At 46.0% G+C, this 144179-nt stretch overlaps 6 protein-coding genes across 10 annotated transcripts; 5 read left to right on the top strand and 1 right to left on the bottom strand.

Annotated features, from left to right (window-relative positions):
- Window positions 1–38067: 38067 nt before the first annotated feature.
- On the top strand, window positions 38068–64417 carry LOC136487252 (disease resistance protein Pik-2-like). The gene is made up of 5 exons (XM_066484379.1): window positions 38068–38269; window positions 54440–55687; window positions 55782–55913; window positions 57195–57902; window positions 62042–64417. Exons 2-5 carry the CDS (start codon window positions 54629–54631, stop codon window positions 64163–64165), a joined length of 4023 nt encoding a protein of 1340 aa, XP_066340476.1. The 5' UTR covers window positions 38068–38269; window positions 54440–54628; the 3' UTR covers window positions 64166–64417.
- On the top strand, window positions 38221–45733 carry LOC136487253 (putative disease resistance protein RGA4). Of its 4 annotated transcripts, none has more exons than XR_010767195.1 (3): window positions 38221–39618; window positions 39723–40868; window positions 45154–45733. XR_010767195.1 is itself a non-coding variant. In XM_066484382.1 (2 exons), the coding sequence occupies exon 2, from the start codon at window positions 39839–39841 to the stop codon at window positions 40631–40633; it is 795 nt and encodes a 264-aa protein (XP_066340479.1). In that variant the 5' UTR covers window positions 38221–39618; window positions 39771–39838; the 3' UTR covers window positions 40634–41413. The 4 variants fall into 4 exon arrangements, 2 of the variants coding, with proteins under 2 accessions (XP_066340479.1, XP_066340477.1); XR_010767196.1 differs by lacking the exon at window positions 45154–45733 and adding an exon at window positions 42986–43005; XM_066484382.1 differs by lacking the exon at window positions 45154–45733 and having other exon boundaries at window positions 39771–41413.
- Window positions 64418–84807: 20390 nt separating the features above from the next.
- LOC136489656 (secreted RxLR effector protein 161-like) lies at window positions 84808–85146 on the bottom strand. The gene has a single exon (XM_066486235.1). It carries the CDS (start codon window positions 85144–85146, stop codon window positions 84808–84810), a length of 339 nt encoding a protein of 112 aa, XP_066342332.1.
- Window positions 85147–103597: 18451 nt separating this feature from the next.
- Window positions 103598–110813, top strand: LOC136487249 (disease resistance protein RGA2-like). Of its 2 annotated transcripts, none has more exons than XM_066484376.1 (4): window positions 103598–103837; window positions 103983–105079; window positions 108042–110216; window positions 110408–110813. In XM_066484376.1, exons 2-3 carry the CDS (start codon window positions 104003–104005, stop codon window positions 110175–110177), a joined length of 3213 nt encoding a protein of 1070 aa, XP_066340473.1. In that variant the 5' UTR covers window positions 103598–103837; window positions 103983–104002; the 3' UTR covers window positions 110178–110216; window positions 110408–110813. The 2 variants fall into 2 exon arrangements, with proteins under 2 accessions (XP_066340473.1, XP_066340472.1); XM_066484375.1 differs by having other exon boundaries at window positions 103599–103837; window positions 103986–105079.
- A 7715-nt stretch (window positions 110814–118528) lies between these two features.
- On the top strand, window positions 118529–118834 carry LOC136489655 (uncharacterized). Its single transcript, XM_066486232.1, has one exon. It carries the CDS (start codon window positions 118529–118531, stop codon window positions 118832–118834), a length of 306 nt encoding a protein of 101 aa, XP_066342329.1.
- Window positions 118835–135212: 16378 nt separating this feature from the next.
- Window positions 135213–136926, top strand: LOC136489654 (disease resistance protein L6-like). The gene is made up of 3 exons (XM_066486231.1): window positions 135213–135883; window positions 135949–136020; window positions 136162–136926. The coding sequence occupies exons 1-2, from the start codon at window positions 135213–135215 to the stop codon at window positions 135962–135964; spliced, it is 687 nt and encodes a 228-aa protein (XP_066342328.1). The 3' UTR covers window positions 135965–136020; window positions 136162–136926.
- The last annotated feature ends 7253 nt before the right edge of the window (window positions 136927–144179 follow it).

The raw sequence follows: 144179 nt of genomic DNA, 5'->3' as shown, positions 1-144179 counted from the left end.
TATTAGCTATCCAATCCTTGTTGAACGTGTAATCTTATTTATTGTATCGGCACTTTATGAGACATTGACATCCTTGCATAATTCTAGCCGATAGTACTGTTATCGGCACTTATACTTTTATGCATCTATCCAGATACTAGGGTAATATTTCTTTAAATATTTTCCATTTAACGCTCTGGGAAACACAACCCCTTCGAGGGTTTCTAAAATATATGCATTACCAGGAACAGACTGATTTATCCGATATGGACCTTCCCAATTAGGAGACCACTTTCCAAACTTTGAACTTTTAGTCCCAATCGGTAAAATCAATTTCCAGACCAGATCTCCATCGGTAAACTCTTTTACTTTCACCTTCTTGTCATACCATCTAGCTACTCTTTTCTTATTTTCTTCGATACTAACTAAAGCCCTTAACCGATGACCCGCCACATCTTCCAACTCATCCTTCATAAGAGTATTATAATCATCGGCTGTCAGCTGATTTTGAGAACGTATTCGTCTAGAGCCAACCTTAATTTCCCAAGGCAATACTGCATCGTGTCCATATACTAACTGATAAGGCGTTACTTTGGTTGCACCATGACATGACATCCGATATGACCACAAGGCTTCATTTAATACTGTATGCCACCTCCTAGGATTTTCTTCAATTTTGCGCTTAATGAGTTTGATGATCCCTTTGTTAGAAGCCTCAGCTTGACCATTAGCTTGAGCATAATATGGAGAAGAATTTAAAATTTTAATTCCCATACCTACAGCAAACTCATCAAATTCTCCTGATGTAAACATAGTGCCCTGATCGGTAGTGATAGTCTGAGGAATACCAAATCGGTAAACAATATGCTCTTTCACAAAATCAATCATATTGACCGATGTCACCTTTTTTAAAGGAATTACCTCAACCCACTTTGTGAAATAATCGGTAGCAACCAGAATAAATTTATGTCCTTTACTCGATGGCGGATAAATCTGACCAATGAGATCAATAGCCCATCCCCGGAACGGCCATGGTTTGATTATAGGATTCATAGCCGATGCAGGCGCTCTTTGAATATTACCAAACTTTTGACACCCCTGGCATCCCTTAAAATATTTAAAACAATCTTCAAGAATAGTTGGCCAATAGTACCCATTCCTTCTAATCATCCATTTCATCTTGAAAGCCGATTGATGTGCCCCACATACTCCTTCATGAATTTCACCCATCAAGCTTTTCGATTCATCATTGCTAACACATCTAAGTAAAACTCCATCTATAGTTCGATAATATAATTCATCATCGAGGAGCACATATTTGGTAGCTTGGAACCTTATACGTCTCTCAACCTTTCTATATGGATCCTTTAAATAATCGACAATCTCTTTCCTCCAGTCATCGGTATCAACTGCCGATGTTAGCACTTCCTGAATAGGCTGATACCCTGAAGCATGCTGAGCTAGTCGATTAGCTTCCTCATTATGCAATCGAGAGATATGTTCAAGACGAAAATCTCTAAATCCTTTCAACAATCGCAAACATCTTTCATAATACGAAATCAAAGCTTCACTTCGGCATTCATAAATTCCAGCCAATTGATTTATAACTAGCATAGAATCACCAAAGATTTCAACAACATCGGCACGTATCTCCTTTAGCAATTCTAACCCTTTTATCAAGGCTTGGTATTCAGCTTGATTGTTTGTCGCTGTAGCAACAATCGGCAATGAAAACTCATACTTTCTTCCTTGAGGTGAAATTAACACAATGCCGATACCTGCTCCTTCACCACATGTGGACCCATCGAAGAAAAGTGTCCAGGGAGCAATCCCCAGAGAGTCCACTGTATTACAATGCTGAGTGACAAAATCAGCCATCACTTGCCCTTTAACTGCCTTAGTTGATTTGTAGCGTAGTTCAAATTCTGATAATGCTAAAATCCATTTGCCGATTCTACCACTTAATATCGGCATCGACAGCATATACTTGACCACATCGTCTTTGCATATGACCGTACATTCGGCAGATAACAAATAATGCCTTAATTTGACACAAGAAAAGTATAAACACAGACACAATTTTTCGATGGCCGAATACCTCGTCTCAGCATCCACTAATCTTCTGCTCAAATAATAAATAACACGTTCTTTCCCTTCAAATTCTTGAATAAGAGCTGAACCGATAACTGTATCATCAGCTGACAAATATAACCTGAAAGGCTTCCCATGTTGAGGTGGAACTAGCACTGGAGGATTTGATAAATATTTCTTAATTTCATCAAGGGCTAATTGCTGTTCAACTCCCCATACAAATTCCTGATCAGCTTTCAATTTAAGTAGTGGGCTGAAAGCCTTGATCTTACCCGACAGATTAGATATGAATCTTCTAATGAAATTAATCTTACCGATCAAAGATTGCAATTCAGTCTTATTGGCAGGAGCAATCACCTTGTTAATTGCATCAATAGACTTCCTACTGATTTCAATGCCCCGCTGATGCACCATAAAACCCAAGAATTGTCCTGCCGATACACCGAATGCACATTTATTAGGATTCATCTTCAATCCATGCTTCCTTGTGCACTCCAGTATCTTTCGCAGATCGGCTAAATGTGCTGTGATATCTCCAGACTTAATCACTACATCATCAATGTAGATCTCCACTAATGTGCCGATGTACTCATGAAAAATAAAGTTCATAGCCCTTTGATAAGTAGCACCGGCATTTTTCAAACCAAACGTCATGACTATCCACTCGAACAACCCCACATGACCTGGACATCTGAAAGCAGTCTTGGGAATATCTTCCTCAGCCATGAATATTTGATTGTAACCTACATTACCATCCATGAAGCTGATAATTTGATGTCCAGCCACAGCATCAATCAACAAATCAGCAATCGGCATTGGATAGCCATCCATCGGTGTGGCTTTGTTGAGATTCCTGAAATCAATACAGACACAAAGTTTTCCATTTTTCTTATAAACAGGAACCACATTAGAGATCCACTCTGCGTATCGACATTGCCGAATAAACTTTGCTTCAATTAATTTAGTTATTTCGGCCTTAATGTCAGGAAGTACATTAGGGTTGCATCGGCGCGCTGGCTGCTGATGTGGCCGAAATCCAGATTTGATAGGTAACCGATGTTCAACTATCGATCGGTCTAATCCAGGCATCTCAGTATAATCCCAAGCAAAACAATCTTTATACTCTTTTAACAAATCTGTTATTCGCTGCTTACACTTGGAATCTAACTTAGCACTAATAAAAGTAGGTCTTGACCTATCACCATCACCGATATCTACTTCTACTAAATCATCTGCCGATGTGAACCCTTGACCTAATTTTCCATCATCGGCAAACCTATCCATTAAAACTCCTCTTCATAACCGACTGCTTGGATCGGTGGAATTTCATAATCAGCAACTCTAAGGAACTCTTTTTCCCAAGCTTCTCCTGATATGCATTTAGTTCGCTCATAAGTATTTGATTCTGCCGATGCGATGATATAAGAAGAATCACCAGGGACGACCTCAATCTTATCCCCAATCCACTGTACGAGGCATTGATGCATTGTAGAAGGAACACAACAATTAGCATGAATCCAATCCCTCCCTAGAAGCAGATTATATGCACCCTTGCCGTTGATAACAAAGAACGTCGTTGGCAAGGTTTTGCTGCCGATGGTCAATTCAACGCACACTGCCCCTTTAGCCGGTGACACATTGCCTTCAAAATCTTTCAACATCATATCAATTTTGGTCAAGTCTTGATCTCCCTTACCAAGTTTCCGATACATCACGTAAGGCATAATATTAATCGCAGCCCCTCCATCAATAAGTACCTTAGACACAGGCTGCCCATCAACTCTGCCCTTCACAAATAAAGCCTTAAGATGCTGTCTCTCGTCATCGGTAGGTTTCTCAAAAACAGCCATCATTGGATCTAGTGTTAACTGAGCTACTTGATCAGAGAGAACAACTTCTTCCTCATTATCAGATAGTGCCAAAAACTCCATCGGCAACATGAATACCATATTAACATCTGCCGATGGACCCTTATTTTTGTGTTTTACCTGCCACTGCTGATGACCAGGCCTTTCATTGGAGGAATTTTCCTCTTGGTATAAATCCTCCTGACGCTCACGTTGCATCCTCCTTCTCTGCGTCTTTGTCAGACCCTCTGGGCACCATCGAGGAAACTTGGTTTTCCAAACCGGCTGATAACAAGTCCTAGTTGGTTCTACACGATGTATATTAGGGTCCCTGTAGAATATTTCCTCATCGGGAACTCTTGCGTTTGCCATCTCCTCAAGCTCCTCTTGATTCCTTGGAAAATATCCAGCGCGTTTACCAAGCCTCTCATGTACACTAAGTCTGCCCCCCAGCCGATCATGCACTGATGCTCTGCCTCTGATCGGCTCATTGATAGACAAACCCTGATTACCAAGTTGAAACCTCCTTTCTGAGCGATTGACTCCGTAATAACCATTACACTCAGGGCAATTTTCAACAGTTGGCAATTTAATACCTTCTTCCCAGCAATGGATGAAAAACGGACATCTCCAATGATCTTTATGTCGATTCCATTCTTCCTGACGTCTCATTTCTTGCTGTTGTCGATATCGGTCATTACGTTGACGCCAACCCTCCTGCTGCCTTCGATGAGTAATCACAATGCCAGGTCGAGGAGGATTTTTGGAACTACTGCTTTCTCCTAGCAAACCCTTACTCTTTGCATCATCGGTAGTTATCCGATGTTGGGGGTCCACTGACGCGTTTTTCTCAGCAGCCTCTGACGTCAATACCTTGGTCTTTCCTTTGGCATCCAACATATTTGCTGGAAAAGGGTGTTGATCAATTTTCATCGGCTTCTGGGCCTTGGAAGTACCAAACTTAATTCTCCCAGATTCAATAGCCGATTGTAACTGTTGCCTGAATACCTTGCACTCATTTGTACTGTGTGAAGTTGCATTGTGCCATTTGCAGTACAAAATCTTCTTCAACTCTTCTGCCGATGGGATCACATGATTAGGTGACAGCTTAATTTGGCCCTCTTGAAGCAGAAGATCAAATATTTTATCGGCCTTGGTGATATCAAAGGTAAACTTTTCTGGCTCTTTTTGACCAAAGGGACATGATATCGGCTTTTTATTCTTAACCCACTCAGCTAAGCCGATAACTGGTTCTTCATCAGAGTCAGAATCTCCTACTTCTTCAACAAATGATACCTTTTTACTCCAGTTCTTTTTAGGTTCAAAAACCCTAGTATCTTGATCAGAGATCCTTTGCACAAGATGACTGAGGCTTTCAAACTCCTGAGAAGCATATCTGTCTTTAAGATGTGGTAATAACCCTTGGAAAGCCAGATCGGCAAGCTGCCGATCATCCAGCACCAGGCTGTAGCACTTATTTTTTACATCTCGTAGCCTTTGTACAAAGCTCTCTACCGATTCATCATTACGCTGTCTCAATTTTACTAAATCGGTAAGCTTCTTTTCATGGATTCCAGCAAAGAAATACTTATAGAATTGTTTTTCTAGATCAACCCAAGTAATAATAGAATTTGGTGGTAATGAAATGAACCATGTAAATGCTGATCCAGACAAAGATGATGAAAATAATCGAACTCTTAATTCATCTCTGTTAGCTGCCTCTCCACATTGAATAATGAAGCGATTGACATGTTCCATTGTTGATGTATCATCTTGCCCAGAGAATTTAGTGAAATCTGGTACCTTGTACCGATTTGGGAGAGGAATTAAATCGTATGCAGGAGGGTATGGAGTCCGATAAGAATAAGTATTGACCTTGGGCTTTATCCCAAACTGGTCCTTCACAATTTCTGCTATCTTATCGGCCCAAAAAGCATCAGCCTCCTGCTGACGAACTGGTTGAATTTCTACAGGAGGTGCCTGCTGACATCCCTCCACATATCTTTGTAGCCCACGATCTCCAGCAATCAGCATATTTGCCGTTACTTGTGGCCCATTAGCCTGTTGGAAAGGATTCATCGGCTGGGCTGCCGATGCTTGATTCTGGAAACCAGCTTGCATATGACCTTGTTGAATCCCTGCAACCTGCTGATTTCGCTGAACTGTATGTTGAACAGGTAACTGTCCTGACCAATCATTATTAGAACTCATCGGTACAAAACTTACCGATGGCTGGTAATTTGCTGATATTGTTGGATAATTATAACTGGTTTGAGGCATGAACTGAACCCCAGTTTGACTCATAGCAGGGGCTTTCTGCTGCATCGGCAGTAAGCTCGCCGATAGACTTGAATTGAATGTTTGAACCATAGGCATCTGGAAACCTCCTGGAGTTGGTTGCACAGAAGTAGTTGCGGCATATTGAGGCACTTGAGCCATCGGCGAAACGGCCGATGGTATAGGCGCTCTTCCTACTGCATCAAACACTTGAGGTAATCTAGGATTGAAAGCAGATGACTCTGGAGGCATGCCATATCCCCACCAATTAGTAGGAATCTGGCTATTCTGAGACACAGGGCCTGACATAGCTGATGCCGATAGATCTGTATTAAGCTGAACTCGTCCTCCTGGTAGTACCTGATCTGATTGTATCGGTGTAGATTGAATATTAGGTGAGCCTGCCAATACTGGAGGGGAAGTAACTTCTGTACCCACAACGGCCGAAGGAGCCGATGGAGTTTTGACAGATGCCGGCTCTGGTTGATGATAGGCAGGCCCAACGTAATGTGGTGCCGCTTGTCCTTCTTTGAGAGTTCGAACCACAGCATTATGAACAGTATTGGACAGCACATTGGAATGATTAATCAAAGCATGATTTACTGTAGAATTAACCATCTCTTGAAGTTTACCAGGATTGGAGTCAAAGGTAACCTACCGAGGCAACGGCAAATCTTGCTTCTGGATGACTTGTCCACTTTTGTTCAAGCTAAACGATCTCAGACAAAGCTGCTTGTATTCTTCTACGGCCTTTTCCATAGCCTGCCTCTGTTCTTCCTTGAGATCTTCTTCTGATACTGCGATAATGTTCCCTGAATCGATCTCGGGATTGAACATATTGATTGATTGGTCCCACCGGGCGTGCCAAAAGATGTGTTGATGCAAAAGTGGATCTGCAAACACAAAGGGCTAATACCCGAATCGATATCCAAAGCGTGCCAGTCGATTTGACCTGCTAATCGACAAGGATGAAGATACGAACACTTTGGTCCTGACAACAGCGATGCGCCCGGAAGTCACGGCCAAGAGGTGCTCACGCGGAACTCGAGAATCACCGAAGATCGCACTGAAACGATGCAGCTCGCCGAATCAATGAGAACTCGTAAAAAAGGAAAAATATGCAAATTGACGAAGTCGCCGAAAAGTAAGTAGATGCAAATAGGAGTAAAAATTGGTTTTGATATTGATTGATATATCTATTACATTGCCCCTTACTCCATATTTATACCCTGATCTAAAGAGACACAACCAAACACAACTAGGACACCAATCCCATATCTAAGGAAACACGTGACTCTTACATAAATCATACCCTAACAAATATAGAAAAGGAAATCAACTCCTATCTATTTCCCTGTCCGCCTCAATTACGATGGAAATCTCACCGTCCTCCTTCCCATCGGCATACTCCCTATTTCATCGGCAGTAGTCTTCAAGTCTTCCTTCATCGGCATACTCCCTGTTTCATCGGCAGTAGTCTTCAAGCCTTCCTTCATCGGCATACTCCATGTTTCATCGGCAGTAGTCCTCAAGCCTCCCTTCATCGGCATCGACAATAACACCTCCAACCTCATCGGCAACGCCCGAGTCCAAATCAACCTTTCCATCGACCATCACCAGCTATCGGCAACCATCTTTACAAACTGGCTTTCATCGGCTATCAAAGTATTCAATAACTTTCCCCTTGCCGATTAGTCCACTCCGATTATTTTGACACGTGCAAAAAACGGTGCCAACACCTGTTCGAATTATTTTAGCAAATACAACTTGTTAGTATGCATAAGTGAACGTTACAAGTATGTATACAAACATATAAGCTAATGAGGATTGTCGATATGTATACGTCTTGAGAATCGATATGAAGTCTTTGTATGTCGCCGGGTCCTTATCTATTGAATCCAAGACCCATGACATGCTCCTTTGCTGAGTTAACTGGCTAACTGCTGCTGCCAAACAAGAGAGAAGAGAGGAGAATATAGAAGAGAGGTGAGTAGAAGGGAGAAGAGAGAAGAGAGGTCTGCATATCATTTAACTCAGCAAAGGAGCAGCTGCTACTGCCAAACAAGAGAGAAGAGAGGAGAAGAGAGGTGAGAGAAGTGATAATAGAGGTCTGCACATTATTTAAATCAGAATAGGATATATAATTCTTCAATCAAAATAAAGAGGCCATTGCCACAACCCTGTTACATTGCACATGTGTTCAGCAATAAGAGAGAAGTGGTGCTCCTCTGTTTTTTCTCACCAGGAATAACACCAAGAGAAGAGCAGTTAGCCAGTTACCGACTTACCTCTTGTAAATTGGATATTGACTTTACCTATGCTACATCTGTAATTCTGTATATATATGTAGTAATGTAGAGAACAATGCATATACTTGTTCAGTCATGTGTATTAGTGTATATATGGTCATGCATGCTACTGTAACATGTAAGCAATTAAGAGGGAGACTGCAGTGCAATGTGTTGGGTGGGAGGCACATGGGAGGATGAGACGACGGGGGGTGGGTCCCAGTGCTGTGGTGTGCTGCCTGCAGCCAGCCAGCAGCAGCAGCAGTTGTGGACAACTGACTCAGCCTAGCTAGCTCACTGATCCGAGAAAATATATATGCATAATATATTGCCACCGCAAAAGATTAATTTGAGCATGCAAATATCCAAATTGGTACTGTACTGTTGTTCTCTGATTGGTGTTTCATTTCATTTAGATTAATTGATCAAAGAAATCAGTCAACAAATATCACTTACGCCGTGTTTATAAGGCTAAAAAACAGTCTTTCTATGACTTTCTTCCTCTTTATTCATGCAAAAAAGAAATCAGTCAACAAATATCACCAAATATTTGTTGTTGTAATGACAGTCAAGCTTCTCCTTTCTGGAAAGGTGTGGTTTGGGCTTTGCAAGCAGCCCATATCGGCATCATGTGAAATGTAGGCAATGGCAAGAAGATTAGATTTTGGGATGGCTGGGTAATTCTAGCCTGGCTATACAATTTTGACCCTTATATGTCATTAATGAATAGCAGGGGAAAACAGTTGATCAGGTTTGGGATGGAGAAACTCTGAAACTCTCTTTTAGGAGGTCTGTTTCTGAAAGGCTAACGGATATGTGGTTTGAACTATTAGGAATTATAGCGGAAGTCAACTTAGTTGAGGAAGAAGATCAAATTATTTGGAGTTTTAGCTCTAATGGCCAATTCTCGGTCCAATCTCTGTATGCTGTTATTAATCATAGAGGCATTAGACCTGTGTATGTTCAAGTTGTTTGGAAACTAAAAATTCCTCCGAGAGTCCAGATATTTTTATGGCTTCTCTCAAAAAATAAGGTGTTGACAAGAGATAATTTTGCTAAGAGGAGAAAATTGGATGATTTGACTTGTCTTCTCTGTTCTGAAACAGAGACAGTCCATCATTTATTTTTTGAATGTTGTGTTGCCAAGTATATGTGTGGTCAGCTCTAGCTGACATTCTGTGTTTGGTTGGACAATGGAATTATGAACATGTTGCCTCTCTTTGCATAGCAAATAAAAAATGTCTTGACGCTTTGAACTATTTAAAAAAGTCATATTGGCCTATTTAGGATCTTTAGGAACTATACTATGGTCTTCCAAAACTGAAATGCTTGTGGGAATTGTATATTGAGCACCGCAGCGCGGCACTAGGAGGATCATAGGTGATCACCAGCTACCAGCTAACTGATGGGGGGAAAAACTATATACTAGTACGACTAATAATCTCATGGCAAGCAGGATCTATTGTACATGGACAGGTAGGAGAATTATTCTGCTGTCCTCAACAAGCTCAAAGCCGGAGGCTCGTGCATCAAGCTCTGCTGTAATGTTTTGACGCTTTATGATCAATATAAAGCCGGGGAGGCGTCAGTGTTGTGGTTACCAGGAGACCCACGGTGGCGTCGGCAGATTGGGGAAGCGGAGACGGAGGCGGAGGGGGTTGGCTCGGTGTCGGCCGCGGCGGCCTGACCCGTTGGAGGGGACCCAGCCGTTGGAGGGGGCGCGCGGGTGCGCCGCCGGCCGCCGGTGGAGGTGCGCGGAGGCCGCCCGCCGGTCGAGGTGCGCGGAGGCCGCCCGCCGGTGGAAACCCTAGGGAGGCGCGTGGGTGCGGGGAGGAGCAGGCGCGCGCGGAAACCCTAGGGCGGGGAGGAGCAGGCGGGAGGGGGCGCGGGTGCGGGGAGGAGCAGGCGCGCCGGTGCGGGGAGGGGGCGAGGGTTCGGGAGGCGGCGTCGGCCCTTTCTTTTATAGTCGGGATGATTTGTAGGGGCGGTTCCTGATCTAGCCGCCCCTACAAATTCATTTGTAGGGGCGGTTCCTGATCCAGCCGCCCCAACAAATCATCAACTGAAAAATTGAAAAAATGGAAAAATATTGTCCACGCTGTCAACTCCAATAACTACATTTTGTTCAAACTTTCTCAAATGAAAAAATGGACTATATAAGGATTGTAGATCTTGATGAGATGATCGAACTTGGTATTCAAAACTTTTCAATTTGAGACAACCTAGGGTTCCGAAAACTAGTTTGTAGGCGTAGAAATTTAAAAATCACAAATTTGAACCGTCCAAACTTTCTCAAATGGAAAGTTGACCAAAACAACAATTATATATATATTGATTAGTTTAACAAACTTGGTATTCAAAACTTTTTAATTTGAAGTCATTTAGAGTTCATAATACTAGAGTCAAAGTGTTGTTTTTTCATTTGACCAAATTTGACTTGGTCAAATTTGCTCAAATGAGACACTAAATGACCTCAGATGAAAAATCTTTGAATACCAAGTTTGATAATCTCAGCAAGATATACAATTGTTACATATCTTATTTTCCCATTTGAGAAAGTTTTATCAAACACTAGTCACAAATTCTTGAATCTCATATAGACTTTCTGAAACTATGTCACACACTCGTGAAATTTGAACTACATTTTGTTCAAACTTTCTCAAATGAAAAAATGAACTATATAAAGATTGTAGATCTTGATGATATGAACAAACTGGGTATTCAAAACTTTTCAATTTGAGACAACGTAGGGTTCCGAAAACTAGTTTGTAGGCGTAGAAATTTAAAAATCACAAATTTGAACCGTCCAAACTTTCTCAAATAGAAAGTTGACCAAAACAACAATTGTATATATTGATTAGTTTAACAAACTTGGTATTCAAAACTTTTCAATTTGAAGTCATTTAGAGTTCATAATACTAGAGTCAAAGTGTTGTTTTTTCATTTGACCAAATTTGACTTGGTCAAACTTGCTCAAATGAGACACTAAATGACCTCAGATGAAAAATCTCCAAATACCAAGTTTGATCATCTTGATTAGTTTAACAAACTTGGTATTCATCACTTTTGTCAGATGAAGAAATGATCAAAATAAAAGTTATAGATCTTAATGAGTTATACAACTTTGGTATTCATCACTTTTTCAGCTGAAATCATTTAGGAAAGTCTTAAACACGTACATAAATATATAGTCTCACACGCATGCATAAATGAAGTCTTACAAACACACACTTACACAAACATTACACGTTCAACAACTAGCTAGCCCGCTGTAACGACTTTCCCCTTGACACATTTTCGTTCCCATGGCATTATGTCTTTGGGGAGGTTCTTTTCCACAACACTGATCTTTTTAGGGAAGTCTGTGAATAGCGGCATCTCATCATAGTTATTGTAAGCTTCAACATCGTCCATGCCATCAACTCCAATAATGTGTTGTTTTCCGGAGGCAACCACGTGCTTTGTCTTCTTCTTTGGGGGGAGGTTACTTTGTGGGTCAGACATATAGAAAACTTGTGCGACACGTGAAGCGAGCACCCAAGGGTCATCTTGGTAGCCTAGATTCTCGAGGTCCAAGACTCTCAATCCGATCTCGTTCAGTTGGTGTTGTTTGATCCAACGGCATCGAAACAGGGCCACAGTTATATCCCTTTCATAGTCAAGTTCCCATATCTCTTCAATGATGCCAAAGTATTGGATCTTTCGCCCTAATCCATCGATAGCCTCTATTCGAACACCGCTGTTTTGGTTCACATATTTACTATCCTTTGCGTGGGTATAGTACGTATACCCATTGATGTCATAAGCGTTCCAAGATGTCACTTGTCTCGATGGGCCCTCCGCTAACCTACTGATGGTAATAGAGTCTATGGTTTCTCCAGGCGGTATGTTTTGGTCCTTCAACCATGTAGTTAGTCGTTGCTTGTGTTGTTTCATGACCCAATCATCCGAACGGCTATTTCTCTCCACCATAATAATAGCCAAGTGTTTATCAATGTACGGTTGCATCAGTTGTGTACTCTGCAAGACACTGTAATGCGCCCGACTCACCTCTTTGTAATCATGGTCGATGAACACTTTTCTACCACTGGTGCCCTTCCTAGCTAGCCTACCCTTGTGACGAGAATCGGTTTTACCAATCCCTTTCTGTACTTTTAGGTACTCTTGACAGCACTCGACGACTTCTTCAGTACTGTAACCCTCTATCATGGAGCCCTCTGGGTATGCTCGATTATGCACATATCGACTTAGAACCGACATGAACCACTCATAGGACCACATTTCATGCAAGTAGCAAGGGCCCAACGCCTGTATCTGATGAACCATGTGAATCATGAGATGTGGCATTATATAAAAAAAATAGGAGGTAAACACATCTCTAGTTGATTTTGTGTCTCCACCACAAATTCATGTAGGTCACTCAGCTCTTGCTTGCCAATCGTCTTCTGTGAGATTTTCGAAAAGAAGTAACACATGCGGGTGATGGCCATTTTCAAGAACTCTAGCTTTATAGCCCTGATTGCAATAGGTAGAAACACTGTCAGCATCACATAGCAATCGTGAGCCTTGTAGTGTGTTATTGACAAGTCCTTCATCGACACTAGCTTCTTCACATTTGCTGAAAATCCAGTCGGGACTTTGATCCCCCTCAGGAAAGTGCATATAGCTCTCTTCTCGTCTGGTGTTAGGTTGAAGCACGCCGCGAGCAGAGTGTATTTTCCATTAGCCTCAGGTACCGGGTGAAGTTGTGGCATCACGTTTAGCTGCACCATGTCTTTCCGTGCTTTCAGACCATCCTTTGACTTACCTATGTCCATCAAGGTAGCAATGAGACTCTCAAAGACATTCTTCTGCACGTGCATAGCATCAATGGCATGGGGGACCTCCAAGTCTGGCCAATAAGGCAGATACTGAAAGAAGATCGATTGTTTCTTGAAAGGTACTCCTTTGACAGGAGGTGTGGTTCTATCTCTATTCATCCCATCCGGATTCTTCTTTCTATAGACGACGCGTATGTTTTTCACCATTATGTACATGTGTTCTCTGTTATGACTTCTCTCCGGAGGGGGTTCAATCTTCGGGGCGTTGTCATAAAATCTAAAAAATAATTTGCTGCGGTACTTGTGACTTGTCTTTAAGAAACATCGATTCCTTAGGTAAACTATCTTCTTGGATGCATCCAGGTACACCCATGTAGTACCATCCAAGCAAACCAAGCATCCCATCTTCCCTTTGATCTGTCCAGACAAAGCAAATAGCGCGGGGTAATCATTGGTAGTAACAAATATTATTGCTCTACATATGAAGTCCTCCTTTCGGAACGCATCGTACATCTGCTCCCCATGCCTCCATAGCCTCTCCATTTCTTGCATAAAAGGCTCGAGGAACACGTCTATATCAATGCCTGGTTGTTTAGGGCCAGAAATAAGAATAGTGAGGAGAAGGTATTTTCTCTTCTGACACAACCATGTTGGGATGTTGTACATGGTCAAGATCACTGGCCATGTGCTGTGGTTGCTCATCCTCTCATTGAAGGGATTCATTCCATCGGTGCTCAAGCCAAACCGTACATTCCTTGGGTCATCGCTGAATTCTTTGTGCTTCTCATCAAACATTTGCCACTGACTACAATCAGCCAGGTGTGCAATCTTATCATCATCCACCTTACGCTCATCATCCCACCATGTCATGAGTGCGGCTTCTTTAGGGTTTAGGAAGATACGTCTCAAGCGGTCAGTCACTGGCAGGTACCACGTTACCAAGGCAGGAATTCTTCTCTGCTTTGCATCGTTGCCTAATGGAGTGTCCTCTGGGGGCTGAGATTCTTGTACCACCTTTTTTGTACCCTTCATATTCCTCTTTTTCCCCATGGGGGCTTCGTCCCCACCATAAAGGTCATTGTTCTTGTACCGGCTGGCCCCACACCGGGGGCATTTATCCAGTGACTTGAATGTTTCGCCATGAAAAAGTATATAGTGGTTGGGGCATGCATGGATTTTTTTCAACCCCCATTGTCACTGGACTTATGACCTTCTTTGCTTGGTATATGTTGGCGGGAACTGAGTTTGGTTGTGGCAGCACCCATGATAGGAGATGCAATAGATCATTGAAACTACAGTCTGACCAGCCGTACTTAGCCTTCAGGATGAGCAGCTCAAGCACAAAACGTAGCAATGTCCAATGTGTCGGACAACCCTTTTTAACACCATACACAGTCTACTTCGATGCTTTTGTCACCCTTTCCAAATTTTCTAGACCTTTCGGGCTATTTAGTAAAATCTCTGGTCCAAGGGCTCAAATCATGTCCTCAAAATCATCTTCATCCCCGACACGTGCTCCACCATCATTATTGGCACCACCTTCGTCGTTACCATCCCAACCACCAGCATCACCACCTTGTTTATTGCCAAACTCGAAATCCATCCGTGCATCAAACTCTGCTGAATATTGGGACAGGGATTCTATGGTTTCGTCGTCGTATTCCTCCTCATCCTCGTCGTTAACAATAACCGTTTCACCATGATGAATCCAAACTGTGTAGTCCTCAACAAATCCTCGCATAATCAAATGTGATCTGATGATAGTCACATCTGTCCATGCCATACGGTTCTTGCAATCTTTACAGGGGCAAATAATTGTATCCTTATTCTTTTTCAATGTCGTTGCATGCTTCTTTGTGGCTTCAATAAATTTATCCACCTCTTCACGGAAACCTGCCTTGAACCTTAACTAACCATACATCCAAGAGTTCCTGTACTCCATCTTTTACAACAACAACAAAACAAACATTAAAGGACTACTTATTCAGATATATATAAAAATGAATCAAACTAATAATTACTTGAGAATAATTGTATATACTTTAGATATATATGAATATAAATCTAATGTAATTACATGAAGCATACAAACACACCATGGTAGAGGAAAATTAATTAATGGCCCATTTATCCATAAATAATTAAAATACATATTTATTGATTACAATAAACAATTTCAAAGACAACAATTAGCAACAATTATACTTTACCCAATATCTTTCATACAACCCCTAGTCCAATTTCATCAAACATAATTTTACAAAAATAAAATTAATAAAAAAACCAAACCCTAGATCTAGATCTACATGCACATGAAACATCTATAAAACTAACTAATTGTTCACTAAAATCAAGAAACATGGACCAAATAAGTGTATGATCTTGTTCCCCTCCCTAATTTACCCTAGTACATTTAAAACTTGGGTCTAATTTGCTTCATAAGTAGCTCAAACACCATAGAAGAGAGAGAAAAACAAAACTCTAATTACTCACTAACCAACCATTAAAACTTAAAAAAAAGTGTGTAATAGCATTTTCTTACCTTCTATAACCTCTCCACCAAAGGATTTGAGACTAAAACGTTCCCCCCTTAGTAGAGCAATTTTTGGGAGGTGCCCAAGGCCTCCCCACCTTTCTTTCATGGGTTGGAGTGAGTGACCCGAGGAGGAAGAAGGTGCTGCAGCTGTTTTATAGGGGGGGCATTTGTAGGGGCGACTGGTGATTGAGCCGCCCCTACAAATCGTAGCTATAAATATGGGGCCATTTGTAGGGGCGACTCAATCACCAGCCGCCCCTACAAATAGCATTTGTAGGGGTGGCTGGTGATTGAGCCGCCCTTGTAAATGATACCCTATTTGTAGGGGCGGCTCGTAACACCAGCCGCCCCTGTTGTTCCATTTGTAGGGGCGGCTGGTGTCTAGGCACCCGAGCACGCCACTATAGGGGCGGCTCCATCACCAGCCGCCCCTACAAAAAAATCGAATCGTTGCTAAAAAATCGTTTTTATGTAGCGGATATCAGATGAACACACTGCCAAGATGGATATTTAGATCTATCACGAGCATGATTTTTCACCCTAGGGAGAATTTCTTGAGAAAACCCCACTTCCATAGATGGATATTCAGATCTGCATAGTTTCTAGAGTTTGTGGGGTTTGATTCTTTGGGGATATCATCTAATACACCTAAGAATCATCTCAACAGAGTTTGGGAAATTTTGGAGGCGATCCAACTTCAGATTTTTGGGAAGAATTTCAGGGACCTGAGCTGATCGAGAAAACCATCCAGGCCACCTGATCAACCGGCTAGACTGGTTCTTCGCTGTCCAGCTGGCCTCCCAGATGGCCAGGCTGCTCTTAGGGTCAGCCAGGCGGCCATCATATATGTATGCTTAATAATACTTCGATTCATGTGTACCGAGCAAAGAGGATGTTGATCAGATCAGAAAATAAGCAGAGCAGATCAAGAGCAGATGCAATGCCAAGGCACCCTATCATTTGGGCTCTATGTGGCTTTGGATTCATGTCGACACAGGAAAAAAGAAGTCTCATGCGCAACGTATACCTCTTGGCATCATTGGTAGTGATAAGCAAGCCCAATCAGTTTTGCCACGCACTCTGTCTGTAACTAGTACTACTACTAATCCATCATCAAATCTGCCAGTCGTGGGTGATACATATGCAAAAGCCCCTATCAGCGAGAGCCGCTATTAAATTCTTCCTGTGGCAAGGGCATCATCGCTAGGCTGGATGCACTCCTAGTAGGTTGGCGTGTTATGTCAGGGTGCTCTCTTTTCTTTTTTGTTTTTGGAAATGCACATAGTTCAGTGACTAGCTGTTGATAGAATATCATTGGCAGTCCTCCGAGGGATATCCCACGAAGGTAGATTGATCAGCAGAGGAGCGTGAGATCAAGAACAAGAAGGCAACAGAGACACATGAGTTAGACAGGTTCAGGCCGTCAGTATGACATAATACCCTACTCCTGTGGTCTGTTGGTTTGTATTAGCTATCGTATGATATTTCATGCATTTGGAGGGAGTCCCTGCCCGCCTTATATAGTCCAGGGAGTAGGGTTACAAGTTGGTTAGATCTGAGAGATAACCGGAAAGTAATAACTGATTATAGGAATCTTGAGATCATACATATCTTAACAGATCTCGTAGTATCTTCAGGATATCTTCCAGATGACTTGCGGAAGGCGCCGACCAGAGTCGTGCCCCTGAAGGCGCAACCCATGTGGTCTGCCGTGGGTATCTGGGGTCATACCCACCAGAGCTAGTCCCCGAGCGCCTTGTACCCATAGTGCAACACCATCTTGAGCTTGTTTGAGTAGGTGCGAATGAAGCCGAGCAGTCAAACTCATGGTCCGACCACCATGATGAGTTGCCAAGCAGTTGTGAGCAGTTGCTGAGCAGCATGTACTGTCACCAAGTAGCACAAACCTTAGCCGAGCATCATAACTCAAGCATGGCTTGCCATAAGGGTGTAAGGAGCTCAAGTCCAGAATCGAAAATTTCTTCGCAGTGGAACAAGTGTGCCCACATAGAGTCCGACCACGAGAAAAGGAGAGAGTCTTCTTCAACTTCAGAGGCACGGAGTCTTCCAGAAAGAAGCAAGCACATTCACCGCGAGGTGAAGTGTGCCCACTTTGTCCCCGAGCCTGATAGTAGATGATGTAGTCATGTGGTGCCAGGGTCCAAAGCAAAAGAATATTAGAAGACCAGCCGAACAGGCAGCCAGTCCCCGGGCGTAGCCCCAAAATGAGATAAAGCACATTCACCGCAAGGTGAAGTGTGCCCACTTAGTCCCCAAGCCTAACAGTAGGTGACGTAGTCACATGGTGCTAGGGTTAGAAACAGAGAAATAATTAAAGACTAGCCGAGCAGGCAGCCAGTCCCCGAGCTGCAAGTGAAGATATTAGAGAAATCAAACTATGGAGAAAAAACCAGAGTAATGACTGTACAGTAACTGTCATTGAACCTCAATAAATGGCGGAGAAGTCGGCGATTATTCGGTGAGTGACAACCAATGGCAGTGATAAATGAGCGACATGGGCTGCGGTTGCGCAAAAGCCAAAGTTACGGCCCACCTCGCTGTTTCGAAGGATGCGGAGAGGCGCAAATCGTGGGAACAGTTTCCCAAAAACCCTCAACTGCGAAGAGGTGGGGAAAGTACTTTATAACCGCGCCACCACATCCCATGTTTCCATATTTGCCACTTTGCCATTTTGTCTTCCTCCTCAGCCCTCCCGTTTCTAGATTCACATCCACACTTGCTGCCGCCGCCAAACCCTAATCGGATTTGAGAGATGGCGCTTGGCGTGACAAAGAGTGGGTGCCATCATGAACGGGAGAGGCAGAGCTAAACAGATTGGTGGAATCTAGCATTCTCCCTGACTGTGCTACCACTGGATGGCGGCCGGCCCTCGAGGAGTCCTTCCCAACGCCTCATACTGACGAAGCAGTGGTATTCAAGGATTATTTCTGGCACGGGTTGGGATTTCCTGTTCATCCATTCCTGAAGGATTTATTGGAGCTCTAGGTGGTTAGTCTGTGCAGCCTCCATGCCAATACCATTTTGCACATCTCAATCTTCATCCATTTCTGTGAGGCATATCTTGGAATCCTACCCCACTTCAACCTCTTCCGTCACCTATTCTGGCTGAAGAAGAGAGGCGGCGCTGGTTCCAAGGTGGCCGGCGGGGTGTACCTTCAGCTACGCGATGGGATGGTGAGTGAGTACCATACTGTGCCACTGAACACGTCGCTGAAGGGGTGGAACGCCAGGTGGTTCTACATGAAACAAAGCCACCCAGCAGTCCACTGCGATGCCGACCACATCCCGGAGAGCTAGAGGAGTTGGCCGGAGACGCCGAGCAGCGATGATATGGAGCAAGTGAGGGAACTCCTCGGCTTAATAAAGGGTGTGAGGACCAATGCCAGATTGGTAGCGGCGAGTTTTATAGTGCGCCACATTCAGCCCTATAAGGAGAGGGCGCACCCAGGCTTCAAGTTCAAAGGGGAGACCGATGATACCCGGGAGACGCCAAAGATACTATCGAGGAACGTTGTTGAAGAGCGGGCTACAAAGCTATTCGCTCCGCTTGCCTCATTCAGCTTGTCAGGGTATACAAGGCCCTTTAACTGCAAGAATATGCCTCCTCAGGTAAATATCACATTTGTGTGTATCCGAGAATCTTCTTCTTTTGTCATTGCCGAGCAGTAGACTGATTTACTCATGCGAAGATCCATTCGCAGGATAGGGCGGTGTACTTCTTGGGTGTGCCGAGAGGTGATTGGCTACCAGTGGTGGATGCACGACCACCGACTCAACCTGAAGAAAGTTCCGTCGGCGTTTCTTCGGAGTCCGGAGGTATGGATGTTGGTCGGACGGAGAGTCCTCCCCCGATGTCGATGAAAGCCAGGGGGAAGAGGGCAGCGGCAGACGAGCTGGTCAGAAGAAGAGGAAGATGGTGGCTGCTGCTCCCTGCAAACCAGGCGGCATCTCGCTTGGCGATGATCAGACCACTCGAACGCGAAGGACCACGGTGTTCGATTGGTCTGATGACGACGAAGTTCCGATGGCTCCTCCACCGAGCATGAAGGAGCCCCCGCATAGTACACGCATGGGGGATCAATTAGGGGGAGGTGAAGAAGTCCCTGAACCGCAGATGAGGGAAGTCCCCAGGCAGTGGGTGAGGGAAGTTCCTGCACAACAGACGACGGGAGTCCCTACGGGGCACGCGATGGAAGTCCCCGAGCAACAGGCGGAGGCGAACCCAGAGCAGCAGGCGAAGAGGGCCCCAGAGCAGCAGGCAGAATAGAGGTCGACCATGGAGGAGCAGAGACCTCCCCTGCAGAGCACAGGAGTCGACCCCACGGCTACGCCTTGGGGCTCGGGCAGGCACCGCCGGTTCAAGAAATTGAACCGGCAGACCAAACCATAAGTATCCTTGTCTTGGAGTTACTTTGTTGTAGTTTCTTAACATTTGTGGTGATTGATGAACTAATTTGATGCAGTGCAAGGCGAACGATGGATCTAGCCCCGCCCATCTAGACTGAGCAGCAGCCGAAGGCTGGCCCCGAGGCGGGGGAGATGCCGGTGGACCCCATCCTAGAGTCCCTGGGTGCTCGGTAGCACGCGGGGGAGCCAATCGCTTCCGTTGGTGAACTTGGCGGTGGCGAACAGTTGTCGTCGATGGCGAACGAGTCAGCGACAGCCCCCTCGGCAACGGCGGGCACCACTGGGTCCTCGGGAGTAGAAGCTATAGTTACCAGCATCGTGCCAGAATCTGGAGGAGAAAATCTTGCGGTGCCGAAGGAGCAGACGGCACTCCCCGAGGCATCGAAGGGCATGGTCAGACCCGCTATCCGGCCACTGAGCCCCCAGGTGGTGCCTCCGGCTGCAGCAGAAGAGGACGAGGTGGAGAAGATCGAGCGTGATGAACCTCGACCCCAAGCTGTCCAAATCCTCCGAAAGCGCGGCGATGATATAGTACTTGTCGAAAAGGAGGACACCACTAGGGAGTTCAGGAGACTGGAGACCACCCTTACCGGGGTGATGAAGTAGATCAAGGTTAGTACTGCGTCTGAAATGATCCTCATTGACGTTGGGAATTGGATATCGACATTGTCATTGTGCACTTGCAGGAGATAACTCGAACTGTCGAGCAGCACCGCCAGCTGATAAAGAGGATGGAGCCCCTCGCCGAGGAGAACGAAAAACTCAAAGAGGCGATGAACCTCTCGGAGAGAAACATCCAAAGGGCCCGACGCGAACGAGACCTTGCAGAGTCCAACACGCGGGACCTGGAATACCAGAAGGGGGTCCTGTTCGAACAGCTGGCGGCTGCATCCAAGCAGCTGCAGAGCTAGTCCGAGCAGTAGGCCATTGTCTCCGGACAACTGAAGGGTGCCTCCGAGCAGTTGCTAAAGAAATCCAAACAGCTCAAAAGTGTATGCAAGCAGAAAGCAGGTATGGTATATCGGTGAATGTACTTTTGTATTGCTGAACAGACATATTTTTTGTGATAACTATGGCGCTTGCAGAGCAAGACGCAGAGCTCAGCCAACTACGTTAGGCCATCGAACAACTTCGCCAGGAGAAGGCAAAGGAGTCAGAGCGAGCAGACAAACTGGCCGAGGAGCTGAAAGGTGAATACCACCTGATCAGAATTACTCTTGAAGTAGTTTCCTTATATGATGGAACATTGTAACGCTTGCAGGCTACCATCATAAAGCCAAGGCAGAGTTTCATGTGCTGGTGCAGGAGGCTAGGACCCAAAGGGATAACTTCGACCCTGTAGTCACCGCAATTAAACCGGTGCTTGACTGCGTCGACCTAGAACCTGCTACTCAGCCCGATGGCAGGCGGCAACATTCGGACACCATCATCTAGAGGTGCAAGGCAGCGTGGGAGAACTTCAATAGCTTCAACCATGACGCCATTGTGTCTGTCGCTACTCATGTCCTCATGGTGGTTTGGTCCCATTACCCAACCATCGACCTTCAGTCAATAGGTGGCAGGTTCGCCGAAGGGCTGAGCGATGCGAAGACCCAGCAGCTAGAGGATGAGGTGGAGGATGCAACGCAGAAGCTGGCCGGTGATATAGACCTATTCGGTGAGACAGACGGTGATGGTGGAGCTCGGTAATCTTCTCAGAGATTATCATCTGTAATATCTTGACATTGTAGTTAGAACGTGCGAAAGCGCAAAAAACAATTATGTATCTAATAAATGTTACAAGGTGCATGTATTTGCAGTTTGCTTGTATTTCGGTGAAAAAATCTTCGTAGTTTTAACCATAACGCAATTATACGTAGTACAAGTAGCGTCCAAGCAGTTGGTTCGCTACTGACCCCCATGGCCTCAGCTAGCCCATAGTCCATAACGTCGAGCGCGGAGCCCGTGCACATGTAGGAGGAACTAGCGTGACCAAGAAACCGTAGCCAACCACCCATAACGTAGAGCGTGGAGCCCGTGGCACGTGTAGGGAGGGATCGGAGACTGGGTCTTCTCCATAGAGAATAGCGTGGAACATGTGCTGCTCGGTGGTTATCAAAATAACTTGGAGATACAAGTAGTATAAGTGGCGTTCGAGCAATTAGTTCTGTGCTGAGCTCTCGGCCTTGGCTAGCCCATAGTCCATAACGTCGAGCGCCGAGCCCGTGGACGTGTAGGAGGAACAGGCGTGACAAAGGATCCGTAGCTGACCACCCATAACGCAGAGCGTGGAGCTCGTGGCACATATAGGGAGAGATCAGAGACTAGGTCTTCTCCAAAGAGAACAGAAAAGAAAGTATGCTGCTCGCTGATCGGCGAAATATCTTGGAGATTTGGAGCAAAGTGTTCCGCGGTTTGGAGAAAACGTGTGGCAAAATACGTTGGCGATTTGGAGGAGACGTGTTCGACGATTTGGAGAAACTCGTTTGGCAAAATCATTGGAGATTTGGAGGAATGTGGTCAGCGATGTGGAGAAATTTATTCGGCGAAATCGTGGTCGGTGATTTGGAGAAATTTATTCGACGAAATCGTGGTCGGTGATTTGGAGAAATTTATTCGGTGAAATCATGGTCGGCGATTTGGAGAAACTTATTCGGCGAAATGTGTTGGCGATTTCGTATTGGAGCTCGTTATGGAGTATCGTAGTGCTTGACGACCGTATGTGGAGATTAAAATGTAACGGAGAAAAAATGGAGACAAATTATAGAGCCCAAAACTTTATTCATCACAAAGTGGAGAGTACATATCTGGGGTGTTTCAAGGATAGAAACGCATAAGGTGTTCGATGTGACATGAGTTGGGGACATCGATTCCATCTAAGTCAGACAGGCGATAGGACCCTAGTCGGGTAACCTCATTGACGATGTAAGGCCCTTCCCATGGGGAGGAGAGCTTGTGCATCCCTTCGGTTTTTTGTTTTCTATGGAGAACGAGGTCGCCGACAGTAAATGAATGACCTTTGATGTTGCGGTTGTAGTATCTCTACAAGCCTTCTAGATATTTGGCTGTGCGAACATAGGTGATTAGGTGTTCTTTAGGCGTTCTTCCTCGGCCCTATCGACGTCCTCTATCTGAACAGCTGCGGCAATATCCGCTGGTAGTATGACCTCTAAGCCGTAGACCAAGAAATATGGAGACACACTAGTGCTGCGACTAGCTTGAGTGCGCAGTCCCTAGACCATAGCTGGTAGCTCCTTGAGCCATCTGCTTGAATGCTTTTCTTCTTTCTGATATAGCCTCTTTTTGAGGGCATCAAGTATCATGCCGCTCGCCCGTTTGACCTGGCCATTGGCTCTAGGATGGGCAACAGAGATGTATTTGACGGAGATGCACCGGTCTTCGCAGAAGTCCCAAAAGTGATGGCCAGTAAACGTAGTTCCAAGGTCGGTGATGATGATGTTCAGGAGACCGAATCTGTGGATGATATCTTCGAAGAGCTCGACTACTTTCTTTGCGGTAGCCGAGACGAGCGGTTTGTACTCGATCTACTTGGAGAACTTGTCGATGGCAACATACACGTACCGGAAACCTCCTAGCACTGGCTTGAAAGGCCCGATCATGTCCAGTCCCTAGCATGCGAAAGGCCAGGAAGCTGGGATGGTCTGTAGTTCATGTGTCGGTACATGTATTTGCTTGGCAAAAAAGTGGCATCCTTCAAAGCGTCGGACGAGGTCTTCTGCATCGAAGATGGCCGTGGGCCAGTAAAAACCGGCGCGAAAGGCTTTGCCGACCAGGTTTCTTGAGGACGCGTGATTGCCACAGGAACTAGAGTGAATTTCGAGAAGTAGCTTCACTCCTTCATCTTGGGTGATGCATTTCTGAAGTATCCCTTCCTTGGCACTTTTCCTCATCAAGTTACCGTCTATCAGCACGTAATGCTTGCTTTGGCAAATTAGGCATTCGGTTTCGGTCTTGTCGGTGGGTACTTCGATGCTAGTGAGGTACTTGATGAACTGCTCCCTCCAATCGGCGACCGGCGAAGGTATCACAAGTACCAACTGCTCGGCAGGGGGAATCTCTTCAACTTCCTTCTCTTCTTGAATGGATGGCGCCAATATATCTTGAACGAAGACCCTAGGTGGAACCGCAGCGCGAGAAGAACCTATCTTTGAGAGCTGATTGGCTGGCTGATTTTGATCTCATACCACGTGGTGGTACTCGATACCATAGACCTTCCCTTCAGCGCAGTATGCGTCCATGTTCTCACTGGAATAGGACCTGTCTTTGTTGAGCTGGTTGATAACCAGCGCGGAGTCCCCATACACCATGAGATGTTTTACGCTGAGCTCGACTGCTATACGGAGACCGTGGAGACATGCTTCATATTCCGCAGCGTTGTTGGAGGCCAGAAAGTGTATTCAGAGAACATAGCGGAGCTTATCCTTAGTCGGCACAATGAATAGAATGCCCGCACCAGCACCGTTGATGTTAAGGGTGCCATCAAAGTACATCACCTAGTGCTCAGGGCAAGTGGCGGCGATGGGTTCTTGGATCTCGGTCCACTCAGCGATGAAATCAGCAAGCACCTATGACTTAATGGTAGGTGCTTCTGAATTCGATGGAGTAAGTGCCGAGCTCAACAGCTAACTTAATGATGCGGCCGTTGGCCTCTTTTGTTGCGGAGAATGTCCCCCAGGGGGAACTCAGTGACCATGGCGACCTTGTAGTATTTGAAGTAGTGTCGGAGCTTGCGCGACGTAATCAAAATGGCGTATAACAGCTTTTGTACCTGAGGATAACGAGTTTTGGGCTCATTAAGTACCTCGCTGATGAAGTAGACTAGACGTTGCACCTTGTAGGTGTGCCTAGCTTCCTCGTGTTCGACGACGATAGCTGTGCTAACGATGCAAGAAGTAGCGGTGATGTAGATCAGCAGAGTTTCATCTGGTCGTGGCGCCATCATGATCGGAGGCTTTGTTAGGAACAATTTAAGCTACTCAAAAGCTATGTATGCCTCCTCCAACCAGGAAAAGTGCTCGGAGGCCTTGAGGAGCTTGAAGAAAGGTAGCCCTTTTTCACTGAGGCACGATATGAAGCGGCTTAAAGCAGCCATGTAGCCTGTAAGCTTCTATATATCCTTGACGTATGTCGGCCATTTTATGTTGGTGATGGCAGAGAGCTTGTTAGGGTTATGTTCGATGCCTCAAGCACTGACGATATAGCCCAGTAGTATACCGGATGGAACTCCAAAGATGCACTTTGAAGGGTTCAGCTTCCATCGGTACTTGTTCAGGTTGGCGAAAGTTTCCTCAAGGTCGGCAATAAGGTTGTCGGCGGTCCTGGTCTTGATGGCCACATCATCGATGTAGGCTTCGATGTTGCGGCCGATCTGTTGGTCGAGGCACATCTGGATGGCTTTTTGATAGGTCACCCCGGCGTTCTTGAGTCCGAAGGACATAGTTGTGTAGTAGTATGCACCGAAAGGCGTGATGAACGACATCTTGATCTGGTCTTCTTCCTTGAGGGAAATCTGGTGATAGCCGGAGTAACAGTCAAGGAAGGAGAGCAGTTCGTAGCCAGCGGTGGAGTCTACAACCTCGTCTATCTGAGGCAGGCCGAAGGGGTCTTTAGGGTAGTGTTTGTTAAGATCAGTATAATCAACACGCATTCTCCATTCTTTATTCTTTTTTCGAATGAGAACAGGGTTTGCTAACCAATCTAGATGATACACTTTTTTTATGAATCCGGTAGCTGAGAGCCATTTTATTTCTACCCTAATAGCCTCCTTCTTGTCTGGCGTGAATCGGCTGAGTTTCTACTTGATCGGTTTGGCGGTCGCCGAGACATTCAAGGAGTGCTCGATCTTCTCCCATGGTACCCCTGGCATGTCTGTAGGTTTCCAAGCAAACACGTTGGCGTTGGCACATAGGAAGGAGATGAGCATGCTTTCCTATTTGGGGTCAAGGTGATCCCCAATCTTCACGGTCCTAGAGGGGTCGTCGAGGCTGAGGCCGACCTCCTTAACTTCCTTGGACTTGGTGGAGGCTCCAGCTCTGGGATCTCCATGTTTTGGCAGGCACCACGCTAGCCATCTGGATGGAGAGGTCGGCAGCTTTAGAGAGGGCGAGACTCTCTATCTCGCATGCATAGGCGATGGAGAGGTTGGCCTGCAGGGCCAAGACTCCTATAGGCGAAGGCATCTTCAGTACTAGATAGGCATAGTGTGGTATGGCCATGAACTTGGCCAGAGCTGGCTGACCAAGTATGGCATGGTAGGCGGTGTCTAAGTCGGCGACGTAGAAGTTGATATGCTCGACGCGGTAGTTGATTGCCGTGCCGAACTGTACTAGTAGGGTGATCTCTCCAAGTGGTTTGGATGCCCTGCCAGGTACCACGCCATAGAAGGAGGAGTCCGATGGTGTGAGGTCTGTTATCTCGAGGCCCAACTCCTTTAGGGCTCTAGCGAAGAGTAGATTCAAAGCACTCCCACCGTCGACGAGCACTTTTCTCTAAAGCACCTTCTGGACGGTTGCGTCGAGGATGAGGGGGAAATGCCCTATGTAGGGTATGTCCGCCCACTGGTTGGCCCTATTGAAGGCGATGGGGACCTCGGACCATGGACGATAGCTGGGGTTGGCAGTGGTTTCTTCTGAAGTGACGGCGAGCACTCATCGAGCGGCGAGCTTCTGTTCTCTTCTACTCTTGGTGGAGGCGAGGCCTTCAAAGATGGTGGCAACCACCTTGTCATGGTCCTAGAAGGCATTGTTATTGCCCCCAGGTGGTCGGCGAGCTCCATTCCCGCCGTTGGCGTCGTCGTCCAGCTTTTTGTCCTAGAATTCCTTGGCCAAGCTGAGGCAGTCTTTCATCTTATGTTTGGTGTTCTTGTGGAGGGGGCATGGGCCATCAAGGATCTTCTTGTACTGCATGTCATAGTTGCGCTTGGCGCGAGATTCATTGATGGCAGCGACGATGTAGTCTGGCCAGTGACGGCGATTTTGACCGGGCTTGGATCCTTCTAGCCAATCACGGCCGCTGTCCTAGTGGAAACTGCGGTCGTCGTAGTAGCGGTCGTTGTGGCGTCGGTCTTCGGGGCAGTCGTCGTAACGGCGAGGCGGGCGATGAGTGCCCGTATCTTCGTTGAAGCGTACCTCAGCTTCCTCAGCGTTAGCGTACTAGTTGGCGGTCGTGATCATCTCGGCGATGCCTGTGGGTGGCTTGCGATTGAACTTGGAACGAAGCTCGCGGTGATGAAGTCCTCGGACGAAGGCGGTGATGACATCGGCTTCCGTGATGTTAGGAATAGAATTCCTCATCTCGAAAAAACGTCTGATGTAGCTATAGAGGAGCTCGGACGGCTTTTGGGTGATATGGTTGAGATCATGCTTGGTGCCCGATCATGTACACGTAGCCATATAATTATCGGTGGAGACTTTCTTCAGCTCTTCCCAAGATCCGATGGAGTCCGAGGCAAGGCTTGTGAACCAGCTCATGGCGGCTGGTGTGAGCATGACGGGAAGATAGTTCTCCATGACGCTGGTGTCTCCTCCGGCGGCGCGGACAATAGTGGTGTAAGCCTACAACCACTGTGTTGGGTTCATCCTTCCTTCATATGGTTCAACCCCAGTGATTTTAAAACTACGGGGCCACTAGAGCATTCGGAGCGCCCTTGTGAATGTTGGGGTCCTTTAGGGTTGTTGGTGAAATCGTCTACGGCATTATCGGTAGCCAGTGGCTCAAGAGCTGAATCTGGGTTACCGTACTCCTGCTCGTATTCCTCGCGGCGGCGTACCTCTTCTTCATGTGGACCGAAGCGGCGTTCATTGATACGTCGTCGTGCATCTTGGAAATTGTTGAGGCGCACTCGAACATCCTGTTTGACCTCCTGGTCATGTTGGCGATGGTGTTTGGCACGGTGGCCCCCGGCTCCCCCTTGAGAGGCAATGATTGGTCGGTGAAACGGCTTTGACTGGGGCGGCGATTGGATCTCGGCACAGCTGATCGACGAATCGTGCTCGTGGAGCACGAAGGTCTCTGATCCTCGTGGATCTCATGAACTTGATAGTGTGCCACATTAAGCATAGCAGCGACCTTGGCAAGCTCGGGCGTCTATGGGAGGCAGGCAAGCTCGTTGGCGGCCACAGCCAGATTGGCGCTTGGAGTCTTGAAGACATCGTGGCCATCAACGCGGAGAAACTCTTCATCGAGGTTGCGATGGAGCGGCCTTCCTTGCGAGTTGAACTGGTTGTTGCGAGCAGCCTCGGCCATCGCAAGGGCGTGCTCATTTGCACGGCGCTGAACGCGGTTGACGTTCCGGTTCTCACGAGTGGCGCGTTCCTCATCGGTTTCATCGTTCTGAGGGGGCTATCGATGCTGACGTTGAAGATCGCGCCACCCCGGAAAGGCGGGAGAGGGGGTTGCTCGGTGAAGGTTTCGGCGAGGGTCTCCATAGAGCCCTGGGACTCGGAGTCCAGATTTTCCTCCAGGATGGTTTGGAGGGATGCTCCGGGGCGTCGGCTAGCGTGCAACATGTTGACCGTCGGCGGGAACTGGTCGGCGAGAGGATGGATATCCCCCACCTGGTCGATGAATTTACCCCTCAAGGCTTCTTGGTATGTAGCGGCGGCGTTGGTGAGCTCGAAGGGTAGGGCCGTAACCCCTGGAGTTTGCCGAGCAGCCTCCGATAGATCCTGATCGGAGGGTGGTCGGCGCTGAACGAAAGTGTCCAGAGCCGACTCGGCCATGGAGAGGCAATCGGCGAGCTTCCGACCGACCCGATCGATGGATTCGATCAGATTGTCATTATTGATGTGCCTCCTCTGGTAGCGAGGAAGCGAGTGGTGAATCGTTGATGAAGACGACCTCGGAAGTGGTTCCAAGATCGGATCTGTAGTTGCAGGTGCAGGGGTGGTCGGCGCGGAACCGATCTGCACCGGCTCGAGGAGCTCTCCGACTCCGTCAGCGTTGATGACCCACGAGATGGATCCGACCGTGAGGATCTAGCCGAGCTACGGAAGGGACGAAGAGCCTGCGAAAAAAGACATCTTGTTCGACAAGGAAACAGCACACACACCCCTACCTGGCACGCCAACTGTCGACAGAATATCGTTAGTAGTCCTTCGAGGGGTATCCCACGAAGGTAGATTGATCGACAGAGGAGCGTGAGATCAAGAACAAGAAGGCAAGAGAGACACACGAGTTTGACAGGTTCAGGCCGTCAGTATGACGTAATACCCTACTCCTGTGGTCTGTTGGTTTGTATTAGCTATCGTATGATATTGCGTGCGTTTGGAGGGGTCCCTGCCCGCCTTATATAGTCCGTGGAGCAGGGTTACAAGTCAGTTAGATCTGAGAGATAACCGGAAAGTAATAACAGATTACAGGAATCTTGGGATCATACATATCTTAACAGATCTCGTAGTATCTTCAGGATATCTTCCAGATTACTTGCGGAAGGCGCCGACTAGAGTTGTGCCCTGCAAGGCTTCGTCTTGTGGGCTGGGCCGCCCCTGAAGGCGCAGCCCATATGGTCTGCAGTGGGTATCCGGGGTGATACCCCCACACTAGCCGTGGTCTCTTCTTCTTGGCCCATGACTAGCTTTAGGGCAAAAGGCAGCGCAAATCATTTGGTCTCTACCCATGTACTCCAGCTTGCTTGTCTTTGTCTATGTTAATTATTGGGTGAGTGTTGGCTCGCACAATCAAGAAGATGTATCGGTAACAATATTCTAACATGTCCATTTGGCAGAGCGAAGCATCTTAGTTAATTAGGTGCGCATTTTGGTGTAGACTTGCGAGGTCAACATCCTGACGAGTAATTTTTTATTTTTATTGTATAAAAATAAAAATTCCGTGCACGTTAGGTGTAGACTTGCGAGGCCATGATCGGCGAGTAATTTTTTTATTCTTATTTTAAACAAAGGCAGCATTCAAGATGCTCGGAACGTTAAAAAGGACAGCCCCCATTTCGGGTTACATTACATGGTCAATTCTGAAAGAAAAAGAAAGCAGACAACGATATAGAAAAAATAAAAGGAGTGGGCTTGGGCAGCCAAAAAATTTAGTCTGCTCGTGCTCCTAGATAGGGCTGACACTACCCTTTTCGTGGGATTCAAAAAAAAATTTACCCATTTCGGGGGCCAACAAGTATTAGGCCCCGTTTAGATCCAAAAAAATTTAGATTTTGGCTCACTGTAGTATTTCGTTTGTATTTGGTAATTAGTGTCTAATTATGGACTAATTAGATTCAAAAGTTTCGTCTCGCGATTTCTCGACCAACTGTGTAATTAGTTTTTTTTCGTCTACATTTAGTACTCCATACATGTGCCGCAAGATTCGATGTAACAGGTACTATGCAAAAATTTTTGGCAACTGAACGGGGCCTTAGTAGCTCTGGGCATTATTGGACGGAGGGGTGGTTTCACGCGACGTGACTAGCTAAGGCCCAGATTAGATGACGAAAATTTTGGCAAAATGGCACTGTAGTATTTTCGTTGTTATTTGGCAATTAGTGTCCAATCATACTCTAATTAGGCTTAAAAGATTCGTCTCGTGGATTTCGTCTAAACTATGTAATTAGTTTTATTTTTTATTTATATTTAATGCTTCATGCATGCGTCCAAAGATTCGATGTGACGGAGAGTCTTGAAAAATTTTACAAAATAAAGTGCAACTAACATGCCCTAATTTGGCATCTGCTGCCTGGGTTGAAGGTCGTCAATTATTTTGGTTGTGCGATAGTCGTAGCCTCTAACATTGGCAGCCGAGGACGCACTACCCATTCTAAATCTGGTTTTGGTAGTATAATTTACAAATTACAAGTGTTTTTAGAAGCAACGGCAGCAGTTGAGCCGACTGTGTATGTATGTAGGTACACTGCCTTGTGAGAGTACTACGACAACTGTGTAACATCATAATCTTCATCTAGGCCTTGTTTACATTGCTTCAAAGTTTCAAGTTTTTTCACTCTCTCTTCGTCACATCAAATCTAGAGACACATACATACAGCAGTAAATATAGATAAAAAAATAACTAATTACACAGTTTGATTGTAAATTATGAGATAAATTTTTTGAGCCTAGTTAATCTATAATTGGACAATAATTATCAAAAACAAACAAAAGTACTAGAGTGCTAAATTTTTCTAACTCTTGAGATCTAAACAAGGCCCTGACGTCCGCTTAGACGTACGAAAAGTTACACAGTCAGTACGTATGAAAAGTTGAGTCGTCGATTCGACGACTGACGTCAACTGTGTACCAAGGGCATGTTTAGTTCCCCTCCAAAACGTTAAATTTTTTAAGATTTTTCGTCACATTGAATCTTTGGACGCATGTATGAAGCATTAAATATAAATAAAAAATAAAATTAATTACACAGTTTAGACGAAATCCACGAGACGAATCTTTTAAGCCTAATTAAACTATGATTGAACACTAATTATCAAATAACAATAAAATGCTACCGTGTCGTTTTGCCAAAAATTTCGGCAACTAAACTGGGCCCAAACATTGTTTCGTGCCACTAGATGTGTTATGATGATGTGACTCGTGTTTCCAAGCACTAGTAGCTAATATTTTTTTTTTCTAAGCACACAACCATACTCGCTACTAGCTCGAGATCTACAACCATGTGGAAAGACTGTCTGTAGGACAGCTGGTCTGCATGCACAAAAAGCACTGGCAGCTTATACAGTGTAGTACATCGACGTACGTCGTTCTAATCTCATTATTTGTTGTTTGTTTCTAGTTATATATATACAAGTCTGACGTGCTGGCAACGGTGTACATACCATGGTTTGTATAATTTGTTGCACAGAGCTTGTACCAAAAATGGGCTTTGCCGTAACGTAAATTCGCTCCGAGGCCAAGCCAAGATACGGGTGGTGTGGCATTAACAAATGTTTTGCAACTCCAGACTCGAAGTGAGAAGGATGAGACGGAAATACTAGATCTATCGAGTGAGAGATGAACATGCTGAGATAAATAGTGGGGGACGACAGGACCGAGTGATGAAAGAGGAGTAAGTGCCTAATGAACCGACAGTGAAGGAGAGAGTGGGAGATTGAATAAAAAAATTCAGCATGAAGGAGAGAGTGGGAGATTGAATAAAAAAATTCATGCTGCAAGTAAAGTTTATTTTTATTCCATATGCTCATATGTTCGCTTCTCTTATAATCCGTCCTTTTCAGCTTGTTTTTTTAGCCAGAACAGTATTTTTTCTCTCACAACAAATCAGTCGGAATAGTGTTTCGACCTATTTTTTCAGCGAAACGAACAGGGCCTAGCAAAAGCAGCAGATGACTGTCCACACGAGACACGACACGCTAAGCGCTGGATGAAGACAAATACTACTTGCGCGTGCATGCAAGTGACCCCAGCAGGCCAGCTTTATTATTTTGCGGTTGTTCCGGCCGGGGCTCGGCCTGTGCGATTACTGAAAAGTTTTTTCTTTTGTGAATAGATTAGTCAAAAGTTAAGTGGGCATGCATGTGATTCCAATTCTTTAACGGCGATGAACGAGAAATATACTAATAAAGACTTGTGTCAGTCAAGTTGCTACTCCTCTACTCCATTTCCTATACAAGGAGAGTCGCTTCCTGCTGAGATCATCGCCTCACGCATTCTGCCGCACTCTCTTTCGGTCCGCATTCTGCGGGAGGGGCAGAGGTAGGCTCTGTCCTATTCGGCTATTCCTATAATCCTATGATCCCTAATCATCTACGTACTGATTAATAATTGCAGTTACCCTATTTTATGAAACTACAGTTAATAATTGTTTCTCTAAATTTTAACATAACCATGTCATCAAGAAAGTATGCTTCTGACAATGATTAAAAAATGTTAGAAGAAATGTTTAAGGTAATTTAATATGTATACAAATTACTTCATATAAATATTGATTTTGCATACAATTAACTGCTTATTAGTAATATTTCGTATATGTGTGTATAACTAGCAGTGAGTAGTACTAGTAGTAGTATTATCATATTTATATAAAAAGGCTTAAAATTTTATTTCGTTCTAGGTAAAAAAAATACTCAGGACCGGCCCTGACGAAGACATGTACAGACGATGATTTATTACTGATTGCATTGTCTACTGGAGTAATGAGGCCGATGAACAAGACTGACAAACAAAAAGTCATGCATGGACTGATATACCTCGGACGCACTTGCATTATCAGGCTTCCAATTCCATCACCATCGGGCTTCAGGCAGGCGGTGGCAATCAGGTAGGCTCTGTCGTATTTGGCTATTCCTATAATCCTATGATCCCTGATCGTGTACGTACTTATTAACAATTGCAGTTACCCTATTTTATGAAACTGCAGTTCATAATTGTTTCTCTAAATTTTAACATAACCATGTCATCAAGAAAGTATGCTTCTGGCAATGATTAAAAAATGTTAGAAGAAAATTTTAAGGTAATTTAATATGTATACAAATTATTTCATATAAACATTGTTTTTGCATACAATTAACTGCTTATTAGAAACATTTCGTATACTCTCTCCATATCACTTTTAGAGGTCGTTCTGCGTTTGGACTCGAGTTGATGAAAAGATGTCGTTCTGCCGTAAGTACTCAGCTTTGGACGCCGCTGCCCCTCGCGCTTGGGCTCCCGCGCCGCGCTCGACGCTCGGCAACGATTGGCCTCCCAACCGCGTGAGTTATTAGCGCCGTCTCCCATCCGCTCGACGCATGCCGCACGCCGCCGCACGCCCTCACCCTTGCCACACACCCTCGCCCTTGCCCTTGCCACACGCCCTCGCCCTCGCCGCACGCCGGACTGCATGGATGCATCCTCGGCGGACTCGACGTCGGCGTTGGCGCCGGAGTCCATGAAGATGACGACGGAAGACGGCCTCGAGCAGGAGATGGAGCTCGCGCCGGACTCCATCACGTCGGAATAGCTGGAGGCGGAGAAGGTCGTCTCGCCGGCGTCGCTGGAGCTCGCGCTGGACTCCATGGAGATGATGACGGAAGACGGCGTCGAGCAGGAGATGGAGATGGTGTTGGACTCCATCACGTCGGAATCACTGGAGGCAGAGAAGGTCATCTCCTCAGCGTCGCTGGAGCTCGCGCCGGACTCCATAAATAGGAAGGGGTGGATGGACAGACGGCCGAAGGAAACAAGAGCGTGCACGGTGCGAAAAAACGAAAAAAAAACCCCGCCAAACCTACCTGCTTGAACGAGATCAACGCGCGCGCGGACTTCTAAAACGCGCAGGGCGAAAACGAACCAAAAGCCGACGGCGCGCAGGGCAAAACGTTGCCGCTGACGGCCAAAACGCGCGCGCGCGCACGAGCAGCTACGAAGGCAAACGAAATCCATGCAAGCAACGCCGGCGACGAGCACAGTGCCCATGCAAAATAGAAACGACATCAAAAATAAGCGAACCCGCAAGGACTCGAACCGACAACCTGCTTCCTTGGGCCGCTAAGGGCTAGCCACTCAAGCTATGCATCTATTTGTTGTATAGGTAACAACTGCAAGCCTATTTAATACGGGTAGACAAGGAAAAATACCCCCTAATTAATCACTCATTGGTAAGCGTTCCTATGTCCTAAACGACCTCTAAAAGCGATATGGAGAGAGTATGTGTGTATAACTAGCAGTGAGTAGTACTAGTAGTAGTATTATCATATTTATATAAAAAGGCTTAAAATTTTATTTCGTTCTAGGTAAAAAAAATACTCAGGACCGGCCTCGACCAAGACATGTACAGACCGTGATTTATTACTGATTGCATTGTCTACTGGAGTAATGAGGTCGACCAACAAGACCGAGGGGGTGTTTAGTTCACCCCAAAATCCAAACTTTGGCACTGTGTAAAAAGAAGATTCTCCGTCATATTAAACTTGCGGTACATGCATGGAGTACTAAATGTTGATGAAATCAAAAACTAATTGCACAGTTTAGCTGGACTTTACGAGACGAACGTTTTGAGTCTACAGTAAATTTGGCGCCGCCGATTCCGTCGACTAAACGAGGGCCGACAAACAAAAAGTCTGCACCTATCCGATGGATCAATCAATTTCTAGTACTAATGTGTAGCTGGGAGGTGACATGGACGGATAGGGATAAGCACCTCTAAAACGGGCGTGGATTCACCTCTAAAACGGGCGTGGATTCTCTAACGTGAGGAACAAAAGTCACGGGTGACTTTCCCCCCTCCCGATGCCATCCATTTAGAATCCAGCGGCTCTGGTGACCTTTCAGCTTTCTCTGGCAGCCCAATAAGACCCAGTTCCTAGACAGAGACAATAATAAAGAGAGGTAACAGAGAGACTAAAGTATACATACCATTTATTTTAGCGTAGAACTAAACAACAATTTCATGTAAACATTTTTAATAGCTCCATGCTAATAAAAATATCCACCAATCAAATGAAGTGAGACTGTAGACCAATGACGGATTTTTTTTCCTGATTTTCATATTTTTAATTCATTTTTTGCAAAAAAAAATCCATACCAAAATTTTGCGTTTAGGTACAAATATAGTTCACATCATTTTTGTTTGAAGCCACCTCGAGGGACTGCACTGCGAACATCGTACTGCATCGACTGTGGTCCGCGACATCGAGTAACGCACTATGTCGACTAGAGCACGTGTAGCCGCCGGTGCCTTGAGCATGGGTCCCTCTGCTGGGTATACTTCTAATCTTACTGTCTCTTTGTTCAGTAAGGTTTTTGTGCTCTTATTCATCGTACTTGGCATTAGTAGTTCACACGTGCACATTTGTTGTCATGAATTTACTGTTATTTTTCTGGATTAAAGTAAACATAAAAATGCGTAAATTCCTAACAGCAGTAAGTGCTTCTGGTTGGTTCAATCGGCAGCAATATTATAGTTTTGCTATTTTTGTTTGGATTTTTTTTCAAAAGAAACGAATTTTGTAAGAGAATATAAAAATAGAAAAATCACATTTTCCTCACCTAAACCACGTTCATACGATGAAACAAGTGTTCTCCCTCCTCTGTCCGCGAACTGCCGAACTGGGCTACCATTTTATGTCTGTGCTAGGCAGGTATGGCACCGTGAAAGCTGAAGGGTCACCAGAGCAGTTGGATAATAAATGGACGGCATCGGGAAGGAGGAAAATCACCCGTGACTTTTGTTCCTCACGTTAGAGAATCCACGCCGCTCAAAAACCGGTCATGAAGTGATGACTGATGAAGACATATCGACCAACTAGCCAGGCAGGCAGGCATGCACCGGAATTATTGAGCCAGCAGCCCCGATGGACAAAAGTCTCCAACGGCGTGCCTAGTACAATCAGAAACAGTGGATCGGAGAGCTGCTGCCATTACTCATAAAGAGCAGGTATAATAACGTGTTGGAGCCGGCGAGATGACCTCTAGGTCATCAGAAAAGTTGCCACGTTAGGAGAGGGATGGTTAAGCGGGCGTTTACCTTCTCGCCGGCTGAAACGCAGAATACGAGATGAAAAATGTACCTTGCAGCCGGATGCTGGCTGAGAGCTAGCTAGGAGTCGCCGTTTAGTTCTTATGTATTGGGAACCAACTGTAAAATATTAATTGCTTGTGTATTGATACAGCTGACCTCTCAGCCAACCTATTATATGAATGGACTATATTGCTTACTATATGTGATGTGGCACTTGCATTTAGCCAGCAGCCGGCTAAATTATTAGCCTTGCTCTAATATAATGGAATAAATAGAAGGACCATCTGGTGGTTGAAGGAGGCTCCACGTTCATGGAACTATCCAACTAAATATCAAAATGTGTGCTTGATATACAGGAGTACTTTGTTAACTAGGACAGCAGAGCAAGGCTAGTAATACAGCTGGCTTGCTAGATTCTTTATAGCCTTCTCTTAGCCCACCCATATAGTAGTTAGCTCTTCACTAATAATATATGGTCCACTTGTCTCTCTTGTAAAGTTTTTTTTTTGTTTTTGTGCCTAAGCTGGCTGTAAGTTTACAGCCCGCTTCTCCTCTCTCTCTTCTCCACCTCAGCATTTAGCCAGCTTACAGCCAGCTATTATACTTGCTCTCGGCCGTGCTTTGCGCGGCCTATAATCTTATATAAGACATAAGTATCAGAGTTCATATTATAACTATAACTAATAAAAATGTGTATATTAATTAGCATGCTTTTTCGTTCTGTTCATTTTCTAACTCAACTTGTGTATAGATACTATGTGATTTCTCTTCAATTGTGATAAACCTATCAATTATTGATCCATATGTTTTGTCTTCCATATACATAGTTCTTCCCCTCAACATGACACCTCAGTGTATCTTCAATATCTATTTAGTTAAAACTTTCATTTTAGTTATAGTGGAACTACTTGTTGCATCCTATGTCTAGATTGTAATTTTCAAATTTCAAATTTAATTATTACTAGTTTTTTTATCATCAAGTTAAGTTCAAACCCAGTTCATAACAGCAGAGGTTAGTAATTATTTAGAAAACAATACTGATCCAACACTTATTATTATAACTGGTGATTAAGAGTGTACTTGCTAGATTTTCTACTTACATGAGGACCAATATGTTATAAAAAACTATGCCTACACGAGGACTAAGTGTGATAGGCATATGATAGGATAGAGAAGATAGATGATAGGACACAAAACCTATTCTAAGAAACCTACATGCTAGATTTTCTTCCATTATTGATTTCACACTCTCCTTTCATGTACCTCCACCAGCGTCATTTATTAATTTCTTTATCGGTCGGCCCCGGTCTAGCTATTTGCTATCGTCCACCAGCGGCGGTCGAGATCTATATCTATGCGAGCTTCCGGGTTCACAGTTCACAAACACACGATGGCTGCTTGGTAGCGCGCTAGGTACCACCGTCACGAACTATACAGACAACCCCTGTCCTCCTCATCAGACTCTCATCATTCACCACAAAGCTGCTTCGGCTTCACCAAGGGCAACCCGGCGATCCAATAATCCTTTTATTTCCATGTACCAGAGGGAGAGGAGAGGAGAGGAGACTACAACCTGGTGGTGGTATACAACTGAGATCTACAGAGAGTAGCAAGGTGCGTGTACATACATCTTCGTTGGATCTGCTCCGATCCGTTCGTCTATCTATATTTCTTTGCTCAATCAATGATGATGCTGAGCTCTATCCATCTCGCTGTATATATTCTCAAAGCCACAACTCGTCCTCTATACGCATGTATGCCTGCGTAGTGTATATATAGTGCCTACTTACACAAGTCAGCATTTTTTCCTTTATTAATTTGCCTTCCTCTTTATTCGCACGCCCTCCTTTCTGATCAGCTGATTCTTTCTCAGAAAGCAAACGAGCTAAACTGCAGATTCGATCTGCACTCCGGCCGGCGTCGGTGCGCGTGTGTCCATTATTTAATCTCTTCTTTTTTTTCTCGAATATGCAAAACGTTTGTGTATCTCTACGTTAGGAGAAAGTTTGTTGTGATACAACGATGCGCCCCATGAAAGGCGCACTAGGGGGGTAAAGGATTATAGTGAAGGCTCGTCCCACCCTAGCAAAACAAGAAATGACTACACACTATTACTTGCTAATTAAACGATCTAAATTGGTAGCCCCAGTTTCGATCCATTGACCCGCAGTGTGCCGAGTGGTTGCGAGTAGATGCTGGACCGAGGTTGAAGATCCACGGAAAGCACCATTCATAAGTTCCTAGGCTACCAACGTGAACAGGGAGTCGGCCCCACGTCTGCCCTCTAGGAACGCAGAGAAAGCAGTTCTCGGCTGCCGAAAGAATTTGGTGTGAATTTCTATAAATTTGGTCAAACATAAGAAAAATCTAACTTCTCAACTGGATCATTATTGCTCGACTTTACAAGGCCGAAACAACATATCATGGCGGGGTTGTCCTCTGCTTTTTCAATCTCTGCGGCAAACACCATATCCTCTGCTTTGCCGCATGCGCTGCACCTATATATACATACAGGTCCTCTGCTTTCTGACGGAGCAACACTGTTCGTATGTAGTATTAACACTGTTTTATCAACACTGTTCGAACAAAACATGTCAGCCTATGTATGTACTCCCTCCGTGCATGTGACCCCAGCAGGCCAGCTTCATTACTTTGTGGTAGTTCCGGCGCTCCGCCTGTGTAGATTACTGATTTTTTCTTTTCTTTTGTGAATAGATTAGTGAAGACTTAATTAAGCGGGCATGCATGTGATTCCAAATCTTTTAACGGCGTTGTTATATTACATCGATGAACCAGAAATATACAAAGGACCTGTCTCAGTCAACTTGGTACACCTCTACTCCATTCTCCCAGCTCTACTCCTATACATGGAGAATCGCTTCCTGCTGGACTTGGATCATCCGTTCACGCATTCTCTTTTCCACACTTTCATTCCCCAAAGAGCCCTGCAATAAGAAGTTGAGGTGAGCACTTTCCTTCGCCGAAGTTTTGTCCACCTCCATTCCATGCACGACCGAGTACGTAGCATTATATAGTTAATTTTTATACGATGTTATGTGCTCTTTAGGGATAATCGATGCAAATCTGTGCTTATATATGTATGATCTACTACTAGCACGTAGATAGGCTAGAGCCGTGGCGGCCGCCCTGGATGCTTTAGCACCCTACGTGAAGAAGCTTATCATGGACATGGCACAAGAAGAGGTGTCCATGCTGCTTGGCGTCTCCAGCGAGATCACCAAGCTGGAGGACAACATGGAAGGCCTCAAAGCCTTCCTCAAAGATGCCGAGAGGAGGCGCATCACCGACACGAGCGTGCAAAGATGGTCGACAAAGCTGAAGAACGCCATGTATGATGCCACTGACATCCTCGACCTGTGCCAGCTTGAGGCTGACAAGCGGAGGGAGTCTAGAGGCGGTGGCAATGTGGAGCATAAGTCGCCCGGCTGTTTTCAGCCTTTGCTCTTCTGCCTGCGGAATCCCGTGTTCGCACACAAGATAGGCAGCCGCATCAAGGAGCTCAACCAGAGGCTGGAAAGCATCCACAAGGAGGCGGACAAGTACAAGTTCAATATTGGCCTCGGTTCCAACCCGGAGCCAAGGAAGCTAACTGCTGCTGAGTTATCCAACTATAGGACAAGTTCACTTGTCGATGAGTCAGCCATAGTTGGGGAACAGATAGAGAGGGATACAAGGGAGCTCGTCCAAGTGCTAACCACGGATGATAATAATCACAACATCAAAGTCGTGTCTATCATCGGTGCAGGTGGCATGGGAAAGACTACTCTTGCTCAGAAGATCTTCAATGATGCAACCATCCAAGAGCACTTCAGGACCAAGACGATATGGCTAAGCAACACTCAACAGTTTGACGATGTTGAGCTACTGAAGACAGCAATCAAGCATGCTGGAGGCGACCATGGTGCTGAGAAAGGACAAAAACACATTGACGGAGACCCTATTCCACACCCTGTCTAGTGGAAGGTTTCTGCTGGAGATGGATGACGTGTGGAGCCAGAAAGTGTGGAACGACGTGCTTAGTGTCCCAGTCAGAAATGCTAGCAAGAAACAACCTGGAAGCAGGGTCCTTGTCACCACAAGATCTGCACACCTACCCTAACAGATGCAAGCTCCCCTGTACCAACACCGTGTCAAGCCTCTAGAGAATGATGATGCTTGGTCTTTGCTCAAGAAGCAGCTGCAACCTGATCAGGTTAGTTGTCTATCCATACTTTATACAACTAGGCTATATACTTGATTTTCATAGAAAGCATATGGATCAGAGTTCCGTTAAATCTAAGCATTCGTGCTAGGAACACCGGCTCATGAGAGTAGCAAAAGGAGACCAGTAAAACTATGATCTAGAAGAAATAATCAAATGTAACAACAAAACACTAGGATCAAGTTAGCTATTATTCACTCCAATGAAAGATTTAGTGCATGGCTAGCTCCGTATGAAATCTAGCTATTTGAAATTTGATGGTATTTGAAATGTAACATCAATTGTAGTGGAAGTTAATAGTGACCAAAATACCCCTGACTATTATAGTGCAACAATTAATAGTTATCTAAAAAATTCATAACTTTTGCATATGAAGTCGTATGAACATAAACTTTAAATATAATCAAAATTGTAGAGCTCAATAATATCTATAGCTTTGTAATTGGCAAATTCTTTGTTTCAAACTATTTAGGTTGCCAAAACTTCCTTTGAAATTATCAAATTTTGACAAAATCTATAAATATAAATGATCTCAGATATTGACCTAGTATATACAAAATTTATAGTTATCAGTAGGATCTAAACTTTGTAGATGATAATTTTTTTTATCTCAAGTAATATAGAGTCTCTTCTTAAATTTTGAAATCCAAAATTTAGGAATTTCAAATTACTTCGAACATTGGAACAGTCATTTTAAAAATGTTAAATTTCAAATTTAAAAATATAAAATAATAAAATGAATATTCAGCATTCTAAATGACTTAAGATATGCTATCTTTGAATTTAATATTTGGGATTTTGATTTCATACTATAAATAATTTTTAATCCAAAACTTGTCAACAATAAAATTATAGATCTCACTAAGCACTACAATTTTGATATAAAGTTCATCTTCATCCAACTTTATATGCAATTATGAATTTTTGGATAACTATTAAAGGTTTGTATTATAATAGTCAGGTGCATGTTGGTCACTTTTAACTTCTCTCTCCAAAGTAGTCATTACAAATATTATTTCAATAGCTACATTGTCTAAGAACCAATTACCAGCATTGAAAAGTACTTTGTAGCCAAGACAACAGTGAGCAGTGTCCCTTAGCAAAGACCACCATTGAAGAGTGCCCTACCGCAAATCTTTACAATATGGCACACTTTTAATATGTTGGCCAATCTAAGTGTCCTGGTCATATAGAAGAACCACGGTCAAATTACACTTGAGCGGGCAGAGCCTCCTTGAGTGGGCGGAGCTCGCTATAGCGGTCGGTGACGTAGGCTAGGCTCCAAAAGTTGAGGACCTGGCCCGGAGCGAAGGTGCTGGCCGTGACGGAGAACTCACCTAGGAAGCGGACGCCACCGTCTGGGGCGGCGCCGCTTGCTCCGGTGATGAGGCGGGTGGCTCCGGCCACTATAGAGGAGGAATCACACTTGACGTGCTCCCCTACCTAGAGCGCCAGCTGTCACGGGATCAGAACCGCGGCAAGCATTGTTGTTCGTATTAGTGTCAGAGTACATGTCTCCAGTGTCTTGGGTGGACTCAAGAACACGAGAATCAACAGAGGGGACGCAACGGTTTATCCTGATTCAGGCTCTCGGGTTCCTACGTCCAGCAGCTGATGATCCTTATACTCAAGAGCACCCAAAATCTAGGGTTATAATAGAGTGTAAGAGAGAGAGATTTGTAGGGGATCGCTCGGTGCTGATCCTAGGGAAGCCTCGCCGCCGGTGGAGCCTTCCCCCTTGCTGAAGAGGAGGAAGACGATCGGAGGAAGGGGAAGGAGCTCTCGGTGCCCCTCTCTGGGTGCATTTGCCCTTGGTGCAGAGCACGAACTAGTTTGCTGAGGAGTCCAACGATCCATCTATGGATCGTCTGGAATTGTGTTCTGGAATCATCCACTGAAATCATCCTCTCCCGTCTTAGGATCCGACCCCCCCTACATAGCAAGGTAGGTTAGGTACATGACGGTTTGTGAGAGTTTAGCCTAAGGTCTACATGCGCTGGAGTCCAGGAGGATCTTGTCGTGGTGTCATGTGGACCATGGCGATGTCGTGGAGCCGAAGAAGCCCTGGGCATCGTCCGGCTACTCTGTGCTGACACGCTAAATGTCAGGTTGTGTCGGCTTGGATCGGTCTTCACCAGGTGCGCCTTCTGGAGGCTTCTTGGTGGCGAAGACAGCCGGCTTGGGGGCTGATGCGCGAGCCCGAAAGACCTGGAGACCCCAATGCCTTAGCCGGAGGGTGCGCACGAGCGCACCCGATGGGTGTAGCCCCCGAGCAATCCGGGAGGGGTCGGTCGTGGTATCTCTTTCGGGAACCCTTGATCCTGAGGCTTAACATATCTCTATGTTTGGATTTCATCAATAAGTAACCTCTAAATATAACGTTTGTCTAAATTATCCTCCTTTGCCATTACAAACCATAATGTAAAGTAGTCCAAAATTTACAACTAAATTACTCAGTCTACCATTTCTTGTAAACCAAAACGAAGACCCTAAGTTTGCATATAAATGAATATTTTAATGGATCAAGTGCGTCCTAGTAGATAATGCCCAGATTTCGACTTTCGACTATCCTAGTCGTCCTATAGCTAATAATACCACGTAGCTGCCACACACCAAATTTAAAACGCAAAGAGACCATTTAAAGTCTGATTCCTGTAGCCACAAGAAAACTTTTTTTTTTGCAAGGAAAGCCACTACAAAACTTTCTGTAATATAGTCCTGTTTGCCGAATGAGAACATTTAAAGCCCAATTGCAATGCACGGATTCCATATATTAGTCTTAGGGGATCGCTCAGCGCTGATCCTAGGAAGCCTCGCCGCCACTGGAGCCTTCCCCCTCGCCGAAGAGGAGGAAGACGATCAAAGGAAGGTGAAGGAGCTCTCGGTGCCCCTCTCTTGGTGGATTTGCTCTTGATGCAGAGCACGAATTGGTTTGCAGAGGAGTCCAACAATCCGCCTCTGGATCGTCTGGAATTGTGTTCTGGAATCGTCCACTGGAATCGTCCTCTCCTGTCTTAGGATCCGACCTCCCCTTACATATCAAGGTAGGTCGGGCACATGATGGTTTGTGAGAGTTTAGCCCATGGTCTACATGCGCCGGAGTCCAGGAGGGTCTTGCCGTGGCGTCAAGTGGACCATGGCGATGTTGTGGAGCCGAAGAAGCCTTGGGCATCGTCCGGCTACTCTATTCTGACACGCTGAATGTCAGGTTGTGTCAGCTTGGACCAGTCTTCACTAGGTGCACCTTCTGGAGGCTTCTTGGTGGCGAAGACAGCCGGCTTGGGGAGCTGACGCGCTAGCCCGGAAGCCCTGGAGCCCCCGAGGCTAGCGGAGGAGTTTGGCTTCTTGCGTCATGCCGAGTGCGTGACCCTTTCGGAGGAGCGGTTGATAGCGTCGCGCCCGCGGGGCAGTGCCGGGAAGGACCTAAGGATCGGGTCCATGCTCCCTTCAATTGGGAGCCTGGGGCTCGGGCGAACCCCCGAGTCCCAAGTAGAGGCGCCGGGCATGCTCGGGCTCGGCCCAATGCCTTAGTCGGAGGGTGCGCGCGAGCGCACCCGATGGGTGTAGCCCCCAAGCGATCCGGGAGGGGTCGGTCGTGGGATCTCTCGGTCGGGAACCCTGGATTCTGAGGCTTAACATATCTCTATGTTTGGATTTCGTCAATAAGTAACCTCTAAATATAACGTTTGTCTAACCATAATGTAAAGTAGTCCAAAATTTACAACTAAATTACACAGTCTACCATTTCTTATAAAGCAAAACGAAGACCCTAAGTTTGCATATAAATGAATATTTTAGTGCATCAAGTGCGTCCTAGTAGATAATGCCCAGATTTCGGCTTTCGACTATCCTAGCCGTCCTATAGCTAATAATACCACGTAGCTGCCAGGCAACAAATTTAAAATGCAAAGAGACCATTTAAAGTCCGATTCCTGTTGCCACAAGAAAACTTTTTTTGCAAGGAAAGCCACTACAAAACTTTCTGTAGTATAGTCCTGTTTCCCGAATGAGAACATTTAAAGCCCAATTACAATGCACGGATTCCATATATTAGTCTTATGGGATTTTGCGCCCATTCATGCGGATTCCATTTGAAATCGGCCCTTTCCAAGCATTGTCTTGTGCTTATTTTCGAATAAAGGACGGTACACTTCCAATACGTTGGCCAACCTACGCTTCATTGTTTTACAGAAGAAGCTTATTTGCTTAGAGAAGTACATAAGCAACCTGATAGTTGTTAGAAATAATTAAGAAGCTTTAAATTAAATGTTGGCAGGTAGATGGAATTGATCAACTGAAAACTATTGGGATGGAAATTCTTGAAAATTGTGATGGCTTACTACTTGCAATTAAAGTGATTGGAGGTCGAGCACAAGATACCCAAGTGAGCATGAGTGGAAATCTGTTTTGAACAAGCCAGTTTGGTCACTGACTGGACTGCCTCCAGAACTCGACAACCGACTATACTTGAGCTACGAGGACTTGTCTCCCCAGATAAAGCAATGCTTTCTGTACTGCTCACTATTTCCTAAAGGTGAAGAACTCATATAAGAAGTAGTAACTAGGATGTGGATTAGTGAAGGATTTATCCAACCTTTGGATGGTAGTAGTACTATTTCACAAGAGTATGAGTTTTAGTCTCGGAATGCAAGCTTGAGTTTCAACTTATGTGGAAACAATACTACCAGGATATACTCAACCTGTCCGCTTGCTCGTAAACGATCGTAAATTTCCAGCCAGAAACAGTGTTTTTCTCTCACACCAAACCAGCCAGCAGTAAATAATCCACGATACGATACGGCCTCCCGAACAGGCTGACTCTTTTTAATAAAAACAATTTTTGAATAAAAGATAAAGAATACTAGAATATCTAATTAAGATGTAAAAAATGGAATGATTTGATTAAAAGTTAAAAGATAAACTATAGATTTACGAAGACACAAAAACGATTGTATCAAGAGTTTATATATCTTAAGACTAGATTTGAACTAAATACCTATCACACTAGAAAAATATATAAATTACTATAAATTCTGATTAGAGGTCCCCGCTGGAGCCTGCATGTTAATCCTAACAAGACTTGATTGGAAACGAAAGATAGATCATAGGAGTTTTCATAAAAATTAGAAACATGTTATCATCAATTAGGTATGATCTAATCACCATTGATAATAATACTCCCTCAGTTCCAAATTATAAGACGTTTTGGTTTTTCTACATTCATAGCTTTTGCTATGCACCTAGATATATGTTAATTCTACATTACCCCACCTCTATCAATATTAATATAGTAAGATTTGATTAAAGTAAATATATGCATTGAGCTAGCACGAATGAGCAATAAAATACATATGTTATGCTTCATCACATAAAAATTATTTTCCTGATAACTCATAAATATTTGTAGTGTTATGCTTCATCACATAAATATTTGTCTATATTGATTGTATAACCATAATCACTAATATAATCCCTTGATTGCAAAATTCAATCATCTTGAGAAGTGTGGCAGACCACCAATGGCTATATTTTTCTGGACCTTTAAGAATACTTTAGAGTAAAAAGTCGATCATTATAAGGTTTAACTATTAAAATTCTCTAGAGGTTAGCACCGCTACTGCTGTTCGAGATCGCACTTCAAGCTACATGACTTAAGAGATATGGTGCATGTTTCAAATAATGGTGATGCTATTGTAGTACATAAGAACATACTCCATGACCTAAAATTCTTATTTTAAAAAAGTGTAAAAAGGAGAGTTAATGAAATATACAATAAGCACAAGAGTTCCAACTTAACTTGAGGAGAGAAAAAAAATTGTAGCAGTCGATAAGAATAAAATTTGAAAAATTAAAATCTTGATTCATGATTTCATAAAATACATGATGCAACAAGAACCACCATGATTAATGGTACGGTTTCAAAGTAACTACATATTTAAATTATGAATATGAATAAGAATATATTGATTAGTTCCTTGAAAAAATAGTAACTAATAAGTTTATGATAACTAGATATAGACTACAGAGTATCTATTATATCTACTATGTTAGAAAATAAACAAAGAGAAAAATATATAATTTAATATAAGTAATTCTTTATTAGTCGGATGTACACCCTCCATTCCAAACTGTAAAACATTTTGAGTTTTCTAAAAACATAGCTTTTGCTATACACGTAGATGTAGTGCCTAGATATATAGTAAAAATAATATATCTAGAAAAGCCAAAATATCTTATCACTTGGAATGAAGGGATTATTAAACAGTACCTAATAATACTTATATCTGCTAAAATTCTAGCCTGTGCGAAAGCACGGGTTGATGGACTAGTTATTACTAATTAGAGGTCCTACGAAGATTATGGGTTAATTCTCACCAGACGCACTAGAAATAAATATAAATTATAGAAATTCTCATAAAAATCATAAACATTTTTCCTTTAGTTAGTTTAAAAAGACATTCGTCCTTTAGTTTGGTAGACTTTAATAATCATCCCCAATAATAATCAATTGATCTATTCTATTTTATAAAGCTTACTATTACTAATTAGATGTCCCAAAGAAGGTACTACGTTAATTCTCACCGGACGTGCTACAAAAAAATATAAATTTTAGAAAATCTCACAACTGTTAGAAACATCTAGCCTTTAGTTTGGTAGACTCTAACCATCATCTCCAATAATAGTCATTGTCTATTCTATTTTATAAAAAATTAACCACCTTTACCATTATCAAAAATTTGTACAATGACCCCATAATTTTGCATCTAAATTACCCACCTCTGCCATTTTAAAAGATAATTGCAAATAACCCCCTAAATTTATATCTAAATTACCACTTTCGTTATTAGGAAAGATAGCTCAAAACAACCTCCTTATTTGTATCAAAATTACCCACATTTCCTATTATGAAATATAACTAAAAATAACCCCTAAATTTATATATGTTGTGAAAGATAATTCAAAATAAATATCTAAATTTGTATCTACATAATCCACCTCTGCCATTAAAAAATAATACAACAACACAATCTCAATTTTTTATAAATACCTACCAATGTAATTATAAAAAGTTATGCAAATTAGACCCTAAGTTTGCATTCAAATTATCCATATATTGAACTATAAAAGATAATATAAAGTAACAACTTTAATTTTTATGTGAATTCTCCACCTCAACCCATTATAAAAAAAAGTGAACAAAGATATCTACCAGATCTATGTGCAAATACTAATATAAGCTATTACAAAAAATAATTCAATATCCATAAAGTATGCTATATTTTTTTCTAAATTTTAATATTTTACCACTATTAAGTTAGAAGTTAGCATAATGGAATGCTTCACTATATGGACCAAGTAAACATCTATACATTAGAATAAATATTTATTTTAATAGCTTATCAAGCATGGAAAATTGTTGTTTTAACAAAGCATGTAGCAATCACAGTCACAATACAATTTATGTTATATAGTACTCGATTACAATAATATTCATAAGTTGTTGTTTTAAATTAGTTTATACATTTGTATAGTTGTCCAGAAAGCCCGTTGCCCGACAGCCCAGCACAAAACCCATTATTTTGGCCCGGCAGAAGCACGGTAGGGCCCGGTACTACCCGGGCCTGGTCTGGTTCAGCCCGATGCACAAGGTCATGCCTGGGCCACTAACCAAGCATGCTGGGTGGCACGGCAAGACATGGTTTTTTTCCATAGGCCCAACAAAGGCCTCCTATTCCCACTAATCCATCCGCTCACTAGTGCCGACCATTACACTCTGCCTTTGTGCTCTCCCGGCTTGTAGTCCCACATCAGCTCAGCGACGCCCATCTACTCTTTGCCTCGCGCCCTTGCCATGTCTCCCAAGTTCCAGTCCTCTGCCTCCCCGCTCTATGTATCCACTCGACCGCTCGTCCAGGCCCCCCATGCACCTCTCCATATCCACTCGATCGCTCGGCCTAGCCAACGTGGCGCTGCATCCTCGCCTCCTCAGCACAACGCCTGGCCATCCCAGCTCTTGCCGCACCAACACCACACACTCAGCTCCTCGCCGCCCCTCCGGTGCACCCTCCTTGGCTTCTCCCCACCCTAGCACCGCCCTGCGCGAAGCTGCCTCTATGGATTCTCCTCGCCCAACTGCCCTAGCGACACTGTCGCATTGGCTGCTCGACTCGTCCGCACCCAGTCACCCCCACCTCCTCGCATCCTTCCTGCTCTTACCAACCGCCTGCTATGAGCAACGGGCTGCCCCGACATGTGTTGTGCTTATCGGGCCTGCCTGGCATGGAAAAGGGCTCGGCGTGCTATGCCTAGGCCAAAGAGGCCAGGCCCATGGCCCTAATCCGCATGGTCAAGTGGTAGAACGTGTCGTGTGTGGCGCGTTGTTTACGGGCCATGCCAGGCTAGGCCTGGCGGCCCGTTTGGCCATTTATATACACTTGTACTGAAACATTATGATATACCAATTTTGGTAGTTTAACTTCAAGCGCTGTATGTTTTATAAAACAATACTACTGCACATATATGTCTTGGATTTACAAATTGAACATCTTCAGTGCCGATGTGGAAGCCAAAGCAGCCATTGTAACAACTAAGAACATATGCTAAGTTCTAGAATCTGTTATAATTAAATAAAAAGTTGAAAATTTTGAACGTAAGATACAATAAACAAACACTATAGTTTAAACTTAACACATGGATAAAAAGCTGAAAGCTAAAATATAACTTTCTATTCAAATTTGGAAGCTAATATAACCTTATAACTTTAAAACATATAAAAAAATTAAAAGTTGAAAACTAATATATAGATTCATTATGTCAGAAAAGGATGCTTAGGTTTCAACTAAATAGATACCATGCTAGAGAAAGAGACAGAACCTAGAAATTGTAAATAGAGGTCCCCATTAAGGTCCCCAATGGAGCAGTTAATGCTCAAGAGGCACCGTAAAAAAGAAAGAATAAACCCTAGAAATTCTTATTAAAATCATAAATATATAGGGATCAATCCAGTAGACTCTAGTCGAACTCAACAATAAAAGCATTGGATCTCTTATATTTTCTAAATCTAAAACCATAAAACTGTACGCCCCACGTTCACATGGAATGAAGCCACATGCACATATAGCACCTCTTACGCTTTCTTTCTTGCTTCTTGTAAAAGAGTTAAGAAGAAGGTGTTATATTTGCAGCAATAAGGACTCACCCTCCTAAACTTTTAAGGTGGTACTAAATCCACCAACTGCAACCACACATGGGCCAAGACTAGCAATGCGCTGGGGTGAGAAATACTTCATGATGATGAATCATCAGGTTAAGATCGATCTAAACCAATCCATTTTATATATACATACGACATGCCAACGGTTAAACAACTTATTAGAAATGCAAGACAGCCAATACGAAATGCTAGAAAATCGGCCGCGCTTAAGGGATGTCCTCAGCGTCGAGGAACATGTGCTAGGGTGTATGTGCGACTCGTTCAGATCATGAGTTCAAACAAATAATAAAATAAATAGGATAGGGAAGCTCTATCCTAGATTTCTATGGTATACATTCACCCTCTTGTATGCTCTGACACTCTCGATAGCTCAACACATAAGCAATAGATGCCTAGAACCACCCCACCATGGGCAACATAGGAGTACGCACTGTACCACTCTACAGGAACTTACAAAGAATTACATGCACATACGACGAAGGTTGACTCTTTGAATACCATCGGTAACACCTCACGTCCAAAATCTACTTATGTCCTAGCTCCTCATGTGCAACAGGGCCACATGATTTCTAAAAAGGCATGAATGCAAAGAAAAACATCCTAGCACCTTAAACTTTCATGCATGGTTGTTTCGTGTAAAAGGGTTAACCCGGAGATGCTACGTTTGGAGTGACAAGGATTAGAGTTGAGCATTTTGCTGGCCAGGCCGGGTTTGGGCTAGGCCAAAAAATGCCCAGTTGTTTCGGGCCCAAAAAGTCCCGCCCATGACCATCCCACTGGGTGAGTCGAGTCTGTTTTTTTGGGCTGGGCCCGGGCTTAGGCGGGCCGCCCGTGCAATTTGTAGTGTAAAACAGCTAAAATACATATTTCAGGCACTACTACAGAAAACTTAACCGAGGCGAGCATCCCATCCGCCTCCAAGCAAAGGTCACGGTTATTCCGGCCTTGGTAAATCAAATAAAAAATGAAAACCCGTGGACAAGCCCGGTGAGCCCACCCATGGGCCCATTGAGCCCATCCACGGGCTGCCGCCGCCGTCGCTCGCCGGATCCGGCCTCCCAGCCACCGGATCCGGCCTCCCCACCACCGGATCCGGCATCCCAACGCCGGAGTTGACGAAGAGGTGGAGTAGGAGCACCGGAGGAGGAGCGGCGCCGCCGCCTCGGCCACGCCCGCTCCTGCGCCGCCGCCGTCACTCGCCGGATCCGGCCTCCCCGCCACCAGATTCGGCCTCCCAACATCGGAGTTGACGAAGAGGTGGAGTAGGAGCGCCGGAGGAGTGGCGCTGCCGCCTCGGTCGGGCCCACGCCCGTGCCGCCTCCTCGGCCTTGGCCGCGCCCCTGCCGCTCGTCGCGCTTGCGCCCACGCCGTGGCCTGCCTCGCCTCGCCAGCCGCGCCCGCGCCTGCCTGAGAGAGAGGGAGGGAGGGAGGGGAGGGGCGCCGCGCCGGAGGGGAGGGGCGCCGCGCCGGAGCGGAGGGAGGGTCACCGCCGCCGGCCGCCGTGCTCAGTGAGGGAGGGACGGAGTGCTCAAGGAGGGACAGAGATGGCTGAGTGGGGGAGAGAGGCTGAGTGAGGGAGCTTGGGTTTCATCTCTTTATATACCGTGACGTATCCGGGCCGAGATGAGCTTCTATTGGGCTCGGCCTTATTAACGGAGCGGGCCTCTTAAGAGGCCCGCCTCCGAAAATGGCCCTATTTTTTTAGGCGGGCCTTAGGCCCGCCTCAGTTAATAGATTTACGGAGCCCATAAATCGTTTTTGTGAGGCGGTTGATTGTGACCGTCTCGGTTAATAAAAATAACCACCTCAGTCAATCCTAGGTATTAACTGAGGCGGTTCAAATGCCCACCCGCCTCCGAGCCCCTTTGCCAAACGCCTCAGTTAAGTCTTATTGTTGTAGTGGGGCTGGGTTGGGGCCAAGAAAAAATTTCCTGGGCAAAAAGATCTCTGCCCAGGCCTTGTCAACTAAGGTTCGTGGGCGGGCTAAAATCCGTCGGGCTCGCGGGCCGGGCTCGATTTGCCCGGCCCTCAACCTCGTAAACTACCAATGTGATACTAAACCCACATGCTCCAATCTTAAACAGGCCAACTACTACAGGATAGTAGGATACTAATAGGCTAGGTATTAAAAAGCAACATAAAGTGACCCATATCTATATTTAAACTACACAGTTATGTTCCATTAAAAAATAGCCTACAGTAAACTGAATCTCACAGCTTCTATTATGGCATATAATCTATATAAGCCCTTAAGTTTGGATCTAATTTACACTTATGCAATTATTAAAAAACTAAAATAACCCCTTAAATCTACATCTAATTACCAAAATCTACTCTTACATAAACTTTTAAATAGCCTTAAGACATATATATGTTTCTACGTTACCTCGCTTCTATCAGTATTAAAATATTAAATTGATTAAAGTAAGCAAACATGTTGTGCCATCACGATGATCAAGTACACATGCATGTAGTAGTAAATATATGTTTCAGTAATCTTGAAAATATTTTCTTAACAACTTATCATATACTAATGATGGTAATTAATTACATAAAACAATACTAATACCACAAAATACAAATTATGTAAGTTGTTACTTTAGATATATTTATACATTTTAACTAAAGGGTTTGGCATAACTCTGTTGATAGTATAACCATTATTGCATATATAATTCCCTGACAACAAAATTCAAACATCTTGAAAAATAAGGGAGGATATATAGTGCAGACCACAGGTGGCTATCTCTCGATCCATAACCTTTGAGATTCCTTTGGAGTAAGCAGTCACTGTAAGGCTTAAATATTAATATCCTCATGAGGTTAGCACTGCCCTACCTCCCCTACCCTATCCCACTTCAAGCTTACCACCATTAAGTTAACCAACACGATGCATGCTTCAAATGACAGTTTATGCCATCATAGTACTTAAAAGTGCGGCCTACGACCTAAAATCCTTATTTTTGGGAAAAACAAAAGAGAGTTAATAAATTGTACAATGAACACAAGAGTTTCAACTTAGCACTAGAAGAAAAAGTCTATAGCAACCAATAAGATTAAAATTTGAAAAACAAAATTTAGGTTTATGACATCATAAGATATGAGGTACACAAGAGCCACTATAGTTTAAGTTAAGATTCAACTAAATGCATATTCAAGATACACAAAGATGTAATGCAAAGAAAAAAATATGGATACGGATGAATAAAGCATATAGATCAGTAATTGATAAGTTTATCACAATTAGATAAAGACTACATTATGTATTATGTATATTTGTTAGAAAGTAAACTAGGAGAAAAATATGTAATTTCATATAAGTAATTTTATGACTATTTCTTATGTCTTCTAGTATTGTAGCCCGTGCGAGAGCACATGTTGATGGACTAGTCAATTTAATTAATGGTTTCAAATTGTGAACATTAACCCACTCGTTCGGTATGACTCGTTAACTAATTAATCCTTGTTATGCCTAACAGAGAGCCTTAGACCCTGGCTTGAATAGAGTCCTTATATTGGAGATAGTCATGATCGATGTAACAGTCGAGCTAGTCGATGCTGAGCCGGTACAAAAGAGGCACCATGATGATGACGATGAGACATTGAGGTACTCGTCATGAAAGGTGGTGATGCCAAAACAGTGAGGGCCATCAAGGATGTAGATGAAAACGACTATGCAATCGAGGCTGGAAGGGTCAATACTACACAATCAAGTCGCCATAGACGATATGTGCCAGGGTTGCTAGGCCCGATAAAGTGTTGTGGAAGAAGGCACACACTCGTATTGTTAATACTAGACGTACTAGTGTTGCCAACGCTTGATCCACAAATTTCTGGTCCTTATGTCTCTTAAAATTTAGTAGCACGCGTATTGTACCTTTCCCTAGGTGCAGCTGAAACAAGGCAAGTGGCAAATAACTATTTTTATAAGAAAAACAAATAACCTGTGTCGATCGCAAAGTATCCAATGATGGAGTAGTACCAGTAAGCGTAGAAAACAAAAGTACCGAGCAATAACATAACTAATCTTTACATTTGTACGTCCTAGACATTCGAACAAAAATGTTTACCTCTGTTTTTCGTTATACATCTAAAACTAATGGAGGGATTAACAAACAATTTATGTCTTGAAGTGAAACTAAAGTAATGTAAAAAAATATAGAAGTTCTTGTGGAAAGAAAAAAATTAATAAGACAATAATCATCATCCAAAGGGTGCTCAAACAATATAATCTTTTCATCAAAATAACTAGTTGCTTATCAGTAGTAAACCCATTTATCTTTTAGATTTTTCTTTCTGGATGTCTTTGATCTATCCTAATAAAACTGTATTTATGTATTCAATGCAGGCCTCTTTTTTCAACTCATCAACAATTAAAAGGAAAAATTCCTGTGAGGAAAAAAAATAGACTTGACAAATTTGTCTTCCAAAAGCTCAGCTCCCTCATTCTTAGTTATCCGAGGCTGCTTGGTGTTAACAATAGTAGCATTGTTTCTTCTGCAAATCGAGTGTGTCAGGAGAACAGGAGAATACAATCATGGAGGCAACAGCGATGAGCTTGGGCAAGGCTGTGCTGGGCGGAGCGCTCAGCTATGCCAAGTCCAAGGCCGCAGAGGAGGTTGCATTGCAGCTCGGCGTTGAGGATGACGTGATCTTCATCACCGACGAGCTGCAGATGATGCAGTCCTTCCTGATGGCAGCCGATGAGGAACGAAGCCAGAGCAAGGTGCTCACAACCTGGGTAACGCAGGTCCGCGACCTGGCCTACAATGTGGAGGACAGTCTCATGGATTTCGGCCTCCACACTGGGAAGAAGCCGATCTGGGGGTGTATCCCCCGTAACTTGTGCGATCGCCGTCGCACTGCCAAGGAGGTTAAGAAGCTAAGGGCCAAGGTCGAGGATGTAAGCAACAGAAACCTGCGCTACCGCCTCATCAAGGATGGCTCAAACTCCAGGCCTGCCGGTGCGGTGGATCAGGCTGACTCTGATGGTGCAGCAGTGCTTAGCATAAATCAAGCCATGATTGCTGCCGTAGAGCAGAAAAAATCCAAGGCAGACCTCCTCCAGCTGGTCACTGCCAAGGAGGTGGAGCTTAGGGTGATGGCCGTGTGGGGAACAACCAGTGATCTTGGGAAGACGGCCGCCATCCATGAGGTTTATGATGATCCAAGGGTAACCTCGATGTATGGATGCAGGGCATGGATTAGGCTGATTCACCCTTTCAATCCAAAAGAGTTTATTCATAGCATGGTAAGGCAGTTCTTTGAAAATTTTCATGATCAAGGGGGGAAAGAAGTAACAAATGTTGGGGCTAGTGTTCTTCTGAAGATGGAGAATATGAATCAAAGTGATTTAGTGCATACGCTTACTGCTCAGTTGAGTAGCAATAGCTATCTAGTTGTAATAAATGACCTACGCACAGTAGAAGAGTGGCAATGCATCAGAAGATACTTCCCTGACAACAAGAAACAGAGCAGAGTCATAGTGTCGACTCAGCAAGTTGAGGTTGCAAGCTTATGCACAGAACAACCGTACCAAATGTCCGAGCTCAAGCACCTGCCATATGACCAAACACTTTATCTGTTCCATAAGAAGGTAATTCTCCATCTAAAAAGATCTTACAGTTATTATTTTGTTTCCTTTCTATATTCGGCTCAAGTTGTTGTATTTGTTCCATTTCCGAGAAAAGAACTCAGAGGAGTGGACCAACACTGCCGGTATATCGAAGTATGAGGAAAATGAAGCAAAGCCTGCTGATTTAGTGGAGGGAAAATCAAATGTGAACCACCGCCAGTTGATCAACAATGAACATCCCAAGAAGGTAGCACAGGAAACAAACCAATCATCTAACAAAACTATGGTTTCAACTCTACTGAAAATTCATTTTATAAATTGCATGCACACATATTATATTTTCTTGCATGCACTGTTCTTTATGTGACTTGCATCTCACCCTCGAATTTTTTGTGTCGTCTCAAATATCTTTGTAATTTTGACAGATTATGCATTCCAGGTTACTTTGTTATTATGTTCCAAATCTATTATCAGATTTATGCTACAGACGAGTTGATCCTGGTAGTTAGCTTAAAAAGTATTTAACAAACATAAAAAAGAATGCATTCTCAGATCTACTGCATGCATGACTCCCAATGACATTATGATCACTATTCTATTTGAAAATGTTATGTGGTACTCTCGTTACCTTCTAGGAGGTAAGATCACAAAAGAATCATATCCCTTAATTTCTAAAAACAATTAAATAATTAGGGAAAAAATTATAGCCATCCCAATAATTAAAATAATAAATCCAGATGACACAAAGGAAAGTAATGCATGGCAATCAATCTAAGCTAATCAACAGATTAGGGTGTCCTTGCTGCAAATCATCCTATCTGGAGAGCATATTATTGCCTTATGAAGAAGTTGATGTTGAATCCAGGAACAGTCGTGCCAGTGATATCTGACACGCTCTGTAGTGTATCCGCAATGGGTGTAGTCGTGTAGATGCACTCTCATAGTGCATCTGGAATGTAGTGTCGGTGTTATCTCATCTCTCTAACACCCCGGCATCTCGATGTTGTGCTCACCCGGCAACAGTGAGGTGAGCCGTGAGTATCATCTCATGAGCCGTGTGTAGCTGTGTGTGCAAACGTTTGCTTTTGTTTGAATTAAAAAAAATCTTTTAAACTAAATAATCACATTATTATCCATCACGCATGCATGTTACCGTATTCATGCATATAATAAATCAAATTGCAAGATAGTTTATCTATTTTTTTTACTTTCTAAAGTAAAAAATATATTAATATTTCTCCTATTACTTTGATACTTCCTAGGAGGTAATATGTAATAATCATCATCGAGATCTATCTAAATAAATGGTCTACAATTATTTGGGAGCACCATAGCAAATCCCAAATGTTACATATTGTGAAAGTTTTGTTGGAGATCTTTAAAATTAGATATCTTTGTGGGCATATTAATTATTTTTACTTAAAGTGTAATGTGAATATCAATATCTTAATGACAGATATCTCAACAATGTGAACTTGTATAGACCACAAGTGAATAAATTTCTGAAAAAATTGTTTGTGTTCATCAGGTTGCTCTTTCATCAGAGCCCGTGCCCATCTGTGACCCAGCAACGCCTAGTAGTGAGATACAGGAAGAATATCAAGAACCAGAGAGTACTGGTGCAAATAATTTCTTTACTTCAACTGCTGGAAAGAAGTTTGATCGCACTAGGACAATAGCACTGATTGATGATGTGCTTGTTGGGCGAAAGACAGAGAAATCCATAGTGATTGATTTGATTGGTCAACCTATGGACATGCAAGGCTGCAAAGTTATATCTGTCTGGGGAATGGGAGGCCTTGGGAAAACAACTCTTGTCCGAAGCATCTACCGAAGCCAAGAACTTGTTGGCTGGAAGCGTGCTTGGGTCACTGCTCTACGTCCTTTCAACCCTGAAGTGCTCATCAGAACCTTAGCTTTGCAATTATTGACAGATGATCCTACTGTAGCAAATGAAACAAAACAGGAAAGGAAAAACCTAGCAACTATGAGATTGGATGACTTACCAGAAAAGTTAAGCCAGCTTTTAGAAGAGCATGAGTGTCTCATTGTTCTTGATGACCTGTCATCTACTAAAGAATGGGACTTGATTCGAGGCCAATTGGCAAAAGCTAAACGGATCATAGTCACCACAAGAGAAAATAGTGTTGCCAGATATTGTTCGGGAGGAGACATGAACACGCACAAACTCCAAGTCCTCCACCAAGAAGAGGCACTTGCCCTCTTCATGAAGAAGGTACATTTGAACACTTTATTATCAATTATTTGTACTGATGAAATGAGTTTGCTTTGGCTATTGGTTCATGAGAGATATACTATAATTTGTATTAGGATTGTTAAGTCTTTTGAACATACTTTTTGTTTATTTATTCATGTAATATATAGTTCGCTAATTACATAAAAAATGTGCTTTAGTTAACTCTCTCATTTTCTCAAGCCTGAAGTGGCTGTAACTTTAGTGTAACTAGTTATTTGGACGCCTTCGAGATTGATCATTTTAGATAAAGGAAATAAATATAGCTTGATCTCTTGTAGCCAATAGAGAAAACCCACTTATTACACCATAATAGTAACAAAAAAATTCAACTCAAAACTCAATCTACCATTATTTGGCCATCCAAAGGAAGAAAAAATTACATCACAATCTTGGACGTGCACAATAAATGTTGCCTTCAGCCCACAATAAATGTTCCCATTGATGTAATCAACGTGTTTTTGTGAACAGAACTTGCAAAAAAGTTTTGAGTCCGCATTTCTCAAAAACAACTATATTCCTTGTTACCCATATTGCATCACAACAAAGATTTATTTCAAGTCCTCTTTTTGTGCCACCTATGGAAAAGGTCTTGAACGTCACTCGGAAGTTCTAAGCCTAGGAACCAAGTTAATAAACCGCCAAAAGATTTTGCTGTAAATGCAATCAAAAAACAGGTGATGGATTCTATCGTTCTAGTAACAGAATATGCACCTTGCTGCCGCTAGTTTTTTCTAGCTAAATTATCTTTTGTTAGAATAACCACTGTTTGGGACAATGAATATTTTAATTTTAAGTAGTATCTTGAGCCACCAAACTTCATGGAAAACTTTTGTGCCTTTGTTGATAATATATCCAGCCATAGAATTTACTGTGAATGAACCATTTTTGTTTAGCAAACAAAAAACAGTCTCATTAGAATTGTAGATCAATATTAGCTACTCATGCTACCAAATTTTCCACTCCAGCAACTTATTTACGACTAATGCCTTTCGAAAGGAGACATTAAGATGTACATTGCCAAGAATAGTTGTCACAATATCATGTCATTGCGGAGCAATATTATATAGGTTCGGATATTGAGCATAAAGGGGACATCTTCCTACTTGGATATCTTCCAGGCCATAACCTGATTTGTGAGCTGTCCCCAAGCTTAAATTTCATAAAGATAATAAATGATCCTTCACTCCAGTAAAATCAATCGAAAACATTTTAATTGGTGTTTTGTGGCTAAGATATTTGTTAATGAGAACTTGTTGCCACAAGCCTTCTTCATTATATAGAATAAACAACCACTTGCTTAGCAAACATTTATTCTGTGTGTCAAGATTCAAGATACCCAAGCCCCTCTGCTCCTTTGCTTACGAATACTAGACCACTAGCTAGTATATAATATTTTTGTTATTGACCATAATGTTTATGGAACCTTGATCTATAATATTCATATTTCTTCGGCACCCCTCTTGGGACCTCAAAAAACGAGAGCATTTTCCTTTCGAACTTCCCAGTCTTTTCTCAATATTCTTTAGTTACATTCAAATCTTCGGGAGCCCTCAATATTGAATATAAAGTGGCTTTTGTAAGATAACGACTATTCCCTCTGTTTAGCTATGTAGGTTTTTGTAATCTCCAATGCAACACATTAATTTGATATTCCTTAATCAATATTGGTCATGGTAAGTTTTCGCACGTCCATGTATTTTCAATATATTGATTAGTTGAGAGCCTAGCCTAAATTACGTTAGCACTTATTATACTCCATGTCTCACGACAAAAAAAAAAAAAAATTGAATTTTGAGATTCAAAATTTGATCGAATTTGTTCAACATTTTTTATTTATATTTTAAGTTAGAATTCTTATTGTACTTTTTTAACTCTCATTTATTAGTTTTTTTTTAAATTTGGAATATATACAGTATACTAAATCCTTAGTTACTACAACTTCCTAAATCATCACTTTAGCGTGCACCATGGCGGTTAAGTTTTTGAATTTCTCTAACAAAGAAATATTTTTGTAGTAGTAACTTTTATAAGAATAGAGAGCTCACAACTAAACTACCATTGTAGAAACATTGTAGTGTATTGTCAAAAATAATAAATTTATCAATGGTAAAAACTTGGATAATTTATTGTCATGGATTAATAATATAATTAAGAAGGAATTGTTAATGTCATTAGTATATGGTTTGTTAAGGCATAGATTTGCATTATTGCCAACCTAAAACTATATATTTATCGCTTACTCATACATGTATTCTTTATCTGCTTGATGGAAAACATCATATATGCTTATTTGAGTTAGTTTTTATAAACTATAAATAGTGGTTGAAGTGGACAATTTAGCGGCACATACAAGCATTATTTTTAGATATTCCATTTTTAAGTGATCTAAATTTAGTGGTTTGCTTATTATTATTTTTATAATGACTAAGTTAGGTAACTTTTATATGCAGATTTATGGGGTTACTTTAAGTATATAAGCTTTGGTTTCACTATGGATATTAATATGCATTTAAATGGGTTAAAAGTATATTTTCATAAAAGCTGAAATAGAGAAATATATATTTTTCGGTCTTGCATGCATGCATGAATTATCTATATTATTTTTATATTTAACGCCAGTTACCGCACACTGCTACAGAACTGACATTCACTGCCACCTCATCACTGCCGTATATCACTGCCAGTTCATGGCTTCAACCAATAGTGATATCACAACCGACAGTGATAGGCATGGTGCTATCACTGCCGGTTCAAGCCACGAACCGACAGTGATAGTCCACCTATCACTACCGGTTCATATCTTGAACTAGTACTGATAGTTGTTTTGCACAAGAAAAATTCATAACTTCTTCATATGGGATTGAATGAAGATAAATTTTTTAATTTGAGATGGTATACAAGTCCAAATATTGAATATAATTTGTTAGATCAGATTTGACATGATTAAGAATGTCCAATGGAGACAAAGTCAACATCAATATTGTAGCAATTGACGAGATCTACAACTTTGCAATTAACATCTTTTTCATTTTAGATTGTTTTGAGTATCATCAAATATACAATATAAGATAAAAAAATGTGTTGTTAAAAGAATAGCGTCAGCTGTATAGTCACATGTGTCGCGTAGCCCAATTGGTATGTATGCACGAGGGAATGTAAACGCTGTGATCTCAAATTTGAGTGGTTCGTTTTCCTCTAGTGATGGGCGGTTGAGACCTGGCAGTAGTGTTGTGATCTGTGGTAGTGACACCAACTGTGACGCTCCAACCGCAATCAATGCATTAGTAGAGAATGATCTTCGGTTCAGCACATCAGTTCTGGCTACAGTTGGACTAACCCGGGCTAAAGGATCATCCACAGATTAGTTCAAAAGAAAAGCATCTCATCCAAAGTCTCGTGTTGTGTAGGTGTGGTGGAAAGCTATGTACGAGGCAATGCATGACGTCTTGGGTTTGAGTCCCACGAATCATAGGGGCTGGAGGCTTGTGCTAATTATTTTTTTAGCCTTGCAGACCCTTTAGTCCCAGATCCCTGTTTCCTAACCAGGACTATACCCAAATTTTTACTAGTGATGCCTCATGCCACACCACAAATAGTGTATGGCCATTTACACCATAGCACCGAACACTAGGAACTCACATTGGGCCAAGAACACACTACCACAAATAATTATTGGAGACTCCCCCTTCGTTTACACAGATGTTACATTTTTTTTACCACCTCTGTAAATCAACAATGCGTCCAAGGACACGTGCTGCCTGTAACAATTGATTTTGGGAGCCAGCACTCTTGAGAGGCACGCTTCTATAAATAACTGAGTGTTGTGACAAAAATATTCATAAACTTTTAAATATGAAGTTGGATAATACAATGAATTTTATATCATATAGTAGAGCTTTGTGGGATCACAACTTTATAATTTACAACTTCTTTATTTGGAATTTTTTGGAGTGCTAAAATTTTGTTTTTCTATTTTCATGATTTTGAAATCTAGAATTCTAATTTTGTGAACATAAAACGATTTATTGGTCAAACAAATCATTGATGTTTCGTATTTTCAGTTAACAATAATCATTTTTTCATTTCAAGTTTAATAAGCTTAATTATATTTGTTCCAGGTGTTTAAAGACAACGTTGAGAAGTACTATTTAGGCCCTGATATGTTGGATCAAGCAGCACTAATCCTGAAGAAGTGTCATGGACTTCCCCTTGCAATATCTACTATAGGTGGATTCCTAGCTACTAAGCCTAAAATTGCCACAGAATGGAGAAAGGTCAATGATCACATTAGGGTTGAACTAGACATCAATCCAAAACTTAGGACTATAAAGACAGTTCTTATGAGGAGCTATGACGGTTTACCATACCATCTCAAGTCCGCTTTCTTATACATGTCCATATTTCCAGAAGATTACAAAATTAAGCGGAAACGTTTGATAAGGAGATGGATAGCTGAGGGTTACTGTAGGGAAATGCGTGGCATCACTGCAGAGGAAGTTGGTGACAAGTATTTTGATGAGCTTTTTGATAGGAGCATGATCTTGCTATGTGAAGGGGAAATTCAATATGGTGGGGCAATTGATTCTTGCCAGCTTCATGACCTCATCCGTGAAATATGCATACTAAAGGCTAGGGAGGAAAACCTTGCTTTCACTCTAGAGGAAGGGTGTTGTTTGAGCGATGCACAAGGTACAACACGTCATCTTGTCATAGGCAGCAACTGGAAAAGAGATAAAGATGTACTGGAGAGTATGGTGGACTTGTCGCATGTACGGTCATTGACCGTGTTTGGAGATTGGAAATCGTTTTTTATTTCTGATAAGATGAGGTTTCTCAGAGTGCTGGATTTGGGCGATACCTTGGGCTTAAGAGATCATCATCTTGATCAAGTTGGGCAGCTCTTTCACCTGAGGTACCTTTCTATACGAGGATGTTGCAATATCTTCTGCCTCCCTAGTTCTTTGGGAAATCTGAGACACCTCCAAACTCTGGATGGTAGAGGTACCAAAATAGTTAGATTGCCATCTACAATCACCAAGCTACGGAAGCTAGAACACCTTCTTGCATCTGATGATGATTTGGAAAGAAGACAACAGGGCCAGGAAGATGATATAATGGGCCATCTCGATGAATATGAAGGATCATCATATTTTTCGCTACGTTTTTGCAGCACTGTTTTCATGAAAAGTATTGAATCTAGCATTCCAGATATGGAGGATCACCTAGTTGATGACCCAAGAGTATCCTATGAGGCCATCGCGAGGATTGTCCAAGATGCTTTTCTTTTGTGGCATAGTGAGATATCAGATGGCTCCAGAGGCAGTCTTCTCGAGGAAGATGTTCCCATCAGAAAGCATAATTGCTGCACATCTTTGCTATACCACATTCGCATGCGTCTATCGCAGACCCTCTTTTGCTTGCTTATTTGCCTTTTCTGTTGGAGGCCACAAGCTTTAGATGAGGGTTTGAACAGGCGAGATGTATTGAACATACAATCGGCCTTCTTTAGGATTCTATTAGGGGGTGTTGAAGCTCCTAGAGGAATGAGAAAATTGAAGGCCCTGCGCACACTAGGACTTGTCAATGTTGCACGGAGCAAGACCACTCTGAAAGAGCTTCAAGAGCTTACTCAGCTACGTAAGCTTGGTGTGGCTGGAGTGTACAGCAAATACAGCAAGAAGTTCTGGTCTGCCATTTCTGGTCACAAGCAACTCCGATCTCTGTCAGTGAAGGGTCATGGATTAGATAGTTATTTGGGTGGGGATTTGTTGCCGCCAATACACCTTAAGAGCCTCAAGCTGGAGGGCAAGCTGGTCAGAGTAACTGAGTGGATCCATGAGCTTCACAATCTATTGAAGCTGCAGCTGGATTGTACCGAATTTAAATCAACTGTTCCCATACAAGTTATTGGAGAACTACCAAATCTTAAAGTTTTAGATCTGCGTTTTGTGGCTGTTACGACTATTGAAACCCTCCTTTTCCAAGGTCCATCCTTCCCGAGTCTCATGGTACTGGAGCTCAAACAAGGGTGGTATAAGGTGGTATCATTTAAAGAACACGGAATGCCCAAGCTCGAGCTGATACGTTCTGACAGTTACTTTTTGGAGGAAATGCACGGTCTAGCATTTCTCCCAAGCCTCAAGGAAATTCGGCTGGGTAGTACAACCAGTGACGGATTGAAGACAAATTTGCAGAGCCAGCTCAAGGAAGATCTAAAACACGTGAGTCTGAAGCTGTTATAACTCATCCAGTCTGCAGGACAAACATCTTCTGGTTCGAATTATATATCTGTGTGTCTTAGCCTCCATTGTCAGCTAGATATCCGGTCATCCAGTGTAGTCTCTTCTTGTTTTTTTTTTCTGTTGTCTTCGTGACACCATGCCACATTTACTTGTTGTTTGATAGCGTTTTGAGTGTGCGGCAAGGTCGGAGTACCGTGGTGATTGATTCCGAGTGCTGTCTAGGGGCGAAAACGGTTGGGATACATGGATCCCTTTCCGCCTTGATCCGATTTCTACATTCAACATGTTTGATTTTGTATTTGCAGTTATCTCGATTGTTTTTTGCTTTTTCCCCTATTTTCTGCCAAATTTGAAAATGGGGTATAAACGATATGGATTTTATTTTTCCTAAACGCGTTCATATTCACCCCTAGTGTTGTCAGTGGGTTACCTGTTGCCCATTGAATCTGCAAACCTATTTTGTTGTTGCAACTTAATACAGTTTGTAATGACCAGGGTAATAGAAAATAGGTTTCCGCAATTCAGAATTATAAAACCTATTTTTTCAATGAAGAAAGAATTCTATTAACTCAATAAAACCACTTCTCACCTATGCATAAAAACACATAGCCAAAATAAAGAAAGAATGAGCCAGCACCCTGGCGACTAATAGGGAATTTTTAATCCTTTTTCAAATCTTATTATAAAAATAACCCCATCAAATTTTTATTTTTATTTTTAACCTTTTTGGCCAGGCCAACGCGCCTGACGTGGCAAAATCATGCTGCCGCATCATATGCATCGTGGCATGATCTGCCATGCTGGACAATGATTTTCAAGTGACAAACCTTACTGCACCACTCCCGTTATCATGGTAGTGCTATAGCGCCGCGCCACTCAGACTGGCGCGATAAGGCTCAACTTTAGAAAAATCGTACTTTTTGTACAACGTCGGACGAAGATGATTTTTATATGAGAATTGTAGCACTCGATGAGATATACTATTTTTTGGTTATGAGTTTTTTCATTTGAGGTCGTTAAGAAGCTTAGAAAAATAATACAAAAGTTCAACATCATATTATTTACGACAAACGCTTATCACCTTTGAAAAATCATATCATCTGTCAGGCCCCTAATTTAGGGTCTTTTGTGCATCATGTATCAGTCTCTGGACCAGTAGCTGATACGCACAATTCAAACAAGATTGATATAAAAAACCATACTTTTATTGCTATCGGGGAAAACAAAGTTCATATTTACATAGCTGGGGCCATTGGCCTTATAGCTAACATCAGAGTTCTAACACAATGGTCCTATGTTGTTGTGGCTCCATTCCTACACGCAACTTGGAGTGCATACGTTAACCTTAGACTTATTCCTATATCTCAATCCTAGCGTAGTTCTTCCAGCGTAGTCGCACGGCTCCATCTTCGCGTGCACTTCTATTGTCCTATTCCTTGCGTAGCTTGGATAATTCCATCCTTGTATATACTCATGTAGCCTTCTTCCTAAAAACATAGAATGGGGAGGATTGACTACATAAAGTACTCAACAAGCCCTAACTTTGGGGTAAGGTGGAGTGGATGGCGAAGGCTATACGTGGAAGGGTTTATGGTGGTGGAGGTGGTTTATGTTGGTGATGATGGATAGTTATGTTAGGAGTAAAGTCATATTAAAAAGGTGGCTGGGCCCTGGGAGAGTATTAATCCTTCTCGCCAGTTTCCAGGGTTTACAGGTTATATCTTACCAGACTAATGGGTTCCAGCTTGCCAAATTATCACAATTTCCTTTTATAAAACATCTAATCATTTGGATCTTCATCCCATCGATTGCCCATTACAAGGACGTGTCTATTCGAATAGATTAAATACACTCTACAGAGGGTGTACAAATTTCCCCACATGATAGACAGAGTCCCATCCATGATCAATGGACGAAACAGGCCTAACGAGACCCGTACCCGAAAGTATGCGACCTTAGATGTCCATATAATTCTACCACAGCTTCTCAGGGGGTGGAAAACTTCAGATGATACCACATCATCCATATCAATAATTCGGATGATACCACATCATCCATTTCAATAACCTGGATGATACCACATCATCCGGTCAATAAAGGGGGCTCGAACATGGCCAATCAAGGGGCTCAACGTGGAGGATCACTTAGCAACCACACCAACCGGACCACGGAAGATCACTCAGCAACCGGGTCTTCTCCTGATATTCCGCTGCCAACACCAGTCTCCTAGTAGAATTTATACTTCTATCTAACGGGGTGTGAGATCAAGTCTGCCCATACAGACATGTGGCTGTATGTAATATCTAGCTAGGCGAGATAGCAAATGAACCGGTCCTTATGTGACTGAGGTGAGTATCTTCCAACAGGAACCCTCACTAGGCGATCCTGCCAAGGTAATCCATACCACATGAATTACCCCTCACTCGCCTCTTGTTGATATTAAGTTTAGGTTTACCAAGTTATGATTCACAATTATCCTCAGGTTCACTTTTATCATAGAGTTCATAAGGTGTCATAATACGTCTTATCATATTGTCAATATTCACATCACGATAATCAAGCACATAATTCATAATAATCCATAATTAGTAATGAGGGGATAATATAATATAAGTTTAGTTAATTTATTAGGGAGATAGAAAGAGGAGGGTTTATGGTGGTGGTAGTAAGGTGTGGTGATGGTGGAGGGGGAGTTAGGACTTGCCTCCGCCCGCTGGCGAGTATACCCTTATTCCAAGATCCTGATTCCTGTGCTTCTTACTTCACCGTCTTCTATCCTAAGCTGTCTAGCATCGACAAGCAAGAAAACACAAACAAGGAAAACACCAAGCAAGACATGCAAAACAAGCATAATTAATCAAGGGAAGGAAACGATCCTAGATGGGTGGATTCTATCCGTTTGAGGAGTTCGATTCTATGATTATCATTATTATGTCAATTTGAAGTAAGGGTTGGATAGAGAGATTCCATCCAACAAGACGTGGCTCCTACGAGTTAGGTTAAAGTGGTTATCTGGCAAAAACCAGACCATATTATTATCTTTCATTATTATGTGAATCTGAAAGAGAGAGCCTGACCAAGTCATCAAATATATGACTGGAATGACTACTACAGATTCACAGGGGTATTTGGTAAAGTTAGTTAGGTAGATTCTCATATAGGTATTCCTATTACGTGGAGGTGGGGTTAAGCGCGTAGGTACATGCATATGCATTCATATACACGTACAGGGTATAGGCAAGGCAGAGGTGTAGGGTTGGAATAGTGTGGGCTATGGCTAGGTTAGTGGCACATACACGTATACATATGTATATGCCTGGGTTTAGTTAAGATGAAGAGGAGGTATGAGGTTAGTCATGCATAAGTATGATACTTAGCGTTTATATATGTGTGTATATGCACGTGTGCTATTTATTATTTCTATGTGTGTGTGCAACGTATATCATTATATGTGAGTAGTGTGGGTGGTGATTAAGGTTAGCGGCATATACGCTCATACATATGTATGCCTACGGTCACTATTTGCCTAAACGGAAGTTTAGCCCGTTTAAACACCGTGTAAACGCTACACGGTGGTGCGCCGTTTCCGTTTAATCATCCGTTTACCCCATTTAATTGGCCGTTTAGCCCGTTTAATGGGACGTTTTGCCCGAATAATGGCTAAACGGTAGGTGACCGACTGTTTACCGTTTAGCGTTTAGGAAAACACTGCCTACGGTTAGGGTGAAAGGATGAGTATAAAAGTTAGCCATGCGTAGGTATAACCGTGGGCATGTGTGTTATTTATGTGTTTATATTTATATACCTACCGTGTATGTAAATATATTATTATATGTGTATATTTATTCCAAGTATTTATATACAAGACATGATGTACATGCATATGCAAATATACGGTATATCATGTACACGTATATATATACTAATATTATTTTATGTAAGTGTATATACGTGAGTATTCTTATTCTAGTTTTTTTATACTAAGATCCACAATAAAAGAAATAGAAAACATACATATCTAGAATTTAAATGGGCACCAAAATTTAAGAAAAGGGTATGAATATGTAGGGTTAAATTTTAGAAGATTTTTGGTGGAAGAATTATGGGATTCAGAGTTACGATGGAGGAGATATAAATTGTTAAATTTTATCGGCAAAACGCGAATGGAAAGGAACTTTGGGAATTAATTATAGAATTTTAGTTAATGGAAAAATGAGGGGAAAGTATTTGGGTAGGTTCTAACGTGGCTCTAGTTTATTTAGAAATTTTCTAAGAATTTTCCTGAAATGAAAAAGGCTTACTTTTAATCTCCCGTGTACGTTCCCGTGTACGCATAGCATTTCTCGGCCTTAGGCTGACTCGTGGTCCCCAGCTGGTTGGCAAAGCTGCTCGGCACTGTGCCGTGAGCCGATCAGTGGACCTATGCTCTTTCTCTCTTTGGTCTATGAAGACCCGGCCTACAGAAGAAAGAGAGAGGGGGTGGGCCGCTGTGCAATTGACGGGTGGGCCCTGCAGACCGACATGGCACTTGGCCATTGGCTCACGCGGCGTGGCCGCTCGGTCACGGGGCCATTGCCCATCGTCCTCATCCTCTGTACGTGCGGTCAACGAGCCAGAAACAGAGAGGAAGAGCGAGAGGGGGAGAGAGAGAGGAGGAGAAGCATAGATAGGAGAGCAGGGGCTCAGGGCACCGGGCGCCGGCGGCGGCCTAGGGCTCTGGCGGCGGCCGGCCATGCGGTGGCGCGGCGACCCGCGTCCGTCTCCAACAGCGGCAGCAGAGGGAGAGAGAGAAAGAGGGATAGAGCGGAGAGAGAGGGGCGGAGGGAGCAGAGAGGCAGAGCACAGGCTGGCGGACGGCGGGCCGGCCGTGTTGACGGCTTCGGCTCCGGCGCGGTGGTCTGTGCGGCGTGGAGTGCCCGGCGGCAGCCATCTCCGGATTGAGGCCGAGCAGAGCGGCGGCTCCGGCGAGGGTGCACTGTGAGCGGCGGGCGGCAGCGCTACGGCGAGCATAGCCCCGGCGGTGCTCGGGCGCGGGCGGACAGCTTGGCTCCGGCGGCGCGGGTCGGCGGAGCTCGGAGGCTTGGCCGGTGGGCGAAGCAGAGGGACTGTGCAGCGGTGCCTTCCTTGTCCTAGTGCTGGTGCGAGGGAAGCGAGAGCAGAGGGGGAGGGCGTGCGGCGCCAGAAGCTTCGGCTTCGGTGCAGTGCGTCGGAGGTGGCCCTGCTTCGACGGCCATAGCTTCGGCGGCTCGGCTTCCTCAGCTCCGACAGCGACTCAGGCAACGTCGACCTCTCCACTGCTTGCTCGAGCTCGACTTCACTCGTGGCGAGGCCGGTGAGCTCGGCGGCTCTTATAGCCGGCGTATGGCGGTGGAGGTAAGAAATATCTCCAGTGGCCATGTCTGGAACGGATAAGCTCGGCCGTACGGCGGCGGTGGAGATATTTTGGGTAGCCGGAGATTTTTGCCGACATGTGTTGCAGAGCAGCAGCGGCGCTTCCTCTTCCTCAGGCCTGCGCGGAGGCGACGCGGAGCTTCCGCGGTGTCAACGCAGTGCCGAGCCAGAACGCGGTGCGGGGGAGCGCGGCGTGCTGGTGGGCTGCGCTGGGCTTGGCCGAGAGAGTGGGAGATGGGCCACGGGTTCACAGGACGAATGTAAAAAATGGTTTTGTATTTTCTAATTTATGAGTGGATTTTGTATTCTATTATTATTGTTGTTATCATTATTTGTTGTACCATTCTCGTTAGGCCTGTTGCACCACTGGCCCCAGTGACGACTACGCTTATCATGTGGGGAAATTTGTACAATCTTTGCAGAGTGTATTGAATCTATTCGAATAGCCACGTCCTTGGAATGGGCAATCGCTGGGATCAATATCCAAATGATTAGATTCTTTTATATAAAGAAAATGTGATAATCTGGTAAGATGGAATCTATTAATCTGGTAAGTTGTAACCTATAAACTCGGGGAACTAGAGAAAAGGATTAATACTCTCCTAGGGCCCAAAACACCATATTACTTATAACCCCACTCCTAACATATATCACTCCACCGTCATAAACCACCACCACATATAGCCTTTGCCATCCGCCTAACCTCCACCCCAAGTTAGGGCTTGCTGAGTACGTTATGTACTTAATCCACTCCATTCTATGTTTTTATGAAGAAAGCTACAGGAGCATAGACGAGGATGGAATTATCCAAGCTACGCAAGGAATAGGATAATAGAAGTACACACGAAGACAGAGCCGTGTGACTATGCCAAAGGAACTACGCTACGATTGAGATATAGGAATAAGTCTAAGGTTTATGTCCGCACTCCAAGTTGCCTGTAGGAATGGAGCCACGACGACGTAGGAACTCTGTATTAGAACTCTGATATATACACACACACACACCAAGGCCTATGGCCCAGCTATGTAAATATGAACTTTGTAATATGTTTTCCCCGCTAGCAATAAAAGTATGGGTTTTTTATATCAATCTTGTTCAAATTGTGCGTATCAGCTACTGATCCAAGGATTGACTAATTAGGTAATAATTGTCCAAACATTGACTAATTAGGCTCAAAACGTTCGTCTCGTAAAGTACAACCAAACTGTGCAATTAGTTTTTGATTTCGTCAACATTTAGTACTCCATGCATGTACCGCAAGTTTGATGTGACGGGAAATCTTCTTTTTGCATAGTGCCAAAATTTGAATTTTGGGTGAACTAAACAGGGCCTTAATTGGAGTAGCAGCAGATTCATGGGACTGAGGGATGAAATTAACAAGCAGCAGCAGATAGTAGTGGAGGAGGTAATTGAGAAGCTCACCCCTCCATGCAGCATAAGGCACCTACACATTGAAGGATACTTTGGCAGGGCCTTTAAGAGCCTGAGGCATTTAAGGATGGACAAACTCCACTATTGCACCCAACTCCACAACGGTTTGTGCCAGCTCCCTATTTTGGAGGCCCTGGTTATTGACAACGCACTTGCCATTAACAGTGTTGGGTCTGAATTCCAGTCACCCTCCTTCCTGGCAGTCGGTGGAGGTATTATCACTGCTAGATCAGTAGTAGGTTTTCCTAATCTGGCAACTCTTCGTCTGGCTGGCTTGTGTGAATGGGAGGAGGAGGAGAGCGACAGTGAGACTACAGAAGCTATGGCCATGCCTGCTCTGAAGAAGCTCATAATTGGTAGCTGCAAACTGAGTTGTCTTCCACCAAGGCTCCTCAGTAGCAGGAGGCATGCTGTAAGAGAACTAGAACTGTACAAGCTGAGCAACCTGACATATATAGAGAACATCCCTTCCGTTGTGGAACTTGATGTATTCGACTGCCCGAAGCTGAAAAGGATCAACAATCTCTCTAAGTTGCAGAAAATCAAGATCTTATACTGCCCAAATGTGGAGGTGCTAGAAGGAGTCCCGTCACTTGACAACATGGAGTTGATGGACGGCAACATGGAGACGATTCCGGAATATCTGACAACAGTAACACCAAGGTATTTCAAGTTAGTTCGTATTCTGAAGTAAACTTTATTTATGCAGGTATCGATATGCCATCTTTGCTATGGGAGTGGGAATGGAGTCAGATCGGTGTGAGGTCTTCATATCCAGAACACAGATTTCAGTTGTGTACCATGTGCTTCCTCCTCTTGATTTGGCCAAAAATCATTTCAAGTGAGACAAACAGGACTCTGTACAAATTGCCTTGGGCTGGACGAAGCATGGTGAAGCAGAGTGCTGAATATAGTCCTTGTGTTCAAACTTGGGCACTAGTGTTTTCATATTCTTTTTGCTCCTATATTTGTAAAACTAATCAAGGTTCCGTCTTGGATTTCTTATAATGAACAAACGTGTGGTGATGGACGAAACGCTCTGTAATAGTAGACGCGCCAAGCAGACGTGGAACACGATCAGGCGCATCAAGGTTGTCCTCTGCTTTTCTAATCTCTGGAAACACTGTATGTTAATCCTCTGCTTTCTAGCCTGCACTAATATATATGCATATACACATCCTCTGCTTCGAAAGGAAGGAAAACATAACAGAGCATAGCAGAAAGCCAACACCTGCTGCAACTGTGCTACTTCTGGGAGACGATGGTGTTCTCCTCCGTCTAGAGTTTGTCCTTTTGCTTTTCCATCCCTGGCAAGGAAAACATAACAGAGCATAGCAGAAAACCAACACCTCTTTGCATGTATTTTTTTTGGTACATCCATTTTGCTATGAATATATCTCAATAATAGCAAAATAATGGATGTAACAAAAAAAAAAAGTCAAAGTGACTTATAATTTGGGACATGGCAGTGAGTGAGCCCAAGGTATCTCGAATCGACATGCACCAAGAGGGTTGTACGAGTCCTTGTTAACAGGCAGCTCCTCCCATCCGAGTACGGCAAGATCAGCCATATCAAGTCGCGCACTATTTGTGTTGAAGATAAGATTAATTGATGGACAACCATATCAGAAATAAATCTCGTAGATATATATTCAACAAGGCAACCATACTTTTATCTCATGAGGCAGTGTACCTACATGCACAGTCGTAGTATAGTACTCACGTGCCGCTTAGCACGTATTTTCAGGTGTCATTATGCATTGACCGTGTAACCAATGTACAGGGCGAAGCCAGCATAAAATATCGCTGGTGCCGCAGGGGCTTTCTCGTCCCTCACACGTTACTGTAGCGGCAGCCGCTGCATCTTGAGCCGAACACCTCCAGTCTCCAGAGCACTAACTTTTTGCTTAGCTTGTGATAGGTCTATTTTATAAGGCATTTTTTATATGACATGATCTTTTAAATCGTACTTTACCCATTCATTTATTTTATATTATATTGTTTATAATTATGAACCTATGATTATTAGATGATATATTAATTACAAATCTAATAGTGTCAAATTTCTTTTACAATAGTTAGAAATTATTAACCAAATTATTCGTCAAATATTATAAAAATTGGCAATTGACGTACGTGGAATGCCTTATAAGCTGGACCGGAGGAAGTATAATACTACAAATAATATTACGTGCAAAGGCCAATCCTTAGCTCCAGCTTTTTTTTCTTTGAGCAGATTCCTTAGCTCCAGCTGTGCTGTTGCTGCACGTCCACGAAGTCCGAAAGGCCAAAGGCCAAAGGCCAAGCCTATGGGCTATGGGCTTGCCGTTTTCATGCTCTTGGTACCTGCGGCATGCATAGTTGCGTTGCGCGTCTCAAGGCTGGCCAATTGGGCCTTGCCGCGCTAGGCTGCTAGGTTGTGCCGGCCGCCGGGGTCAAATAATTTTTTGGCCGGTAAAAAAATTGCCTAGTACCTGAGACGGTCACCGAGTCGTCGGTGTCGGCCGACCCCGACCGCACAACCTAGCTTCGCCACTGCCAATGTATGCAGCGATCCAGGATTCTTATGGCAGAGCCCTTAGTGGCCAGTGGGGGTGAGATCCGATTGGTAGAAGCTCGTCTCCGGCACACAACTCTGTTCACACGCAGACTGTCGACATACTGCCAAGGTGCTGGAAAACGTGCCTGCACTCCTGTAGTCTTGGCCAAGTATATATCTGTACACTGCGCATATATTATTTTTGAAGTAATGGACCTCTATTTACACATGTATATTGTGCCCGTAGTCGCGGATCTTATAATGAACCGAATGTGTGGTGATCAAATCCTTTCTAGCACAGTACTAATAAAAAGCAAGCGGACATGCAGCACGAACATTGTATGCTGATCCCTGATCATTCTTGATCGACCTTACTCGGCCTCCGGGGATTCTCTGCTTTTTCCGACGTTGTCCCTCTTGCATGAGGTCGTCCCTCTTGGAAGACCCTCATGGAGGCGCCTTCGCACGTGGCCTCACTAGATGATCACCTCGCGGGGAGTTCTCTCTTGCTAGCCTGTTCAGAGAAATTGCATGACAGGTTATTCGCACTATGTTCCCGGCCACGAAAAGAGCAGGTATGGGCCATAAGGGGTGGCCTGCCGAAGGTACGGTTCCAACAAATTCGTTGCTCAGGTGGATGATGGTCAGGCCATGAATGTAGAGCGCTCGTCGAATACATTCTATTCGACTAGTAGTCGTGTGAATCGGAGTTTAGATGGCGGAGTTACATTTTTCACAAGCTTTAGCACAAGCCCATGCTATATATAGCAATCACAAAGCTACCACTACTACATAACGACACTATAGTGGTGCCTGGTCTACCCGTCTATAGTTTTCGGTCCAAAAAAATATAACCAGCTGGAGTAGGTGACCGTGGCACTTGTTGTATTCTTGCTTGCGCACGTACAGTACGTACGTACTAGTTCTGTGTGCTTCTTTTCAACTTGACTGGTTCATGTAGAGTACTGATGGACAACAGGTATATTATATGCATCCATGCCATGGTAAATCTTTATTTATTTATTTAAGTGTCTGTCATCCAAGCAATGTGTATTGTGGGCATGGCAGATTATTTGTTCAAACTACGGAGACAATGGAGTATTTGTTCAGTCTCGCTTTTTTTATGATGATGGATACAGATTCCGATTTTAATACGTATTGGGTCACACCCTCTATATCTCACACGTGAACCGGACACATAACCTGCACTCATAACAGATAGAACAAGTCACGTCTAGCAATGATACAGAATTCTATTTTTATACGTATTGGATTTCGTTGCAATGCACGAACATGTTTGCTAGTTAATTAAGAAAACTCATAAACAATTTAAAAACTGAGTCAGATTGGTGTGACCACTTTTGGAGTTTAGAGATAGTTTTGCTCAACTATCCTATCATTTCTCATAACAAATGGCTAAAGTTTTGTTGAAGGAGACAAACTCTGGGAGCTGGCAGAGGAAATCAGAAGGAAGCAGGCCAGAGCTTGGCGTGATGCGTCCTGCTCCAGAAGACCACAACCGTCTAAAACCGCCCTCCTGCAACTGCAAGGTGGCCGGCATAATAGTTTTTTTCTTGGCAAAGCACAGCAGAGCAGAGGGCCAGAGGCTGGGCGGCAAAACATATGAAAGAGCTAGCACAAGTTGAACAAACAAAGCCTAGTTGGCATCGACAAACAAAAGAGCTGGCCGGCCGGCGTTCCCTTCCTCAACCTCATCGGCAAAGGAAAAAGAATACAATTAAGCATATATATAGCTGCCTCCGCGTGATCCGCGTTGCCCCGGCCGCCAGTCTGCCGACTGCTGGTTACTCATCCCCGTCTGTCTGCTGACGCGCACTCTCCGGTGAGTCGTGTCTACTTGATTACGGCGTGCTACTTTCCTATGATCGGAGTACTAGTTAATACTAGCTACATAAATTAGTTAAGCACTTGCTATACTAATCTGCGGTTGCTACCAGCAGCAGGTACGCTATAATTCAGCCATGGCGGCTGTCCTGGATGCTTTCACACCCTACGTCAAGAAACTAATCACAGACATGGCGCAAGAAGAGATGTCCATGATGCTGGGCGTCTCCGGTGAGATCACAAAGCTAGAGGACAACATGGAAGGCCTCAAAGCCTCTCTCGCGATGCCGAGAGGAGACGCATCACCAACACAAGCGTGCAAAGATGGGCAACAAAGCTCAAGAACGCCATGTATGATGCCATTGACATCCTCGACCTGTGTCAACACGAGGACGACAAGCGGAGGAAGTCCAGAGGTGGTGGTAGAATGGAACGACACAAGGCTCCCGGTTGCTTCCAAGCGTTGCACTTCTGCCTACGGAATCCTGTGTTTCCACACAAGATAGGTAGCCGCATCAAGGAGCTCAACCAGCGGCTGGAAGACATCCACAAGGAACCGGATAAATACAAGTTCAATATCAGCCTCGGTTCCAACCCGGAGCCAAGGAAGCGAACTGCTGCTGAGTTATCCAGCTATAGGACAAGTTCACAAGTCGACGAGTCAGCCATAGTTGGAGAACAGATAGAGAGGGATACAAGGGAGCTCGTTCAGGTGCTAACCACATATGTTGATAATAATCACAACATCAAAGTTGTGTCTATCATTGGTGCAGGCGGCATGGGTAAGACCACCCTCGCCCAGAAGATCTTCAACGATGCAACCATCCAAGAGCACTTCAAAAAAAAGATATGGCTAAGCATCACCCAACAATTTGATGTTGTTGAGCTACTGAGGACAGAAATTGAAAATGCTAGCAGAGACCATGGTGGAAGGCCTGACAAGAATACTCTGACTGAGACCCTCATCAACACCCTATCAACAGGCAGGTTTCTGCTTGTGATGGATGATGTGTGGAGTCATGAAGCATGGAACCATGTGCTTAGTGTCCCAGTCAGAAATACCAGCAAGAAGCTACCTGGAAGCCGGGTCCTTGTCACTACAAGATCTGCTCACCTACCCCAACAGATGCAAGCCAACACCCCCCCCCCCCCCCCCCCCCCCCACCCCCACCCCCCCGCACCAACACCGTGTCAGGCCTCTAGATAATGATGATGCTTGGTCTTTGCTCAAGAAACAGCTGCAGCCTGACTAGGTTAGTCGTCTATCCATACTTTATACAACTAGGATATATACTTGATTTAATAGAAAGCGTATGGATCAGAGTTCCATTAAATCAAAACATTAGTGCAAGGAACACCAGCTTACGAGAGTAGAAAAAGGAGACCGGTAAAACATGATAAAAAAAGAAGACATAATAAAATGTAATAACAAAACGCTAGGATCAAGTTAGCCATTACTAACTCCATCCAAAACATTAGTGCATGGCTAGCTCTGTATGAAGTCTAGCTACTTGAAATGTGATCATATTTAATATCAACAGAAAATATTAACTTTAATTATAACATCAATTTAATATCATTAGATTTTGTTTATAAAGAAATATATTTAGAGCGTACCTATTTCAATTTATAAATGTTCACTACTACTGTAATGATTTTTAGAGGCGATCATTTTGCATTTACGGAGGCGGGCACGGCATCCGCCTCTGGCCTATCGTCATTGTTAATCAACCATTTCTGGAGACGAGTAAACGACTGTCTCCATAAATTGATTTACAGAGAGACGGGAACTTAAGATGCCCGCTTCTGTTAATACCATTTACGGAGATGGGCACGTTAAGATGCCCACCTCTGTTCAAAAAAACCAAAAAGCTAAAAAAAATTGTATCTTTGGAGAATCAAACTTACAAACTATTGTTCAGCACTAGCACATCTCTGCAACTACACCACACACTCATTTGTGACTATATATAAGATACTATTTTTTATAACAACATTTCTTAATCTTATATTAAATATTTTGGCGTCTAAATTAACTCAAATAAAAAAGTCTTAACTACAAAGTTTTAAATCATGCCAAGCACTACAACTTTAGTATAGAATGTGTCTCCATATCCGAGATTTTTTGAAAAATTTAAAAATTTGAATCTCAAAATATGTGAAATTTAAACAAAAATTTGAGACACTAAAAATCTTTAAATAAAAAAACTTATTAACAAAAAACATGTAGATCAGATAGGCCACTACAACTTTGGGATTAACTATGTGAACATTCGAGGTCTCTTAGGAATTCTAAATTTTGAATTTCAAAATCTATAAACTTAGAACACATATTTGAGACTTCAGACGACCTTAAATAAAAAACTTTTCTACTACAAAGATGTAGATTGTATTGAGAACTACAACTTTTGTATAGACCATGTCAACATCCAAGATTGCCTGAAATTTTTTAATTTCAAATTTCAAAATCGTGAACTTACAACAACATTTTGGGACACTAAACAGACTCAAATCAAAAACTTTGAACTACAAATTTGTAGATTGCGTCAAGGGCTACAATTTAGATAGAAAGTTTGTCTTCATCCGAGTTCATATGAACATGAATTATTTTTTGACGCAACTATTTATAGAGGCGGGCACCTTAAGACACCCACTTGTGAAAATCGATTAACAGAAGTAATCGCCTTAGGACGCCTGTCTCCATCAATTGATTATCAGAGATGGACATCTTAGGATGTCCTCATCTGAAAATCGATTTACTGAGGCGGTCATCATAGGTGACCGTCTCCATTAATATGTAGCACTAAAATTTACATCTAAATTATCTACGTTTCCATCTAAATTACTTAATATGTACATAACCTTAATATTTTTACAAAAGAAGCATGCTCAATTCGTATTTCCATGGAAATGTAATATAAGCAACCTGGTTGTCACTAGTAGAGAAATGGGTTGTAGTCCCGGTTGGGAACTGACTTTAGTCCCGGTTTCCCAACCGGGACTACGAATCCGGGACTAAAAGTCTATCCACAGGAGAAAAATAAACGAAATTGTAGGGAGACCTCTCTTGCGATGTGTGAGATTCGAACACAGGACCTCTTTCCTCGCGCATAAACTCCTTACCAATTCAGTTGTACACCACATGTGATAGGGTCCTGGACACTCTCCCTTTAGTCCCGGGTGGGAGACCTTTAATCCGGGTTGGTGACACCAACCGGTACTAAAAGGTCACCCTTTAGTCCCGGTTGGTAACCAACCGGGACTAAAGGTTGAAGGACCTTTAGTCCGGGTTGGTAACACCAACCGGGACTAAAGGTGGCCTGCTGCGAAAGCGTGCTAGGATAGGGGCCTTTAGTCCCTGTTGGTAGCTCCAACCGGGACTAATTCTTCCTTTACTCCCGGACACAAAAAATACCGAGACTAAAGCCCAAAATCGAAGCGGATGAAAGGTCATTTCTCCACTAGTGTGTTGTTAGAAATAATTAAGAAGCTCTAAATTAAATGTTGGCAGGCAGTCGGAATTGATCCACTGAAAACTATTGGGATGGAAATTCTTGAAAATTGTGATGGCTTACCGCTTTCAATTAAAATGATTGGAGGTCTCTTGAGCACAAGATACCCAAGTGAGCATGAGTGGAAGTCTGTTTTGAACAAGCCAGCTTGGTTACTGACTGGACTGCCTCCCGAACTAGACAACCGGATATACTTGAGCTACGAGGACTTGTCCCCCAGTTAAAGCAATGCTTTCTGTACTGTTCACTGTTCCCTAAAGGTGAAGAACTAGTACATGGTGTAGTAACTCACATGTGGATTGGTGAAGGATTTATCCAACCTCCGGGTGGTAGTACTAATAGTTTACATGAGTATGGGTTCGAAGAGATAGCAATTGAGTACTATCAAGAGTTAATAAAGAGAAACCTTGTAGAACCTATAGACGAATATTCTCTCACTGGATACAGGTGCACCATACACGATGTGGTCCGCACCTTTGCTGAATACATGGCAAGAGAACAATCACTAGTGGTGGTTGGCACAGAACAGGCTGCTACTGGTATTGGTGGTGGTGGTGGTGGTGGTCGTATACATGTCCGTCGCCTCTCCATAGAACAGAGCGTATCAGTAGTGGAATGGGGCATTCTGCAATGGCAAGAGTCACTTAGGACATTAATTATAAATTCTAGAGTAAACTTTCATCTTCCTGGTGATTCGCTGAGTAGTTTCTCTAGCCTACGGGTACTGTGCATATGGTCTGCTGATTTTAATAGATTGGTTCCCTCTATATCTATGTTGAAGCACTTAAGATACCTTCACTTAGAGGAAACTGATATATCTAGGCTACCAGATGACATCCTGTCGACAAAATACGGTTGGCAGTCTACCGAGTGGTATGCCCACGGTAGTAGATGAATTAGTGGAGGTGCGCATGAGGGAACCAGACAGTGACACAGAACGCAAGAGACAACAATTAGACAGGTTCAGGCCCCTGACTTGGCGTAATACTCTACGTCCTATGTCTTTGTGGATTGTATTGCGTATGATTCGATAAAAACGAGAGTGGTCCCTACCTGCCTTATATAGCTTGGGGGGTAGGGTTATAGATCGGTTGTTTCTATCCTGATCGGTTTTACAAGATAGGAAGTTACAGATATCATGGGATCTGGTGTATCGGAGCAGGTCTCCTAGATCGCCGGAGATCTTCATGTAGTCTTGCGAGGCACGCTAACCGGTATCGTGCCTTGTACAACGTGGTCTTGTGGGCTAGGCCTCCACTAGTGGCATGACCCAGGCGCAGTCTTGTCGGCTGGCCCACCTCTGGTGGTGTGGCCCATGTCTTGTCCTGTGGGTACCGGGGGTCATACCTCCACAGCTAGTCCCCAAACACCATGTATCCAATGAGCAACACCGTCTTGAGCTTGTCCGAGCTGTCCAACTTGCTGTTGACCATCAGGAACAGGCGTCGACTAGTTTTAACTGGGATCCAAGCTGTTGAAGCAAGTATCCGAGCAGTTGAACAGACACCCGAGCTGTTGAACTGTCATCCGAGCTGTTGTCCAAGCAGTGGGAACACCGTCCGAGCAGTTTGAGCCCAGACTTGCTCGAAGCTGAGGTTTGCCAAAAGGATGTAAGGGGCTCATGATAAAAATTTTGAAGTCTCCATCTTGGATGAAGTGTGCCCATTTAGGTTTCGGGCATCAAAGTTAGATGCTTAGCGTCCTTGACTTAGTCAGCGCGGAGGAACTTAGTCACTTTGTAGAAGCTTAAGTCGAAAAAATAAGTACATTCACCGCGAGGTGAAGTGTGCCCACTTAGTCCCCGAGCCTGGTAGTAGGTGAAGTAGTCACGTGGTGCCAGGGTCCAAAGTAGTGGTCTTCAGGTGCTGGCCTAGTTCCCAATGTCGCGTAGCACACTCAGTATTGAATATTAGCCTGTGTTTGACATGGTGTGACGCAGCGGCCCACCAGGCCCACTCAGCGGCCCAGCGGGGTGCGGAGACATCAGAGGGAAATGCGGCGTGGTGAGTGCGGTTGCCCAAAAACCCTGGAAGGCAGAAGGTCAGGGGTTGAACCTTTATAAAAGTGCCGCAACCCCGACGCACATTCCCCACTTTTTCTCCAACACTTGTACCACAACAGGCTTTGCCACGGTGCATATGTGTTCGGTGTCAAGCCATGATATGAGTAGTGTGGCGCTAACAAATGTTTTGCAACTACAAACTCAAAATGAGAAAGATGAGAGTGAAAGAGTTGTTCTATCGAGTGAACCTTCATGAGAATGACCATGGTGATGGCAGTCACTGGTCGGCCCTCAGATCCTTGCTACCAGCTTACCGGTGTATCACCAAGGTGCAGCTGGGCGACGGGCGGACTACGTCCTTCTGGCATGACTCTTGGTTTGATGGTTCGCCTCTCGCTACTGTCTTCCCCTGCCTTTTCTCCCACTGCACGAAGCCGGATGCCTCTGCCTCCGAGGTCCACACCATCGGTTTGCAACCGATGTTGGTCTCCAGGCTGTCACCCCAAGCAAGTGAAGAGCTGCATGCCCTCAATGAAATGATCAGCAACATCACTTTAACACAAGCTCCGGACAGCAGATATTCCAAATTTGCCAGCCAGCTGGGAACTCTCCATGCTTCAGCAGTGTATCAGGCATCCAAGACCATGGGCTCCCCGTGCAATTTCTCTAGCTTCGTTTGGAGAAACCGAGCGCCCCCCAGGGTACGTTTTTTCGGCTGGTTATTGGTAAACAACCGCATACAGTGCCGTTACAACCTCCACCTCAAGCATGTCCTCGACGACGACATTTGCCAACTCTGTGGTAATGCGGCAGAGACTGCCGATCACCTCATCTTTCGCTGCCTGGTTCCTTCAGCTTTCTGGAATCATATTGGCTGGACTGGGGTCAACCTTCCGGAGCCAACTCACCTATGGGAGATGCCACGGCCACCACATATCCCGGCTAAGCACTTCCTGATGATGATACTACTGTGTTGCTGGCAGATTTGGAACCATCGCCACGACGTCGTCTTTCGCCATCAGCAACCCTGTCTGAGCCGCCTCCTGTACAGCTGCAGGGAAACATGTCGCCTATGGAGCAGCCGCCTTCGTTCCCAAGACCGTTCCATTGCTGATCACTGGTGTAATTTATTTGTCATGAATTAATGCCCTGTATGATTAAGACCATGTAAACTCTAGGTGCCTGGCACCCTCCATTTACCGGCTTGCCGGAATCTATGGAAAATCATTCAAGTGGGGCTCTCCCCCCTCCGGTGAAGTCTTCAAAAAAAAAAACCTTCATGAGAACCTCGAGCTGTACGAGTTGCACCATTTTGGTCGTTTATACAATTGGAACAATGAATGTGCGCACCCGACTCTGCAGCGCATCGACCGGGCATCCGTGTTGGTTGACTGGCTCCGGGCATTCCTTCGAGTAATGAATGCAAACGTCCATGCTTGTCGCACTTGATTTTAAGCTAAGGAACATGGCGAAGGCGTCAAAGAGCTGGAGCATAAGGTGCGTCAAGAGCATCCGCGTACAATTGGCCATGCCTGCAAGAAGTGTATGTTAATCCTATGCTTTATACCCTGCACCAATATATATATGCACCGTATACACACATCCTCTGCTTTGAAAGGAAGGAAAACGTAACAGAGCATAGCAGAAACGCAACACCTGCAACTCTGCTACTTTTGGGCCATAATGGTGTTCTCCTCCGTCCAGAGTTTGTCCTTCCGCTTTTCCGACCCTTGCAAGCACCATATCCCCTTGCTACTTTGCCTTCTTTGCATGCTAACTAAAATGTAACGGAGAAGATCGATCTGCAAAATGTTAACAGCAGTGAGGTGGCGGGCAACTGGGGATGGGCAACGCCACCACAGCTCATGCGTGCTCAGCTTTTTTCGCACAGCTTGAAAAAAAAAATCCGGGCCATCATGCTCAGGTTCTTGCTTGGAAGATAGCAGCTCACGGAAACGGTTTGCTCATAGGAATCAAGTCCTCCTAGGTAGAGAGTGGCAGAGGCAAGTTGCTCCACTTGGTCAACCCTTGCTAGGCGGTAGATACTCCTTTGGTTGTTGAACGATGTTGTATGATGTGTTCAGGAATGCTCCACGTACTCGACAGCAGCATCAGGATTCAGGAAGTAATTAACTGAGTAACCGTGTGATGCTGCTACTCCTTCGTTTGTGGAATGATGTTCTATGATGTGTTCAGGAATGCTCCACTCGACAGCAGCATCAGGATGTAATGGAGTAACCGTGTGATCATTCGGCGCCAAAATTAGTTTGCCGGATAAGAAACTCGCTCTTGCGTCGTAAGGCCATATTATCAGAAATAAATGACGTTTGATATTGAGGTAGTTAGTATTACTTTTGGCTCACCTACATGTTCAGTGCACCTACATGTGCAGTCGTACTGCTTTACGTAGTACCCCTTACTATGCACTCTAGTATTTTCAAGTATCTTTATTTTTGCATTGACAGTGTAATAATTAGTTGTTGCATGCAGGGATCCTTGCTTATGGCAGAGCCGCATGGTGCTAGCTTGCAGTGGCCAGTAGGAGTCAGATCCGATCGGTACATGAAGCTCACCTGTATCTAGCACACAATACACATACTCTGTTTGCTCCATTGCTTTTACTCTGGCTATCGATCATTCCTGGTGACACGCAGGCGAGATCAAAGCCTCCCGATGACATACTGCCAAATCATGTTAACCAGAGACCAAGGTGCTGGAAAGCCTGGCGATGCTCTTGTAGTCTTGGGCATGTGTATATTTCTTCACTGCATAACAATTTTTTTTATGTAATGGTCCTATGTATATTTGTTCAAGTAATGGGCCTGAGGTCCTGGATTTTATAATGAACTGAACATGTGGTGATGAAATCTTTTGTAGTACAACAATAACAGAAAGCGAGCAGACATGGTAGGCTCATCCTGATCGACGTTCCAGAAATCAGGCCAATCATTCTTGATGTCGATGCCCAAAACATGATATCATGTCGATTATTATGGGGTTGTCCTCTGCTTTTCCTATCTCCGCAGCAGCACCATATCCTGTGCCGTTTCGGACGCACAACACCAATATCTACATACCGGCCCTTTGCTTTCTGGGATGGAAAGAATGTTGTACTAGGATCGATCTCAATTGTCGTTGGGACGCTCGCTCTTTCCTCTCGGGCTCTCGACGAACTCAGGATGAAACGGATGAACTCGCGTTCAGGGGTCAAGACACAGGATTGGCGCAGCGCAACTCAACTTACTGCTTTTTCTGTTTTCTTTCCTTTTATTTGCACACGGATACAAGATGAGCGGTCTTCAACGATCGCCTGCGCCCATGCCCTGCGGATTCGCCGTGCCATCCCATGGCCACAAAACGTGGGCGACGTGCGCCATGAAAAACGCCCAGACGCACACGACTCGGCATGGTCACCGTGACCAAGCCAAACTCTAGCTGAAAACTAGGATGTACCAGAAATAGAAAACTAGCATCCTATGCTAAACACGACATGCTTATTCTTTACAACAAACTCCCCCCTAATCATGTCGTGCCGACGAAGACATTGACGATGCCGCTCCTGACGCGCAGCTCCTGAAGGCGTTCTCGTGGAAGCGGCTTGGTGAGCAGATCCGCCAATTGCTCACCAGTCCTGATGTAATCCGTCTCGATGGCCCCGGAATTGATGCAATCACGAATGAAGTGAAAACGGATGTCAATGTGCTTACTTCGATCGTGGAACACCGGATTCCTTGCCAGCGCCAGAGAGGATTTGTTGTCGATGTACAGTAGCGGTGCCACGGCTGCTTTGTTTGTCAGGTCTGCCAGCAGGCGTGAGAGCCAGACTCCCTGACATGCCATGGTAGCTCCGGCGATGTACTCCGCCTCGCATGATGACAGCGCCACCACTCGTTGTTTCTGTGACTGCCAGCTCACAGGGCTCTATCCGAGGAAGAAGAGAGCCCCTGAAGTACTCTTCCGATCATCGCAGTCACCGGCCAGATCAGCGTCGCTGTAGCCAATCAACTCCAGCGCACCCTCACCGCGTCTGTAGACACAGCCATGAGAGCGCGACCCTGCAATGTACCGGAGAAGATGTTTGACGGCGCTCCAGTGCTCCGTCGTTGGCGCTTCCATGTACCTGCTCACCATGCCCACCGCGAAGGCAATGTCTGGCCGTGTATGCACCAGGTACCGCAAACTCCCGACGACACTGCGGTACAGAGTAGCATCAACTGGTGGATTGGAACTAGACTTTCTCAGTTTCAGTCTTGGCTCCATGGGAGTGCTGCATGGGTTGCACCCCTTGAGTCCAGCCCTCCTTCTCTGCGTATGCACTCTGACAGAGAGTAATCCCGTTTGTGCTCTGCTGAACTTCAATCCCCAGATAGTAATGGAGAGGACCGAGATCACTCATGCTGAAGAGTGGCCATCTCCTTCTTGAACAGATCGACCTCCGCCTGGTTTGCACCGACCACGACGAGATCATCAACATAGACTCCCACTAGCAGTAAGCTGTTGCCGGCTTCCCATACATACACGGCGTGCTCCGCCGTGCTACACTTGAACCCAAGCTTCTGCAGTGAGCTGTCCAACTTGGCGTTCCAGGCTCGTGGGGCTTGCCGGAGTCCATACAGCGCTTTGTGCAGCCTGTAGACCTTCCGCTCCTTCCCTCGGATGCTGAAACCCGGCGGCTGCTTGACGTAAACCTCTTCTGCCAGATCACCATTCAAGAATGCGGACTTGACATCGAGGTGGTGCACTGTCCACCCATGATGTGCTGCGATGGCAAGGAGGAACCGCACCGACTCGAGGCGAGCTACCGGCGCGAATACCTCATCGAAATCCACGCCTGCGCATTGCACATATCCCTTGGCCACCAGGCGAGCCTTGTGCCTAGTGATGTTCCCTTCTGCGTCGCGCTTAATCTTGAATACCCATTTGAGCCCAATGGGTTTTGTACCGCGCGGCGCATGAGTGAGCGTCCAAGTCTTGTTGTTAGTGATCGACTTGAGCTCTTCCACCATCGCCTGTTGCCACTCCTTTGCGCCTGCAGCCTCATCATAGGTGGCAGGCTCATTGTCCACAGCAAGGAGCAGATCACCGTCCGCCACAAGCTCGTCGTCGTCGTACAGCAGGTTGTCGACGACCCTGAAGCGATGGTTGGCGTTGCTATCGTCGTCAGCGTCCAGTGTCTCCAGGGCTCCAGAGGTCGGAGACACGAACTCGACAGGGACCTGACTCTTCTGCGGCAACTCTCCTTGCCAGGGTATGGGGCCACCCTGTACCCACGGCGTGCGTGGCGATGTGGTGGCCGAGGACGTCGTTGATGCAGGTCCCGGTGCCGTGGTTACCAGTGGTGATGGAGGTGGGGCCGATGGCGCAGGGGCCGCAGGTGATGCAGTGCCGCTTCGTGGTGATGTCCCTGCGGATCCGTGTCCTGTCGGTGCGGCAGCGACGATCTCCTCCTCGCCAGGAATCTCCCATTCGTCCTCCACCTCGAACTCACCTTGCTCGGTACTGTAGCCTGTCGCTCCGTTGTTGCTGTTGTTGGGTGAGCTCCAGTCCCAGGCTGCGCCCTCTTCGAACACCGCGTCGCGCTTGATGTGCACGCGGCTCGCGGTAGGGTCAAACACCCTGTACGCCTTAGAGCCTTCCTTGTAGCCGATCATCACCATCTTCTTGCTTCAGTTATCCAGCTTCCCGGCGTTCGGCTTCGTGATCTTCACATGGGCGACGCAGCCGAACACGCGCAGGAAGTGAACTGCTGGCTTGGTACCGTACCATGCCTCATATGGCGTCCGCCCCACAAGGCTCTGCGTGGGGGCGCGATTGAGGAGGAACACGGCCGTCATTACAGCCTCCCCCCAAAGCCACGCTAGAATGTTCTTGGCCTTCATCATGCTCCGCGCCATAGCGAGCACGGTCTGGTTCCTCCGTTCGACCACGCCGTTTTGTTGTGGAGTATATGGCGCGGTCAGGCGTCGCTTGATGCCGTGCTCGGAGCAGTACTCGAGGAAGCTCGCCGACACGAACTCTCCCCCACGATCAGTGCAGAACGCCTGGATCCACCGACCTGCTTCGTTCTCGACGCCGGCGCGCAGACGCTTGAATGCTACCTCGGCGTCGGACTTGTTGGCGAGCAAGGTCGCCCACATGAACCTGGACATGTCATCCACGACGAGCATGATGTACTTCTTACCACCAGGTGTTGGAGGTGTCACCGCGCCGCACAGGTCGCCATGGAGCAGCTCAAGGGGCTTCGTGGCGCGATACTTGGCCGCCTGCGGGAATGATGCTCGACGCTGCTTCCCCGCCAGGCACGCGTCGCATACGTGCTCGACATGCTCGATGGAGGGTAGTCCGCGCACCATGCCACTGCTGCTCATCTTCTGCAGGGCTTGGAACCCTAGGTGGCCAAAGCGGGCGTGCCACCTCCACTTGTCATCGTTGTAGCTCGTGGCCAGGCACACCGGTCTGGTGGGCTTGAGTGGACGGATGTAGAGGCGGTTCGTTGTGCGCCTCACCTTGGTCAACAGCTCCCGGCTCCCACGATCCCACATCTGAAGAACGCCATCGTCGATGTCGATCTTGCAGCCGTTCTCGTCCAGCTGGTCGATGCTGAGGATGCTGCTCCAGAGCCGCAGGATGTGACAGACGTCGTGGAACGCCCGGTGACCGCCGTCCTTCGACTCGAACAGCACAGTCCCACACCCCGCGATCTCCACCAGTAAACCATCACCGAATTTCACGGATCCGATGACGCCATGGTTCAGCTCGGAGAAGATGCTTGCATCGCCCGTCATGTGGTTTGATGCCCCGGTGTCGAGGTACCACTTCATCTCCCCGTGCACGGTACCCTCCTCCATGTCTGGCATGAGCTTGCGCTCGTTGAGGAAGACGTGTTCGACGTGGTGCATGCGGCGGACGTTCTCCTCCGCCGGGGTCACCACTGCCATGTACAGGGAGGGCGACTCCTCCTCCGCCTGGGCAAGGTTGGCTTGCGGCTGGCTTGCTGCCGCCTTCTCCTTGTCACGCTTCTTCTTACGGCACTCCCGCTTCCAGTGCCCGGACTTGCCGCAGTAGTGGCATGCGTCGTCGTCGCCGTTGCCACTGTTGCCGCCCTTGGACGGCCCCGAGCGCGGCTGCCCCCTGCTGCGCCCCCTGCCGCGGCCACCTCCGCCACGGCGTGCGCCCGAGCCAGATTGCGCCCTGCCATGCGTGCCCGGCCCGTCATTGTTGAGGTTGAGGCGGGACACAAACCGGGCCAGCATCTGCTCTTCGGTGAAGTAGAGCTTGCCGTCGATCTCCTTGCCGGCGCCGCCGTTGTCGGAAACGCTGCCAGCGCCTGAACCGCCACCGCCTCGGCCTCTCCTTCGATCTAGGCGCTCCTCAACCGCCTTGAGCCACCCCACCAGCTCCTCCAGTGAGACCGTCTCGAGATCGAGGAGGGTCTCGATCGACGCCGCGATCTGACCGAACCGATCGGGGACGACCTGCAAGAACTTGCGGACGATCGTCTCCTCCTCCATCACGTCACCCAAGACGGTGAGCTGATCGGTGATCTTGGTGATGCGATACGCGAAGTCGTCGATGGACTCGCCCTCCTTGAAGACGAGGTCGCCGAACTCCTGACGCAGCGACTGCGCCCTGGCCTTCCTCACACGATCCACGCCGATGTGCCGCGTCTTCAACGCGTCCCACGCGGCCTTCGCCGTGGTCTTGTTGGCCATGCTCCCTCGGAGCTCCTCCGGCACCGACTTGCACAATGCCTCCAGTGCATTGCGGTCATCGGTGAAATCGTTGGTGCCAACATTGATGGCGTCCCACAGGTACCGGCCCTGCAGCATCACCTTCATCAGCGCCGCCCAGTCGGTGTAGTTTGTTCTCGTCAACATAGGCCACCCAGCATTGCCGATGTCCTTGAACGTGCGGTGAAGCACCAACCCACGGTCACCCCCGCCGCTGCCTCCTGCGCGGCCGCCGGGTGGACTCCAAGACCGCCGGCGCCCCGGCGATCGGGAATTCCGCGAATTCCTCGGCATGAACGCTGCGGTGATCGCTTGATGACAATCCCAGCGACGAAATCGGGCTCTGATACCAGTTGTTGTACTAGGATCGATCTCAATTGTCGTTGGGACGCTCGCTCTTTCCTCTCAGGCTCTCGACGAACTCAGGATGAAATGGATGAACTCGCGTTCAGGGGTCGAGACACAGGATTGGCGCAGCGCAACTCAACTTACTGCTTTTTCTGTTTTCTTTCCTTTTATTTGCACACGGATACAAGATGAGCGGTCTTCAACGATCGCCCGCGCCCACGCCCTGCGGATTCGCTGTGCCATCCCACGGCCACAGAACGTGGGCGACGTGCGCCATGAAAAACGCCCAGGCGCACACGACTCGGCATGGTCACCGTGACCAAGCCAAACTCTAGCTGAAAACTAGGATGTACCAGAAATAGAAAACTAGCATCCTATGCTAACACACGACATGCTTATTCTTTACAACAAAGAAAACGGAAGACAACCTGCCTGCTTCATAATACTTTGAAGCATGGGAAAAGCTGTGCATCGTGTATATATGAACAGATCAAAGACGAAGTAGATCACAGCAGAAAGAAAGCAGAGCAATAGTCATGCTGTGCCAAGACACCCTGTAGCTTGGGCTCTCGGTGGCCCTGGACTCAGGCTGACACAGGAAAAAAGAAATCTCATGTGCAACGTATACCTCTCTTGAGCTCTCTGTGGCCTTGGACTCAGGTCGACACACGAAATAAGAAATCTCAAGCGCAACGTATACCTCCTGGCATCATCGGTATGGATAAACAAGCCCAATCAGTTTTGCAATGCACTCCGCCTGCAAACTAGTCCTACTAATCCATCATCAACTCGGCCAGTTGTGGCAATATATATGCAAAGGCTCCTATCAGCGAGAGCCGGCGGCCTGAGGCGCAATTAAATTTCTTGGTAACATTTTTTTACTTATCAAGTTTGCTCTGATTGCACCATGCGGTCAATGAGTATACGTACAACGATGGTGCACTGCCACCAACTCTACTTTAGAGTTATTTATTTATATCACCAGCTTTGCTTTCAACGACAAGACAATTTTCTCCACCCACTACAACCAGACAATACGGCAAGAGCTTCACCAGTACAATAACAAACGTCTTCTTCTGTTGGTTTGCCTTATAATTGACCTACATATACTTAGTCTTAAACTGGACCAGATGACCAAACAATAATGCACTTCTAAAAGGCACAAAGAAATCAAATGCTGTGTCGGATTGGTGTGACCTCTTTGGAGTTTAGCACTAGTATGTATCTATTATACTGGTGGTTAAAGAAATCAGTTGAGTTTTAAAGTAGATTAGGTTTGTGCATTAATTGTTGTTTGATTTTGTACTATATATATGACAATGAAAGGGCAGCAAGTTGGTCGTAACAAAATGCTGCTGAGTAGTCGGATTGCGATGACCTCCTTTTTTCAGATAACATTTTGAATAAGCTAGTTAGTTCAAAAAATGAACTAAATTAGTGTGTCCTCAACATATTCTTAATTACCAACATCTTATATTACCAAACAAAAATATATGACAATGAAAGGGCTGCAAGTTGGTCATAACAAATGCTCCTGAGCAGACCGATTGGTATGACCTTGCAGTTTAGTACTGGCTACCTTTGGTGCGTACTCTAAGAACAATGATAATGGCCGCAACTTCGACCTATCATGTGCTTAGTATGATTCGTTGTGTGACCTACTAGGAGGTTTACTCCGTTCATTTTTTAAAATTAATATTTTAAATAAGCTAATAAGTTCAAAAAAAAACAAATTGTTGTTTGATTTCCATTAATATAAAAATGATTTAGGAGATAGTCCTTTTGATTTAGGGATTGTGCAATAGCTCTATAAATAAGAGTATGACAGCTCCTAATCTGCACATCTTTCCTGTTGTCATTCTCTAGGTTTCCTCAGTATGTAGTTGTCTAGTTCTACTGCTATTGAGATCCACAGTGCAAGAGGTTAATACTGTATCTGTGTTTGAGTTTTCTGCAAGTTGTCCTTTGTAACATCCAGACCAGGTAGATCTCAGAAATAAAGCAATCATGTCCTCTGAGATCTGAGTCTTTGTTCTAATATGATTTGGCTTTCCCCTTCTCTCTGCCCCCCTCTTCACCGTTTTGCTCGATCTTAAGTTCCTAAGGTTTCGAGGTTGTTTTGTTGGGTTGAATTTGTGCTAAGGACCTCAAATGAACATCCCTGCCAAATGAATCAGGTAGATTCACGACAAGCACAATTTTTCACCCTTGGGAGGATTTCCTAAGAAAACCCCACTTCCCTTGATGCATATTCAGATCTGTTTCATTTCCGGAGTTTGTGGGGTTTGATTCTTTGGGGATATCATCTAATACGCCTAAGAATCATCTCTGTAAATTGTGGGAATTTTTAGAGGCCGTTTGATCCAACTTCGGGATTTTGGGAAGAATTTCGGGGACCTAAGCCGAGCAGACCGACCAGGCTGGTTCTTCACTGTCCAGCCAGCCTCCCAAGTGCTCCAGCCGGCCAGGATGCTCCGAGCACCAGGCAGACGGGTCACCCAACTGGGGCAGGCTGGTTTGCCAGCTCCTTTCTTTTGTGTTGTCCGTTTTCACGAGTTTTTGAGCTCCGGTTGCCTGTTTTGTGTTCTGTCTGTTCCGTAAGCTTTTGTAAGTTGTGCATCGTATATACGTGAACAGAGCAAAGAGGAAGTAGATCACAGCAAAAACAAAGCAGAGCAGAGCATGAGCAGATGCAGTGCCAAGGCACCCTATCGCTTGGGCTCTATGTGGCCTTGGACTCAGGTCGACACAGGGAAAAAGAAATCTCATGCACACCGTAAGCCTCTTGGCATCATGGGGTATGGATAAGCAAGCTCAATAAGTTTTGCCACGCATTCCACCTGTAAACAAGTACTACTAATCCATCATCAACTCGCCCAGTTGTGGTGATATATATACAAAAGCGCCTACGATAGCCATGCGCAATTAACTTTCTTCGTAACATTTGTCACAGATCAAATTTGCTCTGATTGGACCATGCGGTCAATGGGTATACCGTATATGTACAACGATGGCGCACCACCACCAACTCTTCTTTAGAGTTATTTAGGGCCTGTTTGGTAGGGCTCCAGCTCCAGCTAAAACAGCTTCGGTTGTGGCTTCTATGATGGAGTAGATTCTTTAGTGGAGCTGAAGCTATTTTGAGAAAACGTTTGGTAAAACAGCTTTGCTTGGTATTGAAAGAAGTGAAATGTCCATAGTTCCCTTCTCTTTTTTTCTTTCTTTTTTTTCTTTTCTTCCTTATTTTCCCATTTTTATTTCTCTTTTCTTCCGATATTATTCTCTCTCTACCCTATCCCATTAACCCACCACACACGACTTCGGAATCTCCACGCATGTGACGGTCATCTTCAACGTGGATGGGATCTCTTCCACGCATGGGATCCTCCTTCGCTCACTGCACCGGCGCACCGGCCTCCGCTCCCTCCCAGTGTCGGCCTCCGCGTCGTTGCCCGTCCCGGCCTCTTCGCCCGGTCTCACCCCTCCCCGCGCCGGCTTCCTCGTCCGGCCTCGCACCTCGCCGCGCCGGCCGGAGGCTCCTCTCCACATCGGCCTCCTCGCCTTCTCGCCTAGCCTCGCCTCTTCCCGCACCGACAGGAGAACCCTCCCACGTCCCTGGAGCAGTAGCCGGTGCGGCCCCCAATGCCCGTCGTTGGAGCAGCAGCCGGTGCCGGCCTCCAACGCCCTCCCGCTGAAGGCGAGGAAGAAGGGCATGCAAGTCCAATCCGCCCCGGGCCCATGCGCACATCGCCAGGAGCCAGGTGAAGCTAGTATTTCGGGCTCCCATTGCGCGTTGAACGTCTAGTCAGCGGATTTTTCAGGGCTTCTCGTGAGGAGCTGTTGCGTTAGGACGTGTTTGGCTGTCGGAGCACTAAAACAGATCCTGGAGCAGCAGTAGAAGCCGTGCCAAACGGCCCCTTATTTATCACCGGCTTTGCTTTCAAGGACAAGACAATTTTCTCCACCTGCTACACCCAAACAATACGGCAAGAGCTTCACCAATACAATAACAAACGTCTTCTTCTTTTGGTTTGCCTTATAATTGACCTACATATACTTAGTCTTAAACTGGATGAGATGACCAAACAATAAGGCACTTCTAAAAGACAAACAAACTAAATGTTGTGTCGGATTTGTGTGATCTCTTTGGAGTTTAGCACTAGTATATATATCTATTGTACATGTGATTAAGAAACCGGTCGGGTTTTTAAGGAGATTAGGTTTGTACAATACTTGTTGTTTGATTTTGTAGTATGCTAGAAGCATACCCCATGCGTTGCCGTGGCATTTTCTTAAAAATAAATCTGTATATTGTGTGTGTATATATATGAATTTGACTTGCACGTTATTTTATTATATCGGATCTGGTAAAAAATCAGTAAGCTAATATAAGAGAAACCAATAGAATATTTGATCATATTATAGAAGAATAGGTGATGAAACAAATAGCATATGTAAATGAATTTATGTTAATAGATTAGAGATTAAAAGTATTGCACATAATAGGGATGGTGGGGACATTTTTTGTAATTAATAATGGATGGCATGGCTAATAAAAGAAAAAACAATATAATATTTGATCACATTATAGAAGAATAGGTGAGAAGCAAATAGCATTTGTAAATGACTTTACGTTTATAGATTAGAGATTAAAAGTATTGCACATAATAGAGATGATGTTGACATTTTTCGTAATTAATAAGGGATGACATAGATAACTTGCATGAAAGGATTGCAGGTTAGTGGGATAGTTAGTGGGGAATGATGTGGACATCATGCATGAAGAGAGAAAATCTCTAGTGGGGTTTAGCTTTATAAGAATATATAGATATAGATATAGATATAGATATAGATATAGATATAGATATAGATATAGATAGAGGACAGTGGAAAAGCTGCAAGTTGGTCGTAACAAATGTGGCTGAGCAGTCGGATTGGTCTGACCTTGGAGTAGTCCTAGCTACCTTTAATTTGGTGCGTACTCTAGGAACAAAGATAATGGCAGCATCTTCGCCCTACCATGTGCTTAGCATGATTCGTTGTGTGACCTACCAGGAGGTTTACTCCCTTCATTTTTAAAAAGTAATATTTTAAATAAGATAATATGTTCGAAAAAACAAATTGTTGTTTCATTTCCATTAATAGAAAACTAGTCCATCAACCCGTGTTCTCGCACGGGTTAAAATCTTTGGAGTAAATACTTGTATTAATCTTTACTCTTAAGTATCGTGATGAAATAGGCAATCATTTTAAGCCTACACTATGTTACTTAAGATTAGTGGTAGAGCTTGATGTGAGATCTACGATGGGTAGCATGGCTTGATGATATCAATACTTAAGCCTTATTATAATTGTTTATTACTTGAAAATAATTTCGAAGAGCAGGAAGATGTAGGCACCTATGTTACCTATGGCTTGATGAATGTATTTTTTTTAGAAATAAAGGGTACATGTGTGACTTTTGTATTCTTTCTTAAGTCATCTTACAATCTCTAGAATCCACTGTGTTATGGGACTGAGGGAGTATTTTTTTTTGGTTAGTGACAGTATTTTTTAGAGATTTTTGTGAGACGATCGTTCACGTTTATTAATTCCAATGTCCCCACGATGGATACTCTGATATTTTAAGATCCGATTGGCAGCAGGTTCCACTGTGTTATCATAATATCTACTTCTAGTTATTCAGAAAATAGTATAGATTTTAGGCAACACTCTTAGCTACTACGATGGCATAAAAAAACATTATAGATTGGATAGCCACCATCAAGATGTTAAATTTATTGTACAAAATAAATTAAATACTTTATAGTACTATTGTTTTATAAACATAGAACGCTTAAAATCAGATTATCAGTATTGATATGGGCCCCGTTTGTTTCCGCTTCTCCCAGACACGCTTGGATTATAATCTAAGCGAAGATTTTCTCGCTTCTCGCTTTTCGCTTCTCGTAGTTCAAATCTCTGAAGCGGCTTACCACATAAGCGAGAATCGGTGGAAATAAGCAAAGCGTTTGGCGGGATTCTCGCTTATTTCCACCGATAAGCCGCTTATAAGCGGAAACAAACAGGGCCATGACATAATGTTTTAATCGATATATAATATAATTATTTAAATAACAATGGTTATTGGCTTAATTGCCATAATAATGTATAATATTATTTACACATAGATTTAGTGTTATTGTTATTTATTTTTAAAATAGATTACTATATGGCATATATTTTAGTCAACATATAATAAACTTATCTAATGTGAAAATGGTTACTAATTTACTTGCCAAAATAAAGTATATTAGTATTTCCCATATATTTAGGGTTATTTTTATTTATTTTGTAATGGTGAAGGTGGATAATTTAGATAATTCAAAAGTTTTACTTTATATTGCCTTTGTTGGTGATTTATGTGGGTAATTTGGATACAAATTTATGAGCTATTTAGAATTATAGTTCATAAATGAGACATGTGCGTATTTTAGATGTAAATTTAGAGAGTTAATTTCAGTTTACATGTGGTTGATGAAAATTTCCTCCTCTTTATTTGTATATATATTTATATAATATATAAATATAAAACGGTCCAATAGCACATATGAATCTTGTTTGTTTGCCTCTCATATTTTATTACCTTATTAACATTCTATCAGATTTTTTATTAATAGATTAACTAACTGTGGATGTGATGGGTACTAAAGATATGATAATTTATTAACACATTACCCAGTGAGCTTGATTAGTAGGACTCATATGACAATTTGTTAGCTAATCGTGAACATCGGTAATGTGACATTTTATTAATATATATATATATATATATATATATATTTTATTAATACAAACATTTTATTAATCGTTACTACTATAGATATGATATTTGACAAATGCATTACCAAGTAACGTGATTAATAGGATTTAACGCAGATAATTTATCAACTATGTGAATGTTGGTAACGTGATATTTTATTAATACATATATTTTTTTATTAATACAAATATTTTATTAACTAACTACTAACATCGTTACTGTATATAATAATATTTTGATAATGCATCACCATGTGACGCCATTAATTGGACTCATCTTAATATTTTATTAATAATAACTAACCGTGAACGTTAGACTCTGTGGGTATGACCGATCAAGATTCTCTCGGCCAAAGTTTATTTTCTCCCGAAAATATGATTTTAATCTATAATGGCAGATGTGGGTAATTTCACAGGAAATAAAATAGATCCAACGGTGACGGATGGTTAGAGTATTTGATTTGATGGGCAGATGTTTTTGATTAATATGAGAATTTCTAGCATTTATCTTTTTTTCTAGCACATCTGGTGAGGATTAACGTGGAGGATCTGTTGAGTCGTCTAATTAGTAATAGTAATATTGATTTAGGAGATAGTCTTTTTGCTTAAGGGGTTGTGTAATATCTCTATACATAAGAGGATGACTGCTCCTAACCAGCGCATATCTCGGAAAAAAAATGGGTGCAGACCCCTGCACCCAATCACCATGCAGACCCACCTTGGATGGAAGCCACGTGTCCCAAAAAGCCCATCACACGGTCAGGGGAGGTTGGCTTAGCCTTAAACTTCGGTGGGCCAACTTTCGTGGGCCTTTTGCCAACCACCCCTGACCATGTGATGGTCATTTTGGGACATGTGGCTTATATCCAAGATGGGTCTAAACGGAGGTTGGGTGCAGGGGTTTGCATCGAACTTTTTTCCCATATCTCTGGCCCTCATTTCAAGGTTTTCCCAGTATTTAGTTGAGTTTCTACTGCTATTGAGATCCACTATGCGGGAGGTTAATACTATGTTGTGGGGGTATGGCCCCCGGTATCCACAAGACAAGACATGGGTCGCACCATCAGAGGTGGCTCAGCCCACAAGATCAAGACTTATGGTGCATGTCACTGTTCGGCGTGCACCGGAAGGCTACAATAAGATATTGTATAATACCAAATAGGATACTTTCCTTGTAACCCTACCCCTCCAGAGCATATAAGGAGAGGCAGGGATCCCCTAATCGATATCTACATACATCTCATATTCAATACAATCAACCAAAGACACAGGACGTAGGGTATTACGTCGATCAGACGGCCTGAACCTGTCTAAATCTTGTGTCTTGTCACCATCTCGCTCCTGATCTCGCTCACCTCTACGACAAATCTACCATCGCGGGATACCCCTCGGTAGACTGCCGAGCATCTTTTATCGACAGTTGACGCACCAGGTAGGGGTTTGCGCTTGATCCCATGGCGAGCCAGATGGCATACCTCAAGATCTGCGTCATTCGTGGGAACTCGGCGGATCGCGGTGACAAGCTTCGGCAACCAGAGCATCGGCTTTTCTCGCTGCGCCGCGTGACGTGATTCTACCGCGATATCTTGCGGCGTCCCAGCAGATGCCAAATTTGAATTGGCAAGCGTTAGCTGATTTTCGGGCACGACACGGAGGGCAGCCGCCAACAGCGCCGCCGCGGCAGTTACTCTTCACACCAGATCCAATCATCCAAGGAGGAACACATGAGAAAAAAAAGATCGACGTGCATGGACATACGTCACACCGCATGGCTGCACGCACGATGCCCTGATCTCCGATAGCCTCAAGAGTCAAGACTGGACCAACCAACCATGCGTGATCTATCGGATCATGCAAGCTAACTAAAATAATCAAAGAAATCGAGGCTTGCATGATGCACCCATATGCTGCACTCCTGCACTATCTAGATTGCAGGGTACGTACGTCTCAACGAGGAAGCGTTTTTGCTGGTGCCGCCTACGACGAATCTACTTGATCAAGCAGAAGACGTTCGACTCCGACTCCCAGAGCAGCGGATCCGTCAGCAGCAGATAGAGACTTGCCATGGGACGTCCTCAACACGAGTCGAACTCAACGAGCCATCAAGCGAGCCGTGCTGCATCGCAACGATGATCGCCGCATAGAACTGTGCCATGACGACCGCGACCACTGACATGACGACAGTTCGGAAAGCTCGAGCGCCGGGCAATTTCGTCAACGCGGACCAGATAACGCCATACGCTGCCGACCAGACGTTCTGTCTAAAGCTAAGTCACGCTTTAATATTTTTCTAAATATTCTCCAATCTTCGTATATCGTCATAATGTTTCTCCGAGCTGTTTTCTCCATGTTTGCTCTCCAAACGATTTTCTTTCATGTATATCATCTTAAAGATGACATACAGCTAAGTCTAAGGCGAACCCCCGAACAGTCATGTTGACGCTCGGATGTCCCCAGAGACGGCCCTGTCTCCGGCTCCTCCCTACACGTGTACGAGTGTCTGCCCTCTGCGTTATGGGTGGTCGGCAGCGGCTCCTCAGCGACGCTTTATTCTCTGTACACGCACACGGGCACCGCGCTCCGCGTTATGGTTAACAGCCTAGCGAGGGCTGGAGACTCAGCTACACACTGACTGGTCGGGCGGTTTATATTAAATATAAATACATCTTCAGAATAACACTAAGTGTTCACACCAACTTATCGCCGAGCTGCATACGCTATTTCATCACCATTGCTGATTCTTCTCCGGAGTTCATATATTTTTACATCATGTACTACCCGTTCTACATATTTATATTGCAGGATCATCGTCCATGTGATCGGACCACCTGGTGCTCGGACTTCTCCACCGATCAACTGGACCGACCGTTAGGTTCATGGACTTTGTCGCTGACTAGTTGATCGGACTGTTCGTCGGTCGCTTCTACTCAGTGCACATTTCACCGCCGACCAGTTGACTGGACTGTTACTAGCTAAGCTGGGGACTTCTCGGTGCTCGGATATCGCCAGCTACGCCGGAGACTCCTCGGTGCTTTGACATCGCCAGCTACGCCGGGGACTCCTCGGCGCTCGGACATCGCCAGCTGCGCCAGGGACTCCTCAGTGCTCGGACATCGCCAGCTACGCCGGGGACTCCTCGGTGCTCGGACATCGCCAGCTACGCCGGGGACTCCTCGGTGCTCGAACATCGCTAGCTACGCCGGGGACTCCTTGGAGCTCGGACATCGCCAGCTACGCCGGGGACTCCTTGGAGCTCGGACATCGCCAGCTATGCAGGGGACTCCTCGGTGCTCGAAAATCGCCAGCTACGCCGGGGACTCCACGACGCTCGGACATCGCCAGCTACGCTGGGGACTCCTCGGCGCTCGGACATCGCCAGCTATGTTGGGGACTCCTCAGTGTTCGGATTCTTTGTGCAAGCGTCACCAGCTAAGCTGAGGACTCCCTTGGTGGTCGGATCTTGCTACGTGTCATCGGTGTGCTATCAAGCAGCTCCATGCTATTCGGATCAGGGTGCTGATCTTGGGAAGCACGTCTGGGGTCTTGATACGCGCATGTCAGATGACGTCGGCAAGCTTTCAGACTTCTTTTCTTTGACCCTGCTACAAGATTCATTCTTCATCTTTCAGCAGGCTCGAGGACTAAGTGGCTACACTTCACCTGGCGGTGAATGTAGTGCTTATTTCTTGATTTACCGTCTTTATTGACGGAGTCTAAGTGGCTACACTTCTCCTAAGTGGAAGAATTTTCAAATTTTATCTTGAGTCCCTTACATCCTTCTAGCAAGCCTTACTTGGCTAAGTTCGAGGTCTCCTAACCAGTTAAACTGGTCGGCATTGACTTTCACCGACCAGGTCATTAGTTAAACTGGTCGGCTTTGACTTTCACCGCCTAGGTCACCAGTTAAACTGGTCGGTGTCAACTTCCACAACTCGGATCACCAGTTAAACTGATCGGCTTGACGTCAAACTGCTCGGACTTGTTCAAAACAGCGTTGCTCAAAGGATACAAGGCGTTCGGGGACTTGCTGTGGGGGTATAGCCCCTGGTATCCACAAGACAAGACATGGCCGCACCATTAGAGGTGGCCTAGCCCACAAAATCTAGACTTACGGTGCACGGCACCACTCGACGTGCATCGCAAGTCTACGATAAGATATTGTATAATACCAAATAGGATACTTTCCTTGTAACCCTACCCCTCCAGAGCATATAAGGAGAGGTAGGGATCCCCTAATCGACATCTACATACATCTCATATTCAATACAATCAACCCAAGACACAGGACGTAGGGTATTACGTCGATCAGACGGCCTGAACCTGTCTAGATCTTGTGTCTTGTCACCATCTCGCTCACCTCTACGACAAATCTACCATCGCGGGATACCTCTCGGTGGACTGCCGAGCATCTTTTGTCGACATATGTCTATGTTTAAGTTTTCTGTAAGTTATCCTCTGTAAGACAACTAGACCGGGTAGATGATGGAAATAAAACAATCATGCTCTCTGAGACCTGAGCCTTTGATCTAAGATGATTTGTATTTGGTTTTTCCCTTCTTTCTTCCCCCTATTCACCATTTTGCTCGATCTTGAGTTGGTGAGGTTTTGGGGTTGTTGTGTTGGGTTTAATTCATGAAAGGACATCAGATGAACACCCTGCCAAGTGAATCAGGCAGATTCATCATGAGCACGATTTTTCACTCTAGGGAGCATTTCTTGAGAAAACCCCACTTCCCTAGATGGATATTGAGAGATGCATCATTTCCAGAGTTTCTGGGGTTTGATTCTTTAGGGATATCATCTAATACACCTAAGAATCATCTTAACAGAGTTTGGGAATTTTTAGAGGCGATCCAACTTCGGATTTTTGGGAAGAATTTCAGGGACCTGAGCTGATGGAGGAAACCGTTCAGGCCACCTGAGCCAACCGGCCAGACCGGTTCTTCGCTGTCCAGCCGGCCTCCCAGACGGCCACCGTATATGTATGCTTAATAATATAATATACTTCGATTTATGTGAATAGAGCAAAGAGGATGTAGATCAGATCAGAAACAAAACAGAGCAGATGCAGTGCCAAGGCACCCTGTAGCTTGGGCTCTCTTTGGCTTTGGACTCAGGTCGACATAGGAAAAAAGTAGTCTCATGCACAACGTATACCTCTTGGCATCATTGGTAGTGATAAGCAAGCCCAATCAGTTTTGCCACGCACTCCGTCTATAAACTAGTACTACTACTAATCCATCATCAACTCGGCCAGTTGTGAGTGATACATATGCAAAAGCCCCTATCAGCAAGAGCCGCTATTAATTTCTTCCTGTGGCAAGGGCATCATCGGTGGGTTGGACGCGAGCCTGGCAGGTTGACGTGTTATTGCGGGGTGCACTCTTTTCTTTTTTGTTTTTGGAAATGCATGTAGTTCAGTGACTAGCCGTGGTCTCTTCTTCTTGGCCCATGACTAGCTTTAGAGCAAAAGATAGCGCAAATCATGTGGTCTCTACCCATGTACCCCAGCTTGCTTGTCTTTGTCTATGTTAATTATTGGGTGAGTGTTGGCTCGCACAATCAAGAAGATGTATTGGTAACAATATTCTAACAAGTCTATTTCGCAGAGCAAAGCATCTTGGTTAATTAGGTGCGTATTTGGTGTGGACTTGCGAGGTCAAGATCATGGCGAGTAATTTTTTTATTTTTATTGTATAAAAATAAAAATTAGGGGCGTGTTAGGTGTAGACTTGCGAGGCCATGATCGGTGAGTAATTTTTTTATTCTTATTTTAAACAAAGGCAACACTCAAGATTCTCGGAACGTTAAAAAGGACCGCCCCCATTTCGGGTTACATTACCTGGTCAATTCTGAAAGAAAAAGAAAGCAAACAACGATATAGGAAAAATAAAAGGAGTGGGCTTGGGCAGCCAAAAAATTTAGTCAGCTCGTGCTCCTAGATAGGGCTGACACTACCCATTTGGTGGGATTCAAAAAAAAAAAAAAACTACCCATTTCGGGAGCCAACAAGTATTAGTAGCTCTGGGCATTATTGGACGGAGGGGTGGTTTCACACGACGTGACTAGCTAATTTGGCATCTGCTGCCTGGGTTGAAGGTCGTCAATTATTTTGGTTGTGCGATAGTGATAGGCTCTAACATTGGCAGCCGAGGACGCACTACCCATTCTAAATCTGGTTTTGGTAGTATAATTTACAAATTAAAAGTGTTTTTAGAAGCAACGGCAGCAGTTGAGACGACTGTGTATGTATGTAGGTGCACTGCCTTGTGAGAGTACTACGACAACTGTGTAACATCATAATCTTCATCTAACGTGCCGCTTAGACGTACGAAAAGTTACACAGTCAGTACGTATGAAAAGTTGAGTCGTCGACTCGACGACTGACGTCGACTGTGTACCAAACATTGTTTCGTGCAACTAGATGTATTATGATGATGTGACTCGTCTTTCCAAGCACTAGTAGCTAATATATTTTTTTCTAAGCACGCAACCATACTCGCTACTAGCTCGAGATCTACAACCATGTGGAAAGACTGTAGGACAGCGCTTCGCCATGCATAAAAAGCACTGGCACCTTATATTATTATTATACAGTGTAGTACATCGACGTACGCATGGAACAAGTTTATCATTCTAATCTCATTATTTGTTGTTTGTTTCTAATTATATATATACAAGTCTGACGTGCTGGCAACGGTGTACATACCATGGTTTGTATAATTTGTTGCACAGAGCTTGTACCAAAAATGGGCTTTGCCATAGCGTAAATTCGCTCCGAGGCCAAGCCAAGATACGAGTGGTGTGGCATTAACAAATGTTTTGCAACTCCAGACTCGAAAGTGAGAAGGATGACACTGAAATACTAGATCTATCGAGTGAGATATGAAAAGGCGGGACAAATAGTGGGGGACGACACGACCGAGTGATGAAAGAGGAGTAAGTGCCTAATGAACCGACAGTGAAGGAGAGAGTGGGAGATCGAATAAAAATAATTCATGCTGCAAGTAAAGTTTATTTTTATTCCATATGCTCACATGCATGCATGTAGCAGCAAATCGAGAGATGCCATGCCACTAAGTAGAAACAATAGCAGCAGATCACTGTCCACACGACACACGACACGCTAAGCGCTGGACGAAGACAAATACTACTTGCGCGTGCATGCATGTGACCCCAGCAGGCCAGCTTTATTATTTTGCGGTTGTTCCGGCCGGGGCTCGGCCTGTGCGATTACTGAAAAGTTTTTTCTTTTGTGAATAGATTAGTCAAAAGTTAAGTGGGCATGCATGTGATTCCTATTCTTTAACGGTGACGTTTCAAAAAAAAAAAATCTTTAACGGCGATGAACGAGAAATATACTAATAAGTCTCAACCTTTCTCTTCCACCAAAGAAAAGGACAAAAGGATGATGGTGACTGCCAATTGCTTACCCAGGAAATTAAAGTAGTACCACAACTTGCAAAGACTTGCTCGCCGTCCGTCCTCATTGTGATACAGAGAATCGCATGCCTGCCTCATGTCTATTGGAGAACATATTCTTTTGCCTTTAATTATGCCTGCACCTTTATTTCCTCACTTTGTCCCAGGACACACCTAACGAATATGCATGGTTCAAGCTTGTACTACGAAATTGTGCTTTTCGAAAACTCTTGACAAAAATTAAGTAACAAAGTGGATAAAGTAACAAAGTGGATAAAGGCATGTGTCTGCCACTACAGAAAAAGAAAGCTGTGCCTTTTCCAGGATAAACTAGCGCGTGCATGCATGTGACCCCAGCAGGCCAGTTATTATTATTTTGCGGTTGTTCCGGCCGGGGCACGGCCTGTGCGATTACTGAAAAGTTTTTTCTTTTGTGAATAGATTAGTCAAAAGTTAAGTGGGCATGCATGTGATTCCAATTCTTTAACGGCGATGAACGAGAAATATACTAATAAAGACTTGTGTCAGTCAAGTTGCTACTCCTCTACTCCATTTCCTATACAAGGGGAGTCGCTTCCTGATGGGATCATCGCCTCACGCATTCTGCCGCACTCTCTTTCAGTCCGCATTCTGCCCTGCAATAAGTTGAGGTGAGCATTATATCGTTAATTTCCTTCCGCGATGTTTTCTCCATGAACGACCGAGTAGCATTATATAGTTAATTTTGATATCAAGTTATGCTCTCTGGGGATTATGAGACAAATCTGTGCTTATATATGTATGATTTACTACTAGCAGGTAGATAGGCTTGAGCCATGGCGGCCGACCTGGATGCTTTAGCACCCTACGTGAAGAAGCTTATCGCGGACATGGCACAAGAAGAGGTGTCCGTGCTGCTTGGCGTCTCCAGCGAGATCACCAAGCTGGAGGACAACATGGAAGGCCTCAAAGCCTTCCTCAAAGATGCCGAGAGGAGGCGCATCACCGACACAAGCGTGCAAAGATGGTCGACAAAGCTCAAGAATGCCATGTATGATGCCACTGACATCCTCGACCTGTGCCAGCTCGAGGCTGACAAGCGGAGGGAGTCCAAAGGTGGTGGTATTGTAGAGCATAAGTCGCCCGGCTGTTTCCAGCCATTGCTCTTCTGCCTGCGGAATCCCGTGTTCGCACACAAGATAGGCAACCGCATCAAGGAGCTCAACCAGAGGCTAGAAAGCATCCACAAGGAGGCGGACAAGTACAAGTTCAATATTGGCCTCGGTTCCAACCCGGAGCCAAGGAAGCTAACTGCTGCCGAGTTATCCAGCTATAGGACAAGTTCACATGTCGACGAGTCAGCCATAGTTGGAGAACAGATAGAGAGGGATACAAGGGAGCTCGTTCAGGTGCTAACCACAAATGATGATAATAATCACAGCATCAAAGTTGTGTCTATCATTGGTGCAGGCGGCATGGGTAAGACCACCCTCGCCCAAAAGATCTTCAATGATGCAACCATCCAAGAGCACTTCAAAACAAAGATATGGCTAAGCATCACCCAACAATTTGATGTTGTTGAGCTACTGAGGACAGCAATCGAAAATGCTGGTGGAGACCATGGTGGGAAGCAAGACAAGAGCACGCTGACTGAGACCCTCATCAACACCATATCCACAGGCAGGTTTCTGCTTGTGATGGATGATGTGTGGAGTCAGGAGGCTTGGAACCATGTGCTTAGTGTCCCAGTCAGGAATGCCAGCAAGAAACTACCTGGAAGCCGGGTCCTTGTCACTACAAGATCTGCACACCTACCCCAACAGATGCAAGCCCCCCTGCACCAACACCGTGTCAAGCCTCTAGAGAATGATGATGCTTGGTCTTTGCTCAAGAAGCAGCTGCAGCCTGATCAGGTTAGTTGTCTATCCATACTTTATACAACTAGGCTATATACTTGATTTTGATAGAGAGCATATGGATCGGAGTTCCGTTAAATCTAAGTATTCTTGCTAGGAACACCAGCTTATGAGAGTAGCAAAAGGAGACCAGTAAAACTATGATCTAGAAGAAATAATCAAATGTAACAACAAAACACTAGGATCAAGTTAGCTATTATTCACTCCAATGAAAGATTTAGTGCATAGCTAGCTCCGTATGAAATCTAGCTATTTGAAATTTGATGGTATTTGAAATGTAACATCAATTATAGTGGAAGTTAATAGTGACCAAAATACCCCTGACTATTATAGTGTAACAATTAATAGTTATCTAAAAATTCATAACTTTTGCATATGAAGTCGTATGAACATAAACTTTAAATATAATCAAAATTGTAGAGCTCAATAATATCTATAGCTTTGTAATTGACAAATTCTTTGTTTCAAACTATTTAGGTTGCCAAAACTTCCTTTGAATCAAAACTTCCTTGTTTCAAACTATTTAGGTTGACAAAATCTATAAATATAAATGATCTCAGATATTGACATGGTATATACAAAATTTGTAGTTATCAGTAGGATCTAAACTTTGTAGATGATAATTTTTTTTATCTGAAGTAATATAGAGTCTCTTCTTAAATTTTGAAATCCAAAATTTAGGAATTTCAAATTACTTCGAACATTGGAACAGACGTTTTAAAAATGTTAAATTTCAAATTTAAAAATATAAAATAATAAAATGAATATTCAGCATTCTAAATGACTTAAGATATTCTAACTTTGAATTTAATATTTGGGAATTTGATTTCAATCCAAAACTTGTCAACAACAAAATTATAGATCTCACTAAGCACTACAATTTTGATATAAAGTCCGTCTTCATCCAACTTTATATGGAATTATGAATTTTTGGATAACTATTAAATGTTTGTATTATAATAGTCAGGTGCATTTTGGTCACTTTTAACTTCTCTCTCCAAAGTTGTCCTTAGAAATATTATTTTAATAGCTACATTGTCTAAGAACCAATTACCAGCACTGAAAAGTATTTTGTAGCCAAGACAATAGTGAGCAGTGTCCCTTAGCAAAGACCACTATTGAAGAGTGCCCTACCGCAAATCTTCACAATATGGCACACTTTTAATATGTTGGCCAATCTAAGTGTCCTGGTCATATAGAAGAACCATGGTCAAATTACACTTGAGCATGCGGAGCCTCCTTGAGCGACGTAGGCCAGGCTCCCGAAGTTGAGGACCTGGCCCAGAGCGAAGGTGCTGGCCGTGATGGAGAACTCGCCGGGGAAGCGGATGCCACCGTCTGGGGCGGCGCCGCTTGCTCCGGCGACGAGGCGGGTGGCTCCGGCCACTATAGAGCAGGAATCACACTTGACGTGCTCCCATACTTAGAGCACCAGCTGTCATGGGATCAGAACCGCGGTAAGCATTGTAGTTCGTATTAGTGTCAGAGTACATGTCTCCAGTGTCTTGGATGGACTCAAGAACACGAGAATCAACAGAGGGGACGCAACGGTTTATCCTAGTTCGGGCTCTCGGGTCCCTACGTCCAGCAGCTGATGATCCTTATACTCAAGAGCGCCCAAAATCTAGGGGTTACAATAGAGTGTAAGAGAGAGAGATTTGTAGGGGATCGCTCGGTGCTGATCCTAGGGAAGCCTCGCCGCCGATGGAGCCTTCCCCCTCGCCGAAGAGGAGGAAGACGATCGGAGGAAGGGGAAGGAGCTCTCAGTGCCCCTCTCTGGGTGGATTTGCTCTTGGTGCAGAGCACGAACTGGTTTGCTGAGGAGTCCAACGATCCGTCCTCCCCTTACATATCAAGGTAGGTCGGGTACATGACGGTTTGAAAGAGTTTAGCCTATGGTCTACATGCACGGAGTCCAGGAGGGTCTTCTTGTGGCGTCATGTGGACCGTGGCGATGTCGTGGAGCCGAAGAAGCCCTAGGCATCGTCCGGCTACTCTGTTCTGACATGTTGAATGTCAAGCTGTGTTGGCTTGGACCGGTCTTCACCAGGTGCTCCTTCTAGAGGCTTCTTGGTGGCGAAGACAGCCGGCTTGGGGGGCTGACGTGTGAGCCCGGAAGCCCTAGAGCCCCCGAGGCTAGCGGAGGAGTTTGGCTTCTTGTGTCACGCCCAGTGCATGACCCTTTCGGAGCAACGGTTGACAGCGCCGCTCCCGCGGGGCAGTGTCGGGGAGCCCCCGAGCCTTGGTGGCTCAGGGGGTTTGCCTCGAGCCCAGGCCTTTGCTAGAACCGAAGGCCGGGAAGGGGCTAAGGATCGGGTCCATGCTCCCTTCGATCGGGAGCCTGGGGCTCAGGCGAGCCCCCGAGTCCCAAGCAGAGGCGCCGGGCGTGCTCGGGCTGGCCCAATGCCTTAGCCGGAGGGTGTAGCCGCCGAGCGATCCAGGAGGGGTCGGTCGTGGGATCTCTCGGTCGGGAACCCTTGATCCCGAGGCTTAACATATCTCTATGTTTGCATTTCATCAATAAGTAACATCTAAATATAACGTTTGTCTAAATTATCCACCTACGCCATTACAAACCATAATGTAAAGTAGTCCATAATTTACAACTAAATTACTCTGTTTACAATTTCTTATAAACCAAAACGAAGACCCTAAGTTTGCATATAAATGAATATTTTAATGCATCAAGTGCGTCCTAGTAGATAATGCCCAGATTTCGACTTTCGACTATCCAAGTCGTCCTATAGGTAATAATAGCTGCCACACAACAAATTTAAAACGCAAAGAGACCATTTAAAGTCCGATTCCTGTAGCCACAAGAAAACTATTTTTTGCAAGGAAAGCCACTACAAAACTTTCTGTAGTATAGTCCTGTTTCCCGAATGAGAACATTTAAAGTACATAAGCAACCTGATAGTTGTTAGAAATAATTAAGAAGCTTTAAATTAAATGTTGGCAGGTAGATGGAATTGATCAACTGAAAACTATTGGGATGGAAATTCTTGAAAATTGTGATGGCTTACCACTTGCAATTAAAGTGATTGGAGGTCTCTTGAGCACAAGATACCCAAGTGAGCATGAGTGGAAATCTGTTTTGAACAAGCCAGCTTGGTCACTGACCGGACAGCCTCCAGAACTCGACAACCGACTATACTTGAGCTACGAGGACTTGTCTCCCCAGATAAAGCAATGCTTTCTGTACTGCTCACTATTTCCTAAAGGTAAAGCAATCATTGGAACTGTAGTAACTCAAATGTGGATTAGTGAAGGATTTATCCAACCTTTGGATGGTAGTAGTATTATTTCACATGAGTATGGGTTGGAAGACATGGCAATTGAGTACTACCGAGAGTTAATAAAGAGGAATCTTATAGAACCTAAGGAAGCATATTCTCTCACTGGATACCGGTGCACCATGCACGATGTGGTCCGCACCTTTGCTGAATACATGGCAAGAGAAGAATCACTAGTGGTGGTGGTTGGCAGAGAACAGGCTGCTACTGGTATGCATGTCCGTCGCCTCTCCATAGAACAGACCGTATCAATACTGGATTGGGGAATTTTGCAAAGGCGCGAGTCACTTAGGACATTAATTATAAATTCTAGAGTAAACTTTCATCTTCCTGGTGACTCGCTGAGTAGTTTCTCTAGCCTGCGAGTACTGTACATATGGTCTGCTGATTCTAATAGATTGGTTCCCTCTCTATCTATGTTGAAGCACTTAAGATACCTTCACTTGGAGGATACTGATATATCTTGGCTACCGGATGATATCCAGAAGATGAAATTTCTACTGTACATTACACTTGTTAATTGTAAGAAGCTATGCTATCTGCCTGGCAGCATCATAAAACTTGTGCATCTAAGGTGTCTTGCCATCGATGGATCAAATGTTAGTGTCATTCCTAAGGGGTTTGGTGAGTTAACAAATCTGAGGTCACTTTATGGCTTCCCAGTACACATGGACATGGATGCAAGCAATAGCTGGTGCAGTTTGCAGGAGCTGGAGCCTCTCTCTCAGCTTAGGGATCTTACATTATATGGCCTAAAGAAGGTGCAGGACAGCCGGATGGCTGAAAAGGCCATGATTAGCAGCAAGCGCCACCTTGGGTATCTAGAGTTGAACTATAGTGCAAATGGACATACTATAGGGACAGGTGGTGCTGAGGCAGAGCAACAGCAACAACAGAGTGTGACCGAGGAAGTCTTGGAAAAGCTCTGCCCTCCAACCTGCCTAGAGAATCTTACTTTGATAGGGGGATACATTGGTCGCCAACTACCGAACTGGATGTGTGCTCCAGCGTCGGTGGACTTTAAGAGCCTAAGGTATTTGAAACTAGGGAACCTGCCTTGCTGCACCCAGCTCCCTGATGGTCTATGCTGCCTCCCAAGTTTGGAATTGCTGATCATCAAAGATGCGCCAGCCATCAAGCGTATTGGCCCCCAATTCCAAGCGTCGTCCTCCGTGGCAGCTAGAGGTTCCGATGCTAGTACATCTGCACCGTTTCCTAAACTGAGACACCTGTATTTGGATGGACTACGTGAGTGGGAAGAGTGGGAATGGAACGACTGTGAGGAGCATATGGATGTGGAAACTACCATAGCCATGCCTTGTCTAGAGGAACTCCGAATAGATAACTGCAAGCTGAGCCATCTTCCACCAGGCCTCGCCAGCACCAAGAGGCATACTCTTAGAGAACTATACCTGTACGAGCTCTCCAACCTGACACATGTGGAGAACTTCCCTTCAGTTGTGGATCTTCATGTGTTTGACTGCCCTGAGCTTAAGAGGATCAGCGGCCTCGCCATGTTGCAGAAGATTAGGATCACTCGCTGCCCAAAGCTGGAGGTTCTAGAAGGTGTCCCAGCACTCGACAGCCTTGGACTGGAGGACGCCACCATGGACACACTTCCGGAATACCTGCGAGCTGTACACCCAAGGTATCTCGAGTTGGTTTGCAACAAGAAGCTACACGAATCCTCCTTATCACTAGGTAGCTCTGAATGGAAGAAGATCAGCCATATTGGAAAACGCGACATCAACTGCATCGAAGATTCAGATACAAGTTCGGATGGATATTCAGAGGAAGACTGAGGACAGCACAGCTCCATTGATGATCGCTCCTGCACTCAGGTAATAGTAAATCGCATTCTTTCACTATGCCGAAAGTTGCTTTCCAGATATTAATTAGTTGTTGCTTGTACTCCAATTCTGGCATAAGTATGTTTATTATCATCTCTTGTATTTGTAGCTATAATTTTTCTCTCACTTAGTACGTATTTTCAAGTGTCATTATGCAGTGACCGTGTAACTAATGTATGCAGGGATCCAGGATCCTTATGCAGAGCCACATGATGTTAGCTTGCAGTGGCAATTGGGAGTGAGATGTGCTTGGTAGAAGCTCGTCTCCAGCACGCACTCATGCAGTACACATACTCTGTTCACATACAGACTGTCAACATACTGCCAAATCATGGTTACGGATACCGTCTCCTGCACTCTTGTAGTCTTGACCATGTATATTTGTACACTCCATATATATTTTTTGAAGTAATGGACCTATATATATTTGCACAAGTAATGGGCCTGAAGTGGATCTTTAGTTGTATCATTATTTTGTGTTACTACAGGATATATATTTGTCACACTTTTCACATGTTCCATTTATGTGTCATAATATAGTACCACTTTTGTAACACTTCACTCGTAAGTCGTAACATTAATTTTGTGTTACTAAATTCGTTGTCAGTAACAAGTGTTTTGTGTTACAATCCTCTTTTGTAACACATAGTTTGTGTTACTATGAAACCTCATGGTAACACATTAACAAATGTGTTACAAGAATATGACACAATATCTATGTTTTGTAGCCATGGATGGACAGCCATATCAGAAATAAATCTCGTAGATATATATTCAACAAGGCAACTATACATACTTTTTTCTCTCTCAATGCAGTGCACCAACATGCACAGTCGTAGTATAGTACTTACGTGCCGCTTAGTACTTATTTTCAGGTGTCATTAACTCATTATGCAGAGTGTGGATACCGCCAAACAGGGAAAGGTGAACCGGCAGCGAAGATACAGGAAAATGTGCCTGCACTCTTGTATTCTTTTTTTTTGGCCATGTATATTTGTAGACCGCATATATATATTATTGTTTCTTGTTTTGAAGTAATGGACCAATATATATTTGCACAGGTCAATGAACCGAATGTGTGGTGAAGTAACGAACAGCAAGCACCAACATATATTTGCATTCGGGAGGCCGTAAACGATCGTGGATTATTTACTGCTGGCTGGTTTGGTGTGAGAGAAAAACACTGTTCCTGACTGAAAATTTACGATCGTTTACGAGCAAGCGAACAGGCCGGTGGCGCAATATGTTTGGGCTATGTTCGTGCCATCCACTTACTCTTTGCTCTGTTCACATGTACTATGTTCGTGCAGAAACCGAGCAGAGCAGCTGCAATATGTTTGGGCTATTTCGTACCATCCGCTTGCCCTTGCTTTGGCCAAATTTCACTTCTAGTGAGGCACGGAGGACTGTGTACAACAGATTGCCTTGGGCTGATGGCGCTTGGAGTCATAACATGGTGAAGCAGAGTGCTGGATATAGTCATTTTGTTCAGACTTTGGCACTAGCGTGTTTCATATTTATTCTTGTGTTCGTATATTTGGGGAGATAATTTATTCTGAGCCCAGCAAGCACTGTACGTTAATCCTCTGCTTTGTAGCCTGCACCAATATACATACACACATACATACACATCCTCTGCTTTGAGAGGAAGGAAATCGTAACAGAAACAACAGCTCAATGGAATCAAATCCTCTTGCGTGCGCAGTACGGCTTACTATCAGTTTTCGACACATGCAAAGACACGATCGACCAGCTACCGCCAAATCATGACAAGCCAAGAAGCCGGTGCGTGGTCGAGGTGCTGGGAAGAAATAAAGCAAAGCGTGCCGGCCTCGATGGATGTCAGCTGGCCTTTGGGCTGGACGACGCCATAGTTTCAATTGCAGCTCAGGAGGAAGCAAAAGTTTCCATTTTTCCGGGCCACACAGGGCGTCAGGCCATCAGATAATATTATATAATTAGCTGAGTTCTGATATAAACAGCTGGAGAGGCCGGTGAGACTGCAGCACTTGGTATATTATTATATCCATCCATTCCATGGTAAATCTTTATTTATTTATTTCAGTGTCTGTCATCCAAAAGCAATGTGTTGTGTTGGAATGGCAGATTATTATTATATTATACATACCCAGCAGACATAACATGAGAGCAGGAGCAGCCACGTACCAAATTTTTTATTCAGACGAGAAAAAACACTGAGCATTGAAGAGAAGGGTGAAGAATGGGGGAAGGGAGGACGGACCCTGCAATGTAAAACAACTCAATTAATTAGGAACTTGGCAAATTACCAATCATCAAGCAAAGCATAACTTACTCATAATGAATTCCAAAAGCCAAGGAGTACGTAGTAGGAAAATGGACTGCTCATTCCAAAAGCAAGGAAGTAATATCTACAGTTTCAATTGCATGTGTATATATATGTTTGCTTTCGCTAGCTAGCCAATCTGTATGCACGTATTCCAGCGTCAACATTTATATACACTCCATGCCATGGATGAGACCCTGCAAACCCCATAGGTTAACATTTCAGATCGAGTCACATGGTAATCATTAATTATATATTCTCCTTAAATGAGCCCTGCATCCAGTTTAGATATGAGTTAGCTAATCTTAAGGTGATTTAATTAATATGGTTTCGAGTCCCCTTCATGGGACGCCCTGCTTTCCCTTTTATAGGACAAGGGAAAACACGGGTTACAGTGGAGGGAAAAGAGGAGAATGAGAAGGAGAAGAAGTCCTCCAGGATCACCGGGTCCTTTTCCTTCACGCGGGTCCCGCCAGCCCTGTAGACGTCAACAGGGAGACCTCCACGTCACGGCCTTGTCCGTCACTGGCGCCATGCGCAGGCGTCGTCTCCCGGTCGTGGTGCTCCACTCCGTCCTAACGGACATCGTGGTAAACTGACGCGCCTGTCAGTGCTCATACAAGGGTTAGGCAGAACAACACCAGTACGCCCGACGTTATTCCTGATGTGAATCCCCAGGTATGGCCGTCACGAGCACGGGTTATATCGGGCGTGCCGGTCACCTCCTTGGTGTCAGAGCATTCACCCAGGCCCATTCGCTTGGAACTAGAGTGGTTGGCGGCGGTATGGGTCTCCGTCGTGCGAGACGGATCCCTCGGCCTCGGGGTCGGTCGAGACGGAGTCCCCCCCAGAGGCCGGCCGAGGCAGAGCGCAAATCCAAGGGTCGGGAGAGGTGGAGCCCGCCCCCAGAGGCCGAGCAAGGCGGAGCAAGCCCTCAGAGTTTGGGCGAGGCGGGGCCCGCGGCCTTGGTGTCGGGCGAGGCGGAGCCCGCCCTCAGAGGTCGGGCGAGGCAGAGCGCAAACCCAATGGTCGGACGAGGCGAAGCCCGCCCCCCCGGGGTCGGGCGAGGCGGAGCGCAAACCCAAGGGTCGGGCGAGGCGGAGCCCACCCCCAAAGGCCAGGCGAGACGGAGCCAGCCCTCAGAGGTCGGGCGAGGCGGAGCCTACCCTCATAGGTCAGGCGAGGCGGAGCCCGCCCTCATAGGTCGGGCGAGGCGGAGCCAGCCCTCAGAGGTCGAGCGAGGCGGAGCCCGTGGCCTCGGTGTCGGGCGAGGTGGAGCCCGTCCCCAGAGGTCGGGCGAGGCGGAACTTGCGCACCTGGCGGTCGGTTGGAGCTGTAGTCGCGCTCTTGACTACTCGGATGAATTAATGTTGATGGTTATTAGCTCCTACTCTTCAGGTACCCTAGTATTGGTCCCCGACAAGCTTGATGTGAGATCAACGATGGGTAGCATGGCTTGATGATATCAATATTTAAGCCTTATTATAATTGTTTATTACTTGAAAATAATTTCGAAGAGCCGGAAGATGTAGGCACCTATGTTACCTATGGCTTGATGAATGTATTTTTTTAGAAATAAAGGGTACATGTGTGACTTTTGTATTCTTTCTTAAGTCATCTTACAATCTCTAAAATCCACTGTGTTATGGGACTGAGGGAGTAATTTTTTTTTGGTTAGTGACAGTATTTTTTAGAGATTTTTGTGAGACGCTCGTTCACGTTTATTAATTCCAATGTCCCCACGATGAATACTTTGATATTTTAAGATCCGATTGGCAGCAGGTTCCACTGTGTTATCATAATATCTACTTCTAGTTATTCAGAAAATAGTATAGATTTTAGGCAACACTCTTAGCTACTACAATGGCATACAAAATCATTATATAGATTGAATAGCCACAATCAAGATTGTCGGGTTCACAAACCCGGAGTCCCTCGGAGACCGGCTTCCACGCCAGGGCTCGGCCCAGGAGGACGGCCTTTTTTCTTCTGGACCGGCCCGAGAGTCTAAATTCAACAGACTGGAGCACTCGCTTCAGGCCCTGTCCGCCTTCGGCCCATCTTTCCGACCAGAGCACTAGCTCAGGCTTAGGCCAACTCCAAACGGCCTCTCCGATCGGAGTGCTAGCGTCAGGCCCCGGCCGCCTCCGCACGACCTCCGCTCGGAAAGCCTTACCCGAGGACCACCTCCGACTCCGACCCCGTGTCTCCGACCGGGGTTCATAGAAAACCCTGCCCATCGCCATTCTCCGACTGGCGATCCAGGGCCGACTCGGGCCATCCGACCGGGGACGCCCGCTCGGAAAGAACCAGAAGGCGTGAGGAGGAAGGCAATACAAGGCTAGCAAGTCAAACCACGGCACCAGGGACCATACCCTGCGGAACAGTACTTTACAACCGCCCTGCCACAAACAGTATTGTAGGCACCAACATTTGCCTCTACAGTATTGTAGGCGCCGGTCAAAACACCCGTACGGTAAGACCCCCCATGTGCCTCTAGGCATCAACAGTGTTGTGGGCGCCGGAATTCACCGTACCAGGTGAACGTGGTAAAGCCATGCCTCCAGTCAGCGAGACAACATTTTGCAGGTACCGACATCCTCCAGTCCTGAAGAAAGCAGCTCAACCTCTCATATGCCTCTGACATTCTATAGTACATCAACAGTGTTGCGGGCGCCTACCATCTTCACTGTATCAACCGACATCAGCAGCAAAGACCTAGTAGCATCCGTATTCTCTCTCCTTTGTAAGGCAATCCCCTTCATCTATAAAAGGGGGTGCGCTCCCACCAACGTAAGTCAGTTGAAATTAGTCCCAAGTAGTTGCTTCCAAGCCGATCTTTAACTCCAAGACAACCACCGAGCCGCCAGGCTCGGACCTCAAGCACACGCTTGAACACTTCGTTCATAGCATAGCTCCTGTCGATCTCGGCCCTTCCGACCGGACCAATCGGACACTCCATCTTTCTCTCTCTCGTTTGTAACCCCACTACAGACTTCGAGCACCTAGGCTCAGGAATAAAGTCGCCGACTGACCCACACTGGACGTAGGGCACGTTGCCTGAACCAGTATAAACCCTATGTCATTGAGTGCTAGGCCACCTCCGATCACAACGTACAGCAAAACTACAAATATTCACTAGTTGGTCACTTTTTGCACCAACAGTTGGCGCCGTCCATGGGGAAGACGCTGTACGTTCAACACTTTTTGGTCATCGAATGGCCCACTTTTCCGCCACCCCTGTCGTGGCGGGCTCGGGCGATATGATTCGCCTCGGCTCGATGGAGTTTTCCCGCACTCTCACCGACTGGGATGCGAGTTACACCCGTCTTCGAGCCATCCTAGGCCTTCCTCTTCGGAAGTCTGGTCTTCGTCGCCGACCGACTCGGCGTACTACACCTCCACGAGGAGGCACACATTCGGGCACCCGTCGAAGGGGCACCCTCCATCGACTCCGGGACGCGCGACATCAACGGCGCGGCATCTACGCTTCTATCTAAGCAAACTCTCTGCTCAAACCCCGCTGTAAGTAATACGCGTACTGTTACTTACTCTTCATTTACTATCCTCAATCGAGCACCCGGAGGGACTGTGTCGTCCACGCCGCAAAAACCGCACAATCGGTTCCCCTATGGCCTCGCGTCCTCTACGGATACGTACGCCTAGGGACTCCGAAGGGTGCTGGCCCCTTTCCCCCTCACATCCAAATTCGTGGGAATGGCAGGCTGCACTCCTGCCGCTTCCCACGAACCCTTGGATGGTGAGGGCGAGAGTGACGGTTCCAGCATCGGCGACGTGGCACCACGCCACCTTCCATCCCGGGAGTGCGCCGTGGCGGACGCTCCGGGACAGCCATCGGTGGTTGTGGAATCTGCACAGACTAACACCCCTCCGGACCCGTGTGCGGAGGCCCTCGCGTCTGCACAAGCGCACGCCAAGAAATTGCGACAACGGTGGCAGAACCAGCCGCCGCCTACGCCGACTCAGTCGGCCCAGCACGTCGTGCCCCACGCACACGGCCTAGTGGGTGGGGCCCGGGGTCACACCCGTCAGGTTCAACGCGACATCGTGAATGAGGGAAACGATGTCCCACAATTCACCCGGGCTGGCCAGAATATCGCTGCTGCAGCAATGCTTCTACGCGGTGTTCCCGAGCCTGTCGACCCTCAGGAGAGGGCAGTCTACCGGAACCTCTGAGTTTTAGTAGAAGCCGCCGTCATCCAACAGGCGGAAGGCTCCGTGTCGTGACCCCGACGTGCGCCCTCTCTCCCCACCAGGGGAACGGGGACACGCTAGACGGATCGCTCCGTTCGCTCGCTGCTGTAGCCGCCAGGACCAGCTTGGAGTGCGGTAGTCGCGCCACGGTCCGACCGGGCGCCTGCTCCGCACCAACCACCGATACACGAGCGGCCCGATCCGCACCAGGACGCTCGTAGCGCCATTGGCGACCGGCATCGGGCCCAACGCAATAACGCTATCCGCCATACGGCGGCAGGCGCCACGGATCCTGGCCAAACCATTGAGGGAAGCGGTGAAACGCGCCCCAGGCGCAGTCGCCGGCCGGACGACCAGAGCCCCAGCCCCGAGGGCCCGGGGCCTCGGGCCTTCAGCCGGCGCATCCGGAAAGCACCGTTCCCATAGCGTTTCCGGCCGCCCACCAACATCACCAAATACAATGGGGAGACAAACCCAGGCATTTGGCTCGAAGTCTTCCGGCTCGCCTGTCGGGCCGGAGGAGTGGATGATGACTTCTTCATCATTCAATATCTTCTCATTTGCGTGGGGGAACATGTTCGGGCGTGGCTCGAATTCCTTCCGCACGACAGCATCCGCGACTGGGCGGACCTCAAGAGGGTCTTCGTCGGGAATTTCCAGGGAACATACATCCGACCGAGGAACTCCTAGGACCTCAAGAGTTGTCAGCAAGAGCCCAGCGAGTCCCTGCGGGATTACATCCGTAGGTTCTCCCAATGATGCAACTCCCTCCCTGACGTCATTGACGCAGATGTCATCAGCGCGTTCCTCTCCGGGATGAACTGCGAGTCCCTTATCCACAAGCTTGGCTGCTTGAAACCCCGTACCACCCGCGACCTGCTTGACGTAGCCACCAACCACGCCTCTAGCGAGGAGGCGGTCGAAGCGGTCTTCAGCGGAGGCCGGGACAAGGTCAAAGCCAAACGCACGGACTCGGACGAGGACCCCTCCACACAGAGGGGCAAGAAAAACAAAAAAGATCGACGCCGGTCGGACAGCGCCCCGCTGGTCGCCGCGACCGATCGCACAGCCAAGCAGCCTCATCAGGGACTGCCTGACCACTTGAACAAACTCATGGACAGTCCATACACCAACCACACCTACCCTGTCAAACACCTCTACAAGGAGTGTGAGCTCCTCAAACGTTTCCTCCGACAGGCCGGTGGGCCAAAGGAGAGAGACGGCAAAGAGGCAGCACCCAAGAAGGGAGGTACGACAGGCAAAGACATGGACGACTTCCCCGATGCTGACGAATGTATCGTGATCTTTGGCGGATCCGACGCCGTCTGGACCAAGCAACAGCATAAGGTTCGCTATCAAGAGGCATGTGCCACCGAGTCGGCCATCCCCTCCTTCCTTAGCTAGTCGGAGTCTCTGATCACCTACGATCAGAGGGACCATCCCTCCCACGTCGCAAGACTAGGACGCTACCTGCTCGTCGTCGACCCCATCGTCCGCAAGAAGCGGCTTACGAAGGTGCTGATGGATGGCGGCAACAGCCTCAATATCCTGTACATCGACACCCTCGATGCCATGCGCATCCCTCGATCGGACCTCCGCCCGGCGGGCTCCCCCTTCCACAGGGGTAATCCCAGGAGCACAGGCATACCCTCTCGGGCAAATCGATCTGCCCGTCACGTTCGGCAGCCGAGCCAACTTTCGCTCGGAGGTACTCACCTTCAAGGTGGTGGACTTTCTAGGGTCCTACCACGCCATCTTGGGGCGGCCATGCTACGCGAGATTCATGGCAATCCCCAACTACACCTACCTCAAGATGAAGATGCCGGGACCAAACGACGTCATCACTGTGAGCAGCGCGTTTTCGCACGCCTTCGCGTGCGACCGCGACCACTACGAGCTCGCCACTGCGGTCGTCAACTCGTCCGAGCTCCCGCGGCTCGGGGAGTCGTCGGTCCCGGCAGCCCCGGATTGTAACCAACCAACTTCCTCGTCGGCCTTCCGCCCGCTCAAAGAAACCAAGACGGTGGGAATCGACCCCACCAACCCAACCAAGACAGTTCGGATCGGAACCCAGCTCCCGGCCAAATAGCAATGCGAGCTCGTCGACTTCCTGCGCGACAATCGCGATGTCTTCGCATGGCAGCCCTCTGACATGCCGGGGATACCCCGGGAGGTCGCCGAGCACGCACTACGCCTTGTCCCAGGCTCAAAGCCCGCCAAGCAGCGCTTGCGCCGCTTCGATGATGAGAGGCGCTAGGCCATAGGCGAAGAGATCGCCAAACTCCTGGCAGCCAGATTCATCAGGGAGGTTTTCCACTCTGACTGGCTCACCAATCCCGTCCTGGTCAAGAAGAAGACCGGGAAGTGGAGAATGTGCGTCGATTATACAGGACTTAACAAAGCGTGCCCGAAGTATCATTTCCCATTACCACGCATAGACCAGATAGTTGACTCCACCTCGGGTTGCGAGATCCTCTCCTTTCTGGATACCTACTCAGGCTATCACCAGATCGCGATGAAAGAGTCCGATCAGCTCGCAACCTCGTTCATCATCCCGTATGGTTTGTACTGCTCCGTGGCCATGCCTTTTGGCCTGAAGAACGCTGGCGCCACCTACCAAAGGTGCATGCAGCAATGCTTCGCTGACCAAATCGACCCGCTCGACCAGCCCGATCAGGCCAAGCGGCCGAAACCAACAATCGCCCTCTATGTTGATGATATAGTGGTCAAAACAGCTCGGGCCCACGATTTGATCGCGAACTTAACCACGACATTCACGAACCTCTGAAGGTTCAACATCAAGCTAAACCCTAAAAAATGTGTTTTCGGGGTCCCAAAAGGAAAGCTGCTTGGATACATCGTATCCGAGCGCGGCATCGAAGCCAGCCCCGAAAAGATCACGGCCATCTCCAACATGGGCCCCATACGCAACGTCAAGGGCGTACAAAGGCTCACCGGCTGTCTGGCTGCCCTGAGCCGGTTCATCTCCTGGCTCGGCGAACGGGGGATGCCGCTCTACAAAGTCCTCAAAAAGACGGATGCGTTCGTCTGGACTAAGGAGGCCCAGCAGGCCCTCGAAAGCCTCAAAACATCCCTAACGTCAGCCCCAATCCTCGTCGCTCCCGAGCGGGGAGAACCCCTCCTCCTTTACGTCACAAGAGGCTTTTAAAGATGGACAAACTTTGCCCCCGTTTGGCAGGGCTCGCTTAGTTCGTATTCTAAAGTAAACTTTATTTATCCCAGTAATCGATATGCCATCAGTTTGGTACTATCTGCTTGCTCTTGCTTTGGCCAAAAATCCAGTTGTACGGGTGAGTGGCGCACTCTACTCAGTTGTGCAGTTTCTGGGCCCGTTTTTTCATTAAAAAAACTGGACAAACACTTGTTTTTGTTTTTGTTTGTGTAATAAAAATTGTGGCTAAGCGTTTGCCGTCCCTTAGAAAAAAAAGACACACAGGACTCTGTACAGATTGCTTTGGTCTGGATGGTGCTTGGAATTAAATGGTGAAGCAGAGTGCTGAATATAGTCCTTGTGCTCAAAGTTTGGCTCTAGTGTTTTCATATTCTTTTGCTCGCATATTTGTAAATTAACTAAGGTCCCCCCTTGGATTGTTATAATGAACGGACATGTGGTGAACCAAGGTTGTCCTCTGCTTTTCCTAGAACTGTATGTCAGTCCTCTGCTTTGTAGCGTGCAAGAACTGTATGTCAATCCTCTGCTTCGTAGCCTGCTCCAACACATCCTCTGCTCTGAACGGAAGGAAACCGTAACAGAGCATAGCAGAAAGCCAACACCACCTGCAACTGCGCTACTTTTGGGCCACCATGGTGGTCTCCTCCGTCCAACTGGATGGCTGAGTGATGGGAGCATGTACAGACCTGGCATGCATCGGAACCAAGAAATGAGAAAAGAAATACAAACAAATATATGCATCGGAATCAAGAAAAGAGATACAAACAATTTGGCGCCGTTGGTCGGGAAAATAAAGCTTGTCTTAGACGTTAAATGAACAGTATCCCAAGTTATATAGCTCTAATGGGGACGAACAAGACTGATAGACTACTCTGTAGCTGGTAGGGGACATCGATTACGGATAGCTGGCATACATACATGCACCCGAGAGTGACAAATGTACCGGATCATTTGTGGCAATATATCCGATGAGCCAGGACTGCTGCACCTGATAACGACAACTGTAGCATCTGCTAGTGTACGCACGCCTGCTGCCAATGCGCCTCCATCTAAAGTACACTGCTCTAGCGAATTATTCAGACACTTGGAGGAAACAGATATATCTTGGCTACCAGATGATATCCAGAAGATGAAATTTCTACTGTACATTTCACTTGGTTACTGTAAGAAGCTATGCTATCTTCCTGACAGCATCATAAAACTTGTGCATCTAAGATCTCTTGACATCCAAGGATCAAATGTTAATATCATTCCTAAGGGGTTCAGTGAGTCAACAAATCTGAGGTCACTTTATGGCTTCCCAGTACACGTGGACATGGATGCAAGCAATAGCTGGTGCACTTTGCAAGAGCTGGAGCCTCTCTCTCAGCTTAGGGATCTTACATTATATGGCCTAGAGAAGGTGCAGGACAGCCGGATGGCTGAAAAGGCCATGATTAGCAGCAAGTGCCACCTTGGGTGTCTAGAATTGAACTACAGTGCAAATAGACATACTATAGGGACAGGTGGTGCTGAGGCAGAGCAGCAGCAACAACAGAGTGTGACTGAGGAAGTCTTGGAAAAGTGTTGAAACAAGCGGTTTCAAACTGCGTGGAGGAGACCGAGGCCTCCGCCCGTCGGACGGTCGGCCTCGGGCGGAGGCTCGGGATACGAACGATAAGGGGGAGAGTGGTGAGTAATGGAATGACACGGAAAACTATGGTTTCATTAATTCGTTCACCAACCAACCTCCACGGTTACAAGTGTCCCCTATTTATAGGACTCAACCACTACTTAACAGAATTTATTACAATGCCCCTCAACTGCTACAGTACATTCCTAGAATATTCTGCCACTAGCCTCTTGTTCGCGGGGCAATCCTGCCATACCGTCTTCAAGTAATGGGCTTCTATGAGCAGCCAGCCCACTGTAGCTTGGTCTTCGGCCCAAAGGACTGGGTCCCCGGCGCTGGCCTTCATCTCCCGGGGCGCGCCGCTGCCTCGGCGGGTCTCCGCCGGACGGTCGGAGACATTATCCGTGGGTCTCCGCCCGGCCGCACGGGGCCATGGTTCTCGCCGCTGGCCTCCGCGTTCAGGGGCGCGCCGTTGCCTTGGAGAATCTTCGCCGGTCCAGGCGGAGGCATCATTCGCAGGTCTCCGCCCGGCCGCTGGCCTCCGCCTTCAGGGGCGCGCCGTCGCCTTGGAGGGTCTCCGCCGGTCCGGGCGGAGACATCATCCGTAGGTCTCCGCCCGGCCGCGCAGGGGCCATGCTGGCGCGCTTGCGCGGACCGCGAGCGCCCGCGCTTGAGTACCTGCGCACACTTAGGCAAGATCGTTTGTTTGATTAGTTTAGAGATAAGGCGGCCTCCGCCCGTAATACCGGAGACGCCCGCCTGAGCGGTCGGCGGGATACGTGCCTGGCCTTGGCGGAGTCCGCGACGAAAAGGAGATTCAGCACCCTTCGAGCATAGCCGGGAAATTTCCTTTAGTCAGCGCCGGGTCTCCGCCCAAAGACGGTCGAAGACGCCTTGGCGACACCCCGCTGCCGGGGGCCTTTGCCACCCGCCAAAGCCATGTTACAACAGTTCCCCCCTTTTGAGACCATGGTTCGTCGGAGCGTGCCGTGAGCTCAAAACGCCTTAGCCGAAGGCGTCCGCGGGGGCGGAGGCCGCCTTCGGTGTCTTCGAGCGAGGCCCCGCTACTTCCCCCCTGGCCTGCTCTGGCATAGCCGTTGGTCTCATCAAGAGTAGCCGTTGGGCGGCAAATCTAGCCGTTGCCCTACGTTGCGGCCGTTTCCGCTGTGTCAGTGTCCGTTGCATTCCCTGCGACTTTTTCGGAGGTGACCGTTGTGCAGCGGGCGAATCTTCCGGAGGTGACCGTTGTGTGGCGGGAGTCGGACCGCCTGCTCGCTGCCTATATAAGGGTGCTTTTGGCGGCGGGGTCCCCCCACACACCGCTCACTCGCTTTCATTGCGTTTGAGAAATCGCCCTCTGCCCTCTTCGCTTTCGCCTCTTGCTGCCCTCGCGCGTTCTGTCTTTCTGTTCGTGTCTCGCGCTTAGGTTGTTGTCGCGGTGGCTTTCCTTTCCGCCTCCGCCCAAACTCGTCGGCCCGCCTTCTCCGGACCCTACCGCCACCTTCTCGGCGTTAGGGCCGCCGGCTGGGGTGCGCGCTTTGAGGAGTGCATGCTTGCCTCTGCCTCTGCGTTGGAGTTGGAAAAGCTAGTGGAGGAGGATTTGGGGAGTGTCTCTACGTCTATTAGAGACCTGATCGCCGCGGACTCCGGAGACATGGCGATAAAGTCTTGGGACTTCGGCCCATCCTCTATTACTGAGGCGGCAATCACGGAGATGCTGAAGGAGTCATGTTTTCCTTCTTCTAGGTTGAAAATCCCTCCGCCGGGCCAGACTGTTCTGGAGCTGGAGGAAGGATATGCGGTGGTCTTTCGGGACTTCTTCACCTGCGGCCTCTGGTTTCCTTACATTCCCTTCCTTCGCCGGGTGTTGGAGACCTTCAATGTCCAGCTCATCATCTGACTCCTACTGCTTTCCTGACACTTAGCAAATTCTGTTGGGCGTGCGTCTCTTACGGTGCCGAGCCGGATGTGGACACCTTTTGCACGTACTATGAACTGCAGAAGCAGCCGAAGAAGAAGACGGAGGTGCGAGATGGCAAGGAGGTGGAGGTGACCTATCAGTACGGTAGTTGCACTTTCATGTCTAAGAGGAACCAAGGTGTGGACCGCCTGGAGATCTCTTTTTGCCAGAAGGGCAAGTGGGACCGCGGCTGGCTCGAGCAATGGTTCTACGTGAAGACTTACGGGGTCCGCAGCACAACTGAGGATGGCGAGGAGCTCTCGGAGTATCCATTGACTTCTCGGATGGAGGAGATGGCGCCACACACGCGCGTGGATCCGCCGGAGGAGGTGTCTCCGATGCAGGAGGCCTATGATCAGGCTTTTGCGGCAGCGTGCCGCTACTCTGGTGGCCGCGATCTGGTGGAGGAGATCATGGCCTCCAACTACTGGCCCTTGAGCAAAAACAACCCAGCTTTTCAGCTGGAATAGGTCAAGGTTCCCGTTTTCGGGCCGGAGGCCGGGATTCCGTTCCCCCGCTTCGGTCGGTCTTTGGGGGAGGGGTGATGGAGGACGGTTTCATCTCCGAAGTCGAGGAGGCCGCCATAGGGTTGGTTGGCAAGATTTCCGAGCGTGAGTACACGTCTCGGATGGCCGTGGCAGGCACCATGCCGCGGCTCAATCGAGTTTTTGAGGAGGTCGGGATCATCTACCGGGAGCGCGAGGTTCCTGTTGAGGTCCTGGCCTCGATTGAGAAGAAGAAGAAAGCCTACGCAAAGAATGTTACAGCGGAGGCCAAGTCTAAAAAGAGGAAGGGCGCCGTCGGCTCTCGGGCGCCTATGAAAAAGAAGAAGAAAAGCAAAGCCCCATTGATCACGCCAGCCTTGTCCTCTGCTGGCAGTGCGGGCGCTGCCTCCGCCGGTAGCGAAGACGTTGAGAGCTCCTCCGCCCCGTCAGCGAACGCTCGAGTTGCGAGCGGAGGGGATCGCGGCTCTCCCGTAGCTCCGGTGTGCCCAACGAGCGGGGCTGTGAGCGGTGCCGGGCGTCCGGAGACCGGCGTTGTCCTGGCATGCTCCTCGCATGGTGCTACGAGCGTCGGCGAACGGCCGGAGGATAGCGCCGTCGAGCCTATGCCCGACGTTCTTGGCGGGCTGTGCTCAAGCTCTGAAGAGGACACGGAGGCCATCCCGCGGCATGTTCCTTTGTCCTCTGCCACTGTCGCGCCTTCGCCCGTACCTGTGGCCGACGTCGGGCGGATGGAGGCCGTTCTTGCTAAGGAGGCTCCGGCGGCTCGGCCTTCTTCGAGTCCTCCGCCCGCTGGGCCGCTGGCTGAGGAAGTCCAGCCCTTTGGGCCTTCGCCACACGATATGGCGGAGACTTCTGCTCAGAGGGCGTGGCAAGCTGCCCTGCCTGGGCTCTTTATGAGTAAGTTTGTTCGGTGCACATCCTTATGTTTATTGTCTTCGCCCAGTTCATTCCTTTGCGTATCGTGCTAAGTGCCAATACTATGCATCTGCTGCTTTGCAGGTGATGTCATGGCTGGACTTCTCACCCCAGAGGAGCGAGCAGTCGCCGCTGGTGCTAGGTTCGGTCTGGGGCAACCGGGGCTGATGGCGCCGAGTCCGAGTAAGTAAAAATGTTTTCATTTTGATCATCATCTGGCTTGTTTGTGATCTGCCCTCTGACCTAAGTTGTTGTTGTTGTTGTTGTTGTTTTTACATAGGCTCCTCCGACACTTCTATCTCAGGTTGGGAGGAGTGTTATCTTGCCGTTCTTGGAGACGTCGGAGGTGGTCTTTGGCTGTTGGTGCGTTTAACGTGAGATTTGCTTTTCTCACCTCATCGTTTCTTGTTTGTTTGTTCTTCTTTGAACAGATCGCTTCAAACAACGTCTGAGGGATATGGATTTCTTCCAGCTCCTTCGCGTTCACCTGGAACACCAGAGCCTGGTGCGTCTCCGGCGGTTTTGCCCCTTTCCTTGTTTTATTATTTTTTATGTACGCTCGCTTATAGACTTGTTCTTGATTCCGTTGCTGATCGCTTTGGGTTTTTTTTTGACAGGGGTATCACACGGGTGTTGTTATGGAAGAGCGCTGTACCCGCAAGGTCTCCGACCGTGACGCCGCGATCGAAGCGCTCAAGGTGGAAATCGAGCGCCTGGAAGGTGAAAAAGGGAGTCTGTCGGACTCTCTCACGGCTCTCCGCCTATCTCTGACGGAGAAGGAGCGAGAAAAGGATGGCTTGAGGGTCGATCTCGCCAAGGCCCGGGAGGCAGAGGTTTTGTCCGCCGAGCAGGCCCGTAGGGCGAATGAGCTAGCCGAGGGTCTCCGGCGAGAGCTTGCCTCCGAGAAGGAGTCCGCAGCAGCGGTGAGGGAGCAGCTTTCTCTGACGACGAGGCATTTGGACTCAGTCAAAGGAGTCCTTGCTCTGACCGTTGGTCACTACCAGGCCACCGTCGCCGAGCTTGGAGGCGAGACCTCCGCTCCTCCGGAGGAAGACAGCGTGTACGCCCTCGCCTCCTGGCTAAAGCATCATCTTGCGAAGCTCCCTGGTCTGATCAACGGTTGCACGGACTACAGGGCGCTAGCGGGAGTGGCGAACTATGCCAAACTTTTGGCACGCGACGGGTGTACGCATACCGAAAGTATTCCGGAGGGGGCGCTGCCTGGTCTGGAGGAGCTCGGTGAGACCTCTTTTGGTTTGCGAAAAACCTTGAGAAATTTCATCGGGCACTTTTGGGCTCCATTTGGGAGATCTGCTGCCCGGAAACTGGCGGAGGACAAGAGGGCGAAGGTACTTATAGTCTTTGTAGTTGTTTTTTTTATGCTGCGGAGGCTTTCGTTGCTTTTGCCCCTGACATTCTAGCCTACGTTGCAGGATGCGCAGAAGGGTCTTGCGGGCAGGCCTCCGTCGGTTCCACGCTCGGCGACTGCGGTTGGTGCCTCCGCCGCTAGTGGCGCTCCGGGGGGATCTACGATCGGCGAAGGCGGTGGTCGAAGGCCGCAGGCGCCGTGCCTGCCCACAGCTGATGCGAGCTCCACCCCAGGGACTTCCGCTGTGGCTGATGCGCCGGAGGTCTAGGCTCTTTGTAGCATTTAGTTGTTCTAGCGTGTATCTCGCAGTCCAACTGGGCTTTTGTGAATAAAGTTTATTTTGTTCTGAATGGTTTTGTGGAAAATTTTAACCTTGCGCAGGTTCCGAATCGGGAGCCTGCGCAAGACGTTGCTCCTTTGACTCTCTACAACGACGGTATTTACGTTAGCGGAGAGCTTTGGGAGTATTGGCGTTCGGCCTTCCCCCGCAGCATTGCGCACGACGTATTTGAGTCAGTTAGGTTTGACATAGACGACGAGCGCGCTGGGTTTACTCACGCGCTCGCTTGGCGCGGACCTCCGCCACATTAGTTAGGATTTTGTTTAAAGTTGTGTCCTGTAAGAATGTTTCTCGACGCTTTATGGAATACAAGACAGGTTCACTTTCTTGATTGTTTGTGCGGTGGCTTGAGCCCGTCATGGTAGTTTACATATCTCGTCTAGTCCCGAGCTCGCGCACCGTTGTCCTTTGCTTGGGCGATCGAGCGCGATATAGAGGTGGTGGCCAGGACCTTCGCCCCATGTTTTCTCATTCTCTGTGTTGGCTTGATGGCCGGGGTAGAAGGCTCCGCAGTTTTTCGATCGGCGGAGGCGTACTTGAAGTCCGCCTAGCGAGGTTTGCCGATTCGTCGTTTGATCCGGCTGGGGGTTTGGTGCAGCTTGTGCAGACGGCGGAGACTCTAGATATTTCTTTAGCTGGGTGTTTTAGCTGTCTAGAGGCATGGGTCTCCGACGCTGTACACCCGTGGGACATGGTTGATCTTTGGAGATGGCAGGTTAGGTCTCCGGCGTCAGGGGGTGTTACGAGTTTTCGTGCGATATCCCCCTACTCCCGTAGGCCTTTGCTGTTCATCACCGTGCCGTAGGCCCTCTCTCTTTTCCCACTGTCTCCGACTGTCTACCGTTGCCTCCGATTTTATGAGTTTTCGTACAATATCTACGGCCGATTTGGATATCTAAGGAGACCCCTGCCTCCATGGCTATCGCTATGGCTTTTGCCTGCACTATGCCTTGCTCCCCCCTTGCGCCCTTGCGCCTTATGCTGACTGAGTTTCTTAAGGGCACGGGGGGAATCCGTTTTTATAGTGGGGTGGTGGCTTTCGGGTGTTAACATTTTTGTACGTTGTTAGGTGGAACGTATCTTGGCTTTAATGGCCTGTATGTTGCCTGAATTATTCGTTCTCCTTGAGATCTTTGAAATAAAGAGGCCTGGCGCCGCAGTGGTGGTAGTGTTTTGTCAGGCACTTTCTGTTTTTCCTGTTTCGGATAGCGTAGACCTTTTTCCTAGTTCTGGCGCCACAAATTTGCTAAGGTCGGAGGCCTGTTCCACCGAGGTTGTTGCCTTGATGCCTAACTTTGGTCAGGTCTTTGTCAAGGGTCGGAGGCCTTTTTGGCCAAAGATTTTTGCCTTGATGCCTGACTTTGGTCAAGTCTTTGTCAAGGGTCGGAGGCCTTTTTGGCCAAAGATTTTTGCCTTGATGCCTGACTTTGGTCAGGACTTTGTCAAGGGTCGGAGGCCTGTTTGGCTATAGAGGTCGTTTCAAACTGCCCTTGCCTATGGCTGGCACTTTGAAAGGACCTGTAGTTTTTGTTTACCGATATTGCGGCGCCAGAGCTGGCCGCTTTCGGTTTTGGGTTCTTTGTGGCGTTCTTTTGGGGAATTACCTCTTTATACTTGTAGAGGATTTTTACATTGAGCCTACCTCATTAAAAACCTCACCTCCGCTTGGAGTTCCCCTGTGAGGAAAAGAGTGCAGGCTCTTTTACATTTTGTTTTGAATGAAGTAAAAAGAAAAACTAAGGTAAGTGCATGTAGGGGCCTCCGCTTATATTTTGCGGAGGTTGCCCTTTGGTACATTGCCTAGATGTAGTATCTGCGAAGGCTGTCAATATTCCATGTGTGGGTTGTCGTGACACCTTCGCTGTCGGTCAAGTGGAAAGAACCAGGTCGGCCTACTGCCGTTGCTGTGTATGGGCCTTCCCATTTCGGTTGCAACTTACCGACAAGTTGTGCGTTGGGTTTTCTCCTGAGTACGAGGTCTCCATGTTTTATGTCTTTCCTTACCACCTGAGAGTCTCTCCACTTCTTGGTTTGGGACTGATATTTTGCAATGTTGTCGACTGCTTCCAGTCTGGTGGCTTCTATTGTTTCTTTTGCATATTCTTCATCTTGCAACATCAGCTGACTTGTTGTGCGGAGGCTTTCGTGCTTTATTTCTTCTGGCATCATGGCCTCTTCTCCATAAAGCAGTTTGAATGGTGTGAATCCTGTTGTTCTTGAGATGGATGTATTGTGTGACCAAATAACTCTAGGTAATTCATCTATCCATTTTCCTTTGCGTAGGCCCAGCAGCGTTTTTGATATTGCTGAAAAGACTATTCTGTTTGGTCTTTCCACTACTCCATTGGACTCTGGGTGGTATACCGAGGCGAAGGCTAATTTTGTCCCTATGCTTTTGCAGAATTCTTTGAAGTTCTCTGAATCGAATTGTTTTCCATTGTCTACTGTCAAGATCCTTGGTACACCAAATTTGCAAACGATGTTCTGCCAGAAGAATTTTCTGATAGTTTCTGAGGTTATCTTCGCCAGCGGCTTTGCCTCTATCCATCTTGTGAAATATTCCACTGCCACTACTGCGAATCTATTTCCTCCTTGGGATGGAGGTAATGGGCCGACTAGGTCCATCCCCCATCTTTGCAGCGGCCATATCGGAGGTATAAGCTGGGTCTCCGACGATGGTTTTGACTATCCTGGAGAGAATGTTTGGCATGCTTTGCATGTTCTGACTGTCTGCTCTGTGTCTTGTATGTGTGTTGGCCAATAAAAGCATTGCCTTATTGCCTTTGCTGATAAAGCTCTGGAGCCAATGTGCGACCCACAAATTCCTGAGTGTATTTCTTGAAGCAACTCTATGCCTTCGCTCTGCGATATGCATTTGAGGAGAGGCTGGACTACTCCTTTCTTGTACAGTACGCCATTTACGATTGTGTAATTTCTTACCCTGGCCTATATTCTTGCTGCTTTTGCTTCATCTTCTTCGGTGGTTTTGCCTTATAGGAATTCTGTTATCACCTTTCTCCAATCTTCATTTTGCAGGTGTAGTATGGGTTTTAGTGCCTTGGATGTCTCCGCAGTTGCCGGAGACTTCAAGATCTGGTAAAAAGTGTTTGGAGGCAGTGGCAGGTTGTTTGCCGCAGCCTTTGCCAATTCATCTACCTCTGCATTTTCTGATCTTGGGATGTGCTTCAGGGTGAAACCCTCGAATCTCCGCTCCAAATTTCTGACAACGGATAGGTATTTGATGAGTTCCGGCGCTCTTGCTGTGTATTCTTTCTCTACTTGGCCAGTGACCACTTGAGAATCTGTTTTGACTGTCAATGTTTTTGCCCCTAGGGCCTTTGCTTTGCTCAGCACTAAGATCAGGCCTTCATATTTTGCTATGTTGTTTGTTGATTTGAATTCTAGCCTTGCTGCGTATTTCAGTCTGACGCCGGAGGGTGCCGTTAGGACGGCGGAGGCTCCTGCTCTGGCTTGGCCCCAGGCTCCATCCGTGAATGCTATCCAGCCTTGAGTTGTTGGTTGTATCTTGGGCTCTGTCGGAGGTGTCCAATCTGCTACAAAATCAGCTAATGCTTGTGATTTGATTGCTGTTCTGGGGACATATGAGATTCCAAACTGTGATAGCTCTGTAGCCCATTTGCCTATTCTACCGGAGGCTTCTTTGTTTCTGAGCAAGTCTTGTAGTGGCAGCGATGTTGGAACTGAGATTTCGTGGGCTTGGACGTAATGCTTTAGTTTTCTTGATGCCATCAGCACTGCGTAGGCAACTTTTTCTACCTCTGTATAGTTTAGTTTGGCTCCGGACAGTGCTTCTGAGATGAAATAAACTAGTTTTTGAGTTTTGCCTGATTCTTTTTCCAGCTCGTGGACTAAGACTACGCTGACTGCATGGTCAGAGGCCGCCACATACAGCAATAGGTGGCTGTCCGATTCTAGGACGGAGACCATCAGTGAGTTTGCCAGATACTCTTTCAAGTTATGAAATGCCTCCGACTGCTTGGACCCCCATTCGAAGTTGTCTCCGCCCCTCAGGGCTTGGAAGAAGGGTAGGCTGCGTTCTGCTGATTTTGAGATGAATCTGTTGAGCGCTGCTATTCTTCCCGTTAGCTTTTGTACTTCCTTCTTGTTTTTGGGCTCTGCCATTGCCATTATTGCTCTGGTTTTGTCCGGGTTCGCTTTGATGCCTTCGTTGCTTATGATATAACCGAGCATCTTCCCTTTTGTGAGTCCGAATATACATTTCTCTGGGTTGAGGCGGAGGCCAGCTGTCCTGAGGTTGGTGAAGGTCTCGAGTAAGACGGAGACATGATCATCCTTGTTCTTGCTCATGACCACTATGTCGTCGACATAGGCTATGATGTTTCTATCTAGCTGTGATCCCAAAACCTCCTTTGTCATTCTGGCGAAGGTTGCTCCGGCATTCTAGTGTAGCAGTATGTCCCAAATGGGGTGGTGAAACTTGTCTTGTCTTCGTCTTCTTTTTTCATCCAGATTTGGTGATACCCAGAGAAACAGTCAAGGAGAGAGAACCTCTGGCATCTAGCTGCCTTGTCGACGGAGGCATCTATTCTTGGCAATGGGAAAGGGTCTTTCTTGCAAGCTTTATTCAGATTTGTGAAATCTATGCACATTCTCATTTTGCCATTTTTCTTTGGTACCAAGACTACGTTTTGCATCTAGCAGTCTTTGCACCTCCGCCTTTGCTGCCAGGATTCTGTCCTCTGACATTTTTCTCTGTTTCTGCTTTCTTGGTCTCATGTTTTCGTTGATATCCAGTTCGTGCTGTATGATGTCCCTGCTGACTCCCTGGAGGTCGGAGGCTGACCAGGCGAAGATGTCCTTGTTTTTTACTAGGGTTGCCACGAGCTCTTCCTCTTCTGCCTTGCACAATTTTGAGCTGATTGTTACTTTTCTGTCTGGTAACTCTTTTTCTAGAGGGATCAGCTTTGTCTCTTCTTGACCTGCCATATCTGTTTCTCCTTTGGGCATGTCCGGAGGTTCTAGTTCTTTGTTCGCCGACTCGACTGCATTGATGTTTCTTTGGGCTCTGTAGATAGCTTTCTCTATGTTTCTTGCTTCTTTCTGGCTGCCTCGGACTGTGATAATACCATGGAGTGCTGGTATTTTATGCACAGGTAGGCCATATGCAGGGCTGCGTTGAATTTGGTTGTAAATCCTCTGCCCAAGATGGCATTGTATGGGTAATATAGATCGACGACGTCGAAGGTTATGTACTCGGTTCTAGCGTTCGCTTGGGTTCCGAACGACACTGGGAGTGAGATTTTTCCTAATGCTTGTATCTGCTTGCCTCCGAATCCTATTAAAGGAGATTCGGAGGGTTGTAGTTGATTTCTGCTGAGCTTCATTTGGTCGAATGTATTTGCGAAGATGATATCTACTGAATTGCCCATGTCGACCAGTATTCTTCTTATCTCCCATGCTGCTATGTTGGTCTTGATCACCATTGCGTCTGCATGAGGGTCGCTCTCTAGCTGGAGATCTTCTTCTGTGAAGGTGATTGGGACTCTGGACCAATATGTGTGTTTCGCCGGGACTTGGACTGCTACATTGTTTACCAGGCGGAGGTGATCTTTTTTCTGCTTTTTCGTTTGAAACTCCATTGATGATCCTCCGGCGATTGGCAATATCATGCCTATTGTTGGCAGTGCTCCATGAGGGTTGACTTGGTATTCTGGGTTTGGCTCGTTTTTTGGTGTTGGGGGTTGGTTGTGTGGTGGTGGCGGAGGCAGTTGCTGCATGTGGTGCTGTGGCTGCGGAGGCTCGAACCTTATTCGGTTTTGCTCCGGTGGGTTTGTTTCGATGTTGGTTATATGGGGAGATTTTGGGTTTATGTAGGTCAGGCTTGCCTCCGACCTGTAGTTGCCCGCCGGAGGCTGCTGCGAAGGTGATGACCGCCATGCTGGTAGGAAGTTTGGGTAATAGGCAGAGGCCAGTGTGGAGGGATGTATTTGGGTTGCGTTTAGCGCTGGGTACATTGGGCAGTACTGCTGGTGGCCAGTTGTGTATGTGGTGTTGACCTCTCTTGCGCTCTGCTGTGTCGGGGGTTGGGCAGTCTGCTTGTTCTTCATCCTTTCTTGTGTTTCTTTTGTCTCCGGACAATCTTTGGTGCTGTGCCCTGTGTTTTCGCCGTGAAAGACGCAATATGGCCTACGTTGTTTCTGGGTTTGGTTTCTGTTCCAGTTTTTGCCTTGGTAACCTTGCCGACCTTGGTTTCTTGTCTGGGTCTCCGGCCGTGTTGGCGCTGCCTATTGCCCTTGCTCGGGGTGGGGTTGACCCTCGATACTGAGCACTTGCCCCTGGTCTGGCTTCTGATTTGATACCTTCTAGTTCGTATAGGTTTTCTGGGAATTTTTGCTGCTGTTTTGTTGTCTGTTTTGACCTTGCTCCTCCAGCCTCTTGCGTAGGTCATTGTCTGATCTGTAGTACTTCTCAAACTCGTCATACAACTGCTGAATGGAGGTTGGTTTCTCTCTTGCTAAGTGTGCTGCGAACGGCCCGATTCGAAGGCCTTTGATCGCTGCTTCAATGGCGATCTCGTCTGGGACATCTGGTGCCTTTGCCTTTAGTTGCACGAATTTCCAAAAATAGTCATGTAGTGTCTCTCCCTGCATTTGCTTGCACTGAAACAGATCTGTGGAAGTCAGCGACTGTGCTGTTAGCCCTTTGAAGTTTGCCAATATCTTGTCCCGGAGGTTCTCCCAAGAATAGACTGTGCTTGGTTTGAGCATAGAATACCAAGCCAGCGCGTCGCCTTCAGCTGCAATGACAAATGACTTTGCCAAGACGGTATCGTCTCCGCAGGCGGAGGCTACTGCTGCCTCGTAACTCATAATGAACTTATGGGGGTCAGTCTTTCCGTTGAACTTGGGTAGTGTGATTGACTTGTACGTTGTTGGCCATGGCGACTGTTGTATGCCTTTAGATAGTGGGGACTTGGGATCGATAGGCCTCCGCATCACCTGAGATGGCATCGTCGGCTGGCTGATCACTGGCGCAGAACCTTGAAGCATGGTTGCAGTTGGTGTTGCTGCGGAGGCTGGGATTGCAGAGGCTGTCGCTGGTACTGCATGCTGCATACTTAGCATCTCAGCATGTAGGACTGCCAACTGCTGCCTTATTTCTGCTGCTTGTGCTGACGCTTGAATAGCTTGCTGATTAGCTACGAATGCTGCTGCCATTCTATCCCTCTCTTGTTGCGCTCTTTGCAACTGTGCTTGCAGCTGTTGCAGTTCTTGCTCGGGTGCTGTGGCTGAGTTTGGTTGGGCCTCCGGATCTTGAATCTCTTGGTCTTGGGGTTCCGGTGGTTGACCCTGGGCATCTGCTCTGGTGTCATCCTCCGCTGGCGAGGTTGCGTAGGCGCTACGAATGTTGCGCCTAGGCCTTCCTCGCTGACCCGTGGTCACTGCTGCTCTGGTGGTGGTCTTTCTTTTCCCTGCCATCGTTGGTTTGCCTTGGCTCAACCACGGTGGGCGCCAATGTTGAAACTAGCGGTTTCAAACTGCGTGGAGGAGACCGAGGCCTCCACCCGACGGACGGTCGGCCTCGGGCGGAGGCTCGGGATACGAACGATAAGGGGGAGAGTGGTGAGTAATGGAATGACACGGAAAACTATGGTTTCATTAATTCGTTCACCAATCAACCTCCACGGTTACAAGTGTCCCCTATTTATAGGACTCAACCACTACTTAACAGAATTTATTACAATGCCCCTCAACTGCTACAGTACATTCCTAGAATATTCTGCCACTAGCCTCTTGTTCGCGGGGCAATCTTGCCATACCGTCTTCAAGTAATGGGCTTCTATGAGCAGCCAGCCCACTGTAGCTTGGTCTTCGGCCCAAAGGACTGGGTCCCCGGCGCTGGCCTTCATCTCCCGGGGCACGCCGCTGCCTCGGCGGGTCTCCGTCGGACGGTCGGAGACGTTATCCGTGGGTCTCCGCCTGGCCGCACGGGGCCATGGTTCTCGCCGCTGGCCTCCGCGTTCAGGGGCGCGCCGTTGCCTTGGAGAATCTTCGCCGGTCCAGGCGGAGGCATCATTCGCAGGTCTCCGCCCGGCCGCTGGCCTCCGCCTTCAGGGGCGCGCCGTCGTCTTGGAGGGTCTCCGCCGGTCCGGGCGGAGACATCATCCGTAGGTCTCCGCCCGGCCGCGCAGGGGCCATGCTAGCGCGCTTGCGCGGACCGCGAGCGCCCGCGCTTGAGTACCTGCGCACACTTAGGCAAGATCGTTTGTTTGATTAGTTTAGAGATAAGGCGGCCTCCGCCCGTAATACCGGAGACGCCCGCCTGAGCGGTCGGCGGGATGCGTGCCTGGCCTTGGTGGAGTCCGCGACGAAAAGGAGATTCAGCACCCTTCGAGCATAGCCGGGAAATTTCCTTTAGTCAGCGCCGGGTCTCCGCCCTAAGACGGTCGAAGACGCCTTGGCGACACCCCGCTGCCGGGGGCCTTCGCCACCCGCCAAAGCCATGTTACAACAAAAAGCTCTGCCCTCCAACCTGCATACAGAATCTTACTTTGAGAGGGGGATACGTTGGTCGCCGGCTACCAGACTGGATGTGTGCTCCAGCATCGGTGGACTTTAAGAGCCTAAGGTATTTGACGCTGGAGAACCTGCCTTGCTGCACCCAGCTCCCTGATGGTCTGTGCTGCCTCCCAAGTTTGGAATTGATGACCATCAAAGATGCGCCAGCCATCAAGCGTATTGGCCCCCAATTCCAAGCGTCATCCTCCGTGGCAGCTAGAGGTTCCGATGCTAGTACATCTGCACCGTTTCGTAAACTGAGACGGCTGTATTTGGATGGGCTACGTGAGTGGGAGGAGTGGGGATGGAACGACTGTGAGGAGCATATGGATGTGGAAACTGCCATAGCCATGCCTTGTCTGGAGAGACTCCAAATCAAAAACTGCAAGCTGAGCTGTCTTCCACCAGGCCTTGCCAGCAGCAAGAGGCATAATCTTAGAGAACTAAACCTGTACGAGCTCACCAACCTGACACATGTGGAGAACATCCCTTCAGTTGTGAAACTTGACGTGTTTGACTGCCCTGAGCTGAAGAGGATCAACGGCCTCTCCAGGTTGCAGAAGATGAGGATCACTTGCTGCCCAAAGCTGGAGGTTCTAGAAAGTGTCCCAGCACTCGACAGCCTTCGACTGGAGGACGCCACCATGGACACGCTTCCGGAATACCTGCGAGCTGTACACCCAAGGTACCTCCTCATCTCCAGGTAGCTCTGAATGGAAGAAGATCAGCCTTATTCGAAAGCGCAGTATCAATTGATTGAAGATTCAGATACAGATTCGGATGAACATTCAGATCATGCTAAGGACTGACACCTGCATCGAAGACATCTAATGCGTCCAGGTAATTTAATTTGCACCCTTTCACTAGCCGAAAGTGGATTCAGATATTAATTGTTGCTTGTACCTCAATTCGTTGCATAACCACACTAATCTCCATGCATCGATCACTTATACGTACGTCAATTATATGGGTGATTAGCAGGGAGGAGAATCATTCATCCGACCATACACAGGCACAGGCACTGCAGGGCGTCAAATAACATGGTGTTTGAACGAAGTGTTGAAACAGCCTCCTCCTCTAACGAGAAGGCATCCACAGTTGTTAACAGTCAATTGTCTTAGAATATCGATCTGTGTCCTCTGTTCATCTTCTCCCACTTCAAGTCACGTTTGTATATTTATTGTCTCCTAAATTTCTGTTGATGGACGAACTTTACCTTTTTTCTTGTACACAATTATAAATCATCTTAGGCAACACATGATGCTTCCAGCTACATGGGTCACTAAGAGCAAGAGGCTTTTAAAGATGGAGAAACTTTGGCCCCCGTTTGGCAGGGCTCGCTTAGTTCGTATTCTAAAGTAAACTTTATTTATCCCGGTAATCGATATGCCATCAGTTTGGTACTATCTGCTTGCTCTTGCTTTGGCCAAAAATCCAGTTGTATGGGTGAGTGGCGCACTCTACTCAGTTGTGCAGTTTTTGGGCCCGGTTTTCATTCAAAAAACTGAACAAGCACTTGTTTTTGTTTTTTTTGTGTAATAAAAATTGTGGCTAAGCGTTTGCCATCCCTTAGGAAAAAAAAGACACACAGGACTCTGTACAGATTGCCATGGGCTGGACGACGCTTGGAATTATAATATGGTGAAGCAGAGTGCTGAATAGAATCCTTGTGCCCAAACTTTGGCACTAGTGTTTTCATATTCTTTTGCTCGCATATTTGTAAATTAATTAAGGTTCCGCCTTGGATTGTTATAATGAACGGACATGTGGTGATGAACGAAACGTTCTGTAACCAAGGTTGTCCTCTGCTTCGTAGCCTGCACCAACAAGCCCATGGGTACAGACCTGGCATGCATGGGAACCATGAAATGAGAAAAGACATACAAACAAATATATATGCATCGGAATCAAGAAAAAGAGAAACAAACGTATACAAACAAAGCTTGTCTTAGAAGTTAAATGAACAGTATCCCAAGTTATATAGTACTGATGAGGACATGTATAGACGGTGATTTATTACTGATTGCATTGTCTAATGGGGACGAACAAGACTGATAGACTACTCTGTACCGGATCATTTGTGGCAGTATATCCGATGAGCAAGGACTGCTGCACCTGATAATGACAACTGTAGCATCTGCTAGTGTAGGCACGCCTGTTGCCAATGCGCCTCCATCTAAAGTACACTGCTCTAGCAAATTATTCAGACACCTGAATTGTTGAGCCAGCACCGGGAATTATTCAGACACCGGCTAGAAAAACCAAAATAACTTACAATTTGTAATTTAGGGACACTAGGGAGTAGTATTTAAAGTATGATAATTATTTAGACACCGGAATTGTTGAGCCAACTGGCCAGGCAGGCATGCACTGGAATTATTGAGCCAGCAGCCCCGATGGACAAAGTCTCCATCGGCGTGCCTAGCACAATCAGGAACAGTGGATTGGAGAGCTGCTGCCATTTTACTCATAATAATGGAATAAATAGAAGGGCCATCTGGTGGTCGAATGAGTCTCCACGTTCATGGAACTATCCAACTAAATATCAAAATGTGTGCTTGAATATTTAGGAGTACTTTGTTAACTAGGACATCAACCGTGCTTTGTGCAGCCCATAATCTTAGATCCAAAGGACAGTAAACATCATCCAGAAAAGGGCGCTCAAGCAATATGATATGTTCATGAAAACAACCAGTTTCTCGAGAGTCACAAAACCATTTCTTTTAAAATTTTTCGGCATGCCTTTCCTCCAACTTAAACTTATTTTTATATCTTTGACGCATAACTGTTTTAAAAAAATGAAGACAATCTTGGCAGGAAAAAAGATGTGGCATTGGTTTTGTGGTATGTATCTCAATGATTTATTTTAGATGACTTGTTACCTCGACCTTTATGGCGATGGCTGTGTAGGGAACAACTGGTGATCCTGTGAAGGCCGCCATCCATGCGGTTGACGATGACCCATGTATAACCTCATGTTATGGATTCAGGGCTTGGGTCAGGCTGTACTCCAAAAACATTGGTACTGCCACTACCACTGCAGGTTGCTTTGAAACTAGAGGTGAGTGGTCCGTGGTTACAATTGGCAGTGATATGCAGTTTTCCACTGCAAGATTGTGGCTATAACAGAACCCACAGTGAAAATCTACGTATCACTAACATAGCAATGTATCACTTGGTCTGCACGAAAGATTTATAATTTTTTCATTTGAAGTTGGATTAAGGCAAACTTTATACTAAAATTCTAGAGTTCAAATCCAAGTAAACTTTGTTGTCGACAACTTTATATTTTCTCCATTCTTCAGTCCCTCGGTCAAAGCATACGCTTTCTTATCATTTGTCACCTGTGATTAATAAGCCTTAGCCCCTCGCAAACCAAGTGACATGTTGCACAAACACCTCTAGGTGAGCCACTAGCCGAAGCCCAATTATTTGTTAACAATCACGTTACCATCATCTAAAAATACGGAAAAATAATTAACATAAACAACTGTAATATTATTCATAATACCTAGTTGTACCACTTGTAATATGTAAAAAGAATAGCCCTAGCATTTAGTAATTAGTAGATGTATGTATTTGACCTAAATTCATTTGAGTGGGCCCATACACTACAACAAAAGTAGTTTTTCAAAGCATTTTTACCTCTAGTTTTATTGAAATCGTTGGTGATAATATATCACAGACAATTCAAAATAAAACTAGCTGTGAAAATTAATTTCATCGCTGGATTAGAAAAAGCAGTAGCGAAAATCATTTTCACTGTCTGGTTGGAACAAAACCAGGGGTGACAACGATTTGCAACACCAGGTTGGAGTAGAAGTCGAAGGTGAAAACTGCCCAGAATCTGCCGTGTGATCCTCTCCCACCACTTGTCTAGCTTCAGCGTTCTCGGGTGCATGACATATGGACCCATGTGCCCACATGTCCCCTATGATTGGTTACGCGCGGAGCAACAAATCCTTGGCCCCACACACACGATGACTGCTAGCTAGCACGCTACGTACAAACGAACTATACAAACAACCCCTGTCCTCCTCCTCATCCGGCTCTTATCATTCACCACAGAGCTGCTTCAATTCGGCCACCAAGGGTAACCTAGCCATCCAATCCTCCAATCCATCTTATCTCATCTTACTATTACTAATTAGGGGCCTCAATAGAGGCTCCACGTTAATCCTTACTAGACATGCTAGGAAAAAAGATAAATACTAGAAAATTCTCATGTTAATCAGAAACATCTAACCATCAAATCTATCCATAACCATTGGATCTATTTTTTCTAGAAAAATACCCACCGTTGCCATTATATATATAAAAAATAGGCTAAAATCTAATTATTCACGAGAAAAAAAGGTCGTACCTACCGACATTCACAGTTGGTTAATAGAATTAGAATATCTAAAATATCACATGCAGGCATAGCCTACGAATCGTCAGCATCCATCACGTTAACACTTAGTTCATCTATATCAATAAAAAAAATCAGAACAGCTACCGACGATGTCCATAGTTGATGAATAAAAGTCAATCACGCTTCCTGAGCATAAGTATCGTAGGACAGAAACAAGTGGAAGACGTCGGGATGCATAATTACTGGGATCTGATCACAAGGAATCTTATAGAACCTAATGAATTTGTTAGAGACGGATCAGTCTGCAGGATGCACGATGTTGTTCGCTTTTTTGCTCAATACATGGCCAAAGAAGATGCATTATCAGTAGTTGGGGCCGGTCAATTAAGTTCCCTTGTTTCGTCACCAAAATTAAGCCATCTTTCAACTTTCTATGTCATCATCTGAATTGGAGTCAGAGTCGGTGATATTGCCCAAACGGAGCAGTATACCAGAAAACCAAAAAGTTGTTAAGAAGTTTGATTATCTCTGGTAGGATGAGTTTTCAGCCTAGCTCTAATGATTCTTCCTTGAGCAGATTTCCTAGCCTACGTGCATTATTGTTGGTGGATCATGCAGAGTCAGATAGGTTCTTAGAGTCCCTAGGTAAGCTGAAGCACCTGAGATTCCTTTTTTTGAGTTGCACCGACAATCCACTTCAATGTCGGTTCTGGGCTTCAAAATCAGAAAATGATTGGGGTGGCCAAGAACCGGCAATGAAAGTCCATATCACTACCGGCTTGTGGCTGGAACCGGCAGTGAGTGGACGGTGACATATCACTGCCGGTTCTAGCCAGGAACCGACAGTGTGATGTGGTGCTAGTACTGTCGGTTTGTGGCTTCCGACGGTGATAAACTGAGTACAAAAAGCTGGTGTCCTCTCCTCCCTCCTCTCTCCCATCGCGAGCACACCCATCCAGGAGGCGCACGTTTTCCCCACTCCCTCCATTGTTGCGGCCTCTCTTCCCCGTGAAGCTCTTGGATTTTGAAGCATGGGCATGACCTTCTTCCTTTAAGGTTAGTAACAAGCATCCACTCCTTTGATTTTGTTGCTTTACTGTTGTTTTGATGATTAAATTGCTTGATTCTCATTCTAATTGGTTTGTCCATTTTAGAGAAAACTTTCCAATTGGATTTTGAGGAAGGCATCCAAGCACATTGTGGTGAAATATCTTCCAAAAGGTCGGTGTCTATGAACCCATTTAAATTCCTAGCTAATTACATGGTGATTTTGATGATTGTTAGTATGTGATGCTATAATTAGTTCCTGTGAAGTGTATAGTAGATTCTTTTACAATTTTGATGAGCAAATTACCCTTTGTAAAATGGCACAAAGTTTACTTTATTCTAAAATCTCTATTGGTTGCCCGACTCTAGTGAGTAATTACCCTTTGTAAACCTAAACCTCCACAGCTTAGGCTGTGGTAGAGAGCGCTTCTCGCGCACGTAACCAAGTGTTGTATGCTACCTCCTTATTATAATCAAAGCCAGGTAACTGGATCTTTTAAAAGAAAAACAAAGTTTACTGTACCTACGACCGAGTTTGGTTGGGCTAACAAATCTAAGAACACTCTCTGTGTTCCCAGCACAGATGGATGGGGAGTGGTGCAGTCTGCAAGAGCTTGGGCCTCTCTGTCGGCTTAGGAGACTTGAAATAGGGTGCCTGTAAGCAGTGACTTCCGGCTCGAAGGCCAACATCTGTGAAAATGAGCAGCTACGCCGCTTGGTTTTGTTGCGCAAGCTTCTAGTAGAGTTGCCCAAGCGCGGACAACATAAAAGAGATGACACCAGACAAGTGCCAAGAGATGGAGGAGGTAGTCGATGGTGAAAGCATTAGCAAAGCTCCGAGTGATGGGACACAAAAGGTGGAATGCTGCTGGTTGGATTTTTGTATATATAATAAAATAACCTGCTGTGGACGAAGTTCGAAATCATCCACCCAGAAAACAACTTCAGTTAAATTCGTCTTCTGGGTGGCCGATTTTAATTTATACTGTTTTCTGGTAAATCAAATTTGATTTCACGGTAAATACAAAATATGTTTATATCGTTTTGTTGGTAAAATCGAATTTGTTTTTTTCTTAAACGAGGTTACTCTGCTTTTAGGAGAGGTATAAAGTGTTTTACAAAATCTGACAGAGGTAATGGAATTTGATTTTAGAGTTATTACAAAATTCTTCACAGATCTCGTTCGCTAGGAACCAAATTTTATAATTATTATCCAACGGAAGGACAATTTGTTGCATTTGGCCTCTAAGAAAAATGGTTTTACAATGTCATTTATATCAAATATTAAGCAATTTGCAAAACAAAACGAAAAAAGAAAGAACAGAAAAGTATATACCTGCCAGTGCAAGCCCGTCGATCGCCCGCTAAGGCAAAACGCGGGCGGCGCCGCGCCGCCCCGCCGCCGGAGTGTAACACACTGTACCGCGGGAGAGTGAAGAGATGGCGTACTCTGGGACGGGAGAGTGAAGAGATGGCGTACACTGCTCATCGTTATCGCTGTCTTTAAGTTAATTAGTGATTATGCTGTCTTAGAACCATTTCTGTAACTGCCATGTGGACCCAGGTGGTCAGGTGCTGTAATCGCACATAGGTGCTGAACCCGTAGGAGAACGAACCAGACTCTACTATTCAGTAAACGGCAACAAGGAAGAGGTTGTCCTATCCTCGCCGTCTTCCTGTATCCGTGTCCTCTGTGTGCTCACGTCGTCAGCGATCGTCGGCGGCTAGGGGTGTAACACGGAGCCCAGACACGCTGCACCTCCCGACCGCTGAACGTGCAACCTCTCCGTCCGGACGTCCCGCCACTAGCAACGACTGCTCAGCACCGAGAGCAGAGCAATCCAGGGAGGGGCACCGAGAGCTCCTCCACCGCACCCATCGTCTTCCTCCTCTCAGACGTGGGGAAGGCTCCACCGGCGGTGAGACAACCTCAGGATTAGCACCGAGCTAACCCCTACAAAATCTCTCTTCCTCTTGTACCCTCTGTTGGAACCCCCGATTTTGGGTGCTCTTGAGTATAAGGATTATCAACTGCTGGACGTAGGGCACCGATCAGCCCGAACCAGGATAAACCGTTGCGTTCTCTCTGTGATTCTTGTGTTCTTGAGTCCACCCAAGCCACGGGAGACACGTACTCTGACACTGACTCGAACAACAATGCTTGCCACGGTTCTGACCCTGCGACCGCAGGCGCACCAGTTAGGGGGCAACATCAACTGCGATTTAGGCTCTACGGTGGCTGGAGCCACCCGCCTCGTCGCCTGAGCAAGCGGCACCGCCCCAGACGACGGTGTCCGCTTCCCTGGCGAGTTCTTCATCACAGCCAGTGCCTTCGCTTCAGGCTAGATCCTCAACTTTGGGAGCCTGGCCTATGTTGCCGACTGCTACGGTGTGCTTCGTCCGCTCAACGGGGCCACGCCGGCTGGCAACGAGCTCTCGGTGTCACCCCCTCTGCCGGGCCTGCTGGGAGCAGATCTCAAGGTCCTGGCCCAGCAGATCTAACGCGGTCTAGGTCCCCACCCCACCATGTCGGGCCATCGCCAGATGTTCTACATGCTGGCCAATGTCCATCACCAGATCGCCACCGGCGAGGTGCTCCTGCCGCCTGACCGCTTCTGGTACTACCTCCGGACCTGCCTTTCAGGATCCAGAATACGGCAGTGTCCTTCCAGCTGGAGCTGGAGCACCTCATCAGTCGTGAGGCGCCACGAAACGCCATACTCTCCGGCGCCGTGGGGGCTGACGTCCCCTCGTTGCGCACCTCCTTGAGATCCTCTCAGGGAACGGCCCGGAGTACGACTCCGACGACATCGACTGCTACGTTCCGCCGTGCATGTGCTACCACATCGACGGCGAGGTGCCCGCCGATGAGGCGCCCGAGCTCACGCCGCCAGACTTGAGTCCCCGCAGCTGCGCAAGTACCTTTAGGAGAAGGCGGATCGCTTGCGAACTCGGCAGGTGGACCTAGGGGCCGTCGAGGCAGAGCTCGAGCACCAAAGGTAGGACTTTGCGTAGCTTCTCGCCAACAACGATGATGCCCGCACGGGGGGCCAGCACCCTACGCTTCCCTTGAGAGGCCTACAACATGGCGGACGCTGCTTGCCGGCTTGAGGACATCTTCGACACGCTGGACCCGAAGACAAACGAGCGGCTGCACGAGGTGAGGCGGCTTCTCCACGTCGCCCTTGAGCAACAAGCCGAGAGTTCCGCCTCCCGGCATCACGCTGTGTTCTCTAGGCAGTCCCAGCCGACGACCACCGTCATCGGGGACCGTTCCGACGCACACGCCCTACCAATGGGTGGAAGCGGCGGCGACTCCTCCGGCAGCAGCTCCGGCTGTCCACAGACCAGGGGCGCCAAGCCCCGGCAGGATCAAAGGCGCAAGCCTTCTCCCCTGCGTCCCCCCAGTGCACCACCGGGTCGGCGACGACCGTGACGTCCGCGACACCATCGAGTCCGGGTGTCATGCTCAGACGCAGTCCCGCACTCCAGAGTGGAGGGGCGGGGGCACCGCCTCGGATCACTTCGGCCCCCTGGCGTTCGGGGCAGCGATCCAGGCCACACCCTACCCCAGGCGATTCCGGCCGCTGACGCATAT

Source organism: Miscanthus floridulus, chromosome 10 (genome assembly GCF_019320115.1).
Source record: "Miscanthus floridulus cultivar M001 chromosome 10, ASM1932011v1, whole genome shotgun sequence".
NCBI lineage: Eukaryota > Viridiplantae > Streptophyta > Magnoliopsida > Poales > Poaceae > Miscanthus > Miscanthus floridulus.
Note: the sequence above shows the minus strand (reverse complement) of the source record. Positions and strands in the feature narration are given on the sequence as shown.

Excerpts from the sequence above, each read along its gene's own strand:
- LOC136489656 (XM_066486235.1), bottom strand. The coding sequence starts at position 85,146 with ATGGAGCCAAGACTGAAACTGAGAAAGTCTAGTTCCAATCCACCAGTT.
- LOC136487252 (XM_066484379.1), top strand. The coding sequence starts at position 54,629 with ATGGAGGCAACAGCGATGAGCTTGGGCAAGGCTGTGCTGGGCGGAGCG. Across the intron at positions 55,914-57,194 it reads ACAATGAACATCCCAAGAAG|GTTGCTCTTTCATCAGAGCC; the intron begins GTAGCACAGGAA and ends TGTGTTCATCAG. Across the intron at positions 57,903-62,041 it reads TTGCCCTCTTCATGAAGAAG|GTGTTTAAAGACAACGTTGA; the intron begins GTACATTTGAAC and ends TATTTGTTCCAG.
- LOC136489655 (XM_066486232.1), top strand. The coding sequence starts at position 118,529 with ATGGCAATCCCCAACTACACCTACCTCAAGATGAAGATGCCGGGACCA.
- LOC136487249 (XM_066484376.1), top strand. The coding sequence starts at position 104,003 with ATGGCGGCCGACCTGGATGCTTTAGCACCCTACGTGAAGAAGCTTATC. Across the intron at positions 105,080-108,041 it reads AGCAGCTGCAGCCTGATCAG|GTAGATGGAATTGATCAACT; the intron begins GTTAGTTGTCTA and ends AAATGTTGGCAG.
- LOC136487253 (XM_066484382.1), top strand. The coding sequence starts at position 39,839 with ATGGACATGGCACAAGAAGAGGTGTCCATGCTGCTTGGCGTCTCCAGC.
- LOC136489654 (XM_066486231.1), top strand. The coding sequence starts at position 135,213 with ATGTGTGCTCCAGCATCGGTGGACTTTAAGAGCCTAAGGTATTTGACG.